Raw genomic sequence first — 144,179 nt, forward strand, 5'->3', positions numbered from 1 at the left:
GCATAGAAATATAACCGGCATTGCTCTCCAGGGGCTTCGAGTCTAGTTACAGAGACAGGTGCATAAAGGGATTGACGCTCACTCAGCACCACACTCTACAGACACTGAGCAGTCCAGAGGATCACACCTCTGGTGTGATTATGCTGTTGGAGGGAGGCCCCTCTGTGGTTTAGTGTCACAAGGTGGGGCCACGTGTGGCATTTGTGCCTACATGCTGGTAAGGTATCCTGGCACATGCTTCCCAAGGAGTGACATCTCTCAAATAAAAAAACATCACCACCTGGACTGGGTCCCTTGAAGGAAGTATTCACACGCCAGATTGAATAGAGAAGAGCATATGCCAGAAGAAGGATGAGTGGGGAGAGGAAGTTCACTTCCTTGATGTAAGTCCCAATGAGCGGCTGTAGCTGCTTCTCAATATTCCCTGCCTGGGACTAGGCGAATGTAACTGCCAGTCTCAACCATTGGGCAGATTTGTGGGCAGCTTCTATCACAGATCCTTTTCCTTCTTGTCACTTCTCATTTTTGCCACAACAGCCAGATGATGCTGTGACTGCCACCGGCCTCTCCCCAGCTCTAGTCAGGCACAAGGGAAGCCGGGAGACCATCTTGTTCTCATATTAAATATAAGCCCCAAGGGTGATGTACACAGCACTCCGCGTTCTTTCGAGTTGTTTCAAATGAAAAAATAATGTCTGTGTGTGTTGGCTGGTGGTTTTAAGACATTTCATTTCCGAAAACAGAGAGATAATAACAAGTGACAAAAAGGTTCCAAAAAAAGCAAGTGTTTCCCTTTTCCCCTCATTTCATGAGCTAGGGCCCGTTCTCCCACTGAGGGAGCCCTTCCCTGCTCATCTGTCATGGGTCCTCAGGGGAATTTTCCTCATGGTGATTTCTTCGAGCCCAACAGGCCTCTTCCCGGCTCAGTGTGTTTTTCTGGGGCCTGATGGTTTCCTCACATCCAGGTTTGTCCCCTTCCCACCAGTTCCTCCTGACTCCAGAAAATCTGATTTGCTTGGAACATCTGGGCTTCCAGAGAGAGCTGACCCAGGGAAAGGAAGTGTAGGGCAGTCTCAGGGAAACCATCCTCTATCCACTGAGTCAGGGTCACCCTGTGTAACCACACTCGCAGTCTCTCAGAAAAACAGGCACACCCCATCCCGCGGCGGCAGGCCCTACCAAATAACCAAAGATTTCAGCATTTCAATACTACATTAAAGAACCTGGAACTTCCAGAGCCCGGTTTCCAAAGTGATTCTGAGATTGATATTTTACTTTCGCAAACTATTTAAAGACTAAGCATTTAAGTTTGAAAGATACAAGCATCCCCAGAGGGCATAGCGACCAAATGCCCCTTCCCCTGTGTCCCGGAGGCAACCTGCTGTCCCCCTCCTCATCAACTGAGGTTGGTAGGAAAGAGCCAGAAATTGCCCATAATCACGCTATGCCTTTCTACTGTACATCCAATATGTGCTGTCATTATTTCAGTTTTTGAAGCTCTCATGGCAGCATTGCCAGTGAAGATAATGGGGCCTATTATTTTCAATGAGCTCCATCAGGAGGTTTCAATGGGCCTGCTATCACTGGAACAAAGACGCATTGGGAAGCAACACTGCTTTCTTGTCATCAAAATGGCTGTGAGTTTGTGTGAAGCTAAAGAACACCCCTTTTCCTTTTCAGCCCTGTTGGATTTGAAAGGGCCAAGAAAGGCAGTTTAGAAAGAAACAAGCCTGGCTCCTTGCCGAGTGCCCTTTGCCCTGGCCAGATGTATACATGAGCTGCTTTCGTTTTATAGAATCAATAAGTTCAGCAAAGTGAAACCTGCGTTTCCATCGATTCCCTATTTATAGCCAGAAAGATGTTCCCATGGAAAATAGTGTCTGTTAGAATCAGAAACAAACAAAACAAAACAAAAGCAAAAAATACCTGCCAGCAACGAAGGAGTTGAGGAGGTGGTTAAGTTTAGGGCAAATTAAGACATTCTACAGCATTGACTCAGCCTTGAAATCTCTTTTCTGCCCTGTTCCAGACTCTTCTCTTCTTCCCCAGACTTGAGAAATTTTCCTTTGTCTTTACATCCATAGCAACTTGAGCTCAATCCCCAAACTCCTTTTGTCTTGATATTTTCTAAGTCTTAATAGTTACCTTTTAATAGAGACCATAATCACAACACTACCAGTCTAACCCTTCCTGAATTATGGTCAGTTTTAGGATCAGTAATATGCATTATTTGAGGTTTACAAATAGGAGAGTCCAAAAAATGAGTTCACTCGTAATAATGGTTCTATCACAGTGCGTTAAATAAAAAATTAAGGTCACAAGAACATTTCAACTTTTGCACGCTTATTAGTGCGTGCTTCTAAGTACATTATGCATTTACTCACTTAATCCTCACTCATAACCGCCCATGAGAAGGAGTGCTGTTGCTACCCTCATCCATAGAGGAGGCCTAGAGAGAGGAAATCACTTGCTGAAAGTTATGCAGCTAACAAGTTCCAGAACAGAAAATGAATCCTTGCAATTTCATTCTAGGGTTCATGAAATAGGGGAGACCTCTACATATGATTGAGCTGTTTTAGAGTTGTTTGAAATGCTGGTTGGTTTTTCTCTTCCATGCTTATATCCCTTACCTGCTCCCAACCTATCCCTCCTTTCCCCTAAATACTTCCATGCAAGCAGTTAGTAGGTTCCTGGTCCATGTCCTCCAGTTTGCCAAAGTAGAAAGCAGAAATAGCCTGCCAATCTGTCCCTAGTGTTCTCGGATGCTTAAATTCTGTCAGATCCATTATTTTAGATGCCTTTGTGTCAAAAGCATAAAAATGGAGGCAATGAATTTAAAAGGAGAAGGGTAAAAAATAAGGATTCCTGGAAATGTTGTGAATCTGCAGAGTTCATATAGGAATGAGTGATGTCTCAGCCAAGTTACTCCCAGCACAGACATTTTTGCTGTGTTCCAAAGCTCTGTGGACACCATGTCATAATTTGCAAACATCCAGCCTTCACTTCAGTGGGGTCCATCCAAATCTTGAAGCCAAGGCTTCGGCTGGGCTGCCTTCCCGTTTGCTGCAGGAGGACAGTGGCCTTCATGGGCATCTCCCACAGTATCCAGTGAAGTCCCCCAGTGGCTGTGGCACCCTTCTGAGCAGCAGACCCAGTTTGCCCCTGTCCAGTTTATCACCTCAATTTATCGGGCAATGTTCCAGAACACCTGTAATCCTAAGAGAAGGAAGGGTGATGGAGAAAAGGGAGTGGAACTGAACTGAATAGAACCAGTTCAAGTTGCTCTGAGCTGGGACAGAGGTTGGATGCAGCCTTGTTCCACCACCTTCCTCTTCTGCCATGTTTGAAAAAAGTACAAGTAGAATTTGGCTATACGCAGGAAGGTGCTACCCAGCTACTCTCACTCCTCCAGTTGTCATTACCTGCAAGGTGAATTGATTCATAATAGTACTGTCAATTAAGAATGACTGGAAATGTTTGGAATGACCACAGTAGGGTGGTGAAATATCAATGTCTTGTACTGGATGGCTTGAATAGATCCCTGTGCCAAATATGCACCGTTTATGTTTATTATCTCATTGCAAAAAACAATGTCTGAAACAGTCTAGGAAAGACTACTTCCATGATGCATAAACATGCCCATAATTACTTTCCACCATTAATTTGGCACTAGCTTTATCACCATTATATTCTAGTCACTCCTGTACCCAATATTTCTCATCTGTTTCTAAGAGATCAATAGTTGCTACATTTTTAAGGATTATTTTTAGGATAAAACACATTACAATCCCCATCTCCCTATCACATGCAACAGTCATTCTTCTAGATCCATTTTTTGAGAAAATATGTAAGTACATAGAGATACCCAAGTACTATATGGCTGAAAGCACTGATTTGTCCACGTGGCCTGTACTATAATTATAATTATAATTGTAATTTGTCTAGTAATTTGTTAAAATTACTGGACTCTAAAGTTTTTAAAGATTTTATTTATTTATTTGTCAGAGAGAGAAAGAGCGAGCATAAGCAAGGGGAGCAGCAGGCAGAGGAGAAGCAGGTTCCCCACTGAGCAAGGAGCCTGATATGAGATTGATCCCAGGACCCTGGGATGATGACCTGAGTTGAAGGCAGATGTGTAACCTGCTGAGCCACCCAAGTGTCCCTAGACTCTATATTTTTAAAGAAAAGATCATGTCTTATTAATATTTTATAAGCACAAGTTAAACACAACATCTCGAATATAGTAGGTACTTAGTAAATGCTTCTTGGTGAATGATCATATATTCTCATGCAGCTGAGAAGCATTTTGACCTTCTCCATGTAGGTAGTAGATAAGTCAGTTTGGCAGTGCTAGGAGAAAATCATACTTAACTAGTTAGCAAACATTTACATTATGCTTACTATATAGTGCTTTTTATAAGCCTGGTGGAATTCGAATTATCCTACAAATATGACTAATCTTCAAAATGCCCCCTTGAGATACTATTATTATTTTTATTGTTTTCCCTATTATACAGAGGGGGAAACTAAGACACTGTGAGGATGATCTGCCCAGGGCAACATTAGGAGTTTACCAACAAAAATATTTACTTGTGTGTTTGTTTGTTTTTTTAACATGAATTATCATTATGCCATTTTATATTTATCTAAATAATTTGGTTTAATGAGAAATTATAGGTGAATTTGTTGATCTACAAATCAAATGAAGTTTAAAAGTATTTTTTTAAGATAGATTCTCCATTGCCTCAAAATTCCTCGACTATGAAATAGCTTGTTGGGGAGGGGAGCTACATTCCAGAACTAGGTGTCTTACACTCCAGATTTAAGATAAATGTTTTGAATCACACTTTATTCTATGTAAGTCTATACCAACAGCTTACCAAACAATAGATATGGTTATCTTTAAATCACTTTCTTATTTAGAAACATAAGCCACTTCATAATATAATCTTCCAGGGTTTTTTGCCAGACACTGTCCAAATAATTCAGCCTGTCAAAATATTAGCTTATGAGGACAAGTGGAAACCTTACAAATAAAACACTAAAAAGTAGCATAACAGTTAAAGGAATAAAAAGGGAAGGAGGAGCATGATGGCAGAGGAGTAGGAGACCTAGATATTGTAGGGTCCCAGGAGTTCAGCTAGAGAGTTATCAAACCATTCTGAACACCTACAAACTCAGCATGAGATCAAATAGAAGATGAGCAACAATTCTAGGAAAAGAAAAGTGATCACTTTCTGAAAGGTAGGACGTGCAGAGAAGTGAATCTGAGGGGATACACAGGAAGAGAGACCATAGCAGGGAGAGGCCAGCGCCTGGTAAGTGGTAGAGCAATGGAGCACAAAGCTGGAACTATTAGAAATCTGCTCCACTGAGGGACGTCTCTCCAGGGGCTAAGCAGATGGTGGAGCCCTCATAGGGACAGTATGGTCTCATGACCCGCTGGGACACAAAAAGACCAGGACTGTCTGAGTGTGGCAGAACTCCCAGGTATTGGAGCAGGGAAGCCAGCTGCAGAGATGGAGCCAAGGAGGGGACTCTCGGCTTGGTGTTACCTTAAACTGTGATCCAAGACACAGCTGGGCCACTGCTCTTCGAGCAGGGACCACACAAGTGGGAGATCTAGGGAGATTCACCTTCCTCCTCTGAGAGGACTGGCATGGGGCAAACTACAGGAATCTGTTAGGTTTGGAGACTCCAAACTGGGCCATGAGCCAGAGATAGAAATGCTCAGTCACAAGCCGGGTGAGCATGGAGTGTGACTGGAGACAAGGGAGACAGGTGGGCCTGACTAATTTTCTCTGAGGGATCACTGAGGAGTGGCACCCCAAGCTCTCAGCTCCTAAAGGGCCAGAGATTGCAAGGCTGTCATTTTCATTCCTGTCCTCCAAAGCTATATGGAAAATGTTCAGGGAACAAAAGCTCCCGAGAGCAAAACCAAGCAGATTATTTAGCCTGGCCCCTGGCAAAGGCAGTGCAATTCCACCTCTGGCAAAGACATTTGAGAATCACTGCAACAGGCCCCTCCACCAGAAGATCAGCAAGAACATCCAGCCAAGACCAAGTTCACCAATAAATGAGAATTATAGAACTCCAGACTAGAGGAATGCAACACATAGAATTCATGGCTCTTTCCCCATGATTCTTTAGTCTTTCGAAGTTTAATTTTTTAAAAATTTTTTTCTTATTCTATTTTTAAAATTTTTTCCTCTTTCCTATTTTAACCTTTTTAACAATTTTATCTTATCAATACCTTTTAAAAAAATCTTCTAAAATTTTCATTGTTATAATCATATTCTAACCTTTCACTGTATTAAAACATATTTTTCATACAGATATAGGTTTCTCTTTCTTTAAAATTTTAGGATAGTTTCTTCTAAAAGATCAAAATATATCCTAAATCTAGTACATGGCTTTGTTCTAGTCCCTAGCCTGAATACATCCTTCCCCACGCCCCCATCTTTTTTTTTTTTTTTTCAGTTTTCAACCAACTTATCTGATCAATTTATTTTTTAGAATCTTTTAAAATTTTCATCTTTACAGTCATATTCCATCCCTTCATCATGTTTACACTTGTTTTTGTATATATATGTTTTTCTTTCTTTAAAATTTTGGGAGGTAGTTTCTTCTAACAGACCAAATACACCCAAAATCGAGTGTGTGGCTCTGTTCTATTCACCAATAGAATGAAATATATATATATATATATATATATATATATATATATATATATATATATGGGGTTTTTTTCCTCCTTTTCCTCCTTTTTTTTTTTTTTCTCCTTTCTTCTTCCTCCAGTTTTGAGTCTATTCTGATTCGATTAGTGTATATTTTCCTGGGGTCATTGCTACCCTTTTGGTATTTTTCCTCTCACTCATCTATTCTTATCTGGATAAAATGACAAGGCAGAATAACTCATGTCAAAAAAAGTACAAGGGGCAGTACCAATGGCTAGGGACCTGATCAATACAGACATTTGTAAGATGTCAGAACTAGAGTTCAGATGACAATTATCAAGATGCTAGCTGGGCTTGAAAAAAGCATGAAGGATACTAGAGAATCCCTTTCTGGAGAAATAAAATCCCTTTCTGGAGAAGTAAACTAAAATCAAACCAAGTTGAAATAAAAAAAGCTATGAATGAGGTGCTATAAAAAATGGAGGCTCTTACTGCTAGGATAAATGAGGCAGAAGAGAGAATTAGTGATATAGAAGACCAAATGATGGAGAATAAAGAAGCTAAGAAAAAGAGAGATAAACAACTACTGGACTAAGAGGGGAGAAGTCGAGAGATAAGTGATACCAAAAGAGGAAACAATGTTAGAATAATTGGGATCCCAGAAGAAGAAGAAAGAGAGAGGGGGGCAGAAGGTATATTGGAAAAAATTATAGCAGAGAATTTCCCTAATTTGGCGAAGAGAAAAGACATCAAAATCCAGGAGGCACAGAGAACCCCCTTCAAAATCAATAAAAATAGATCAGCACCTTGAATACTAAAACTTACAAGTCTCAGTGACAAAGAGAAAATCCTGAAAGCAGCTCAGGACAAGAGATCTGCAACATACAACTGTAGAAATATTAGAGTGGAAGCAGACTTATCCACAGACACCTGGCAGGCCAGAAAGGACTTTTATGACATATTCAGAGCCCTAAACAAGAAAAATATGCAGCCAAGAACACTATATCCAGCTAGGCTGTCATTGAAAATAGAAGGAGAGATAAAAAGCTTCCAGGACAAACAAAAATTAAAAGAATTTGCAAACATTGAACCAGCCCTACAAGAAATATTTAAAGGGGTCCCTCTAAGCAAAGAGAGACCCTAAAAGTAACATACCAGAAAGGAACAGAGACAATAAATAGTAAAACAGTCACCTTACGGGCAATACAATGGCACTAAATTCATATCATTCAATAGTTATCCTGAATGTAAATGGGCTAAATGTCCCAATCAAAAGACACAGGGTATCAGAATGGATTAAAAAGAAAACAAGGCCCATCAATATGTTATCTGCAAGAAACTCATTTTAGACCCAAAGACACCTCCAGATTTAAAGTGAGGGGGTGGAAAACAATTTACCATGCTAACGGACATCAAAAGAAAGCTGGGGTGGCATTCCTTATATCAGATAAATTAGATATTAAGACAAAGATTATAATAACAGATGACAAAGGACACTATATCATAATCAAAGGGTCTGTCCAACAAGAAGATCTAACAATTTTAAATATCTATGCCCCTAACATGGGAGCAGCCAACTATATAAACCAATTAATAACAAAATCAAAGAAACACATCAAAAATAATACAATAATAATAGAAGACTTTAACACCCCCCTCAGTGGAATGGGCAGATTATCTAAGCAAAAGATCAAGAAGGAAATATAGGCCTTAAATGACACACTAGACCAGATGGACATCACAGATAAATTCAGGACATTCCATCCCGAAGTAACAGAATACACAGTCTTCTCTAGTGCACATAGAACATTCTCCAGGATAGATTACATCCCGGGTCACAATCAGGTCTCAGCTGGTACCAAAAGATTGGGATCATTCCCTGCATATGTTCAGACCATAATGCTCTCAAACTAGAACTCAATCACAAGAAGAAAGATGGAAAGAACTCAAGTACATGATGCTAAAGAACATCCTATTGAAGAATGAATGGGTCAACCAGGCAATTAAAGAAGAATTTTAAAAATTCCTGGAAACAAATGAAAATAAAAACACAACTCTTCAGAATCTTTGGGACACAGCAAAGGCAGTCCTGAGAGGAAAGTATATAGCAATACAAGGCTTTCTCAAGAAGCAAGAAAGGTCTCAAGTATACAACCTAACCCTACACCTAAAAGAACTATAGAAAGAACAGCAAAGAAAGCCTAAACCCAGCAGGAGAAGAGAAATAATAAAGATCAGAGCAGAAATCAATGAAATAGAAACCAAAAGAACAGTAGAGCAAATCAACAAAACTAGGAGCTGGGTCTTTGAAAAAATTAATAAGATCGATAACCCCCTGGCCAGACTTATCTAAAAGAAAAGAGAAATGACCTAAATTAATAAAATCATGAATGAAAGAGGAGATATCAAAACCAACACCAAAGTAATACAAACAATTATAAGAACAACTATACGCCAGCAAATTTAACAATCTGGAAGAAATGGATGCACTCCTAGAGACATATAAACTACTGAACCAGGAAGAAATAGAAAATAGAAAACCTGAGCAGACCCATAACCAGTAAGGAGATTGAAAGTAGTCATCAAAAATCTCCCAACAAATAAGAGCCCAGGGCCACACAGCTTCCCAGGGGAATTCTACCAAACATTTAAAGAAGAATTAATGCCTATTCTCCTGAAACTGTTCCAAAACATAGAAATGGAAGGAAAACTTCCAAACTCATTTTATGAGGCCAGCATTACTTTGATCCCAAAACCAAAGACCCCATCAAAAAAGAGAATTACAGACCAGTATCCTTGATGAACACAGGTGCAAAAATTCACACCAAAATACTCACCAATAGGATCCAATAGTACATTAAAAGGATTATTCACCACGACCAAGTGGGATCTATTCCAGGGCTGCAAGGTTGGTTCAACATCTGCAAATCAATCAATGTGATACAATACATTAATAAAAGAAAGAAGAAGAACCATATGATACGCTCAATAGATGCTGAAAAAGCATTTCACAAAGTAGAGCATCCTTTCTTGATCAAAACTCTTCAAAGTATAGGGATAGAGGGTACATACCTCAATATCATCAAAGCTATCTATGAAAAACCCACAGCAAATATCATTCTCAATGGAGAAAAACAAAGCTTTTCCACTAAGGTCAGGAACACGGCAGGGATGTCCAGTATCACCACTGCTGTTCAACATAGTACTAGAAGTCCTAGCCTCAGCAATCAGACAACAAAAAGAAATTAAAGGCACCCAAATCGGCAAAGAAGAAGTCAAACTATCACTCTTTGCAGATGATAGGATACTTTATGTGGAAAACCCAGAAGACTCCACTCCAAAACTGCTAGAACTTGTACAGGAATTCAGTAAAGTGTCAGGATATAAAATCAATGCACAGAAATCAGTTGCATTTCTATACACCAACAGCAAGACAGAAGAAAGAGAAATTAAGGAGTTGATCCCATTTACAACTGCACCCAATACCTTAAGATATCTAGGAATAAACCTAACCAAAGAGGCAAAGAATCTACACTCAGAAAACTATAAAGTACTCTTGAAAGAAATTGAGGAAGACACAAAGAAATGGAAAAATGTTCCATGCTCCTGGATTGGAAGAACAAATATTGTGAAAATGTCTATGCTACCTAAAGCAATCTACACGTTTAATACAATCCCTATCAATATACCATCAATTTTTTCCAAAGAAATGGAACAAATAATCCTAAAATTTATATGGAGTCAGAAAAGACCCCCAATAGCCAGAGGAATGTTGAAAAAGAAAGCCAAAGTTGGTGGCATCACAATTCCAGACTTCAAGCTCTATTATAAAGCTGTCATCATCAAGACAGTATGGTACTGGCACAAACACAGACACATAGACCAATGAAAGAGAATAGAGAGCCCAGAAATGGACCCTAAACTCTATGGTCAACTAATCTTTGACAAAGCAGGAAAGAATGTCCAATGGAAAAAAGAAAGTCTCTTCAACAAATGGTGCTGGGAAAATTGGACAGCCACGTGCAGAAAAATGAAATTGGACCATTTCCTTAGACCACACACAAAAACAGACTCAAATAGATGAATGACCTCAATGTGAGAAAGGAATCCATCAAAATCCTTGAGGAGAACACAGGCAGCAACCTCTTCGACCTTAACCTCAGCAACTTCTTCCTAGAAACATCTCCAAAGACAAGGGAAGCAAGGGCAAAAATGAACTATTGGGACTTCATCAAGATCAAAAGCTTTTGCACAGCAAAGTAAATAGTTAACAAAACCAAAAGACAACTGACAGAATGGGAGAAGATATTCACAAAGGACATATCAAATAAAGGGCCATTACCCAAAAATCTATAAAAAACTTATCAAACTCAACACCCAAAGAACAAATAATCCAATCAAGAAATGGGCAGAAGACATGAACAGACATTTCTACAAAGAAACCATCCAAATGGCCAACAGACACATGAAAAAGGGCTCCACATCACTCAGCATCAGGGAAATACAAATCAAAACCATAATGAGATACCACCTCACACCAGTCAGAATGGCTAAAATTAACAAGTCAGGAAACCACAGATGTTGGTGAGGATACAGATGAAGGAGACTCCCCTACACTGTTGGTGGGAATGCAAGCTGGCAGCGTGCATTCTCTGGAAAACAGCGTGGAGGTTCCTCAAAAAGTTGAAAATAGGGGTGCACGAGTGGCTCAGCAAGCTAAAGCCTCTGCCCTTGGCTCGGGTCATGATCTCAGGGTCCTGTGATAGAGCCCCACATCAGGCTCTCTGCTCAGTGGGGAGCCTGCTTCCCTCCCTCTCCCTCTGCCTGCTTCTCTGCCTACTTGTGATCTCTGTCTGTCAAATAAATAAATAAAATCTTTAAGAAAAAAAAAAGTTGAAAATAGAGCTACCCTTTGACCCAGCAATCGCACTACTGGGTATTTACCCTAAAGATAGAAATGTAAGGATCCAACGGGGCATGTGCACCCGAATGTTTATAGCAGCAATGTCCACAAGAGCCAAACTGTGTAAAGAACCTAGATGGCCATCAGCAGATGAATGGATAAAGAAATTGTGATACACACACACACACACACACACACACACTCCATATGTATGTATACGTATGTATATACATATGTGTGTGTGTGTGTACACACGCACACACACACACACAGGAATACTATGCAGCCATCAAAAACCCTGAAATCTTGCCATTTGCAAGGATGTGGATAGAAGTAGTGGGTATTATGCTAAGCGAGATAAGTCAATCAGAGAAAGACAATTATCATATGTTCTCTCTGATATGAATAATTTAAGAGGCAGAGTGGAGGGTCATGGGGGGAGAGGAGGGAAAAATGAAATAAGATGGGATCGGGGAGGGAGACAAACCGTAAAAGACTTTTAATCTCAGGAAACAAACTAAGGGTTGCTGGGCGGTGAGCAGTTAGGGATAAGGTGGCTGGGTTATGGACATTCAGGAGGGTATGTGCTATGGTGAGTGTTGTGAACTGTATAAGACTGATGATTCACAGACCTGTACCACAAAGCAAATAATACATTATATGTTAATAAAATTTTTTAAAAGGCATTAAGTAATACAGATTCATTGAATGAATGACTAAAATTATTTTCATACCGAAGAAGTTCCAAACTCTCAAGATGTATCAAAGAGGGTTCCTATTATTTATTCTAAAATATGTGCCTATATAAAATATTCCTAAGTGAAATAAAATGAATGCATTAGAACTGTATTTAATGAGAATTTTCATGGTTAGCTCCTTTATTGTTTTTTTTAATGTAGACTTAATTATTGGTTACAATATTAAAGGAGGTTATATATTAAGATATATCAACAACAACAACAAAAAAGAAAAACAGTCCAGAGGTATTAGTTGACTACAGTTTCAAAAGATGCTAAGATTATGATAATACTTTTGAAAAGATAATGCCATTTTATGATAAATTAATAAACGTACAGTGTCTGGCTTGTGGTGGGGTGTTGAGTCTACATTTGAATATGCGTTTCAATTCAAGCACCTCATTTTAAGATGGGAAAATGACAAACTGCGATTACTCACAAAAAGTATGCTAGGGAAGACAAGGCATCTCTAAATCAAAACAAAGGGCTGGAAGATGTTTGGTTTGACAAATGAAGCTCTAGAAAGTTCACAATAGTTGTCCTAGAATATCTGAAAGAGGCTCAGTGGCGAGGGGTAAATATTTTCACTGCAGAGCCCTGCTTTTCTATCCCTGAAATATACCTCCATCTCTCTTATTTCCACTGCCTCTGACCTAAAATGCCTCAATAATTTTCTAATTAGTGTCCCTGCATCTCATCTTGTATTTCTCCCACACAAACTCTTCACAACATATCAGAATTATCCTTCCAAAACACAAATCTTACTGTGACATCTCTCGGCTTAAAAACCTCCCAGTGGGTCTGCGGTACACACAGACTGAGCAGGAACCCGATGGCCTTACAGGGTCTCTGACTATAGCTCCCATTCTCCTGCCTCTCGTCTCCTATCCCAGCCTCCCACTATCACCCTTTCATTAAATTATGCTCTGGTTTCTGAGGACTACTCACTCTAAGGAACTCGGTACCTCTAAGCCTGTTTTCCTCTACTCACACTGTTTTTCTCTCAGTCTGAAACTCTCCACCCCCATCCCATCCCCAACTAGTGAATTTCTATCCATCCTTGAGAACTAGCTAAAGTATGTCAGCTCTTCTACAAATCCTACCTCACTCCCCAGAGTCAGGATTCAGAGCCTGCTCCTCAGCTCACCACTAGCACTCCATACATAATTGCCAAGTTATTGTTAGATATTCATGTGCCCATCTTTCCATTTTGCCAAACTTTCAACTTCTCAACTTGGGGTCTTTCTGACCTATGACAAGCCCTGGGTCAAGATAAAGACTCTGTTTTTTGTCAACTGAATGATGAGGATAATACATTGAAGGGCAACACTTTAGAGCAGATACTGGATCATATAATAATAACATCAGTGATGACAGTGATTATAACAGCCATCATTTCTAAGCACCAATGAGGTGCCAAGCAATGTCTTAGGAGCTATGCGCATATCATCTTGGTCTACATAATCCTAGGCAGTAGGTTACTTACAAATAAAGAATCTGAGAGGCAGGGAGATAAAGTGACTTGCCCAAGGTCAAACAACTAAAAGGTGGAACTAGGATTTAAAAATAATTGTCTCTGACTAAAATCCATGCCCCAAGCCATATATCAACCTGCCTCCTTTAAAACTCCAAAAAATCAGAGGTATTCAGTTTGATTCCAGGGCTTTCTCTGGAGGTTTGTTTCCAATCACTGAAAATGAATGTTTCTCAGAAATATTTTGAAATGATACCTTCACTCTTTAGAAGATTAGACTCTGCACAGATAGGGCACCAAGGTAGGGGTGGCTTAGAAGGGTATGAGCCAGCTTCCCCTCCTTGAATAATCCCCATCAGCACTCTCCAAGGCACCCTAAATATCTGTGCTATCCAAATACAATTAGGCACTTAGAAATGAACAGTTTCCAGACTAGTTTCATTTACTCTCTTACAAGATTGATGCTCCAAGTCCCTTCTGTAGAGAAATCTGGGACCTTCTGTTAACTGCACAGGACGCCTTCAGATCTAGCAGTTAGTGAAAAAACAGATTCTATAGAAGAGAACAGAGACATAGAATACTACTGTTGAGGTCCTCTGCTTAATGTTAATTATGTACATTCTACATCACTCCCCTCCCATCCTCTACAGAGAACATTCTTTCTGAATGTGCCATGGATTTGTTTAAGTTATTAGGACTACAGGCTAATGTTTGTGTTCTCAGCTATTTGAAAGCCCAAGAAACATTCTGAAATTGTTTACTGAAAAATTGCTTACCATTTGCTTATCTCCCTACCTTGGGATATATGCAAGGAGAAGTTTAATGCACTTATCTTCCCCCTCTGATTGCATCTTGCCATCTGTGGTGCATTCAAGAGGACCAGAGAGGACTGCATCTGTAATGACTGTACTTTAATATTCTGGATGCTATTGTAGATACCAATAGATTTGGGAGGGAACCAAAGCCTAGGGAAATATATGGGTAAATGCAGCTCAGTTACCTTCCTTTAGATGACTTGCCTGAAGTGGAACATCCTAAAGTTTGCAGGTTTGTACGTGACATCTTTGAAAATAGCTCTAGACGTGCAGTTGGCTCTGTTCAAAAAAATGGGACGTCAAAGGTGACTCAGCCTAGCTGAAGCAAGAAAAGTTTAATTCAGAACATAATTTGCTTTCCTTTATTTGCACACTGCAGTTCTGGGGAATAAAAGCCATTATGGAATCAAAGGACAATTTGCTTTTTTGTTGTTGTTGTTGTTCTGCACTGAATTTTTAAAGGTTTTTTTTAAAGAACATAAACAGATGAATGATACTAGATTCAGTGCAGCTTAAAACTAAGTACCTTGAGCTCTTTCCCATGATAAACAGAAACCAATCTTGGCTCTCTGCCCCCAAGCACAGTTCTGTGTGTACTCAGTGAGACAGATCTCTTTCTTGTCTGGAGGAAGGAAGTCTGGGCAGCATGGACAGTGATTCTCAGAGAGATGGGGATTTTAAAAGATATTCAATTATGAATGTTTCAATCTTCTCTCTCTTCCCTCCTTCGAAAGCAAGGTCTCTAGCTGCTTTTAGGTCTCTCTGTCTCTCCAAACTTCACAGGAGATTTTGAGCCTGTAAGAGAAATCTCTGGGCCTTTCTATGCAGCTTGTGGGAGATGGGGAGGGAATATGATCAAGGTGGGAAGATCAGGAGAAACAACATTCACACTCAAAGGAAAGTAAAAGAGAATATCTAATGAAGTGAGGAAGACAGTGAAGATCCCAAGAACCAAATAATATGTGTTTTTCTAAGAGTTTTTGTAGGATGAGGCTATAAGGTGTAGATGCAGAGGTTTGGAGGACAATGACAGAGTGTAAGGATATTGATATGAATTATGCATTGAATCCCTTGGACCTTCTTTAAGAAATATCAGTAAAAAGGTAGGACTGCTTCTAATTACTTTTTGATTGCTTAGCTCTTTCTCTGAATGTGACAATATACAGAGAAGAGACAATGTCAGGACCCAGCTTATAATATGAATTAAAGAAGAAACTAAGGCTAGATCAGGAGGGAGTAACTGAGTTCTGTCTCTATGGTCCTTCTTGAATTGGAGATGCAGCATGTGACCTTAAGGTACATGAAGCCTTAGTCATAGTAAACCCCAAGGAGAGTGTTGACCTAGACCATGGTGGGGACCTTTGAAAAGTCTCTGTGCCAAACATTTAGCTCTATGATAGAGGTCAGGACTTCACCGCTGGCCATAAATAATAGGATTCATGACTACCACTAAGAGATCACCAGCCATAGTTAAGGACAAAGGGCAGGAACAATTAATGATGTGTCAGGGATCTACCAAAGGTTCAGTTCTGGAGTAACACCAAAAACAGTGTAAGGCACAGCTGCAACCACCCAGAAGTTTATAATCAGGCTAGAAAATCATGATTACCCATATGGCACAACTGGGGATTAAGAAGAACTGGAAGAGTCAGGAAAGGCACATTCAGTGGCAATTTAGTAGAGGCTTCTCACCAACTTCCAATTTAGGTAAAGCATGTCCCAACACAGAGGATATAATCTCTTGGGGTCACCTATCCCCATGGGTTGGGGTGGCAGTCCCATCAGACAGGGAGACAGACTCCTGACCCATGGTCAGGTCTTACATTTTCATTCTATGTTAGGCACTGCAAATTATTCTAGGCACCGTAGTTAAGTCAAAAGATGGGTAACATTCATATAGGAGAAATTAAGGAAGGCAATGGATCAAAAGCAGGGAAAATGGAACTAGCATAGTAGAAAGAGATGCTTTATCCAGCTGTATTTATGAAGATTCATAAGTACCTTCTCAGCTTCTGACAAGAGAGACCATAAAAAATAATGACTATTTTCCATATAATCATTCTTTTCTTTCTCAAGTGTCCAGAACCCACTTGTGATTCTTTCACTCCTGCATTATTTTACTGTAAAGGCTTTTCTAGCACTCTACCTTGCTGCCTGGGGTAGACTTGTGACACAGTTTTTCTGGCCAATGAAATATCACCAGAAGTCCGGAGTTTGCTTCCCAAAATCAAAAGGCATAACTTAGTGAAACTTAATCCTTGCCCTTCCTCTGTCCAGGAATGATGACATAAGGTGAAAAAATCCCATTCTTCAACCCTGAGACAGGAAATAATAAAGAGTAATGAATGCATAATAAGGATGGAGTAGCTGAGGATAGAAAGAGCTTTAGTTCCTAATGGTACCATTGAACTGTCATGGCAATCCTGAATTTCCCACTGTTTAACTTCCTGTTTCATGAGACAAAATCCTATTTAAGCCATGGTAATAGAATTGTCTGTTATTTACTACCAAATGAATTCATAACTACATCTAATACATGCTTCAGTTCGATATAAATGCCATTTATTCCCTTCCTTGTGTCAGTGACATCTTCTCATAGTGCCAAATAGAGCTCTTCAGGTTCCTACATCCTTTTCTGAAATCCATAATGTTTTCCTGAATTTGGACCAAAACATTCATTTTCCACAGGTGGTACATTAATATTCAAAATCTCATATTGATTGCCAAATGCTTCAAAGTTATGTACCATTGTCTATGAAATTATGAAACCCTATTTAGCACCCAAATTAGTATTAGATCCTTTTAAAGTCAGGCATATATGCTAAGTAGTAAAATAATTACCATGTATTTTGTTTTTCTACATTAATATGGTAATATAGCATCATCTACCACATTGCAATTTATGATTAAATCTGTATGATTTTAGAACAGCTGGTTGACAAGAAACAACTCACACTACTTCTTTGGGTCGATTCTTAAAGTTCTTTCCCATTTATAGCTGGTCAAATCAGTATGTTCTAGCATTTTGACCATATCAAATATATTGGCAATATGCCAAAGTTACTTTTTAAATCTGGATTCCTTACTTATTTCAGATGTTTTTGAAACATATGTGAAGCATATTATATATACTATAGGGTATTGTAATATGTTTGTGATTTTCCCTACACCCAAGAGATCTGTCTCAGTTAGGATGCCTTCAGCTGCCAGAACAAAATGTCTAAACTGCAGTGTCTTGAACTATGATGCAAGTATGTTTATTGTTTACTTATCAAGAATGCTATATGCAGGTAATTGCAGAGTTGTTTTGGCAGCTTAATGATATGACAAGAGATACTGGTTCTTTCCACTGCTCTAATCCTTCATTCTCCATGTGTTTATTTTCACCCCCATATTTGCCACTTCATGGTCACAAAATGGCTGCCATAGCTCTAGGCATGTAATTTTCATCCAACAGCACCCAAGTAGAAAAAGAGGGAGAAGAAGGCTAAGAAAGATATTCTCCTTACACAACTATCTCTTTCATTGGGGAGCAAACTGACTTCCAGATGCTCTCACCAAACTTCTTCTTTAGGAAATCATCCTAGGGCAATCTCTGCAAGGGGTAATAGAAGAAAATAAGTGCCATTATTGGCCCAGACTAATCATGGCACAACTCTTTGGGTTAGTCACAGTGCTATATGAATCCTATTAGCAGAGGAAACACGTCTGAGGCCAAGCAGCCACTTACAAAGCTACAGAAAAACAGCAGACCCCTTATCCCCTTATCATTGGAATGTTGTTCATTATCCTCCACCATATTCTTATATCCTCACTGGAAGTTAGCTATCAACAATAATATCTTATACAAGTCTATAATCTTTTATTAAGTGATAGCAATAGCATTTACCTTAACCATGGAAACTCTAAAGAACTTTAGATAGTTATGGAAATGTAAAATCATATAGCAGTGTATTTTTGTTCATTCATTTATTCAATAAAATTTTAGTTAATAGGTCCCATGTGCCAAGTTCTGTTCTATGTACTTAATACTTATCAGGGGGAAAAAAACACAAACACAAGAGATAACGTACCCTGCCCTTGAGGCTCTAGTGAAGGGAACACAATGAATAATAAACATTAACTAGTATTAAGCCCCTTTCTATTGGAGGATTTTCTTCCTACATTTTTTACTTCAGGCTTGTCCATATTACCAATTTTAACTAACGAAATGTCAGTGGGAATAACAGGTGTTATTCCAAGCAGAAGTTTCTGTTGTCTCTCTTTTCTACCAGGAAAAAGGCAATTCAGAATGGCATATTCAGAATGAAAACAACATTGAAGCACAGCATCAGTCAATCTATGGAAATAAAATGTTATAATAAGTAACGGAGGTGTTTTATTACTATGGTCTGATAGTAATATGATAGACTAAGCTGGCCAGTACTGGAACTCATATAGTGTATAAACATTGATAATACTAGAGTATAGGGGCTCGTAGTAAAGTAGGGGTGTGTTCAGATAGCAGTATTAAATAGAATAATCAGGTAAACCCACTGAGGAGATGAGATTTACATTTGCATTTGGAATAAGGTGAGAGAATTTTGCCAAGAGGATAGCTGGGAAAGGAGAATTCCAGATAAAAAGACCAACTAGACAAAAGGTCCTCACATGCGTAGAGTATCTGGAACCATCAAAGAGTTGTCCATGACTGGCTGTGACTTGTAAAAGGGAGAGGGTGGTAGGAGAAGAGTTCAGAAGAGGGAATGGTGCCAGAGTAGGGTTTTGGAGTTCAAGAGCAGGATTTAGGTTGTTACTCTGAGCTAATTAGAGAGCCGTTACAGGGTTTCTAATAGAGGAATGAAGGATGTTAACTTAAATCTTTAAAAATTTCACTTAGCTACTGTATTAAGAATAGACTATTGAGGAACAAAGGTAGATGTGGATACCAGATAAGAGGCTAGTGAGGAATCCAGTCTGGATAAGATGGTTATGTGAACCATAGAGTAGCCTAGGAGATCACAAGATATGGTAAGATTCTAGACAAATTGTGCAGGTGGAGAAAACAGGATGTGCTGATGGATTTGGGTGTCGGGTAGAGAGAAGAGAAGATCTATGCTCCTCTGAACAAAAGAAGTGTGCTCCCTTAAAAACAGTAACTCCATGCTCTCCAGAGGACAGAAGCATTCAGCACCATCATTCCTGCTGACAACTTGGTGTACTCACCAGTTGTGCCCGCCAGGCCTGGGAGGCACACCATGCCACCAGATCACCAATCAGCAGTGTCCACAATGGCTTCCAAAATATGAGAAGATATTAGAAATTGGCTATTCCCGCATAGAAAATAATCTGAACTTGCTTACTACAAAGTTTTATAATTTATTGTATTATTAGCCAGACATTGTATGGCATAGATCGATAACTATTTGTTTTACTATTTTGTAATTGTTTGCAATATACTTTTTTAGATACTAAACTAAAAAACACTAAATTCATGTTTAATAATTTTAAAAAAAGAGTATTTTCTCCATTCCTCAAGAAAGTTGATGATAAATATGCAACCTACATAAACTCAAGATATTTATCATCTCCCATGGGGGTATTAATGATACCATAGGTCAATGAAAATGAAATGCTACAAACAGCTTATCATCTGGTGCAGTGCCAGCTGTGCCAGCTATGCCCCCGGGACACAATGGTGAACATGTTCCTGTAAGAGTCTACCCACAGCAAATTCAATGGCACAGTTAAGGCTGGAAGTGGGAAACTTGTCATCAATGGAAGGCCCATCTCCATCTTTCAGGAGTGAGATCCTAGATCCTGCCAACAACAAATGGGGTGATACTGGTGCTGATTAAAAAAAGAAAAGGAAAAAGAAAAACAGAGGGCAAAATTCCAATGAAGAAGCATGAGTGCCTACTTCAAGTTTTTTTTTTTTTTTATACAGAGGATTGTCTCTCAAAATGATTTTATATGTGCACTTGCCAGATGTAAGTTCACAGATCACTAAATGAAGAATGACTTTTCATTTAGATCAATATTCATTATTTTAAATTACGTTTGCTCATCTTCCATTTTACGTTTCCTTATGGTCCAACAGCTGAAGAGCTTCATGAATGATTAAGTGACGCTGGTGCCCTATGAGTGTCATCATCAGATTTTTCAAATAGAAAATCCATTAATTCAGTAATGGTTTGATTACTTTATTTAGCTAGTTTGAAGTAAAACTTTTAAAATTTCTTTCCTTTGGAGGTGAAATTTCTAACATTATTTCAAATTCCAGTTGGTTAAGTGCAATAATAAAGTTAAAATTATTTGTTTTGCAGTGAAAATTTGAGTGCAAATTTTGGGGAATATAGTATCTAAATCATAATGAAAAGAATAACATTCTTACTAATTAAGATCCCCTTAAGAAGTAGAAATATATTGGAACTGATTATGAAATACACAACTCAAAATTGAGTCCCAAATTTGGGGTGATAGTCTAAAAATAAAAATGAAAGTTGTCAAAATTTACAAATAATTTACCCACACACAGAAAAACTAAGCTACAAAGCTGATATTTAATTAAAAACATAACAAAACAAAACAAAACAAAACAACTGCAAATAGCTGCTGTCAGCAAAGTGGTAGAACCTGTAGTTGATCCTTTCAAATGCAACTAAGTATTCCAAAGGGCACTGAAATTTTTGTGATTGTGTCTTCTAATTGTTGGTTGATTTCCATTTAAAAGCATTGGAAGTCTTTAATTGAAGTATTCAGTAATGAGAAAACCTAAACAAAACAAAGCAAAACCCCAGCTACTAAAGATTTTAATGTATTGCAGCTAATTATTAAAAATAAAACCTGAAAACAGAAAGACTCTGTAAAAACAAAGGAATAGCAGGACAAAATATGTGATAACAGTTCAAAATGAGCTACACAATTTCATTTTGAAATTTTACAACCTCACTTTGCAAATGTCTCTAGAAAGATTCATTTCATAGAACTATCGTTTATTTATTATTTTTTTTAAAGATGGATGGATTGATTGATTGATTTGACAGAAAGAAAAAGCCACACAAGCAGGGGGAGCGACAGGGAGAGGGAGAGGAAGAAACAGGCTCCCCGCTGAGCAAGGAGCCCTATACAGGGCTTGGTGCAGGGCTTGATCTCAGAACCCTGGGATCATGACCTGAACAAAGGCAGATGCTTAACTGACTGAGCCACCCAGGCATCCCTCATAGAACTTTTAATTGTGTATACGTATACTGCATGCCAGTAGGAAAAAATTACAAAGTCCTGTGGTTCTACAGTAATTAAATTTGGTGTAATACTCAAAAGAAAAATATGTAGAGAAAGTTGTTTGACAAAATTTTATCATAACAATATTTATCAAAGAAAGGTCCCCTTGATGGAAACAAAAAGAAATAATATGAACCATATATGCACTTTAATGAAAGAAATTAGAATTGAGATCTCTTCCATTTAACAGAATTTTTTCTGAGCTTCCTGAATTCCTTGATACTTGTGGATATAGTGTTTTTTGCATTTGAAAATATTATAGTGTACAGAGAAGAATCTACTGACTGTATCAGTAATTCAAAATTAGTATTTTGTATTTTTTTTAAAGATTTTATTTATTTATTTGTCAGAGAAAGAGAGGGAGAGAGAGAGAGCGAGCACAGGCAGAGGCAGAGGAAGAAGCAGGCTCCCCACCAAGCAAGGAGCCTGATGTGGGACTCGATCCCAGGACGCTGGGATCATGACCTGAGCCGAAGGCAGCTGCTTAACCAACTGAGCCACTCAGGTGTCCCTAGTATTTTGTATTTTTAAATGTAAATTTTATTTAGAAAATTATTTTCAAAAGTAGTTTTGAATAAACTCTTTTCTAGATCCTCAATAGTCTAATTTTTCATAGAGAAATACCCATTTCAAAAATTATATAATTTCAATTATTTTTCATTTCTATTTTCTCTTCCAAATGTATCCCAATTTGGATGATAAATTATATAGCCACTCTAGACAAGGATAATATCAAGGATTTAGCCAAAGCAGATAGACGAATGAATTTGCCATTACTTGGGAAGGGGAAGGTGGTGTTTGGAGCAATTTGCCACAAATAACTTTGTGATACTACTTTGTTCTCCTTTAACTTAAAAGCGAAATCTATTTTCCTGTCTCTTTGCAACTTGCTTCAACCAAGACTGTGTCTGAAAGGATGATACGACTTTTGAGGTTAGATCTATACAGGCCTTTCAGCTTTCCCTTCTACCATCTTAAGAACACTGTCCTGGGGACGCCTGGGTGGCTCAGTTGGTTAAGTGGCTGCCTTCGGCTCAGGTCATGATCCCAGCGTCCTGGGATCGAGTCCCACATCGGGCTCCTTGCTCGGCGGGGAGCCTGCTTCTCCCTCTGCCTCTGCCTGCCACTCTGTCTGCCTGTGCTCGCTCGCTCTCTCTCTAACAAATAAATAAATTAAAAAAAATAAAATAAATGTTTAAAAAAAAAAAAAAAAAAAAAAAAAAAAAGAACACTGTCCTGAATAAGGAAACACATCTGACCAATAAGAGGATAAGAGGCAACAAGCAGGAGAACCAAAACACCCCAGCTAATAGTCACAACCAACTGCCACACGTTTATGAGGCCATCCTGGACAGTCCAACCTACCTTCCAGGGGAACACAGCTGAGTGAGTGAGTCAGGAAGAACCATCCACAGAACCATGAAAGATAATAAATTATTGTTTTACACCACCAAATTTTGGGGTGATTGGTTACAGAGCAATAGATAACTGTTAGAATACTTAAAGAGATTCATTACAAAAATCTAAAGAATGAGGGACAGGAAAGGGATGAGGATCAAGGACTAAGTCTTGGGTCCCCTGATATTTAGCTAATGTCTATACTACATTAATAAATATTAATATTACACGCATATTATATTATTTTGCCTATATTTTTAGAAAAATACGTTTGTAGTTAAAAATACCTCTGGAAGAGATTCTCTAGTATTTCAAAAATGTTAAGCCAGTGTGATGATTTACAGTGACAGTGTAACCCTATGTTTTCATCTTTTACTTCACCAATTCTATTTGTTTGCAAATGGGAACATGAAAGATTTATTGTTAGAATTACTATACACACACACACACACACCCCATATGTATATATCACAAATTTCACTATGACTAAAGTCATAGTGTGTGTTTACTGATGGCCTACAAGTTCCATATTCGGCAACCACGGATGACAAGGACAAGGCTTTATGCCATAATGAAATTTGTGATCTAATGGGGGATAGAGACAATTAAATGAGCAATTACAATGTGAAGAGAAGTAAGACTTGCTATGAGACAAGTTTGCTATACTGGAACCTTAAACTCAGAGTTGGGAGAAAACCAAGGAGAGAAATTTCAGAATAAAGTAATTCCTCAAATGAGACTTGGAAAATGCTAACTGATCTGCCAAAGTTATAAGACATGAAATCCTGAAGGTCAGAGAAGGTAAGACATCATTATATATTCTAAGACTTATAAGAAGCCGTGAGCAAAGTGTGTGGAAGAAGGGGGGAGGTGGGCACAGAAACACTGAGGAAGACATGCAGGAGATCAAAATGCAGGATTCTAAATATTAACCATGCTACAAAGTAAGACTTCATTCTAAGATTTAGAGTAACTATCTCAGTATAGTGGTAGGGACAAAAGCTAGGATACAGATAGTTCTTGACTTAAAATAAATTGACTTACAATTTTTTGACTTCGCAATCATGCTAAGGTGATAGGAGTTCAGTAGAAACCATACTTTAATTTTTTGGATCTTTTCCTAGACTAGTCATATGCAGTACAGTACTCCCTTGTGATGCTCAACGGGCAGCAAGCCTCAGCTCCCAATCAGCCCTGCCATCACAAGGGTGAAAAACTCACACCATACACTTATAATGATTCCGTGCCCACACAATCATTCTATTTCTCACAGTACAATAGTCAAAAAATTGCATAAAATATCCAACACTATCTTATAAAATAGTTTCTGTCCTAGATGACTTTGCCCAGCTACAGGTTAAGGTAAGTGTTCTGAGCATATTTGAGACAGGCTAGGCTAAGCTATGATGTTCAGTAGATTATGTGTAGTAAATGCATTTTTTACATTTATTGTAAATGTAAAAATGTTTATTGGGACATAACTCAAATCAGAAGTTGAGGAAGATCTGTACAGTAAATTGAAGTATGAGTGGGAAGAGAATAACCACAAAGATGGTTAACACTTTCCAAGTCTGTATCTATGAAAGAAAGATGATAAGGAAGTTAGTGGCCAGGAGAATAATGTGTTTTCAAAGAGGTTGTTCTAAAGTTAGACAACACTTGAGCATGGTTAGTACTGATAGGAAGCAAGCTCAAAATCATGGTAGAGCTGAAGGCACAGGAGAAGGAATCCTCCCCAGTTCATCGAGGGAGAATGGTGAAGGTGAGAGGAAAGGAGAACAAAAGCCCAAGTGCAGATATTAGCACTAGACAGTTAATTTACACACTGAAACAAGAGGGAGAGAAAGGAGGAGAAGTGCAGGTGCAAAGAAAATGATTTGGTTGCATGAAGTTGAGAACATTGCTAGTAGGCTTCTATTTTCTCCTTGAAGTAGGAGGCTAAGACATATGCTGAGGGGTAAGAAGCAAACTGGCAGGAACAGAGGTTTAAGGAGAAAGAAGAAGGTTGGAAATAGCTGTTAGAAAGAAATGAGAATGAGAACTAATTAGGAAATCAATGGCAGCCCAGTTGAAGTTGGATGTCATGAATTTAGAACAGCATCAGTCTGCTAGGTTTATTTCCCTCCATGCTCAGCATTAGGGTTATAAACTCAAGGAAGATAAGTAGCTAAATTCAGTCAGAATTACCTTTTCAAGGCAGACGTTTTAGAAGGACAATGGAGCAATATGACACATGTGCTTCAATATAAGGCAAGTTGGGATAAATGTTACATGAATGATACAAACAATGATGTCTGTAAGAGGCAAGTCAGTATTAGATGCATCTGTCAGAGTACAGTAAGCATTTTCTAAGAAAAATGGGAAATGTCAGGACATTCAAGGTAAGGAAAACTCAGGTGATGGCTTGGACATAAAGAGAGCACGGTGCTCTTAGAGACAGGGAAAAGCATTAAAGAAGTAGTGGGTTCTTAGTAAGAAGTGATGTGAACTATACTAGAAAGGCAGGTGTGCCTAAGTCTACAAAGTGTGTGTGTGTGTGTGTGTGTGTGTGTGCATGTGTGCGTGATTGCATGCACCACATATAAGTTTGGAGCCATTACGAATTTTGAGCAAAGCAGTGATACATTTTGGGCAGGGGTAAAGAATGAAGCATTCACACACACACACACACTCACACACTCAACTCATATGCTTTAGCCAACATCACTAGTGAAGTAGACACTAATGGGGCACCTGGGTGGCTCAGTCATTAAGCGGCTGCCTTCTGCTCAGGTCATGATCCCAGGGTTCTGGGATTGAGCCCTGTATCAGGCTGCTTGCTTGGTGAAGAGCCAGCTTCTCCCTCTCCCTCTACCTGCTGCTCTGCCTACTTGTTCTCTCTCTCTGTCAAATAAATAAATAAAATCTTTTTTTTTTTTTAAAGTACACACTAATGCTTTAATTTGGTTAACAATAAGTGGATACCTTAGGAGTATGAACAAAAATATGATAGTCATATACAACTTCTAATATTCTATATTGAGCAATGGTATTTTTGAAAACTCAGTGTATTGTTCTGTTTCTAAAAGTTCTGTTTCTTTTTTTTTTTTAAGATTTTTATTTTATTTATTTGACAGACAGAGATCACAAGTAGGCAGAAAGGCAGGCAGAGAGAGAGGAAGGGAAGCAGGCTCCCTGCCAAGAAAGAACCTGATTCAGAGAGAGCCCAATGGGGAGAGAGTTCGATGCGGGATCATGAACTGGAGCGGAAGGCAGAGGCTTTAACCCACAGAGCCACCCAGGCACCCCTAGGTTTTTAAAGATTTTTTAAAATTTATTTGACAGAGATCACAAGTAGGCAGAAAGGACAGGCAGAGAGAGAGGAAGGGTTGTTTGTTTCATTTCTTCAGCTAATGTTGATTAAGTACCAGGTGGCCCTCCTGGGGGTAAAATTACAACATGAACAAAAACAGAGAAAAGAAAAAGCCCTGTTCTCAGTGAGCTCACCTGTTATAGGAAAGACAGACAATAAAAAATAAATAGATAAAAATACATGGTATGCCCTGATGTGGTAAGTTCTTCTGAAAAAGAATAAATCTTCAAGGGAAATGGGTATTGCCAGGGCTTGGGAGATGTTTTACAAGTTTCAATCCAGTGGTCAGCAAAGTCCTCATTACGGAGTTGACATTTGAAAAAGAGCTGAAGGATATAATAAAAAAAGCTATGGGGCAATCCGAGGTGATTGTAAAGACTTTGGCTTTTACTCTGAGTGAAAGGGCAGGTCATTAGTGGTTTTTGAACAGGAGAGAAAATATGACCTGATTTAAGTTTTGGAAGGATCATTTTAGCAGCAGTACAGAGAGTAGAGTGTGTGGGTGAGAGTAGAAATAGTGAAATAATAATGAGACCGTTAGTCATTTGAAAGAGCAATGGTGCTGCTTTACACTGTGGGTAGCAATGTTGCTGTGATGATCTGTTGATATATGAACATATCCTGAAGGTAAGGTCAATAAGCTTTGATGAGAGATGGAGATAAGGTATGTATCAAAGAGAGAAGTCAAAAGTGACTCCAAAATTTTTGGCCTGAGCCAAAGGATAGATTGACCATTTCCTAAGATAGGGAAGATTACACATTGGAGATGAAGACCAGGAGTTTAGTTTTGGACCTAAAAAGTCTAAGATCCTTACCAGACCTCCAAATGGAGACCTTTAGTAAGCAGCTAGCAATATAAATCAGGAGTTAAGGCACAAGTCCCCTGCAGAGATATAAAGCTTAGGGATATTTGTCTTCTAAATAAGTATAGGTAGAGCATAGGATTGGGCTCCAGAGCCCAGCAAAATTTATGGGAGATAGAGGAAAATGATGATGAAGTAGGAAGAAATTCACTTTTTTTTTTTTTTAAGATTTTATTTATTTGAGAGAGAGACAGAGAGAAAGGGAATACAAGCAGGTAGAGTGGGAGAGGGAGAAGTAGGCTTCCAGCCCAGCAAGGAGCCTTATGCAGGGCTGATTTCAGGACCCTGGGATCATGAATGAATAAGCCACCCAGGTGCCCTAGAAATTCACTTTAAATACAAAGATGCAGATAGGTTAAAAGTACAAGGATAGTAAAAAATATAATATGCTAAATGTTAATCAAAATAAAGCTGGATTAGCTATTTTAATATCAGACAAAGTAGAATTCAGAGCACTGAATATTGCCAGGGATTAAGGGGGTTATTTTATAATGACAAAGGGGTCAAGATATAAAAATCCTAAACATTTATGCATCTAATAATAAGCTTTAAAATATAAGCAGAAACTCAAACAACAGTGAAAAGAAACAGAGAAAGCAGCAATTACAGTTGGGCATTTCAACATCCCACTCTCAATAATATGTAGGAGAATCAGGCCAAAAGTCTGTAAGCATACCAAAGACACAAACAATGTTATGAAGAAAGCTGACCTAGTTGATATCTGTAAAATTTTCTACTTCCTATTTTTATTAAGCACATTTAAGCATTTTCTAAGACAAACTATACACTGAAAGTCGAAAAAGCATCTCTCAAAAACTTCAAAGTGATCAAATTTTATAAAATATGTTCTCTGAAAACATCCCAATTAATTTGGAAACAAATTACAAAAAGATCTCTGGAAATTCACAAATACATTGTAACTGAAAAACAAACTTATAAATGACTTGTTCAAATAAGAAATCACAAGATAAATTAGAATATATTTTGAGTGAGTGAAAATGGTAATACAATATACTAAAATTTATGGTATGTATTTTATTCAGTGCAAAAAGGAAAATTTCTAGTATTCAACACTTATATTAGTAAAGTAGGAAAGTCTCCAATCAATGTCCTGAGGTTTTTCCTGAAGAAAATAGACAAAGATGAACAAATGAAACCCAAAGTAAGATGAAGAAGAGAATAATATAGGTAAGAGCAAAAATCAATTAAATAAAAAACTAAAATGAGAGCGGGGAGTGAGAGAATATCAATAAAACAAAAACTGACTCTTTTTAAAAAGTAACAAAAAAAAAATAAACCTCTAGCCAGATTGAACAGGGAAAAAAAGGGGAAATGAATAAGTTGTTAATATCTGAATGAAAAGAAACTATCACTACAGATATTACAGACTTTAGATAATGAAAGAATACTTTGAACACTATACTAATAAATATGGCAATTTAGATGAAATAAAAATTTAAAACAAACTACCAAAACTCTCTCAAGAAGAAACAGATATCCTGAATATTTTTGTAGCTATTAGAGAAATTCAGTTTCTATTAGATATCTTTCAAGAAAGGAAAGTTCAAACCCAGACAGCTTCACAGGTGAATCCTACTGATTCAAAGAATCAGTACTGATACTACTTTTATACACACTCTTTTCAAAAATAGAAGAGGGAGCACTTTACAAATCATTCTGTGAAACCAGCATTACTCTAATACCAAAACAAGACAGTCATTATAATAAAACAGATCTACACACCAGTATTATTCATGACCAGAGAGGTACAAATTATGAATAAAATTGTAGCAACTGAATCTAAAAATATCTCAAAATGAGAAGACATTTGGCTACATTGAGCCATGTGGTCTTAGTCAAGGCTACTCAACCACAGAGGCAGCCACAAAGGCAGCCACATATAAATGAATGTACTATATACGGGCTATGTTTGAATAAAACTTTATTTATGGACACCAAATTCAAATTTTACATAATTCTTATATTTTATAAATGTTATTATTCTTTGAATTTTTTCCCAACCACTTGAAAATATAAAAACATTTCTTAGCTCATGGCCATACAGAAACAGATGGTGGGCCAGATCTGGCCAATGGGACATAGTTTGTTGACCTCTGGTGTAGAGCAACTGGAACAGTCAGTCATACTCTATTTGTGGGAATTTAAGATTATGATACACACACACACACACACACACACACACACATATATATATATATATATATATTTTTTTTAATGAGAGCAAGCACCGGGGAGTGGCAGAAGAAGAGGGAGAGAATCTTAAAGCAGGCTCCATGCTCAGTGAAGAGCCCACAGCAGGGCTCTTGATTCCACTACCTTGAGGTCATGACTTGAGCTGAAATCAAGAGTCAGATGCTTAACTGACTGAGCTCCCAGGTGCCCCAGCACAACAACTTTAAAAGCAGTTTGGCAGTTTCTTAAAAAGTTTAACATATACCTACTATATGGTCCACCCACTTCACTTCTAGGTATTTAACCAAGAGAAAAGGAAGCATACAACCTTATAAAGATTTATATATGAATATTCATAGCAGTGTTATTTATAGTAGCCCCAAACTGGAAAGAACTTACATCCCCATCAATGAGTGAATCTGTAAACAAATTGTATATCCATGCAATGGAATCTCAGCCATAATAAGGAATAAACTATCAATACACACAACAACATAGAGTTCATCTTAAAATAATTATGCTGAGTGATAGAAACCAGTTTAAAAAGGGTATATGTAGTATGGTTCCATTAATATTAAACTCTATGTAATGCAAGCTTATCTATAGTGACAGAAAACATAACAGTGGTTTCCTGGGGATAGTTGGGCATGTGAGAGAGGGTTGGATTACTCTGGCACCAAGAGGTCACTGGAAGACTTCTAGGAGAAATAGAAATGTTCACTATGTTGATTGTGGTGATGGTTTTAGAGGTATATACACATGTGAAACTCATTGCATTGCATACATGAAGTTATATCTGATGTCAACAATACCTCAGTAACATTGTAAGAGATCAAACCTGTCCTCAGAAAAAATTTTATAAATTTGACATTCTACCCCAAATTTAAATTAATGATTGCCTCTCTGGGGCAATCGCTTTTTAGATCTTGTGTCTAATTATAGAACAGTGGGCTTTAATTCCTTGAATATGTCAGGAAGATTTAGCAAGCAGATGGGGAATGTATCTGGAGAGTCAAGCATATAGTAGGCAATCACAGTGATTTCTGGATTGAGGAAGGACTGTGTTGTAAGATAAATATGCATACCATTTAAGAATTTACATTTTTGTACGTAAAACCAGTCATTTAGGGAAATAGGAGACTAGGGTGGGCCATCTTCCTTTCCAATTTGAAGATCAATTTTGATTTTCCCAAGTCTTAAGATTTCAAATAAGAAAATGTATATTTCTGTGAATTATGCCAGCTGGTATGCTGAGAGGGAGGAGTCCCAGTTGTACTACCAACAAATCAAAGTACCAAGTGGGAATTTAGAGATGATCTATCCCAACTCCTTCACTTTGTAGATAAGAAAACTGAGGTACAGAAAGGTAAAGTGACATTGTAATACATTTTAATCAGTTTCCATTGCACGCCAATCAGATAGCCGAGGTACCATGGGCAAGCAGTAGCAGACAAGCTTATTTGGTTATATTAACAAGAAAAATGTGTGATCATATCAAAGATATTAATGATCAGTAAAGAACTGTCCTCACTGGTTTTCCTTCCTACATATGTATTTAAGTTGTTAATATATGCACATTCAAAATGTGCACAGAATGAAACTTGGTAAAATAGATTGGTATATATTTCCTGAAATAATCCCTTTAAAATAGTTTGTTATACACCTGAATTTTTAAAAAACATTAGGCACATATAAATTAACACATTGGCCTTAAACATCAATAACAATGGTTTCAGGATTAGGTATGACCTCATCCTGAAAGAAAAGATTGTCTTGAGAAGATAATGCAGTGTTTTCTATTATACACATGATACTATTTAAATTCAGCACTGATTAAAGGCTGAAATAAGTTTAATGTCACTGCTTTCATTTATATGGGTGAACCCCAAATGGAAACTCTGAAGCCCAGATTGATTTACAAAGCCCTATTATTCTCATGTAGTTTTTCCTTGTAAAACTCCTAACCCGGCACGGTATTATTTCACAAACAAAAGCTCTGCAAGGTTATCTTTTTTGTCTGGTTTGTCTGGTAGCTCCCTTGTCTCCTAGGCCTGCATTACACATTCTGAATAGGGCCCCATGAATGTAATTAAGGGTCACACATATGATATAAAGAGTAGGGGATGAGGAATTAATTTCTCAGTTTTTCTTCCCTGGGCTGCAGATCGGTTTGCAAGTAACTATTCACTTCAGCAACACAGAGCTCAGAGGAAAAGACTGAACTACTACATCTGCTCTGCATTATAAAGCAAGAGAGAGAGAGGGAGAGAAAGATTAGATTTCATTTGAACACAAAATGAACATCCACAGTCTGTACACTCTGTTTGGGAATAGCTCCGTGTTTTAGGTTAGGTCGCTTTTTTAATGCTCTTTTCCTCTTCCTCCCCAGTTCCACTCAGTTCATCACTAAAGATCAGACATGGTACCCTTCTGGGCCTCATTTATGCAAATTGTGGACTATTCAAAAGGAAGAACATAAAGGTGATACAGAATGGCCAGGAAACTGCACTGGGTGGGGGGTGATTATTAATGCCATGGAGGATTCTGGGGCACAGGTTTAAACCACATCTACGTTGAGCCACTATCACAAATATGTTGACACCAAAATGTGGTTTCACTGTGAGATAACTATGATATTCAGAGAGAAGACAAAGACTAGAAAGCATTAAAATGGTGGAGCTATCTACTAATCGAGGAATTATTGGCATCAATATTGGGGAGATTTGGTAACATTTAAATAGACATTAATTACTTCATCATACAGAAGAGGAGACATCCGTAGGATTTGTCATACTTGCCATCTTGTTCCAATCCATGGTCAATTAGTTAGGCCTCCAGGAAATCAAAGAAAACTAGCCTGGCCTCTTCTGCATGACTGGATTCACTGGTTGAGGGCTGGTTGATGTGTTTGCAACATCTTAATAACAAATCAATTGTACCCCCTTAATTTGTAAAGTTCCACATTAACATTTGGATCTATTAGCTATATAATATTGGTTGGAAATGTTTAGGCCCTATTTAGGAATGATCTGGCCATTTCTGCCCTCTTGCCAAAACGGACAAGGGGCTGAAGTTTGATGGAGTTACCCCCTTCCTAGAGTGTTCTCACTTTCTCCCATTTTGTCCCAGATGAAGTACCACAAGAATCCAAGCAGCTTCTTCCCCACCCACCCCGCCCCTTTCTCATCAACTTTTCCACTGTTGTCTTTCTTATCTACCTGCTCAAGAGAACAGACTTGGGATATACCTCTGTTTCCTTTCTCTTTAAGAAGAAAATGACAGGAATATTTGCAAATAGAAAGAAACCATAACGGTTACCAGAAAGGAGGGGAGGAACAAAAAGAAGGAATAAAAAGAAAACATAAGCAAAGCACAATTCTGAGGACCTTCTCAAAGAAAAACAGTATAGAGAATTGGGTTGAAGGATACAAAGGAGATAGAAATCTTTGGGGAGACCACTGGCATATGACTGGGTCATTCCAGTGTCCTGAAAAAACTCCAAAAACTCAAAGCAGCAAAATAAGACACAATTCACTGTTGGTGAATTTAATTCTTCTAAATTAAAAATATGACGACTTTTTAAAAATCCAATGAAGAGATAAAATGATTAAGTGGGAAGAACAATAAGAAGTTGTTGAGAAGATCAAATTGAGGAAATTTCCCAGAATGAAATGTATGAGAGAATGAGTCAGAAAGAATAAAGATTTATGAATGATAGATACAGGAAATGTAATACCATTCTATTAGGAATTATAGAAAATAAAAAGAGAAGAAAAAGGAAGGGAGGTAAAAATAAAAAGCAATAAAAGCACATATATACAACATAATTTCCCTAAGCCAAAGAAAAGTGATAGCCTTCTGATGGAACAAAACCACCAAGTGTCAAGCAGAAGACATTTTAAAGATCCACATTTATACAGATCCTGATGAACTTTAAGAATTCAGAGATCCAGAGGAAATGCTAAATCTTTGGAGAGCGAGGGGTAGGTTCCCTGTGAAGGAAAGAGAATTAAACCGCTGTTAGACTTCTCATTAGCAATCTGGGATGCTAGAAAACAATAGAACAAAGTCTTCAAAGTATTAAGGGAAAAATTAATTGAAACTTATTTAGGGATTTAGGTTTCTTTCTTTCTTTCTTTTTTTTTTTTTTGGTAATCAGAACAGGGAATGAAAGGCAAACTTTTACTTTCTGTTTTGCTGTTAGACTGCCAGCCTCCTGCCTGGTTTTGTATGGTCTGTGAGTTAAGAATGGTTTCAACATTTTAAAATAATTTTTAAAAATCATTTTCATGACACATGAAGACTATATGAAACTCAAATTTCGGTGCAGATGCATACAGTTGAATTGGAACATGGCCTCACCTCCTTATTTACATCTCACCTGTGGTGACTTTTCTACTGCAACAGCAGACTTGTAGCAAACTGTAGGGTCTCTCAGACTGAAAACACGTACTGTCTGGTCCTTTACAGTGCAAATGCCTATTTTAGAGCCTTTGCTTTTCAACCGCATTGAGGTTAATCTTTCTTCTTCCTCCCCCACTCCAAAATTGTATATAACCCAATGTTGCATTTCCTCAGAGCTGCCTAAATCTTGCTAGGTAACATGAGTAGCAATGAATACATTAGCAGGAATCAAATAAGCAACCTAAAAGGTAATAGAATTCTAGCTCAAATGAATTTCACAACTAAAATGAAGTCAAAATAAAGACATTTATGGACATGTGCGGACTCTTCACTTACCCAGCCTCTCAAGGCAGCATTCCAAAGCAGCAGAAGAGTATTAGGAGAGGTTGATGTGATACAAAAGAAACAAGAGCAGCAGAGTAGGGTCTGGATGAAATAAAGAGAACAGAAGGGAAATTCAAAAGGAATCCACTGGACCTTCACACATGAAACATTCCCATCTGAGCAGAGAGTAAATGACAGAATTATATTTTCTTCTCTATCCATTGTCACACAACAGAGATCTAGAGTGAATAACATTTATATAACAACAAACTGAAAATATGGCTTTGATTCTGTTTAAGCTATTAGACCTAACCTGCAGACAAAGAAAACCTAAGAATTATTTATATTCATAGTTCAGATTATACATTTGATATAAGTTAATAATGAAATAATAATCATATAGTTAACAAAAATCAAGCAGAAAAAGTAGGGTTATAATGCCCAAATCTTCATATTTCCGGGAGGTTATAACTGTGTGAAATTGGTCAAGAAATAAGATATAATAGTAGCTACCGGAAATATTAATTATGGTTAACTCTGGAAAATGTAAGAAAAACTTACTCTAATTTTAATTTTAAACATTTTTTTATTTCACTGTATGCAGGGTATACGTAGAATGACAAATACCCAATCTTGTCTTCCATTCTCCCAAAGATGCTTAATGTTTTGACGGATAACAAGGGTCGCAACAAACATAACTACTCAGATTAGCATGGATCAAGTAAATAACTTAAAAGACAATATAATTTCAGCTAAAATGAACCAGTCTCTGTGCATCCCTGGTAGGCTGAAGCTGGGAATGGAATTTTACCTCCTCTGATAGCCCAGTGAGAGAAAGAAATCCCTGGTCTGTATAGTGTTTGCAGATCTCCAGTGATATCCTGCAGGTAGGAACAGATTTCTTTGATTCAAAGTTATTCTGGAGTCAAACAATTACAAAAAATGATCAACAGGAAGCATCGTATGCTTGGGCCAAATGATGATCATTTCTGGGTTAAGCCTACAGATTAAGTGTTCGTCTGACATCTCAGGTGGGGAAGTAGATAAATGGAAGACCATTCATTCTGGAGGTGGTTGAACCTGGGTCCTTTCTAGGAGTCTAATGCAAATTTTGGCTACTAGATTATGGCCCCTGAACCCCAGTTGATTTCAAATATTCTGTGGCCAGCCATAGAGGTCATAAAATAGCCCACCTCCTCAAAACGGCCACAGAAGGACTCCAGGTCTCTGGAAGCAAAGCTCTCTCCTGAAGGTTGCACATCAGGCTAGAGTCAAACTAGTTCCCACTGAGCCCAGGGAAATGGCTCACTCAGCATGAAAAAAGTACAACCCAGCAGGCTTCCTGCCTTCAAGTGTTTTTCTCTGACTAAAGCAACACGAAATGGAAAGAGAATAGCAACCAAAAACAAATAGTTCAACCAAATGTCTTTTGCAGATAAATTACCTGGAGAGCCAGGCTGACTTTCATGGCTACTCTCCTCTCTACTCGGTTATTTCCTGTCTTTGCCCAAATCTGGGCGATAGGGATCTATCCTGCAGGATTCATGCTTTGTTTATTGTCCATGCTTCTGAACAATTTCATGAGAAAGTCTAAGTCCTTGAGGGAATTTTCCCTTGTTTGTTTTTATGGACTTTGGCCTTGCAGTATTTTAAAAGTCATTTTTATTTCCAATTATCACTGCCACTGACTTACTGAATTCTACTTCCTCCTGCTTTTTCCCACTTCCTCTCCTTCCTTTGAGCAATTTTTTTGTGCTTGAGGAATAAAGTTCTGACTTTCTCTCTCTCTCTCACCTCTTCACTCCAGTTAGTTTCCCCCTGCTGGTCCCAACTGCTAATCGGACCATTTCTTCTGCACTAAATTACAGAATTATCCTGAGGCAACAAAACTTCAACATGAATGTTTCTTTGCAGTTCAAAAGTATTTTAGGCACTAGGTGAATGCCTAGTGAGAGTTCATCCCAAAATGTACACAGCAGTATTCTTTGGGGTTTAATTTAAGCTACGAAAGAGAGAAAATAAAGAAGCATTACTTCACCAACACGTTTTCCCCACTTTTGCTTAGTGTTTATCAGTGCTTCAAGGTCATCCTCCGACACTGGCAACTTTAGACTCATTCTAGGGCTTTCTCTATTAACAAATCGCCCTTATGACTCCCACTCCTTAGCTTTGCAGGATCCCTCTTTAACCTTCTGTGAGTGGAAAAACAACTACGCAGCATTGCTCCTTCTTTCGGCAGTCTCTGAGATTTGCTCCTGAATCTCTGCTGAATTCTGTTTGAATAATTCATCCAACTCAATTTTTACTGAGTGACTAATGTGCTAATTAAAAGAGGAGTCATTTTAAGGTTGGATTGGGTGCTCATTACTAAACATCACTATAAAATATTCATATTATATTTGGGGATTTGGGGGGGGATGTGGAAAGGACAGACATGTGTAGGCATGTTAATACCTTTTCAAAACCATGATCAAAATCACCATCTTTCTGATTCTGGGAGTGTTGATGTTATAAATCCTGGGCTCTGCCATTTCTTGCTGGGTAAAAATGCATTTAGGTAATGGATGACACAATTTAAAACAAAAGAATCCAAAAACTGCATCTCTGCCTAAATCGCTCAAGTGTCTCAAGAGCAGTTGGATCCAGTAAACAAGGCTATCTTGATTCCAGGAAGGTCTCTTCATTTTTCAAGCCATGCCTTGAATATATCAACACGTTTCAGCATTTTATTGTATCGTATTATTCATACATATCTAGATACACCCAATCGTTGAAATAATGTCATTTCTGTCTGACAGCGAAATGAGATTTTAGTGACAATTGTTTAAGATACTATGTGACATTCTGCAGGCGAATGGTCTTTTGACCAGACAACTTTCCCTGAAAGTCATGGTCTAAAAGCTCTAAAAAGTATATTTGAAATCTTTGGTAAGTGACATTCCAATACACTGATTTCTCAGATAGTCTTGATTAGAATTCCTATCGAAAAGTATAGTAAAACCTTGATAAATGGAAATGCTTGAAGAATAGGGTGTTCTGACTAATTTAATTCTGTAACGAAACAGACACCTCTTTCTATTTCAATTCTTATTATTGAAAATCATTCTCAAATACGTGGTTTCTCTTTCCTTAATACCATAGGAATTAGAAATGCATTTTTCTTTGACTATTGAAAAATCTGGAATTATGACTATGAACACTAATTTTATACATACATATACATGCGTTGTGTGTGTGTGTGTGTGTGTGTGTGTTTAAAACAAGTTATGGATTATATAAAGTCTCCATGAATTTATTAATCTGACTTTTCACTCTGTATTCCTTAGAGTATATTTCCTATAAATAAATGAGTTGCATTATCTATTTGATCAAGATTTACTGCGTACTATTCTTAGAAATTAGTAATAGACTCATTCTCTCCTAATAAGCCAGTCCTTGGAAGCAGGGCATTACTGAAAGAGGCACACAGGATGACTTGAACACTCTAGCTGTTTGTCATTAAATGGAGACACAATCTAAGTGCTTAAAAATTATAGGAACAAAATTAATAAAGTTCAGGTAGAGCCTTCACACACTGGACATAAAACCATTAAATAGCCATTTTCTCATGGTTCTAGCTGAGAGTTCCAGCTAGAATGTTATTTCATAGCACCTCAGTGTATCACAGGAAATATTAGAACAACTAGGACTTTGTGCAAGAGTTTTTTTTTTTTTTTTCAAGATTAATATTAATCTGGAAACTGCTCTCTCCCTGCAAAACCCAGAAGACTCTAGAACTCCTCCCACCACAATGGAGGTTAGAGAGATACCCATACCTAGTGTTACACTAAAGTAGACAAATAATGGTCAAATCAGGATGTACAGATACAAAGGAAGGATTTTACAAGGAAAGTAAACCTCCTTAGAAAGAAAAAGGAAAAAATAGTAATTCTGAACATGGTATATACTTGGGGGAAATTCCAAACAGAGAGACCGAGAATTTTAACGTGAGTATTATTTAAAAGTCCTACCTGTTATAGGAAAGCAAAAACTCTAAAAAGTGGAATGGCAAAAAACTAGAATATTAGAAGATACAGAGCAAGAAAATCTAGCACGGCAAAACCATGATAGTGAGAATAGAATAAAGCCTTGGGTGAGGACAGTTACTGCCTTTAGTCGCAACCATCTGAATGGATTCCACCTACTGCCTCCTGATGATGCTTTGGAAAGTCATGTGTTGGAGTGGAAGAACTAAGGCTTGGGTTCTGCTCTAGATCCAGACCCTTTCTAATTAAAAGATCTTTCAGCAAATTATTGGCCCCAGTTTCCCACCAAAATAAAGTTACCTTGTGTTTTATATTGTTTCAGGATGAAATAAGGCACATACAATGCAATCACATAAGAAATGCTGAAAGCCTATTACCTATGGGACTGCTGCTGTGCCATAACTTGGTGTAAACAAAGCATCAAGAGAGCATGGAGGTGAACACAGCTCTCTTTCTGCCTGAAGAAGACAGGAAGATTTTACATAGGAGATAACCTTTGAGCTGGGTTTTGAAGAATGAGTAGGAGCCTACCAGATTGAAAAAAATAATAATTCAAGACATGATTTCAAGAGGTGGGGGAGATGTGGGTGTACATCTCATGGGGGGGGATATTTTTTTTTAAGGAAAGAATTCTAAAAAACAAGGTGCAGTGGTATCATTTTGGAGACTTGCACATTAGGATGCATATTTTACAAAGAAACTTCACAAAAATTATTTTACCAGATTTTCACAGCAGTTTTGATGAACTATGTTAGCAGTTTTTACAAATAGCAGAGCTGTGATCCAGAGAAAAATTTTCCCAAGGACAAGATATTTAATTAATAACGTGATACACTCTTTCATGTAGAAGGCTATGCTTACAGTCGAAGTTGGGCCCTTGTTTGTCTGAGTTGCACACTGAGGCCATATACCACAGACAGCCCTCATGGGTAACGACTCTGTACAGGTTAAAGGTCAGCTCAAGGTTGGGACCTCGATATGAAGAGTTCAAGGCTAAGTGACATTGAAATAAAAAACCAAATCAGTGGGAGATTAGGCGAACAGGAACCCTAGGTATTAACTTCAAATAAAGGCTGGTATCCAGGACTTGGCTTTTGTGAGCTGGCATGCATATGGTATATGGAATGGTCATGCTCATTTAGAGTGCCAAGGAGAAGACTAAAAGCACTTAACAGGAGTCTAATGATTGGAATACATAAATAAACCTCCCAGTGAATGACTTAATAGATTCCAAAGTTTAAGAATCATATAGGCCACTTAGAAATAGAAAGAACCTTAACTATCATCCAATTCAACTCCCACATTTTACAAATGAGGAAGCTCATTTGCCAAGAAGTCAAATAATAGGAAACCTGCAATAAAACCCCAGGCCTCCTGTTTCCTAATCCAATGCTCTGTTGTATCTCAGTAGGAATCATGGATTACAGTATTTTTTGTTGCCTAGATCCTGCCAAGGTGCTCTACATGCAAATACATGCCTCTCCCTTTCCCACCCCCACCCTCATATTTCTAAGAAATACAGAAAAGTGAGAAGCAAAATGGAGATGAAGGGACTCAGGTAGAAAGAAAGAACAAGAGACTTGGTTAAAAATTATTTAGGATTGTTCATGGTTTAGAACTAGGTCTTCCATACCTTGGTGCATGCTACCCACTTCTACCCTACAAATTCCTTCCTCAAATACCCACAAGTTTAGCAATAAAATTCTTTACCTTGGCTTTGCTGGGTCCCCTGGTTGGGGACATTGTTAAATAATGCTCTGTTTCAGCCTAACAGATAAAACTATTGTGAATCTCTTCTCTAATTAAGGATTAAGGAATTTATTGCATACAGTAAGGCATTTATAAGATGTGGAATTGTCTCAATTTTCTTTCTGGCAGTGCTCCTTCTATTGATATTTTAAGTAGACTAGAACAGATTTAAAATGTATTTGAAGAATGAGGTGTGCAAATATGAAATGTAAACATGAATGTCTTTTAACACCTTATATTAAAGTCAATGAAGGAAAAATCGCCATTTGGAATAAAAAGAGAAATGTATCAATTAAACATAGGAAAGATACCAGTAGCATAAGGAGAATGTAATAAAGCTAGTAAAGGGGGTGCAAAGAAAACAAGGGCCTTTTACAAATACTGCAGTGAGGAAAGAAGTACCAGAGAGAAAATAGGTCCACTAATAAATGAGGAGCATGAAATTAATGATGAGTCTAAAATGGTAGAGATAATGAACTCATTTGTAAAATCGGTCCTTAACAAGAAAAATGAAGTTAGGAAGTTTGAACAATTAAGAAGTAATGAAAACCTTGCAAAAATAGCTGTTGACAAAGAAACAGGAAAGAAAAGGCCAATTCTATTTCTGGCTGGATCGAAAGAATTATCTCATGGCAATGAGGGAAGAGGATTTTTATTATGTCAATGAGAATGTACCTTAAATCCTGATCTAACTTTGTGGCCATCTTGTTCATCTCCATTCTCATAATCAAGACTGAGTGAAGAGTCTAGAGCTTATGGAGGTACTACCTGTCAGGTTTGTGCACAAGCAGAAGAAACTAGATATACTGTGGCTATAAAGACGATAAATGATAGGTTGTCTTTGTGTTATTTCCACCCTCCAAGCAGTATTGTTGGACACGGTGCACTATGAGTAGCTTAAAATACGAGTATATATATATATATATATGTACCCACACATACCATTTCTTCTTGAATTAAACATGCATAAATTGATGAAATGTTGATCTACAACCTTAAACAGAACAACAGAAATTAAGATAGGATGATATGATAGATTACCTTTTCTGCCTCATGAACACCTGCCTTCTACTTGTTGATGAGTAGGTAACATAGAAGTTACATGACTATGAAAAATACAGAAATACTTCATATCCCTGAATTTTCAAAGCGTCACTTCCTCATAATGTGTAGAGTTGCCTAATCAACATGTTGTATACCTGAAACTAATGTAACATTGTGTGTCAAGTATATTTCAATTAAAAAAAATTTTAAAGCTTCATTGCCTCTTCTTGATCTAGTCATGACTGATTAGGTTTCTAGTGATGTTTTAAAAAAGATTCTGCTACTTAATGCATCTCTTTACCAAACTTTAATACTGGAGGGGTTGAGAACAAGTCTCCCTAAAATGTGCCAATTTGGTATGTGGGTTATTTTGAGCTGAAGACAATCAAGGCCCAAAAGACTCAGAAAGAGCTTTTCCTCCCCATTATCTGCCTAAGAGAATGGAGATAGAGGGCCTGATGGAGGAAGACAACTACCACCGAAGATAAATACAGAGAGTGTGGGCTAGATGTGGTAAGCTGGGGAAAGCTCAGCAGGGCCCATTTGTTCAAATTCTTCTCTGTATCTCATAGTCTCTGCATGGCATGACAAACATTCATTTACCAAACATTTGTTCTTCCTGTGAATTGTTTTCCTTCCTTTTGAAGCCCCAGACCCCTACCATCTTTTCCTTAGCTCAGCATGGCATACAAACCTCAAGTCTTTGAACCTCTCATGTCTATGTGAGGCTCCTGTATGTAGGAAGTTAAATTTGTTTTTCCTCTCTTAGTCTGTCTTATGTCAATTTAAATTAATAGAGCAGCCAAAGGATCTAGAAGGATAAAGCAAAATGTTTTCCTTCCCTGTAATACCACACAGGAGGCTGGAGGTTCCCAGGAAAAGAATAGCAGAGGAAATGCAGGGTCTGATGGACCCAGAGGCCAACACATAGAATGCTACAGACCATCTCAGGGGCCTTTCCCTTCCTCCCATATGTTTTTCAGTGGAAACATATATCAGATGGCATCATCTAGGTCAGCAGAAACAGAATGAGTGTTGTACAGAAATTAAATTCATTGGCAGATGTTAACCAATCAATTCAATATGTATGTACTGACTGTGTATTTACATGCTAGGAAAGACCCAGAAATGGGTGGATGACATTTGAGCTAAGATGTGATTGATAAGAAGTCAGCCTTTCTGAGCATGAGGGAAAGAATCTTCCAGGGACAGGAAACAAGTAGCAACAGCAAAGGCCTTAAGGCAAGAGAGAACTTGGTAAGCCTTTTTAAGGACAATGTGATTGGCGCATTGTAAGAAAGACAGGATGCCCCTATCAAGGAGCAGGGTCCCTATTGAGCAGAAACGTATAAACCATGACTGAAAATGCAGATGATGTGTCAAGTGCAGTGAAAGCTATTGGAGTATTTTAAAGTAAATCATAATTACATTATTTACAGTTTGGGAATTATAGAATTTGAAAAAAATTAACATGTTTTTTTAAGATTTTATTTATTTATTTGACAGAGAGATCACAAGTAGGCAGAGAGGAAGGCAGGGCTGGGGGAGGGGGAGTAGGAAGCAGGCTCCCCGCTGAGCAGAGAGCCGGAATGCAGGGATTTTATCCCAGAACCCTGAGACCATGACCCCCAGCCGAAGGCAGAGACTAACCCACTGAGCCACCCAGGCACCCTTAACCTCATTTTAATAAATAAAGATAGCTACCTTCTAATTTGAGGGTAAAAGATGAACTAAATATCTTAGATTACAATTTGAAAACAGTAGCGCTGGTTGGTTCAGTGGGCTGAGCAACCAGCTCTCGGTTTTGGCTCAGGAGCCCCCTGCCGTGCTCAGCGGGGAGTCTGCTTGTCTTTCTCCCCCTCTTCCTCCCCCTTTGCTTCCTCCCCCAGCACACACTCTCTCTCTAAAAAATTAATAAAATCTTAAAAAAAAAAAAAGGAATCAGAAAACATACCAAATAGGTAACAATGTCAAATGCAAAATTAGGAATTACTGCATGCAAAAGAGACCTTGTTTCAAGCAGGTGGTAGTGTCCAAGAGGCCAATAGAAGCCACAGAAAGGGTTCTGGGTTTAGAACTAAAACCACCTGCTCAGCTAAAAATTCAGGCACTTTGCTGGAATGGCGAGATGAAGGACTAGATGGGTTTCAAGAGAAAAGAGGAGAATTCACAGTACTAAATACAATATTAATCCTCCTCTGGAAAGAACTGATTAAATTCTTTCTGTTTTTGCCATTTCCAACCACCAGAATTCTTCATCTGTAAAGCAGCCTAGCAAAAAAAAAAAAAAAAGGTGAGGCCATTCCAAATAATTCTCAAACAGGGTACTTCTCACCTATCATCTCAAAAGAGCTCATATTCTGAGAAAGTAAAAGATGTCTTGGAGCACCAAAGTGACAAAAGAAATTTGACTTCCACTGAGGGTAGATTTAAGACCAGACTCACCAGTTGCAAGGCCACCTCTCCAAGACAGTACTACAGGGCATCCCACAGAGTCACGAGGAACAGGATACAGTTATACAGAAGAGGTACTAACATATTGAGATCAAACTGGCTGAGAACAGTGCTTATAGACAAAAATATACACGAAGTAGATAAAAAGAGAATCAGAAAGAGGGGAGGGCCAGGCTATTAAAAGTGACAGAACTAGAGAAACACTAAAGGTGAGAGGCAAGAACTAAACGGGAGGAAGAAAAGAAGGCGAGAATAGAAAAAGAAAGAAGGGTGTGCCTCATTTCAACAACACACGTCATCCAGTTCTGTTGCTCTTGATTTCCGCTTTTGAAGAAACACCTTCCAAGTATAATGGCTGTTTCTGCAGACCAAGTTAAAAGGCTGCTGCCACATGGATTCAGAAGGGGCTGACCATGAAACCACAACACACTGAAAAGGAAAGGAGTATTTAGTGCTCACGTAGATTTTGCTCTTTTAAGAAACAGTAATCAGTCTGTGTATGTAATTTGGAGAGTAATGTAAATTTGGATAGGGCTTGTTTATAATTGGGTACTAATGTGGGAGTATTATGCTAATGAAAGAGTCAAGAGGGAAGCAGAGGCTGCTCTTTAATGGATAGTTTGTAATAGTAGTTATTGTAAGACAGCAATTTTGCTTAACAATTAGGCCATTGGTTGGTTTGGGAAGGCCTGTTACATTTTTCTATGGCATCTTTTTAATCATGGTGTGCAGTGGTGAATTGGCCCAGGTTTTAGTTGGGAGATGGATTCATGGAATAGCTATTTCTTTCTATGGGTAGGATGTCTCAGGAAACAGGTGCCCTAGGTGATGCCAAATGTCACTACACAGCACAGTAACAGTAAAGGGTAATTGCCTCTGTAAATGAGAGGCAGTGGGGAGATGGTAACCCTGGGGGCTACATTACTAAGGCAGCTTCTATGCACGTGGGGGTCACCGTTTCTTGCTCTATGCTTTGCCCTTGGCCAGGAGTTTGGAGCCTTGATCTTGAAGAAAATTGAATGAGACAAAAGTTGGAATTCAGTAAAGGTAGGCAGCCCAGTGTAATAGAAAAAAGCACAGAATTAGAGTTATAAATACTGTGTTAGAATTCCAGCTCTGTTACTGACTAGCTGTTACCTGATGTGAATAATTGAAACTCTCTGAGCTTCACAATAAGAATAATATATATCTCCTAGTATTATAAAATTAAATAAATTAGTATGTAAAGTGTTCCGTTTCAGTGCCTAGCTCATAGAATTGGGTTATTATTTTTTATTATCACATTTCAGAAGAACATTTTAGATGTTTTCATTTAAAAATCTCAACAAATAGATATAAATCTAAGGAAGAGGAATTTGAACAGTAAAAAAAAAAAAAAAAAAAAGGCAAGTTGTCAATGCCTGTAGATAGCATGATAGAATGTATATGGAAATCTAAAAACACAAAAACACTCCTGCACATTAGTAAGGGATTAGAGAAAGCTAATAGAGAACGGTAAATCCCAAATTTAGGACAATGTTTGCTTCTGCAGGAGGATGAAAGGAAGGGTAGGAGGGAATGCTGCAAATAGCACTATCCAGGATGGGGTAGGCCTCCAGCCATCACTGATTTTTGCTTCTTCAGCTGAGCTACTGTATCTCTTCATAGGTCCAGCAAGTTTTACATTAATTACTTGATGGTTCACTTCCATTTCTTCTATGTTAGAGGAAACAAAGTCACACAAAACACAGGAAAACTATCACCGAACATTAATAGTTTACTAAGATAATAATTTATCGATATTTTTGTGTACATGATCTCAAAGGACCCACAAACATCAATACATTTCAGCAAAGTAGTGTGGTAGCCTTAAGTTAGATATGGGCTCAAAATTTGGCTTTGGTGAGTCAAGCCGCTGTGATCTTAGTCAATATCCTTGACCTCAGCGATTTAGTTTCTTAATCCATAAAATCAGAATAACAATGCTTACTTCATTGAGGTATAGTGATGATTAAATATAACAGCACACAAACCTAGGATAAGGAAGGCTGTCACGAATATAAGTTCACTTACTCCCTACCCTACAGAAACCCACAGGGACACTGTGAAACTCTGCAGTGTGAATTGTGAATTTGAACTTCAGGTTGTTCAGATACGACTCAATGAAGCAATTTCAGTATTTTTGAAAATCACCAGAACAGAGGTCCCCTGCTACCTACCCAAAAATCTGGAGGGGGACTTGGCTGTAGAGACTGGGGAATGAGTAGGAAGACTACTACTAACCTTTAGGGAGACTTAAGTTGACTATTTGCTTACATGACATCTATGTCCTCTTACCAACACAGTCAGGAATAGAGATGTATGGAATCTAACTAAATATAACAGATAAAATTATGTCATATCAAAAGTCACATCAACTCTAATTCTGGAACACAGGATTCATTTTCTTTTCTCTGAGAAACCTTCCCACTTCAACAGACTGCTAGCACCAGAGACTCTAACAAAATAGAGACCTAAGCTTCCTTCTCCAGAAGCCCAGTTCATCTTTGCCATGTCTTCCTCTGTCTCTTCCCTCTTTCCCTTCCTCTTCCCCACCTCCCTCGCAGCTTGTAAGAGTCTACTTGCATTTAATTCTGCATGAAGAAACACGTTGGATAAGGAATCACTTGAACTAGAAATACTACAACAATTATTAGACAATCTCTATGCTAATCAAAGTATAACCTATGAAAAAAGCAAAAGAAAAGTAAAGATGAAACCATGAGTCATAAACCAGTTCATTAAAATAGGTGACCTTTAACTATGCCTCATTGGCATTTTCTCCTCACAAAATATGACCACTTATATAAGACACCATGAAATTACATACCTGTTAGTTTTGCTCTTTGCAAATGGAGCTGCTCACATTGGAAATTAGAATAATGTTTTATATTCAGGTGCATACTTTTTAAAGGAATATAAAGTATCTTTGAATTTGGGGTTTGATGTATGACAATAGAAAAAGAGAATTTACACACATGTGCATACAGACACACATACCTTTTACTCCAAACTTATTTCATGAAGAGTTAAAGAAAAGTGATACATCGACTTGTCCCTTTGATTTTATACCAAACAGTAAAGTAAATAATCTGTGTCCTGATAGTATTTGTAGCAACACTGAGAAAGTCTCTTTAATGATCTGCTATTATTTGATTTTTTTTTTTTTTGGTGATCTTTTTGCCCTAGCTTCTTCTACAAACATATTATTATTATTATTATTATTATTATTACTGAAATGTAGGTGACACACAATGTTACATTAGCTTTAGGTGTATAACACAGTGATTCAACAAGTCTATACATTATGCTATTCTCACCACAAGTGTAGCTCCTATCTGTCACCATACAAGACTATCACAATACCATTGACTATATTTCCTATGCTGTAGCTTTTGTTCCTGTGACTCCTTCATTCCATAACTGGAAGCCTGTACCTCTCATGCCCCTTCACCCATTTTGTCCACTCCCTGACTCCATCCCCTCTGGCAACCATCAGTTTGTTCTCTGCACAAACCTACTATCATTTTTTTTTAAGATTTTGTTTATTTATTTGAAAGACAGATCACAAGTAGGCAGAGAGACAGACAGAGGGAGAGGAAGGGAAACAGGCTCCATGCTGAGCAGAGAGCCCAATGCGGGGCTCGATCCCAGGACCCTGGGATGGTGACCTGAGCCAAAGGCAGAGGCTTTAACCCACTAAGCCACCCAGGTGTCCTCTACTACCATTTTTAAAAAGCAAAAGTTTTAAGATCAAAATACTTAATATTATAGCAGTATTGATAAGATTATAGAGAAACAGGCATTCTTGAATGCTACTGGTAGGTGCAATCACTTTAGAAAGCAATTAGACAACATCAAATTTTAATTGCATATACCCTTTGATATAACATATACACTTCTAGAAATGTAGTCTTTAAATGTACTCACTCATCCAAAGGGTATGAGTGAAGCAATATTTCAGTAACAAAAGAATGGACACAACCTATGTATCTGTTAACAGGGTACTGGTTAAAAACATTAGCACAGCTGTAACATGGAATACATTTTTGCCATTAAAAAGAATGAAATACACCTCAAGTGTATTATGTTGAGTGATCACCAAGATACATGTTTAAGTAAGAGATTAAGAAATAATTTATACAGAATATGCACACATATATAAACATGCCATTGTCATACATAGAATATTTCTTTAAAAAAAACTAGAAATAGTTTTTGACTGAAGGAAGACTGACTGTAACACAAAGGGGAAAGTATTATAATTCTTCATTGTATAACCTTTTATATTCTTTTATTTTTTATCATATCATGTATTATTTTTTCCAGTTAAAAATACTACTGTTGGTACTGGGAAAGGAAATTTTCAGTATCGATTTTATTTGCCTGACTAAGTTTGAAACAAAAGAAGAAGAAGATGGGTGCCTGAGTGGCTCAGTGGGTTAAAGCCTCTGCCTTCAGCTCAGGTCATGATCCCAGGGTCCTGGGATCGAGCCCCGCATTGGGCTCTCTGCCTGGCAGGGAGCCTGCTCCCCTTCCTCTCTCTGCCTGCCTCTCTGCCTATTTGTGATCTCTGTCTGTCAAATAAATAAATAAAATCTTAAAAAAAAAAAAGAAGAAGAAGAAGAAAAAGGCAACAAAAGAAAATTTAGCTTTAGGATGATGAACAAACTGTCTTGAGGTCATTCTACTCCTGCAATAGACAAACGAACTATTCAGCTATAGACTACAATGAACAATCATAGGTCTACCTTGCAGGAGCCTAAGAATAGAGAAGGTTTGTCCTCTATGAATAGGATATTTGAAATAGAAAGTTCCCAGTAGGGACCAAGCCAGATGTGGTTAGTTCTTTATCCTACATGCTTATCAGAGAAGTCACTCTTCTTACCTTCACCCAAATGAACTCCTATTAATTGCTGATGGAAATGCAACATGGTACAGCCACTTTGGAAGACAGTTTGGCAGTTTCATAGAAAATAAAACATACACTTACTATACAATCCAGCAGTCATTCTCCTCCATATATACCCAGATAAATCGAAAACTTGTGTTCACACACACACACACACAAAAGCTGTGTTGTTGTTCATGGCAACTTTATTTATGATTGTTCAAACTAGGAAACAACCAAGATGTCCATTAATAGATGAGTGGCTAAAAAACTGGTATATCCAGACAATGGGATGTTATTTAGCACTAAAAAGAAATGAGCTATCAAACCATGAAAAGACATGAAAGAAACTTAAGCACATATTATTAAGTGAAAGAAGCCAATCTCAAAGGTAACATACTATAGGATTCCAACTATGTGACATTCTGGAAAAGGCAAAACTATAAAGAAAATAAAAAGATTAGTGGTTGCCAGGTTTTAGGAGGGAATGAGGAATGAACAGGCAGAGCAACAGAGGATTTTTAGGGAAGGGAAACTCTTCTGCATGTTATTATAAAAGTAAATACGTATCATTATATATTTATCAAAACCTACAGACTCTAAACCAAGAATGAGCCCTTACTGTAAACTACAGATTTTGGGTAATAATTTCATGTCAGTGTAAGTTCACCAACTGTTAAAATGTTACCACTCTGGTGGAGGATGTTGGTGGTGGGGAGGCTGTGCATATGTGAGGGTAGAGGTATCTGGGAATTCTCTGTACTTTTTATTCAATTTGGTTGTGAACCTAAAACTACTCTAAAAAATAAAGTTTATTAACAAGCACTGTTTTCCCCATTATTACCCATCTAACCACAGATACCATTTTACAGATAAAATTAGAACAGTAATTTTTTGCCCATTGATATTTATGACTATTTTATTTTTTAAAATCTAGTACAAATTTCTCAATAACCATTGAATCACTGGCCTAACAACAACCTTTTATGGGGCACCTGAGGGGCTCAGTTGGTTAAGTATCTAACTTTGGCTCAGGTCATGACCTCAGTATCCTGGAATGGAGCCCCACATTGGGTTCTGCACTCAACAGGGAGTCTTCTTCTCTCTTTCCCTCTCCCTTTGCCCCTCCCGTCTGCTCATGTGTTCTCACTCTCTCTCAAATAAATAAATAAAATCTTTAAAAAAAGAATCATTTATGGTAATTTGGTAAAGCAAGTATAGACAAAGTTAAGAGAATGTGGCAAGAGGACAATATAATTATGCAGTACCATTATACTTTCATGTCATTGCTTCAACCTCAATACTGCCTGGTAATTGATGGAAATCCTTCAGCATTGAAATCATTCTAGATTATTCATTTCTTGCTTCTTTTGATTCAATATTAAGGCTTCCTAAATGCCATCAACTTTCCAGTAATAGGAAATATTCATTGTCTTGAAAGCAAAAATTATTCACCTTTCCTTGGGTTAAATTTTTAACAAAATGAACATTTAAAAAAAATCTCACAATGTAACTACAGAAATCCAATTACGTTGGGCTTTGTTTTGGTGAATATAGTGTGGGAGAAGTATTACCATTTAGGTCTTTGCATGATACTGGTGTACCCTAACACTAAAAAATAAACATTGGTGTTTATTATGATTATTATTTACTTCAAGGTTTTCTGACCTTGAAATAGCAGAGAATACTACTGACTTGGAAACATTACTGCTTACAACTCACCACTCTGAGAACTAGAAGGATTTACAAGGTTAGGATGACAGGCATGTCATGTATTTGCATCATGTTTGAAATATTAGTAACATATCCCACTAAATGGTCAGCATATTCATTTTGCAGTATTCATCTCCATTCTTCTGTCAAGCATGGAAGTACAGGCAATATGATTTTCAGATATAGGTGGTTAAAGAGCTTTCCTTTCCAACCCCTCTGCTCAGTGACCATGAAGCCATGCCTCCTGAATCCATGCTTCTAAAACTTTCAGTAATTCAGTGTTATGTCTCAACATACTTTTTGCTTCTTCATTTATTGAAACCAGTGGCCATGTTCAAGGATGAACACAAGCATAGGTCCAATCTTTGGTCTCCTATGTGGTAACATTTGAAGGGTTCATACTTAAGCTTGTTTATTATTTCTTAAATCTCTTTACCACTAGACATCGATTAAGAAGAATATATTATATTTTTATAAGCTAGCACCTAAATTCTTTAGGTTAGCTAATTTGGGTAATATGACTTAAGAGGGATCCAAAAAAACAAGGTATGGGTCAGGTAAATTCTTGATTTGGGGGAAAGGGAACATTCTGGAACATAAACTACAGTTCTGCAGTATCAACAATAGCAATCAAAAAAGAAGATGATGCCTTTTCCTTGTCCTAGATTAAGGAAAACAAAGAAATGGTATTACTCTTCCTCAGTGCTATGTGCAAAGTTGGCAGTCATCTGCATGGTGTCATGGCTACCTTCAGACCCAAGACTGCTAAAAAGTGGACCAAGAATTTTGTTCAGCACCAGTCAAACTGACATGTCAAAATTAAGCACAACTAGCGGAAGCTCAGAGGCATTGACAAGAGTGTGTAGAAGATTCAAGAGTCAGATCTTCATGCTTAACATTAGTTATAGGAGCAACAAGAAAACAAAGCCCATGCTTCCCAGTGGCTTCTGGAAGTTCCTAGCCCACAGCATCAAGGAGGTTGAAGTTCTACTGTTGAGCAACAAATCATATTGTGCAGAGTTTGTTCACAATTTCTCCTCTAAGAACCATAAAGCCATTGCGAGCAGTATAGCTGACCACCAGAGTCACCAGTCCCAATGACAGGCTATACAACAAAGAAAATTAGTAGACAGTTTATGTGCCCACCATATTTGTATTAATGAAACCATAAAACTACCATTTGGCATTGAAAGGAAGAAAGGAAGAAAGGAAGAAAGAAAGAAAGAAGAAATGGTACTAAAAAATGGGTGAAGAAATCATGAAAAAAAAATTTCTTCTTTTACAATTTTGCAATTCTTTTTCAAGGACCACTCAATCAATGTCATTGCAAGAAGTCTTCAGGTTATTGGTTTTCTTTTGTTTTCATTTTTTAAACTTTAAAGTCAATTAATTAATGTATAGCATATTATTAGTTTCAGAGGTAGAGTTGTGATTCATCAGTTGCATATAATACTCAGTGTTCATCACATCAAGTGCCCTCCTTAACACCCTTCACCCAGATACTCAACCTCCCACCCACCTCCACTCCAGCAACTCTCCGTTTCCTATAGTTTAGAGTCTCTTATGGTTTGTCTCCTCTCTGATTTCACCTGATTTTATTTTACTCTCCTTTCCACTATGATCCTCTTATTTCTTAAATTCAACACATAAGTGAAATCATATGATAATTGTCTTTCTTTGATTGACTTATTTTGCTTAGGATAATACCTCTAGTACCATCCATGTCATTGCAAGTGGCAAGATTTCTATTTTTTGCTGGCTGAGTAATATTCATATATATATGTATATATATGAATATTTATATATGTACATATATATATATACACACACACACACACACACATACATACCACTCTTCTTTATCCATTCATCTGTCAAAGGACATCTGGGCTTTTCCATAGTTTAACTATTGTGGGTATTATTGCTGTAAATATCTGGGTGCAGGTACCCTTCCAGATCACTACATTTGTATCATTGGGTAAATACCTAGTAGTGCAATTGCTGGGTCATAGGGTAGTTCTATTTTCAACTTTTTGAGGGCCTCCATACTGTTTTCCAGATTGGCTGCACCAGTTTGCATTCCCACCAACAGTGTAAAAGGGTTCCCGGTTCTCTGCATCCTAACCAACATCTGTTGTTTCCTTACTTGTTAATTTTAGCCATTCTGACTGGTATGAGGTGATATCTCATTGTTGCTTTGATTTGTATTGATTTTCAAACGAATTCTTGAAATCCTGAGTTCTTGAAATTGAATGAAAAGAGTATTCTGTTCCTTCAGAGTCATGGTACTCTGGGGAAGTACTTTTTTTGTTTGTTTGTTTTGTTTGTTTTAGAGAGGGAAAGAGAGGTGAGGAGAAGGGCAGAGGGAGAGAGAGAAAGAGAATCTACACTGGACATGGAGCATGACTTGGTGCTTGATCTTAAGACCCTGAGATCATAATCTGAGTCAAAAATCAAGAGTCAGGAGGGGAGTCAAGATGGCGGAGGAGTAGCAGGCTGAGACTACATCAGGTAGCAGGAGATCAGCTAGATAGCTTATTAATCCATTGCGAACACCTACAAATCCAATAGGAGATCGAAGAGAAGAAGAGCAACAATTCTAGAAACAGAAAATTGACCACTTTCTGAAAGGTAGGACAGCGGAGAAGTGACTCTAAAGCAGCAGGAAGACAGACCGCGGTGGGAAGGGCCGGCTCCCAGCAAGCATAGGAGCAATGGAGCACAAAATCAGGACTTTTAAAAGTCTGCTCCACGGAGGGACATCGCTCCAGAGGCAAAACCGGGGTGAAGCCCACGCGAGGCCAGCGTGGCCCCAGGTCCCGCAGGGTCACAGAAGGATCGGGAGTGTCTGAGTGTCGCAGAGCTCGCAGGTATTAGAGCAGGGAAGCCTGCTACAGAGACAGAGCCGAGGAGTGAGCTCTTAGCTCGGGGTTACCTTGAACGGGTCACAGGCTGGGTGAACTCAGAGCGCGGTCGGAGGCCAGGGAGACGGGAGTGATTGAGCGCTTTTCTCTGAGGGCACACTGAGGAGTGGGGCCCCGAACTCCTAGCTCCTCCAGGCCGGAGATTGGGAGGCTGCCATTTTCATTCCCGTCCTCCAGAACTCTACGGAAAGCATTCAGGGGACAAAAGCTCCCAAAAGCGAACCCGAAAGCGAACCCGAGTGGATTACTTAGCCTGGCCCCTGGTAAGGGCGGTGCAATTCCGCCTCGGGCAAAGACACTTGAGAATCACAACAACAGGCCCCTCCCCCAGAAGATCAACAAAAAATCCAGCCAAGACCAAGTTCACTTAACAAGGAGAATAGCAGAATTCCACAGGAGGAGAAAGCAAAGCATGGAATTCATGGCTTTCTCCCCATGATTCTTTAGTCTTGCAGTTAATTTAATTTTTGTTTAATTTTTTTTTCTTCTTCTAATTTTTTTTAACTTTTACCCTTTCCTCATTTAAGGTTTTTTAACTAGTTTATCTTAACAATAACTTTCATTAAAAAAATAATAATAATCTTTTTTGAACCATCATTATTATAGTCATATTTTACCCTTCATTGTATCTAACTTTATGTTTTGTATGCACATAGGGTTTTTTCTTCTAAAAAATTTGGGGTACAACTTCTTCTAATAGATCAAAATATACCCTAAATCTAGCTCTGGGCTTGTTCTAGTCTCCAGCCTGAGCAAAATCTCTCCACTTTCTTTTTCTTTATTCTCCTAACCAACTTACTTTATCAACTCCATTTTTAGAAATTAAAAAAATTCTTTTTTTTTCATCTTTATAGGCATATTCCATCCCTTCATTGTGTTTACCCGTATATATGTTTTTCATTCTTTAAAATTTTGGGAGCTAGTTTCTTCTAAGAGACCAAAATACTCTCCAAATTAAGTGGGTGACCCTGTTCTAGTCACCAATCTAATATATATATTTTTTTCTTTATTTGTTTTCTTTCTTTCTTTATTTTTTTTTTCTGAACCTCTATTTATCCCCTTTCTCCCCACCATGATTTGGGGTCTCTTCTGATTTGGTTAAAGCACATTTTCCTGGGGTCTTTGCCACCCTTTTAGTATTTTATTTGCTCCTTCATATATTCTTATCTGGACAAAATGACAAGGTGGAAAAACTCACCACAAAAAAAAAGAACAAGAGGCAATACCAAAGGCTAGGGACTTAATCAATACGGACATTGGTAACATGTCAGATCAAGAGTTCAGAATGACGATTCTCAAGGTTCTAGCCGGGCTCGAAAAAGGCATGGAAGATATTAGAGAAACCCTCTCTGGAGAGATAAAAGCCCTTTCTGGAGAAATAAAAGAACTAAAATCTAACCAAGTTAAAATCAAAAAAGCTATTAATAAGGTACAATAAAAAATGGAGGCTCTTACTGCTAGGATAAATGAGGCAGAGGAAAGAATTAGTGATATAGAAGACCAAATGACAAAGAATAATGAAGCTGAGCAAAAGGGAGACAAACAAATACTGGACCACGAGGAGAGAATTCGAGAGATAAGCGACACCATAAGATGACACAGCATTAGAATAATTGGGATTCCAGAAGAAAAGAAAGAGAGAGGGGAGCAGAAGGTATACTGGAGACAATTATTGTAGAGAATTTCCCTAATATGGCAAAGGGAGCAAGCATCCAAATCCAGGAGGTGCAGAGAACCCCCCTCAAAATCAATAAGAATAGGTCCACATCCCATCACCTAATAGTAAAATTTACAAGTCTTAGTGACAAAGAGAAAATCCTGAAAGCAGCCTGTGAAAAGAAGTCTGTAACATACAATGGTAAAAATATTAGATTGGCAGTGGACTTATCCACAGAGACCAAGCATGCCAGAAAGAACCGGCATGATATATTCAGAGCACTAAATGAGAAAAACATGCAGCCAAGAATACTATATCCAGCTAGGCTATCATTGAAAATAGGAGAGATAAAAAGCTTCCAGGACAAACAAAAACTGAAAGAATTTGCAAACACCAAACCAGCTCTACAGGAAGTGTTGAAAGGAGTCCTCTAAGCAAAGAGAGAGCCTAAAAGAGGTAGATCAGAAAGGAACAGAGACAATATACAGTAACAGTCACCTTACAGGCAATACAATGGCACTAAACTCATATCTCTCAATAGTTACCCTGAATATTAATGGGCTAAAAGCCCCAATCAAAAGACACAGGGTATCAGAATAGATAGAAAAACAAAACCCATCAATATGCTGCCTACAAGAAACTCATTTTAGACCCGAAGACACCTCCAGATTTAAAGTCAGGGGGTGGAAAACAATTTACCATGCTAATGGACATAAGAAGAAGGCTGGGGTAGCAATCCTTATATCAGATCAATTAGACTTTAAGCCAAAGACTATAACAAGAGATGAGGAAGGACACTATATCATACTCAAAGGGTCTATACAACAAGAAGATCTAACAATTTTAAATATCTATGCCCCTAACATGGGAGCAGCCAACTATATAAACCAATTAATAACAAAATCAAAGAAACACATCAACAATAATACAATAATAGTAGGGGACTTTAACATTCCCCTCACTGAAAAGGACAAATCATCCACGCAAAAGATCAACAGGAAATAAAGGCCTTAAATGACACACTGGAGCAGATGGACATCACAGATATATTCAGAACATTTCATCCCAAAGCAACAGAATACACATTCTTCTCTAGTGCACATGGAACATACTCCAGAAGAGATCACATCCTGGGTCATAAATCAGGTCTCAACTGGTATCAAAGGATTGGGATCATTCCCTGCATATTTACAGACCACAATGCTCTGAAGCTAGAACTCAATCACAAGAGGAAATTTGGAAAGAACCCAAATACATGGAGACTAAACAGCATCCTTCTAAAAAATGAATGGGTCAACCAGGAAATTAAAGAAGAACTGAAAAAATTCATGGAAACAAATGATAATAAAAATACAACAGTTCAGAATCTGTGGGAAACAACAAAGGCAGTCCTGAGAGGAAAATATATAGCAGTACAAGTCTTTCTTAAGAAACAAGAAAATTCTAAAATACACAACCTAACCTTACACCTAAAGGAGTTAGAGAAAGAACAAAAAAGAAAGCCTAAACCCAGCAGGAGAAGAGAAATCATAAAGATCAGAGCAGAAATCAATGAAATAGAAACCAAAAGAACAGTAGAACAAATCAACAACACTAGGAGCTGGGTCTTTGAAAGAATTATTAAGATTGATAAATCCCTGGCCAGACTTATCAAAAAGAAAAGAGAAAGAACCCAAATAAATAAAATCATGAATGAAAGAGGAGAGATCACAACCAACACCAAAGAAATACAAACAATTATAAGAACATACTATGAACAACTCTACGCCAACAAATTTGACAATCTGGAAGAAATGGATGCATTCCTAGAGACACAAACTACCACAACTGAACCAGGAAGAAATAGATAACCTGAACAGACCTATAACCAGTAAGGAAATTGAAACAGTCATTAAAAATCTCCAAACAAACAAAAGCCCAGGGCCAGACGGCTTCCCAGGGGTATTCTACCAAACATTTAAAGAAGAATTAATACCTATTCTCCTGAAACTGTTCCAAAACATAGAAGTGGAAGGAAAACTTCCAAACTCATTTTATGAGGCCAGCATTACCTTGAGCCCAAAACCAGACAAGGATCCCATCAAAAAAGAGAATTACCGACCAATATCCTTGATGAACACAGATGCAAAAATTCTCACCAAAATACTTGCCAATAGGATCTAACAGTACATTAAAAGGATTATTCACCACGACCAAGTGGGATTTATTCCAGGGCTGCAAGGTTGGTTCAACATCCGCAAATCCATCAATGGGATAAAATACATTAATAAAAGAAAGAGTAAGAACCATATGATACTCTCAATAGATGCTGAAAAAGCATTTGACAAAGTGCAGCATCCCTTCCTGATTAAAACTCTTCAAAGTGTAGGGAGAGTGTAGGGAGAATATATTCAATATTATCAAAGCCATCTATAAAAAAGTCCACAGCAAATATCATTCTCAATGGAGAAAAACTGAGAGCTTTTCCCCTAAGGTCAGAAATATGGCAGGGATGTCCATTATCACCACTGCTATTCAACATAGTACTAGAAGTCCTAGCCTCAGCAATCAGACAACAAAACAAAATTAAAGGCATCCAAATTGGCAACGAAGAAGTCAAACTATCACTCTTTGCAGATGATATGATACTATATGTGAAAACCCAAAAGGCTCCACTCCAAAACTGCTAGAACTTATACAGGAATTCAGTAAAGTGTCAGGATATAAAATCAATGCATAGAAATCAGTTGCATTTCTCTACACCAACAACAAGACAGAAGAAAGAGAAATTAAGGAGTTGATCCCATTTACAGTTGCACCCAAAACCATAAGATACCTAGGAATAAATCTAACCAAAGAGGCAAAGAATCTATACTCAGAAAACTATAAAGTACTCTTGAAAGAAATTGAGGAAAATACAGTGAAATGGAAAAATGTTCCATGCTCCTGGATTGGAAGAACAAATATTGTGAAAATGTCTATGCTACCTAAAGCAATCTACACGTTTAATGCAATCCCTATCAAAATCCCATCCATTTTTTTCAAAGAAATGGAACAAATAATCCTAAAATTTATATGGAACCAGAAAAGACCTTGAATAGCCAAAGGAATATTGAAAAAGAAAGCCAAAGTTGGTGGCATCACAATTCCAGACTTCAAGCTCTATTACAAAGCTGTCACCATCAAGACAGTATGGTACTGGCACAAAAACAGACACACAGATCAATGGAACAGAATAGAGAGCCCAGAAATAGACCCTCAACTCTATGGTCAACTAATCTTCGACAAAGCAGGAAGGAATGTCTGATGGAAAAAAGACAGCCTCTTCAACAAATGGTGTTGGGGAAAATTGGACAGCCATATGCAGAAAAATGAAATGGACCATTTCCTTACACCACACATGAAAATAGACTCAAAATGGATGAAGAACCTCAATGTGAGAAAGGAATCCATCAAAATCCTTGAGAACAACACAGGCAGCAACCTCTTTGACCTCAGCCACAGCAACTTCTTCCTGGGAACATCACCAAAGGCAAGGGAGGCAAGGGCAAAAATGAACTATTGGGACTTCATCAAGATCAAAAGCTTTTGCACAGCAAAGGAAACAGTTAACAAAACCAAAAGACAACTGACAGAGTGGGAGAAGATATTTGCAAATGACATATCAGATAAAGGGCTAGTATCCAAAATCTATAAAGAGCTTAGCAAACTCAACACCCAAAGAACAAATAATCCAATCAAGAAATGGGCAGAGGATATAAACAGACATTTCTGCAAAGAAGACATCCAGATGGCAAACAGACACATGAAAAAGTGCTCCACATCACTCAGCATCAGGGAAATACAAATCAAAACCATAATGAGATACCACCTCACACCAGTCAGAATGGCTAAAATTAACAAGTCAGGAAATGACAGATGCTGGCAAGGATGCGGAGAGAGGGGAACCCTCCTACACTGTTGGTGGGAATGCAAGCTGGTGCAACCACTCTGGAAAAGAGCATGGAGGTTCCTCAAAAAGTTGAAAATAGAGCTACCCTATGACCCAGCAATTGCACTACTGGGTATTTATCCTAAAGATATAAACATAGTGATCCGAAGGGGCACATGCACCCGAATGTTTATAGCAGCCATGTCCGCAATAGCCAAACTATGGAAAGAACCTAGATGTCCATCAACAGATGAGTGGATAAAGAAGATGTGGTATCTATATACAATGGAATACTATGTAGCCATCAATAGAAATGAAATCTTGCCATTTGCAACAATGTGGATGGAACTAGAGGGTATTATGCTTAGCAAAATAAGTCAATTGGAGAAAGACAACTATCATATGATCTCCCTGATATGAGGAAGTGGAGATGCAACGTGGGGGGTTTGGGGGGTAGGAAAAGAATAAATGAAACAAGATGGGATTGGGAGGGAGACAAACCATAAGCGACTCTTAATCTCACAAAACAAACTGAGGGTTGCTGGGGGAGGGGGGTCTGGAGAGAGTGGTGGTGTTATGGACATTGGGGAGGGTATGTGCTATGGTGACTGTGAAATGTGTGAGCCTGGCGATTTACAGACCTGTACCCCTGGGGATAAAAATACATTATATATTTATAAAAAATAAAAATAATTAATTAAAAATTTTTTAAAAAATAATTAAAAAAAAATCAAGAGTCAAACACTTAACCAACTGAGAACCTCAGGCACCCTTCCATGAAAGTTCTCTAAAAAACAATAAGAAGTTAATTATTTATAAAGGCCAATACTTAGCTGTTATTCCCCCTAATGAATAAAAAATTGTCAAGGCTCCTTTTCTCTATGAGAATCAGTCTGAATCACTCTCTTGGTTTTTGGATACTCTTACTATGGTCCCAAATTAGTTTTCCAACTGCTCTTCAATCCAAATCTTCCCTCCACATATATATGATCATCCCATTGTGCTCAGAATATCCCTATTTCAGTACACCTTCCTTTTTCTATTTATCTACAATTTTCAGGAACTACTTCAAGACACACCTCTATAAAGTTTCCCTTACCTATTCATTCAGTTTTCTATAAATTCCTTTAGCATTTAATCTGATCAGTAATTTAGCTCCATAATCATACTGTTCAGCAGTGTGGGCTCTTCAAATATGGACAATACTACAGTTAGTGAATCTAGATGAGGGATATAAGGGTGATTATTGGGTTTTTCCTGGTAATTTTCTGTAGACTTAAAATTTTTTCAGGGGCTCCTGGGTGGCTCAGTGGGTTAAGCCTCTGCCTTTGGCTCAGGTCATGATCTCAGGGTCCTGGGATCGAGCCCCACATCGGGTTCTCTGCTTAGTGGGGAGGCTGCTTCCCCCTCTCTCTCTGCCTGCCTCTCTGCCTACTTGTGATCTCTGTCTGTCAAATAAATAAATAAAATCTTAAAAAAAACGTTTTTTTCAAAAGTTTGGGAAATAGGGGCGCCTGGGTGGCTCAGTGGGTTAAAGCCTCTGCCTTTAGCTCAGGTCATGATTACAGGGTCCTGGGATCGAGCGCCACAACGGGCTCTCTGGTTGGCAGGGAGCCTGCTTCCCTTTCTCTCTCTCTCTGCCTGCCTCTCTGCCTACTTGTGATCTCTGTCAAATAAATAAATAAAATCTTTAAAAAAAAAAAGAGTTTGGGAAATAAATTTCTTAAGTCAGACAGCCTGTTTTCAAATGCTAGTGCCAAAATCTATCAGTATGTGTCTTTGTATAAAATCTGTCTGAGACTGTTTCCTTTTTAAAATGACAATAAATAATGGTGCCAACCCCATAGAATAATTAAATGGTGTAATAACTACCATATGTTGAGATCAATAATTTCAAAATAATTTTATTTAAGTTAATGTCAAAATTGTCACTGTGTACAATGTAGCATAGTGTAGTGGTTAAGACTACATTCTCTGCAATCAGATTCCTAAACTCATGTCCTCCTCTGGCACTCACTAGCTATGTGAGAATACAAATGGTGAACTTCTCTGAGTCTTCCTTCCTCTTTTACTACTTTTTTTTTTTTTTTTTTTTGGTGAGGACTAAAAGAGTAATATACAGAGGATTAACATGGTATCTGGCAGATAAGCAATCAAAAATTATTTCAATTTGGGGTGCCTGGATGGCTCAGTTGTAAGTGTTTCTGCCTTTGGCTCAGGTCATGATCCTAGGGTCCTGGGATCGAACCTGGCATTGGGCTCCCTGCTTGGCGGGAAGCCTGCTTTTCCTTCTTCCTCTGCATCTCCCCCTACTTGTGTTCCCTCTCTCACTGTGTCTCTCTCTGTCAAATAAATAAATGAAAATCTTTTAAAAAAATTATTTCAAGGGGCACCTGGGTGGCTCAGTGGGTTAAAGCCTCTGCCTTCAGCTCAGGTCATGATCCCAGGGTCCTGGGATTGAGCCCCACATCGGGCTCTCTGCTTGGCGGGGAGCCTGCTTCCCCCTCTCTCTCTGCCTGCCTCTCTGCCTACTTGTGATCTCTGTCTGTCAAATAAAATAAATAAATAAATAAATAAATAAATAAATAAAATAAATTATTTCAATTTATTTTGTATAGTTCTTGACAGTAATATATGAACAATTTTTACCATAAAAAATCCTAAATTTCTTGAAGTCAAAGATCCTTTCTTATACTTTTAAATATGCCACATCACCAAGCAAAGATTGAGTATATAACAGTTGTCTGATAAATATTACTTGCCCTGTAACCTGACCAAACTCATTTCTCTTGTCATAGATAGGAGACCTAAAATGTATGCAGTCTATAGTCACATGGAAAAAAGACAGAGATAGGTAAGGGAGGAAAATTCTGCTCGTATTCTTAGTCAGCATGATGAGTAACTCACTCATGGGTCATGTTCTTTTTTTTTTTTTTTTTGAATTAAATATTTTTTTTGAAGATTTTATTTATTCATTTGTCACAGAGAATCCAAGTAGGCAGAGAAGCAGGCAGAGAGGAGGAAGCAGCAGGCTCCCCGCTGAGCAGAGAGCCCGATGTGGGGCTCGATCCCAGGACCCTGGGATCATGACCTGAGCCGAAGGCAGAGGCTTTAACCCACTAAGCCACCCAGGCACCCCTGGGTCATGTTCTTAAATATTTATTACAACAAATTGAACAATTTTGAAATGAATAAACTTACTAAGATTGAGAAGAAAATAATGAAGAAAAAAAGTCAAAGCAACACCCATTCTGGGGGAAGAATGATGCCAGCAATATCCCTGTAGTGGGAATGGGAAGTATTTTTATGGCGGGCAGTTGCCAACTATGAGGGGAGAGAGTTGCCTGGCATTTAGGGTAGAAAGAGACTTGAACTCATTAAGAAATAAAACTAATACTAATACTCGGGCATTTAGGTGGCTCAGTCAGTTAAGCAGTCTGCCCTCAGCTCAGGTCATGATTCTAGCATCCTGGGATTGAGTCCTATGGCAGCCTCCCTGCTCCCTGCCCCTGCTGCGCTGCCCCCCAAACCCCCGCTTGTTCTCTCAAGCACATGCTCTCAAGCACACGTTCTCTCAAAAATAAATAAATAAATAAAATATTTTTAAAAATACTCATGAGTACTAACTAAGATAATGTTATCTGCTATTACTGATACACTTCACGTTTTCAGTGGCATGGTACAATTGAAGTTTGTTCATTGCCACTGTAAAGTCTTAAAAATGAGTGTTCCTGATTAACAGGGTGAGAAGGACAGGGCATTCTGTGCTCCATGAAGTCACTGAAGGACCTAGAGAGGTGGAGGTTTCTTCATCTTTGCTTCCCATTATATCACCTTCATTCCAGCTCATAAGAAGAAGAAAAAAATATGGAGGATCATATATAGATCATTTTATTGTGGTAGGAATGGAAGTAAAGTACATTGCCTCTATGTACATTCCATTAGTTCTAGAAGCCACATGGCATAATCAAGTACAAAGAAATCCAGGGAATGTTATCTAGCTGAGTCCAAGAAAGAAAGGGAAATAATTTTTGTGATCAGCTAGTCATAGTTGCCACAACATGGCTAATCAACGACGTCTGCATGGAAGAAAGAACTCAGCTGTGATAATAGGGTATGTATTTCCTGATGCTGAATCACACAAAAGGACATAGAGTTCCTTTATGGAGACATCACAGAATTCAGAGTTGGGTCTTTTGTGCTTGTAGCATGAGGATTATACTAGAAAATCTGGAGAAGGTGAGGGTATTTGACCTCTGAGGTTTTGACTGAAGTAGATGGAATTTGAGAAAATCACCGGCAGATATTTGCTTCGCAAATATCTAACTCTTTAAAGTGGAATTCCAGGGTAGAGTCTCAGTAGAAAGAGCAAAGAAATTAAAAACAAAACAACAACAAAAAAAACTTCTTAGGACTGGCTTCAGAACCAGTTGGTAGCAGTTGGTAGCAAAGTAGAAAGGTGAGGTTTCCTTCTAGGTTATAAAGCTCAGTGAAAAGTAAAATGAGGAAGATTGTGTACTGGTCTAGGACTCCATTTTTGCTTGTTTCTCTTAAGTGCCTTCATTGTAGTGGTTAGAGTAGAAGATTCTTTACCTTTTGTAGGAGGCTCATACACTAGCTTTAAATAAAGTTTTAAAATATCACTAACTCTGTAATACTTCTAGTCCCTCCATAAAATTCATGTAACTTCACTAGAGGCTTATTGTTAAAGAAATCATTTTCATCCTTTTTTGGCACTGGCCCAAACAGGCTAATGAGACAGACATTTCCTGTTCTCGGAACTATTAAGAAAGTAATTCCCATGCTTCCGTCCATCCAGTTCACTTACTCCTCCCAAAGGAAAAGACATTGCTTATCTGACTGGAAAGATTAAGAAAAGAGTATACAAACACATGACCTTGGCTTCAGAATCTTGTATAGGGTAATCCATTACTAGAATTTCCAACATGGGGGAACAAAATAGTGGTAGGGATAGTAAGGCCTGTGCTTCTCACTGTGGCTTGGAGAGTTATTTAGTTCTGAGAGAAATGTATAAAGAAATCCTATTATGGTCATATTTTCAATCCTCCTTTTCTAATTCAACTCTATCATCAATAAAGCTTGTAGTTTGATATTTATTTTTCTAATTCTTGTGTATTTTTCTCAATTAATTATTAAACACCCTGAAAAGGGGTGCCATTTATTGGCAGCCTACTCCAATAATTATCAATATTGCTGCTTCTTCTTCTAATTATTTCCACCTTATTGTATGGCTCCTGGCTCCTAATCATCATCATCATCATCATCTAAACATTGTCAGCAATTTTGAAAGTCATCTCAGATGTTCTCAGAGAAATGTATAGGGAATATGGTGAAAAGAAGAGTATTGAATATTTCATTTCTGTGAGTCTAGAAGCTTGATTTCCCTGTAGACCTAATTTCTTTCAAACACAGAATATTAGTGCTAGCAGAGTTGAGGTGACAAGGAGATATATTCAAGTACAGAAAGCCATGATCCACTCAATGAACATTCCTGGGCAGTTCACATCCACCCCTCCGCCTGCATAAACAAACAAAAGAGGATTTTGATGAAGTATGTATTTCCGACTTAAATCTTAGTCCCTAGAATACCATTTGACTTTTGGGCCTACTTCATCAGGACTATCATCATGGCTAGAAAGCAAGAAATAGTAATAATGCCATAAAGATGAGTGAGATGTCTGCTCCAGATGCTCCAAGCTGTTTTATGGCTAAAGCCAAAGTGATTTCATTGATAAAACTACTTCTACTTGCTGCTCAGATTGATTCCGGTTATTCCATCTTTCTTCATATGTAGTAAACATAGACCCAAGTTTGCAAATATGAGGACTAACTGACGAACCTTCCTTAAAGGGAATCTTTGGGGGAAAAAGAATTCTTCCCACACTTTCTGTGTAAACTAGCATTTCCATCAACCGAGAACTTCTTTTATATCCTCGCTTTGCTTCTCTTCATTAAGCTGTAAATGATCTCACGTGATCTCGCAGGCAGAACAAATGGCACAATCTCAGAGTTTTCAGGTTATGTTGAAAACAAACCAAGTAAGCAAGCATAAATAAATCAGATATTTAAATTCTAATTGATTGTGAAATCCAGAGCCTGTCTCTTTCAGCTACAATCTCCCTCAAGGTGGTTATTGTATTCCAGCTTGACTTAAAAGAGAAAAGTACCACCTGCCTGTGTGGGCTGGGGAAGGTGTTCATTTCTTCCACAAGGAAGGTAGTCTTCCGCTCTACGGGAGGGAGGTGGGAGGAGAGAGGAGAAAAGGCCCCTTTTCTCTGGGATCCGCCACACCCCATTCCATAGATTCTGTTCTAAACAAAGCCTGGGCTTCCGCAGCTATTGCTTTCCCCAGTCCTCCAAAATTTATTTAAAAAATAATTAAACCTAATTAAAACTATCTGCTTTACTGCCACAGTGGTCCTCCAATGCCCTAGAAAGGCACAGAGCCTGCTCAGAAAGGGACTGGCAAGCAGAAGGCAACACGGAGCTCCGCAGCTCTTCATATGCGAGAAAGAAGCAGGAAGAAAGGTTAATGTTATTGAAAAAACCCAGAGACTGAAGACAGGTGTTAGGACCCGAGGCAAGATTCGAGACTGTGGGAGATTATGTGCCCGGAATGAGGGTGTACGCTGGTCTCCAAAGAGCCAGCCAGCAGTCCTGACCTATTTGCTCCACAGGAGTGACCGTATTATTACCTGCAGTTTAGTGTGTCAGCCTCCATGCTTACTGGACCCTGGATGCTGAGGGATACGGGCTACGTGGCAAACCTGGCTCGCTTAGATTGGTGGTTTAATTTTCCTGCTGCTCTCCAGAGATCCTATTTCTATACTATAGCATATTTATTATGAATATTAAGTGATAAAACGAGCTGTATTTGAGAAAAGAGTCATGCCCACTGAAAACTCCATGTTAATTAGCTGCAAATAAAACTCAAAATGTCTGTAGGAAACCTCATGTTTTATATTCTAATTCTATCAGCTGTTACATTTCTGTTTCCCCATCAGTACAGAGCCACAGGGTGAAGAAATTTCTCTCTTAATATACGTAGTAATATTTTCAAACAGATTCTTTGTGCCACAACATTCCTCAACTTAAAACATGTAGGAATATTCTAGCAATAATGAGGAAATAGGAGACACAGGAGCACGTGCACCATGAAATTTTATGGAGGCACCAAAGTTCATTTTAAGCTACAACTTTGATATCCATCCCCCCAACAACTGAAGCCTTGACATCGGCTTATTAATAAAAAGAAAAACCTTTCCTGACTTCAGCACAGTTACAAAAGCCCAAATGATCAAAAGGAAAGTAGCAAAGGACGTGATGTGTGCATGTATGTATTTCTGGTGTGGGAGCAGGGAGTACAGAAGAGGCAATGAAAAGGGAGGGACATTGGAAGGAGAGTGAAAGAAATGTACTGGGAAACACACCACCCAGAAATACTGCCTTTGAGTAATAGTGCCTACTATAAAAATACTGACAAAAGGATTTCACTAACAAGATTTTCCCCTTAAGATCATTTTTCTCTAGAATGTAACATCCTTAAATTAGAGAAGGTAAGAGTATTATAAAAGAGAATACCCAATTGGAAAGTGAAAACAGGGTAAAAAAAAAAAAAAAAACAAACAGAAAAAAAAATGTAAATCAAAACTCTAAAAGAATTCTAATTTATGTGTCAGCCCTTTTAGAAATCCAGAAATATGGTTAAAACTTCTTCACTCACAAAAAACTTTCAGCATAAAATGTTTAATAAGACTTACTTGAGAACCTCAGAATTCTGATCTCCCTGGCTATTATGTGCTAAGTTATAAAGGAGCCCATTTTTCAGTTAGTCAACTGCGAGTTTGAAAAGTCATTTACTGCACAAACTATACTGAGAGAAATTGCTAAAATGACTAGTCCCGGTTGCTAAGGTAGTAACCGGGTAAAGGCATGACAGGTAAAGGCATAATCAAGTAATTCTCTTCATACTCTGGGTAGTCATATTCTGGGTAGTCTGGATGCTTGGCTGGTTGGTTGGGTTAGGTTGCTCTCACCTCTTGCTATGCAATAGGAAAATAAACATAATCTGAATGTCTATGAGGCTTCCACTGTTATAATACAAGTTAAATTCCACTACTAGAAAAACCAAAGTTCTCTTAGTACCTACCATGTGTGGGAAAGCCAGAGCACAAGTAGATTCTCTTTAACATTACTTCCCAGTCTCAGAACCGCCTGTGTGTCCCTGCCTGGTCCTCTCTACTCTGTCCTTAGGGGTGGTAGGAAGACTCTTACTTCTGATCCCATCTCAGGCACCAGGCCAGTTCTCCCACTCTGGCAATAGCATCCTATGGATAGAGACTTTAAGAGCCCTTGGACCCAAGCTATAATGCCATGCTTTCCTCATGAGCCACTGTTCTTTATTAGGACACTGCCACCCCCGGCCCAGCCTATTCCTCCTGTTCCTCCTTTTTCCCGATGCATGAGGGACACTGTAACTTCTTACAACACCTGAGTGAAGGCCCAGATCTAGGGGAAGGGAAGAGCACACAGAGGTTGATTCAGAGCAGTTACTAGAGACGGCTGTTCCTAGAGCCCATTGGTTTTAACAGTTCCTTAAAGTCTGCCTCCTTGCCTCTCCTTCTGAGGGAGATAAGTCTTCTCCCGTAGTGTCTTGAAAGGACACTCTCCAAGACACTACAGGAGAAAGAGACAAAGTCTCAAAGACAAGACCCAAAGAAATCAATTCTAAGATGAAAATATCCCCACCTCTCCTCCAGACTAAGTATTCATTTTTGTGAATGATAGCTCCATCAATGTTTAAAGTTTCACAAATTCTGGGCTTTCAGTCTTGAATTTACCACGTATATGAGTGATTATGGTTCTTTCTCTAGGGAGAAGTTACAGTGATTCCTACATATCTTTTCCAAAGTCTCTGGGTTTCAGAGCCTGACCAACTCCAAGACGCTACTCAATGTAAGACTCAAGATATATTTCCACAAGAGCAAGAAGCAGTTTGTAGGCATCTAAATCCATACTTAGAAAAGAAACATTTTTTTTTTTTTTTCAGAACAAGCAGCCTACAGAAACGCTATTCTGCCTACCACATAGATGACCTTTTCCATGATCGCCCAGAACAGTTTAGCTCCTCCTAGCTACAGCTTCTCAAACACCTCCTTTTCTAATTACGACCTGTGATTTAGATTTGCATAACTGAAAGGCTCAGGCAATGATTTTCTTCAAAATACAGAAATAGTCTGCATCAACACTGTATTCAAGTCCCAATTTTAGCAAAAAAGAAAAACTGTTTACAAATTTAAAATGACCTTTTCTCCACCCCAAGTTCCATCACTTCTTCCAATGTTTCCAATAGCATGGGACCAGCTCTCCCGGAGCTCAAGCTCAAAGCACCATGTGCTTTTCAACACTCCCTTGAGCAGCCTCGGCAGGAAGCTAGCCCAAGAAAAGCCCAAGAAAGGTGATGGCAGTGGAATCACTTCCATATCTGTTTTCAGGAATTGCTTCTTGTTCTCTACATAGTCAGCAAGTGAGCTTTCTAGAAAGTACTCAATCTAATCTCAGTTGAGTAATAATAATAGTGAACACCTAATAACAGTTACTGTGAGCCATGCACTATTCCAAGTGTCCTACATAGTTTGATTGGGTCTTGAAAACAACTCTATTGCATATGTTCTATACACACGCACACACACATACCCCACTGCCCATCTTATGGGCCAGAGAGATTGAATGATTTGTTTAAATCATACAGGGTAAAAGTAGTGGAACAGATATTTGACAGTTTGGTTTCAAATTCATTTTCTTTTCTTTTCTTTCTCTCTTTGTTTACGAATTTTACTAATTTATTTGACTGAGAGAGAGAGAGATGGAGATTGCCCATGTGCCTGAGCGGGGTGGGGGCAGAGAGAACGGGAGAAACAGATTCCCTGCTGAGCAAGGAACCCAATGCAGGACTCAATCCCCAAACCCTGGAATCATGACTTGAGCCAAAGGCAGACACTTAACCGACTGAGCCATCCAGGCATCCCAGATTCATTTTCTTAACCACTCCACTCCACTGCCTCATGAGACTGAATGTCATACTACTTTTCATAAATTCCTAATTTAACAAGTGACCAAACTGACTTGGAGTACTTCAGCCACAACCCCACAACTACAGACAGCTTCAGAGACTCTAGCACACATCTGCAGCCCACACTTGTAGGAGGAACACAAATATTGCACACGTCCTCTTTGTTGGCATCATTAGCACCAGTCACCCATGAGGCAACTACTATTTGTGGAGCTTCTACCGGTCCTGGGTACCAGCTAACTTCATATGATGGCGAGTATCATATAATGTTCACAAGCCCATAGGTGCTATTATTGTTCTCCATTTTGCAGAATAAGAAACTAGTACCTGAGAGGTTAAGTAACTTGCTGAGGGTTATGTAGCTATTGAGTTTGAGGACCAAAATTTGAACCAGGGAGGTAGATTGCTGACTCAGTGTTTTCTGACCCACATGCTGTACTACCTCCTGGATATCACTGTTATTCCAGAAGAATGGGATTTGTTGTGAATCATCGTGGTGTCATAAGGCCACTCAAATTACTTTTAAAAATGAAAATTCACTTTCTCTCATTCATGAGAGATGGCCCCAGATTTTTCCTTTATGATTTATTCTTATACCATTTAATACATCGTATCTAAAATGAAGAAGCTAGTTTTATAGAGAAGAAGAAAGATACTTTGACTTACACTATCTGAAGTATAAGAACTCCGTTATTAGTTTTTCCATTTTTTGATTCATCTCATGAAACCTGAGATTGTATTCATTACCTCCTTGGCGCGAGCCCCAATTTACATGCATGCAGGCAGTCTGGTATGAAAACTGTTGTTCTTTGTTGTATAATTACTTTGACCTGGGATTCAATAAATAGAAACATGTTTATAAGATTGTGATGCTAATTTACATGAAACTGGAAAACCACCAGTGTTAAAAAATTAACAAAGGAAGTATGATATCAAGAATAGTTGGAGGAGTCAAAATAATATCAATACTGCTATTATGTCTATATACCTTTATTTCCTCCAGGTTTTCTTATCTAAAGAATTCAAAAGCCTTTTTTACATTCAAGTACATTCCAGTCTGAGGGACTATAACATAAGGTAATAGAGTCGTGTAGGAGAAAGTGCTGTGTACAGTGAAATAGCCCAGTAGAGTGAGAAGAGCATCGGCTTCAGAGGCAAGACATTTGGGTGACATTTACAGAAAGCAAGCATATCAAAATCTTACAGTTATTTTTGTCACAACAGGATTGCAGGGCTGGGTTTTGCTTGCCTAAATTGGATGCAAGAAGCCAGTGAGAACAAACCAACAGTTTCAAAGAACCACTTCTTCCAAATGGTTTATTGACACACACATTTTCCACATCTGATGCTGCCTCCCTGGATCCATAAGGTCAGGACAATTACTCATTAGGACATATTTTATTCACCTACTGACTGGGATGAGGGTGAAGCTAGGCCTATGTTCTTCCCTCTTCCTAACTAGCTTGGTGCCCAACATAGGGGTTTTAAGGTTGGGAAATACATACACCTACATATATATGTACATACATTTGTGTATGTATAAAACAGATGGACTGGATCTTTAAAAATGAATTAGGTTAGGCTCATATGTGACTAGTGGGAATGTAAGTTATGTGTGTGTATGAGTGAGCATTGCACCTGGGAATGTAAACAGATATAACCCCCTTGGGAATCTGTTTAGCAATGTTGGCTAAAGCTGACGTTTGTATACCCTATGTCCAGCAGTTCCACTCCTAGGAATATGCTCTGAAAAATGTGTACATATTTCCATAACATTACATATATAATAACTTGAGAGCACTATTTTTAATAGGCAAAAACTAAAAACCATTCAGGTAAACTTGGATAGTTGAATGAGTGAATGAAGGGAGTACTATACAGCAGTAAGAATGAACACACTGCTGCTACACAGTAACAGAGATGAACTGTAAAAATGCACAGTTGGAAAAAGACACAGGATTTGCTCAGTCAGTTAAGCATCTGACCTGATGTTAGGAGACACAGGATTTGCTCAGTCAGTTAAGCATCTGACCCAATGAGCGGGGAGTCTACTTGAGAGTTTCTCTCCCTCTTCCCGTCCCCTTGTCTCTCTCCCTTTCTTTATTAAAAAAAAAAAAGAAGAAGAAGAAGAAAGCACACACTAAAGACTCATTCTCTATAATTCACATTCCACAAAAATTAAAAAAAAAGGGGGGGGGATCTAATCTGTGGTATTAGATGCCGTAAGAGTGATTATCTATAATAAGGAGAGGTGACTGGACCAGGTCATGAGACGGCTTCTTCTTGGATATTTGTGATCTATTTCCTGAGCTGGCTACTTTGTCCCACAGATGTGTTAACTTTGTGAGGTTATTAAGATTTGGACTTAAGACTTTCACACTTCTCCGCTCAGGTACTATACCTCAATATAAGTTTATATTAAAATGATTCTCTATATGTGAATTTAGACTTCTAAAATTCTATTTTCTTTAAAAAAGATTTTATTTATTTACATGACAGAGAGAGAGAAAACACAAGCAGGGGGAGCAGCAGGCAGAAGCAGAAAGAGAAGCAGGCTCCCCACTGAGCAGGGAGACCGATGTGGGGCTCTATCCCCGATCCTGGGATTGTGACCTGAGCAGAAGGCAGACACTTAATTGACTAAGCCGCCCAAGTGCCCCATAAAATTCTATATATTCTAATCACATTGCCTTATAGTACAATTTCCTCAATTTGAGCACTATTGAAATTTGGGGACATGATAATGCTTTGTTGTGGGAGGCTGTCCTGTATGCTATGGGATGTTTAGTAGCATCCTTGACCATTACCTACTAGATGTCAGTAGCACACACCCTCCCCCAAAATCATAATAACCAAAAATGTTTCTAGACATTGTCAAATGTCCCCTGGGAGGTAAAGTTGTCTCTAGTTGAGAACCATTGCCTTAAAGTAACTTAAATACAAGGCCGCATTTTACCAAGTGTACTGGTTGATTGTGCCACCTACATTTTTTTCCTGACCATCAGTTTAATACCAAGAAGAACTGTAGTCACTGTCACATGGTAGCACATGGAATCTAAGGGACGGAGTCATTCACACCCACAAACAGAATTATTCATGTTACATGCTGTACAGATGAGATCAGAACAAAAGAAGATCCTAAAAACTACCTCAAAATTCCTCTCTGAGAAAACCGTGTGACACTCAGAAGACGACAGACCGTACCTTGACCTAACTCAAACTCTGGACCTTTCCATAATTTGGGAAGATGAAAATTGGAGGGGATGGTGGACAGTAGAGCAGATGAGGAATGGTCCCCTTGGGATCTCTTTAGTTCACTACTAAGTGAGAGGAGGCACAGAGGTTCAAGGGACCTCATTAAACAAAATGTTATGGCAGGGACTCTCCCTAACACTGTAGATCGCCCCTTACATGACAAAAGGCCAGAAATCAAAATTGCCCCCTGTCACTCCAGCCTTAAGAAGCAATAATGCAAGGACATGGTTTTCCTGCCAGAGTTGCTCATGGCCCCAATGTCTCAACTCCTCAGTAAACTGCTCTATCACTGATGAGGTTTTAACTTAAGATGCCAGAGAACAGTCTAAGAACAGCATTCTCCAGGAGAGAGAGAATACAAATCACATGTGATTTTATATATTCTAGTTGCCACACTAAAAAAAATAAAAAAATAATAGGTGAAATTAATTTTGAGAATGTATTTAAACCAACAAATCCAAGCAATCAATATGCAATAGAAAAATAACTAATGAGGTATTTTTCTTCTTTTCATGCTAAGATTTCAAATCTAATGTATGAACGTATCATAGTTCAATTCAAACTAGTCACAATTTCACACAACTTCAAGTGCTCATTAGTCACATTTGTACCATCTCGAATAGAGTAGATTTAGAACCAACAGCAACAAGGTGGGCAGTGAGGATATCTGGAGAGAATCTATCCAATTATTAGGAGATGTATGTTGGCCAAAAATACTTTAACATAAGAAAAAAAATCAATAAATAGAAAACAAGGTTGATATGCATTCCTCTCACAGTTTTCTGTTGTTACCCTTGTGATTTCCATTATAATTTCTTTTTTGATACGTGAATTATTTAGATGAGAATTCAAAATTTCTACACTTATTTGGAAAGGGAAGTGGAGAGGGTATTCTTGTTTTCTTAACGATTTTTGATTTTATTAAATGGTGCTTTACATTAGACAAATTTTCACTCTTTTTTGAGTCTTCCTTCTGGGCCCTGGACATGGGTTGTTACTATAACTATTCCATGCTATTACATCCATGCTTTCAGTTCATGAAAGATCAAGACAATTAACTATATAGTCCAGCTCCGTAGTGCATATTTAGTAAATTTTGTTTTATATAAAGCGATTTGTTAATCTACTAATAATACAGATTTATCCAGTTTTTGTAATTTTGTTAGCATTTTCTTCAAGTATGGGCTGAGTTATATGAAATTGCAAGTAGGTGATCATTTTTTTAACCTAAAAAGCTGTAATTTTGTATAGTTCAACCTAATTATTTGAATTACTGCGGGCATCAAAATTTAGGATACTTTGAATCTGCCTGGCAATTTGTTCCTTTTATAATAACATGTCAACCCATTTTATAATAATTTTTTACATAAAAATACTTTTGTTTGATAATGTTGTAGCTATTAACTTTTTAAAATAACATTTATTTAGATATGATTTGGATTTCTAATGAGCAATATACATCTAAATGATTTTAATCTGAAAGTTAAGACCTCTTAAAATTATAGCTGGCGTGCTTCATGATATCTTTGAATTTTTGCAATATTCTATTGTCTTTCCCAGTCATTGTGGGTTATTTAAGATTGCTTCTCACTTTTCTTGCCTTCTGTAACGATCTTTTCTTCATTCACTTCATACTACCAACTGAATAATTGTATTTATTTCCATATATGTGGTGATGATTCTTAAACTGCTGTCATTTGATTTCAGATATAAAGTTAATTAACAATTGTGGCTTCCTTTGTAGAATAAACATCCCCCAGACACTTTACCTCTAATTATAACCCTCGTATCTTAATTCTTTCTATTATTTTATTTTCTACCTACTCTCAAATTCATTATTATTATTATGGTGGTGGCTGTTTTAAACATTAAAGTCTTTGTTGGTTTACTGATGTAAATGATTTACCAATTTTTTGCTCATCAGAGCTTATTGTACTCAACTTTTTCCACTGAAATTAATTTTCTTGTTTCCGAAGATTGGTCTTCAATAGGTCTTTCTGTGAAATATCAGTCTTCAATATCTTTATTTCACCTTTTATTATTATTTCTTTATTCCTGCATGTAATTCTACATTGACTGTTGTCCTTTGTTAGCACTTAGAAGACAAAATTTCTGTCAATTTTTTGCCCTCTATTGTACACTCTTGATAGTCTGGTCCTTTTGTAAGAGATCTGCCTTTTCTCTCCAGTTGCTTTAAATGTTTTCCTCTCTGGCTTTAGCGTTCTGCAATTTCACCACCATTGGCCTGGGTATTGATTTATCTTTATAATTTTGTCTATTTTTTAAATACCAATTCTGAGAAATTTATAGCTCTAGTCTCTTAAAATGCTATCTTGCAATGCATCTGTATATTCTCCTATGATGAAACTCCTCTAAATATATGTTTAGATTCATTTTATCCCCCATGTTTGCTTAATCTCTCTTCCCATCTTCTTACTCTCTTGCTGGGTAATTTAATCAATCATCAAGTTTACACATTCATTACTTAGTTGTGATTAATATTTAACTAATATATTAATTTGGTTTTTAATCTCAATTATTAAAATTTCCATTTTCTAAGTCCATTCTTTGTTTCATTATTCTCATTGTATTTTAATTCTCAATTTAATGTCTTGATCATCACTAATATAATAATTTTATTTCTTTTTTTTTAAGATTTTATTTATTTATTTGACAGACAGAGATCACAAGTAGGCAGAGAGGCAGGCAGAGAGAGAGAGAAGAGGAAGCAGGCTCCCTGCAGAGCAGACAGCCCGATGTGAGGCTCCATCCCAGGACCCTGGGATCATGACCTGAGCCAAAGACAGAGGCTTTAACCCACTGAGCCACCCAGGCACCCCAATAATTTTATTTTTTAAAAATATTTATTTATTTTAGAGAAAGAGCATGAGTCGGAGGGGTAGAGGGAGAGGGAGAGAAAAACCCACGCTGGGCACAGTGCCCAATGCAGGGTTCAATCTCACAATCCTGAGATCACAACCTGAGCCTAAACCAAGAGTCAGATGCTTAACCAACTGAGCCACCCAGATTCCGCAGTAATTTTATTTTTATTATCATTTACATCAGCTTCTTTGGGCTATAATCATTGTATTATCTATTCACTCATATAGAATTGGTCATTTAAAAAAATGTTTTGTAGCTTGTATTATGACATTCTCTTTACACAATTTCAATTTTTCATTGGAAATCCATGTAGCCTGTGTGATAGGAGTGTCCATTCAGAATAGTCTTATTTGTTTCAAGTATCTCACTAACATTACCAGCCAGGGACCAAGTTTCATATTACTACTTTGGTTTCTTGTTCATGGTCTATGTGGGTAAAATAAATTCAGTGGCATTTGCAAACCCCCACCAACCCTGTCTTGTCCCTGTTCCACTGGCTAGATGTTATCTAATCTGAGGATGAAGCCATTCACGGGTCCCAGCTTTATGAAGGGCTCTCTCACCATCTGATATCTAGCTTAAAACACACACACACACACACACACACACACACACACACACACCCCAATGCTTTACCTCAATCCCTCAAGTGAGGTCAAACTGAAGCTACATTTTCTCTGATGACAATCCATTCAAAGGCCCCAACTCCATGCAGGGATTTCACTTCCAAATACCTAGCTTGAAAGGCGCTCAGGAGTTAGCTCTGTCCCTCTAGTGAAATGAAAGCTTAGCTGACTAGCCTGCAGCTGACAACTCCCACTTGACCTCTTGCTCCAGCACAGCCACAGATTCAACATGTGCATACAATTCTGCTTTTCAGCTTCACCGATGTTCCTAAGCACCTGGAGATTTCTCTTCTTTTTTTTGAAAGTTCAGCTATGCATTGAAGAAATGTTGTTTTTACATTTTATCCAACGATTGTAGTTGCCAGGCTATCTTGGCATGCCATCTTATTAGAATCCTAAAGGCTCTTGGAATCCTTTACCTACCTCAGCATTCATGAGGCTAAAACAGGCTCCTATCCACCCTAGTTACAGGTTTTGCAATGAATTGTGTTAATATAGGGAGTATATATTTGCAAAGATTCCTAGGATAATACCTCTCAATCTTTAATTGGCTCATAATTCATCAGTGGAGTCTCATTCAAATGCAAACTCTGATTCATTAGGTGAATCATGTGATGCCCAGGCTGCTGGATGCTCTGTTTTGAGGAACAAGGCCCAAGGAAATTCTGATACACACTCTCTAAGGAGGTAACTTCCCACCAACTGCCTGCCTCTTCCAAGTTACTGTTTACAGCAAACTATTTGCGGATAGGTTTAGTGTTGATGACCCGATCAGACCACCAAAATATTACATCTTTTATTATTTTATATCTTAAAATTCTCACTTCTAACTTAGCAACATTAGCTACTTCACTTAACTACTGTGTGCCTCAGTTTCTCAAAATTTGGGGGTTTAAATAAATTCTTTCATTTTAGAGGTGGTATCCATACTTTTTGCATCCCCAATATTGCCTACATAGAGAGGACGACATAGAAGACACTCGATGCATGATTGCCAATTACCAAAAATGAGATAATGTACATTACCCAGTTATGGACTCACTGACCTTGGCTTTGTTCTACAATTTTATGAAAAGAGAACAGCTTACCACCAGAAAACTGTTGCCTGTCCATTACCTATGCTAAGCACTTTAAAAATGAGGCATAGTCTGGAAAGGAGAGACTGTGAGGAGTGAGTCTACTGTCCTCAAGAATTGTCTGTCTTAAATTCCTCAAGGTGAACATCATTGCCTGGAGGGGAACATAATAAATTGCTTCCCCAGCTGTGATGTTACTTGAGGACACAGTTTCTGAGTCTACTGGCTTCATTACTCTCTAACCTGGGGTGAAAAGAGACCTTAAAAGGGATTTTAATGGAACTCTCTTTGCCCTCTTCTGTAGCCCTATGTACATTACTGATTATCCCTACCAGAAGATAAAAAGAAAGAAATAAATTTGGTATACACAGCTGAATGTGAATACCCAAGAATGATATCGATGTTTATCTCCAAGGTAGTATTTGAATAGTTTCTCTTACCCTTTCATCATTTCATCACTGAGCTCATCTTAGAGGGATGGAATATTTTTTAAAAGTGTGTGTGTGTACTCCTTAAATATAGAGAACACACACACACACACAGAGGGTTTTAAAAAGATTCAGACGCTTGACCCTCATTTCCTTTCCTCTTTCATTTTAATTCTGGCTGATTTATACATATGAGAAAGTGCCTTAGATCATGCACACCCACAAAATCCCCATAAAACTCCCTAGAAAAGCCCAACCATTTTAGTGCCACATGCTACAGACAGAACCTGGGGTAGAATTTAACTAACCAAGTATGCAGCAGTCAGAAAAGCTGAAACTGGGTTCTCAGATTCTCAGTGGGCCATCGATGGAGCTCAGCCATCCAGGAGTACTCTAAGCAGCATACTTTACACCCAGTGTTTCCCCATACTGTGCTCCTCTAGCCCATATCTAACTCAATGGTATCTTAAAGCAACTGTAAAAAGAATAGGCCAGCTTATCCCTATAGGTCTTACTTCCCCAGGGAAGAAGTCTAAGTGGATTTTACTCACCACAGAGATGCTCTGAGCTATAGTGAACATGCATTATAGTGGTACAGAATACACTCAAAGATGTCCACTCTTTAGCCCATCTGGGAGTGCATTATAATGTATCATTATAGTCTCTTACTCCAGGCAGCATTGCAACTGTTTTTCCTACTGTTTCCCCACCACTGCTGATCTATAACTGACTTCTCAAAAAAGAGACAGAAAAACAAGAGAATTCTCATTTGGTACACCATTTTTCAAATAGATGTGCCCTGGCTAGAATTAACAAAAAATATTGGTTCCTTTAACCTAAGAATTAATTTGTTGACCTTTATGGCTTTATTTTCACAGACAGCCAATTCCATGTACCTGGAGACAAGAAGAAAATGGAGCGTTGGTATAGAGACAATTCCCAAATTCAACCTTAGTCAAGAATTCCTACCTAAGCCTTTAACAGAAGAAAGCCAAAGTGATTGGGGAACTGTAATCTCTTCTCCTGTCTGACCATATGGCAGAAAATCTTGGGAGAGTAGAACTCCTGAGAGGTAGGCAGCCCCAAGAATAAGAGATCTGAATCTACAGAAAGAATAAGTGACTGCCGGGGTGCCTGGGTGGCTCCGTGGGTTAAGCCTCTGCCTTCAGCTCAGGTCATGATCCCAGGGTCCTGGGATCGAGCCCCGCATCGGGCTCTCTGCTCAGCGGGAGCCTCTTCCCCCCCTTCTCTGCCTGCCTCTCTACTTGTGATCTCTCTCTCTCTGTCAAATAAATAAATAAAATCTTAAAAAAAAAAAAAAAAAGAATAAGTGCCTGCCATATTATCAAGAACAGAAAGAACTTTGTATGTTGTAAAGTTTGAAGTCCTAGGAGCATTCAGCCTACAAGAGAACACACTTGGCAGAAAGTACCATAGGGAAAAATCCCTTGGGACCATGCACCCAGAGGGCAGGGATGTGTTTGTTTTTATTTTACCCTGGGTACCAAACACATTGTCTGACACATGCTCAGTATTCATATACACTCAACATAATTCTACAGAAGAAAGGAAAGGAAGGAGAGAAAAAGAAATGAGACATATTTATCCAGTTTTACATTAGATTTTGTTGCTTCTTATTGATGGAGCAGCATGGTGACCTCTATTTTTAATTTCAGAAAGCTGCTGGCATTTATTGAGCATTACAGTGTACTCTTGACTGATCCTTTATCACCATATGCCCCAGTCACCCATTGAGGTCTGAATTGGCAGTTACTCAGTGTGCCCCAAGTATAACTTGGTGACCACAGGAGCCAGTGTTTTCTGTAATTATGCTCCTGGGCTGTGAAATCTGTTCCCTGTTGAGATTAAGAGAGGAACGTCTGTTGTAGAAATTAGGTTAAAGTAAAGGAGGTACATGTATTGCTGATCTTTTTAATCTTTACTATTGTTTTAATTTGATTTTCATTGGATTTTCTTTATTCTCTGCATCACCACTTGATAAAGTGGTAGTAATCATAATGACAACCAGCATTCATATTTTACCAAGTTCCAGTTGTTATTTAATCCTCAAATAAGCTTTATTGGAAGTACCAAAATTGGCTTTATCCTACAGATAGGAAAAAAAAAAAAAAAAAAAAACCTGAGGGACAGAGAGGTTAAGCAATGTAAGCAGCAGAGCCAGGGTTCAATCCAAACAGTTTATCTCTAACACTATGATACATATATTTTAACTGCATACAGATATATGTCGTGCATATGTATACATGCATATGAATGTATAATGCATGTAGATAAAGTAGATAACACTGTAAAGTAGTTAACACTGTAGATAAAGTAGATAACACTGTAAGTTTAAACAATGGATATTCCTGGAAATTGTATATTTTAGTAACATATGAATAATTACACCACCTCCATGTTCCAACCACTATGCTATCTGCTTTATACATTGTTTCTTAATATACACAAGTGAGATCCTATTGGGCAGAGTAGATCATTGGTTTGTATAATACCCTCCTCCCAAGGTATTTTTTAGTAAACAATATTATCATACACTAAACCCAAGCTGAATCCAAAGCTACACTCTTAAAAAACAGGGATATACAACAAATTTTGGCCATATAATATGTAAAACAAGACCAATTCATTAGGACTATGAGTTGAATGTTTACAGTTGGGATATGTTTTGGCAAACACATTACAAACTTGGGGTTTACTTTCAGATCCTTTTGCCTCCTTTTACTTTTCTACAAAGTCTACAATTTTCTCCATATATGTGGTCGAAATACTGCACACACTACACACATACACAGGTACACACATACTCACAGAATCAAGTAAAACAAACCCCAGACACTTATAGGATTAAAACTTCTAAAAGGAATGGGTGATGAGAGGCTTTGGAAAAGAGCATTGGGAGGATCATCTCAACCAATGAGGCCTTTTGGATATCTAGCTTTTCTTTTTTCAAAAATGTATCTTGTCTAAAGAAGGAATCCTTGATGGTATGAAGAAAGGGGCTCAGAGTGCTATACACATGAGCTAGGCTTTGTTCAGGACTTGCAAGTGTTTGGTCATATTGAGTTTGGTTCAATAACAAGGAAAGCCCACCATTAATAAATATTCTTTTAAATATAGAGCCAAGAGTTGTTAGTTCAAGTTCTATGGTAATATGGACTATGTACAAAGGATAGTGGTCAGAGATACCTGAACTTTGCACTATCAGGCCTGAGAAAGAGTACACGAGTTTCACTAGCACCTGGGTGTTCTCAATAAGACCTCTAGAAGGCAAAAGAAGGTATGCTGAGATATACAGATTCTGTGTCTGCTCCAGGCCCCTCTCACCACCAACTTCATATCCTTAAATTAAATTGTGGAACTACTAGTAAGTCAATATTCCAGAGGAAGTGTGTGTGTGTCTATTTCTATCGGACTAAAGAAACAAAAAGTTTAAGGGCTCTGAGAAATGGGAATATTTAGTTAGTTTGGAGAATACGAGGTTTTATGACTAGGGTAGGATGAGCAACTAGGAGGATGTGACTGATGAGATTAGGCAGGTTAAAACTAAACAAGAAGGCCCCAAAGATTGGCCAGCGCTGCTTGGCTTGTGGATACTAATTTAACTTTTTTTTTTTTCCTGAGAAAATGGAAATTGGCTCTGTGATGCCTCATTTCCATAGAGAGGAATCCCAGGTACCCAAGACTCATCATGAACTAGGAGCTATATAAAGGAATACTGGTCTTAATGTACATCCTCCCTGCTTCTAGGCAGAAAAACAGCAAAAAGAAACACTAGCTGAACTTTTTCACCTGTGCTATCAGAAAGGCCAGGCAACATGTCAGTGGAGATGAGGAAGTAGCAGTGGAAAGGAATCCTGAAGGAATACTAGGATGAGTGTAAGTTTGTTCCTGCTTTCCAGGAACAAATCTGCAGTCCCAGATTCAGAAGAGAGACTGGCAGAGGCCCAGAGGCCCAAGTCCCAGTGAAGAGAAAGATTAGAGAGGAGTCAGAGGAGGGAGCCTGACAGCCTCTCCTGGGTGGGGCAGCTCTTCAGGTCAAGGTGCTATTTGAGCTATAGCTCCATTTCTGTTTTTTAATCTGTGTAGCATCTGCCATGACCAGGGCATGGTGACTGGATCAGAGAGGAGTGGTCTAGATGTAAACCTATAAAATTTAGAGTGATTGGGTTTGTTTTGTCTTAATTGCTTTGTTGAGGTAAAATTGAGATAGGATAAACAGACCATGTTTAGAGTGTACAACTTGATATATTTGACAGGTGTACACTGATAAAGCACCACAATCAAGATGATAGAAATATTTATCACCCTCGAAAATCTCATGTGCTCTTTGGTAATCCCCCACCCCTTACCCTTTCTATCCTCTCATTCCTCACTGCTAGGAAACTGCCAATCAGCATTCTGTCACTACAGATTAGCTGGCATTTTCTAGAAATATTGCGTATAACATAAACTCCAGTGACTCAAAATGCCATGGAAACCTTCATCTGGTTGCCATCTCCAACCACAATGTCATTTCCAAAGACTCTCCCAACTGCCCCTAAGTTCCAGCCACATTTTAAACCACTTAAGAATTCGCTGTTCTTTCACAATTCTTGAGATTTTTTTTTTTTTACATGCTGAACGCTCTACCAGAAGAAGTCCTCCCTCCCACCATCAATTTTGTGAGGTCTTAATGACTCTTCAAGACCCAGCTCAAATATAGGAACCCCTCAAGCTGCTTGGATAACTCTATGCGTTGTGTTATGGATTTATCTGGTATACATTTATATTAATGACTTATATTCTTCATATTCATTTGTCTACTTCCTGTGCTCAACCATGAGTTCCTTGAAGGCAGATACTATAACTTATTAATCAGTGGTTCCTGAGCACATGGTATCTATTTGGTACTCATGAATGTTTGTTGAATAAATGAATGAATCAGTGAGTGAACCAGTGAATTAATGTGAATTTTTTCCTCTTCCCTTACCTAAATGTACTCCGTGTCCCTTGAAATCTTTATGTAAATAGCAGAAGTTTCATCGGCAGTCAAATACATTGTCCTTCCAAATATCTTTCTACAGGTTTGCTCCTATACCGTGATAACTTAACCTTTTCTGCTTCTTTATTTTTCTTTACCTTCCAGCTCCTACTGGCCTTTAGAATACATATATAAGTTAATAGACCAAGGAAATAGTTAACAGGCAAATTAGTAAGAATGAGGTCAAGAAGAGAAAAACTCCTCTTGTTAATGCCAGCTACATCACTGCAAATCTTAAATACCACCACACTTGTAAAATCAGTAAAGCAGACAAAAATGCATTTTCCAAATGCATTTCATCATCCAAGGATAACCACAATTTTCCCCTTCATACAGTTTCTTCTGGTCTATACATGCATGCACATTGATTTATTTTTACAAACTGTGGATCATATGATGCATAAAGTTCTATATCCTGCAATTTTATTTACCATTTTATCGTGACCATTTCCTCCTATCTTTCCAAACATGAATTTTAATGAATACATAATTTTCCTTTGTGGAGTTGATATAATCAACTCTTGATTTTCTAAGCTAATGGAGGCAAATTATACTAGAAATGAGATGGCTATCTAATACCTACTAGGATAACCAGTTTGTCAAATTCTTCCCACAATACAGAGAAGCTAAAGGGAAAGAGAAATGTTGAGTCTAAATAGATAGTTGTTGAGCTTTTTTCCTTTTACAGGAAAAAACAAATATTGGTTAGCATTTCTTTGGTATTAAATAGTGAAGAAGATTGTAGCAAGTTACCCTAAGGTCTTAAATTAAGGATTGATTGATTAATATTCTATATAACTTTCCCCATTTCATTTCATCAATATGGCACTTTAGGCCTTTTCTCTCTTGCATCATTATGCACTGACCTTTCCATTGTTAATGCTTCTATTCTATGCCTGAGTAGAGAGAATTTTTTCCCTCTTTTCAGAGATTAGCTGCAAAGAAAATTTATGTGACATTCAAAAGAATTATTTCCAACCTACCCTTTCAAATGCCTTTCTGACATCTAATGATGTAATTGAGCTACATTAATTTTAGGGAGCATCTATATTTGCATAATAAAAAATTTGATTTTAATGTACTTCAAAATATGCATTGCTTCAAAATTAATGCAGTATTTTTTGCAAAAGATACAAGCCACATTTAGTTTTGTTACTCTATTACAGCATACTTTGCATTTCATGGTTGTTATAAAATGAGTCAATTTCAATATTGTTAAAGTTTATTCACTCTCTCCTATTACCAATATGCAAATTTTCTCACCAAGAACCATTTGTTGATGTCCAGAGCACCCCACAACACCAGCAATATTTTTGATACAGATTATATACATAATAACACTGCCTAAGTCCAACCTTCTCTGCATCTGTTCTATGTAACTCTACCTCTTTAGGATGATAAAGGAACTCATGTAAAGGAGTGCTTTTTGACTATATGACTTAGGATAAAACTAGATTTAACAAATTCCATGTTTCTTTATGAACAGTAGTTCTTGTGGCCATTAAAGGAATAGTAGAGTAAGAATAAAGAAGAATAAAACAAGATTTACTCTCAATCTCCAAAAGGATATAATATTTCCTCCTCTCCAGCCAATTACCAGGGAGCTCTTATCCTTGCATCAAAGGACTGATTATTCTGGAATATACTTATCTAAGTACATCTTCACTATTTCAAGGAACATTTCCATTTTTCCAGTTTTCTGTTTTGAGTATGGGGGTTCCAGCCAATGTCGTAAGAATATCATGAGTTATAGGAGAGAGAAATAGACTGAGGACCACTCAGAGGGATGGTCGAGATATGAACCAGGGAGGAGCTTTTGGACAAGAGTACACACAATGACCGGGTCTCTGTGCCTCTGTCCCACACCTCATTCAGCAGTTTTCTGCCCAGGCCTATTTTCAGACATTTCCCAATGTAAAGCAGCTTAAGATCTGTTTTTCTCCTCTTTGAAGGGTTTACCTTCAAAATATATTCTGAATCTGATCATTTCTTGCTACCTTCGTCACTGTAGTTCTAGGTCAAGCTACCATCATTTTCTGAAGCACAACAATGGTCTTGTCATTGGGTTCCGGATTCCCATCCTTGCTCCCTAGCATCCCGACATGGTAGCCAGAGTTAATCTTTAAGATGTGAGTCATATTAAGGACTCTGTGGTGAAACCCAAATAGCTTTGTATTATCGCCAAAACATCTACCATGGCCTACAAATACATGGAGGACCCAGCCCTCCCACCTCCCGCCCCCCCCACCCCCCCCAACTGATCTCCACAAATGCACCTTCCTAGGCTTGCCTCCTTACTTTTCTGCAAACACACCAATCATGCTCCCATTTCTGTCTTTGAACTTGCAGACCACCACTTGTGGTGTTCTCTCCCCAGGATATCTGCATTGTTTGTTAACTTCCTTCTTCCAGAGGGTAAATGAACAAATGAAGAACTTTAAAAATTTATACAGTTATTATTTTCCACAAGGAAAGCTGACTTATGTGATAGCGTAGACAGCATCAGCTTGCTTAATTCTGTAGGACTGTATACATTTAAATTATTTTTAAAAAGATGCTAATGTGACTATGAAAAATATTTAGGGAAACACAGTTAGAGAGAAAAAAAATACTGAATTTCCTATTTTATATATTCTATATAATCCATTTAGGATTATATAGATCACAATACACTGAGAGACAAAAGCAGATGTCCTTCTGTTTTTCTGTCTCCAGAATCAGCTGTGGCAGAGCTAGAAATGATTCTGGACTCCTTCTATAATAACCTCCCCATTTTCAAAGTAAAATGAGACAGATGATGAAGTGATTTCCCCCCAATCCCATAGCTGCTTTTAGAAGATTCATGAGTTGGATGTACATTCTTTACCTCTCGAGCCCCTGTGCTTCCACTATCCCAGGTGTTTTATACTTTGTGCTGTATAGTATGCTATGTAGAGGCATATGCATTGGCCATGGGACCATAATTATATCTTCAGGGTAGAAATGAAAGAATTTGGCTGCATTTCTTTGTTTAGGGCTGAGAAGAAAAATCTGCTAAGCAGTGTATTTTTCCCTTCTTATAACTTAAAGAACTTCCAGAACGGCTTCCAGCTTTGCCTCACTGTCTGAAAAAAAAAAAAAAAAAATTCAAACTGAAGTAGAAATGCACATGAAACTGCTGAAGAGGCTTACAGTTGTACCCTTTCCCATATCAAAATTCTTTATGAAAGTTAAACAGTTTTAGTAAAAAGCCTATACATCCCTCTGGCAGAGAATACCCAAACCTTGAAGCCACCTTTTATGAATTACTTCTGAACATAAAACAGAATATTTTCACATGTGATATACTCCTTAAAGCAACAGACAGTTTTAAAGATCAGAAAGAAAAACATTTTGTTTCTGAGCAAATACGTGATTGTTTATGGGCTCCTCCTCCCTATTTCCATCAACTTTTGGGGATTTGGTACTGTAGCTTTTAAGAAGACATTCTGACACATATTTATAAATGTTCCTGATTTTTTAAAGAAGGCAGAGTGTACCCAATCACCACAGTATATAAACCAACTGTGAATTCCCTTTCTTCTCTCAGAATGCTTTTACGTGCCATGGTCAAGTACACAGGCTACCTCACACCCTCCCGCTAATGCAGGACAGAACAGTATCAGAAATGTGGACTTGAATAACTCCTTGTCAGAGGCATTTATAAATAAAAACAAACTTGAGGGTATAATACATTCTTATGAAAGAAACATTGGTGAATTCTAAGAAGAGCTTAAGAGTAATTCTGTTTCTTTTGTGGGAGAATATTATTGGGCTTTCTTTCCCTGTTGTCAATTGCTTTTCACTCTCTTTCCATCTACTCTGCCAGATTACAATAAGATGGAATAAATTTTAAAGTAATTTCAGAAGAGGGGACATGCTGTATACACACCTCTCTGTACTGATCACCTTGCACATAAGCAGGCTAATTTCTATTTTCAGAGATCTTTATTAATACTGGTTTTTCTATAAAACTTTTATGAGCGTGGGAAGATATTCGGCATTATTATCCACACACCAAGTAAGCTAAAGTAGCTGCTTAAGTGGAAAATCAGTCGCAGTTTGAACGAGGTTATACCCATATCCCTCATTGCCAGGTTGAGCTATTCCCTTCCTTACTATTTCTGTACTCCTTACACCTGCTGGCCATCTTGCAACTTCTTTTGCTCTCTTAAGCAGATCTGTTACAGTGTTATTCTTTTCTGTCATGTTTGTAAAATCCACTTAGCTCCATGATAACACCATTGCTTTTTAAAATGTTTATTTGTAATAAATGTAAATGAAATAACTGCTTTGTACCCAATAAACATCCAAAATTATTAGCAGGAGAGCCAAATAAATCAAGATGATTGTTTGCTTAGTTCTACTTAATCCTACCACACACACACATGCACACCACCACCACCCCCCCCCCAACACACAAACGTGTGTGTATGTATTATGACCTGGTCAAACCCATGGGAAGTTTCAAAGACAGTAGGGGTGATAACATCCTTCTTAGAAGCCAGAAACCTGGAATGAGGCATGTACCACCCACTGGGGGTGATTTTATTTGTGATTAACTACAAATTCTATAGATTTCCATATTCACAATCTCAGCTGGGAGGCTAGCACTAAAATGAGAGATCGAGACAGGGGCCAAATCCTTTAATTTTCTTTCCCAATAATAATTTTGGCAAAAGATACAGCTTAGTATTAAAATTTCAAGAATAAAAGAAAGAGGATCAGCATCTGGGAAAGAGTACTAGGAGGCAGAGTGAAACCTTTAGGGGTGTTCAACAAAGAGTGCACAAAATAAAAATTTGAGTATGAACATGGTCTTTTTGGTATCTGTTCCCATTTTTTCTCATCTCTCTTCTTTCCTTTTTCCCCAGTTTCTTGGTCTGTTAATGAGAGTTTTCCACTTCTCTTGAATAAGAAAAAATGTACTTGTGTCTTATTTTTCATTTCCAATTTAACCAGAAAGGTCACAGAGACATTTTAAAATAGTACTTCTTGGCAATATTTTAAGGCTGTTAAAATCTCTTAATTCTCAGAGGTTCCACCAGAATCACCACACTTTTTACTTGGTGACTATCCCCAAGAAAAAATATCAAATGCCATTTTCTTTTCTCCCTCACTTTGTATGCAAGGTGAAGAAAGTATCAGAGAGAAGAAACGGGTTCTAAAAGGTCTGGGTCAGCATTTCAGCCAAGACCATACACACCAAACCTGATAACACGTGATAATCTGTTTCTGTTATCTGATCAAATTCAGGAAAAGGTCACACAGTTCAAAATAGCCCTTAAAAATATTTCAGTCCTTTCTGAGAAGAATTATATTGTATCCCAGACACACGCTGATCTGTCCTTTCTGTTGAAGCTGCTTGCTTTTCCCTCCAGAGGCTCCCCCCTTCTAGGGAAATGGCCAAAGAGGCTAGGTGTTTCTGACCCTTGAAATCCATTCTTTGGCTTCTGATCTGTAGCTGGGCATATTTAGTAGGGTAAGGTTAATTGAAGTGAGGCTTTTCAACATCTTCCCCAAAGATCTTTAAATCCTCAAACTGTACAAATAGGTGATTAATTTCTGTTTTTGTGAGCTCACCATCTGGATGGCTTACAACTTTGGGCTCCACTGTGAGTTTAAAAAAGAAAGTATCCAGGTGTCATCTTTGTTTCTGTTTGGTTTTGGTTTTGCCTGTTTCCTCCATAAAAATTTGTAACTGCCTTCATTTCATGCTATCATCCTTGGTTCTATCTGTTTCTAGTGACACAAATGCTGAAAAGTCTTGATAGCATGATGTAAGCAGGACCACAGCTGTAACACTTCCAACATCACTGGACTGACACTGGAGATGGTCATTATATACTAAACAGCTGCATCCAGTCACTTTGGGAGCAAAGAGAGTGGAGGCAAAGAGAAAGGGGAGGACTGTCTACTAAGTTCCTGCTGTGCTGGGCATTTTGATCCTTGTTTTATACCCAGTATGGTATTGGGTCATTTTACAATAATACTTTAAGTTCAATTCTCCTGATATTGTAGGTAATGGAATTGAAGATCAGACAGGTCGGTGTGATACCTGTAGCATGAAGCAATTTTATTTCAGGCTCAGAAAGAAGATTTTTATGGGCTGAATATTTGTGTCCCCCACCTCCCAAATTTATTTGTTGAAGACCTAACCCCCAGTGTGATGGTATTTTGAGGTGGTGAGTAAGGAAAGGGTTAAGGTATAGGCAGGGAGATAGGAAACCCCTGACTAGGCTCTGGAACTATTCCTGGCAGGCAGAGATGCTGAGATAGAGTAGAACAAGAGATAAAGGAACAAACCAGACCACCCTGCCCTGGTCATGGGTATTTTTTTTTTTTTTTTTAAACAGCAGTTACATTGTCACCATAGAAAATGGCCAGACCTCAAGGAAGAAGTAAACTGTGAAGGATGTTATCCATAGCCCTTGCTCAAACCAAGATGGCAGGAGAATTTCAAGGCCACCAGCTTCCTAGTCAGTTCTCAATAAAAGACTGCCGATGAAAGGCCACAGTGGCAACCCATTCAGGACGCCTTTTATTCTAGGGAGCTTTTTTTCTTCTTTCTGTCCTCACCTTCACTTAATAAACTATCATCTCACCTCTCTGTGTATGTAAGATTCATTCTTTGACTCCTTGAGACAAGAACCCTGTAACAGTGGGGGTTTGGGGGAGTAATTAGGGTTAGATGAAACCACTGGGCTGGAGCCTTCATGAAGGGATAGTGCCCTTATAGGAGAGACACCAAAAGTTTACACTCTCTCCACTCTCTCTCTTTTTCTCACTCCTCCCACTCCTTGCCTCTCATGTTCCCACAAAGAGATCATGTGAGCACATAGTGAGAAGGCACCATATGCAATTCAAAGGGAGAGATCTCATCAGAACCCAACCATGTTGGTATCTTGATCTCAGACTTCTAACCTCCAGATCTGTAGGAAAATCATTTTCTGTTATTTAACCATCTAGCCTATGGTATTTTGTTATGGCAGCCTGAGCAGACTGAAACAGATTTCCTTGGCATTTTATTTAGAAAGAGTTGGACTGGAATTTTATTCCCAAAAATATGGAAAATTGTAGAGAGTAGCTAGAAAATGTGGAAGAAAAAAAATTATCTATAAAATGTTTTGAAATGCATTGATTTGATGCCAGAAAGTTAAGAGAAATGCTTAGATACCAGAAATCTGAGAAGGAGAATCCACAGAGGAGTGAAAACACCGAAGCAGGCTTTTGGCCTCAGGCATCTGCCGATTCTTAATAGCCTGAGAATTTTAACTGACTGAAAAAAGTGAGGGATAGACTAGGGTGCATCCAGAAGGAAGATCAGATGAGAGACTCAAAAATAAAGCCAAGGCCCTGGAAAGGTAGTAACTACAGAATCTAAACTTCATACACACACACATACACATGCATATACACACACAGGAATGGAAACTATGAGGATGAATGCATGTCTTTCCCTTGGCTCTAGGCAAAATGGGAAAAAAAAAAATGTGTTTCCCCCGAGATTTCCTAACTACTATTGTGCAGGTGGAGGCTGGACACCGCATGACCTGTGTATTCTTCACTTCTTTCCACTCAGCAAAACATACACTAGAAATTGACCTTACAGGGAGTCTGACTCAAGCTTTAGTTAACCTGTTCAGCTACCATGGTTCAGCATGTCAGCCCTCGGCAAGCTGACATAAGGGCAAAGAAACATGCTGGGCACCTGAGAGAACAAGAGGGAAGAAAACATAGAATGGAAGTAAAAATTAATGGTCTCAATCATGTGCCAGATGCTCCATGCTCACTATTCTATTTGACTCTCACAGCCTGTGTTGTAGGCATTGCTCTTTCCATTTAAAGATTAGGTCACGGACATTCAGAGTGGAATGATAACTTGTTAAGGGACATACAGCAAGGGCATGGTGGAGCCACAGTACTAGCCCAGTTCTCTGGTCATCGAAGTCCTTTGTTTATTTACAGTAAAATCATGTCCCACGGTAACAGCTATAATATATAAACTGAGGTTTGATGAATGAAGAGTGTAGACTTCACATGAGTGTCATTAAGATCTCAGTGGGTTTATGTGTGTTTGTTTTATGGCCATATTGTCCCCAGGCAACACTGGAAAAATCTTTTAAAATTCCAGGTCCTCAGGAGGTCATTTTAGTGGTCCTGGAAATTGTAAAACAAATTGTTGTGAACAGGCTTTTTAAATTGTTTCTTGGCAGGAATGGAATAATCAAGTGCAATGATTTTAATTGATTACAGAAGAATGTTCCTTTGAGCTGATACAGCAAGTCTTTTTGTTCTGTTTGTGGCTTAAAATGTGAAATGATGCAATGACTACTCATGTTAGCTTTTGTTATTGGGAAAGTCTTCAGTGGGAAAAATTGGAAATACTCAAAGTAATGTGACTTGTTTCTTAAAGGATACCCTTCCAGCATCCTTTAAGAAACAGAAGTGATTGTTTCTCTGTAGTCTCGCTGCTTAAATATTACTTTGATTATTCTTTTTTCTCAATCTCAGAATTTGAGTCTCTGAGTAGAGACATGAGGAAGACCATATAGGTGAGGAATTCTCAACTTTGTCACTAATGAGCCAGGTGGGTTTGGCCAAATCATCAAACCCGCTGGCGACCATGCTTTCCTTTCCAAAATGAAGCAAACAATGATGGCTACTACCTCATGCCTGTAATGTGATCATGGTTGAAGAAGTTAATATCTTAATATGTTACCTGAAACAAGACAGAAGGTCAATGAATCCTGGCTGATAGTAGCAGTAGTAAAACTACTAGTAGAAAAAATAACTTTGACCATCTCTGGATGTGAGAATAACATCAGATATTACTGAAAGTTTGTGAGTCTAATCCTTGGACTGGCAGTTGGTAATTCTTTGAGATTCCTAGAGAATGAAAGAAATTATAAAAATAGAAGATAATGAAAAAGAGAGACACAGAAAACTATATTCTAGCAAGCAGGATGTGTATATGTAGAAAATGTCTATAGCAGTGACTAGGTCTTATATGCCATTTGTCTGTTCCATGATCCAGTCCATGGATCATGGCTTGCCTGCCTATGTTAGTTTGCTGTATGTGACTATAATAATGTACTACAAACTATGTGGCTTAAACAACAGAAATTTCTTGCCTCACAGATCTGAAGGCTTCACATGCAAAATAAAGGTGTTGGAATGGTTGTTTCCTTCTGAGTGCTGTGAGGAAAGGATCTGTTCCAGGCCTCTCTCCTTGGCTTGTAGATATCTGTCTTCATGTTCACATGGTGTTCTTTCTGTAGCTTCACATTGTCTGTCCCTGGGCATGACTCTCTGTACCCAAATTGTTCCCCCTTTTTTTTTTTTTAAGATTTTATTTATTTATTTGACAGAGATCACAAGTAGGCAGAGAGGCAGGCAGAGAGAAGGAGGCAGGCTTCCTGCTGAGCAGAGAGCCCAATGGAGGGCTCGATCCCAGGACCCTGGGATCATGACCTGAGCCAAAGGCAGAGTCTTTAACCCACTGAGGCACCCAGGTGCCCCCCGAATTGTTCCTTTTAATAAGGACACTGCCATATTGGAGTAAGGCCAACCCTGGTGATCTTATTTTAGCTTGATTACTTCTGTGAAGTCGCTTATCTCCAAGTAAGGTCATGTTTGGAAGTCCTCGAGGTTAGGTCTTTAACATAGTGATTTGAGGTGGTCACAGTTCAACTCATAACACTGCCCTTGGCCTTCCCTGTCCTTCTCACATCAAACTATAATCACCCTACCCCAAAAGCCCTTAAAATCTTAACCCATTCCAGCATCAATTCTAAATCCAAAATCTCACTTGTAATCATCTAAATCAAGTAAAGGTAAAATCCAAGGTACTCATTCAGAGGCAAAATTCCTCTCCGGCTCTGAATCTGTGAGGCAGACACCAAGGTATATGGCCAGAGGTCAGAGAGTATATGTAGAGAGATTCATAGGTGCCAGCATTGGCTCCTAATGAAGTCATGTGGTCTGATTTCTAGCTTCATTTTGGGGGGAAGGGCATGAATATCTTACTTTTTGCCCCTCAAGACATTTATTAGAAGAACTGAAGATGGGAGAAAAACAGAGTTGTAGGAGACTACACACACACTGAGAGCCTGATGTGTAGATCTAGAAAAATCCTCCTGCTGTGGAATGTAGAATCTTAAAGAGAAGTGACTTTCCAATCAAAGGCTGGGTGACAAAATTATGCAGGGTTGCAGATGCAGTGTATATTTTTGCCTTGAATAGAGGTAGTGATCATGTAATTGTAAAGTACCTAAAACCCAAAACCTAACTCACAGCCCTTCTTTCTAAACAACACAATTTCTTATAAAAAGCACCAAAACTACCTAATATACAATTTTGCCCACATAATCACCCTGAAAGCATTTATGTAATCAAAAGCAACCTCTGGGAATGGAAACTGGAATCTGGAAGTGAAACTCAAGAAAGATTTCATCATTGCACAAACAATTTCAAATTAAGCACTAATCAGAGGGGAAAATTAGGTTTATTCACAGGGGCCACTCAAAATAACCCTCTTAATAATGTAGAAATTGGCTGTAGCTAAAGTCCCACAAGTCTAGACACAAATACATTTAAAATACAGCAAAGCCAGTCAATATAAAACGTAGCAAATACAAGAAGTCAATGTAAAATAGATTTCCCAGATATGAGGAACATGGTTCCAGGATTGTAAGCAAACTGCTCAAGAAAAAAAAAAAAAGAAAGAAATTTAAAAAAAACCAACTCTGATTTAGCAGAATTTTAGGCTTACAAAAATGTCTTTGCTTTTATTAGTGTCTTAGTCTTAAAATGTCATTTCCTATTTCCCTTTTTCTAATCAGGAAAGATACTGACCAAAACCAAAAGGGTCACTAGGCACTGAGGTCATATTTCTTAAGCTAAAAAATTTAAAAAAATAATTTGAAATAAAGGGATAAAGAGAAGAAAAAAAGGGACAGAAGATAGTAACCAGTCTATGTTGGGTGCCATTTTAAACCCACTTAGAGTGGAATTCAGAGAGACACTTAAGAGTGTACACAGAATCAACTGACTGCCCCCTACCCTTCCCAGTTGCCTCCAAGCCTATACCCCCCAAGCATCTGTGGCTGACTGAAGCACAGGTTTTCTGGTAAGAGGATCCTGGCTTCCTAGGAGCGGATGACCAGAGGCAGAGTTATAACTAAGATTGCTGTAACAGTCTCATTCTTAACATATACCCTTTAATTGTGATCTTCCTTCTTCTTCTCCACTACATCTTTTGTCTTCCCCCCATGCCTCCGCTCCCCCCCCCCCCAACTCCTTCACCCTCTCTTAATCCTCCCTGGCTCAAGACCCTTGTATCAGCATTATTTCTTCCTGCACATGGCCAAAGAGGTTGCTGACCTCTGCCTTCCCTCGTGTAATTTTCAAACACACCTGCTTCCACGCCTTGCAAGTGAGCCCCATCTGAACCTGCAATCACATCGGAGTGCCCTATGTCCCTAGCTGGAGAATATCTGATCTCCAGGCTCCAGGGAGGAGCATTCTGTCCTCAAAAAAGATACTAAGTGGTGGTGGTGGTGGGGGGTGTACACAGCACTTCCTTTCTGCACTTGCCCTTGGGGCGGTGACAGCTACCACCTCATCCTCAAAGCTGGTGAGTTCGTGGACCTGTATGTGCCATAGAAATTCTCCACCAGCAACCAAACTGTCTGTGCCAAGGACCACACATCCATCCAGCTAAATGTGGCCAAGATTGACAAAGTGACAGTCAGGGGCAATGGCCAGGTTAAAACCTATGCTATCTGTGGGGCCATTTTTAGGATGGGTGAGTCCAATGACTCCATCCTCTGACTGGCCAAGACCTATGGTATTGTTTCTAAGAATTTCTGACTGAAGTGGATCATGGATGTGGGATATTTGTCATAAATAAATAGTGAACTTTCCCCCTCCCCCCCCCAGAAAAAAGATACTAAGTGCTTCCTTGCCCTGAAAGCCCTCTAAAGTTGAGGGGAAGAGTTTAGAAGAATTCGAACCAAATTTTACAAGCTGGACCAGCTTTCCAGTGATGAATAACTTTACAAAAAGAGAGTAGCCAAAGAGGTTTTCAACTCTTGTCATCAACAAATGAACGATACAGATAATGTCAGAGAGAAACAGTTGTTCTAAAGCTGCACTAAGCAGGGCACCTGGGTTGCTTAGTCATTAAGCATCTGCCTTCGGCTTGGGTCATGATCCCAGGGTTCTTCCCTCAGCAGGAAGCCTGCTTCTCCCTCTCCTTCTGCTTCTCCCTGCTTTTGTTCCCTCTCTCGCTGTGTCTCTCTCTGTCAAATAAATACAATCTTTAAAAAAAAAAAAAAAAGCTGCACTAACCAATTTAATGACCATTAGCCACAAATGGCTATTCAAACTTAAATTAGTTTAAATTAATTAAAATTTCATTCCTCAATCATGACAGCTACATTTCAAGTTCTCAGTAGCCACAGATAGCTGGTGGCTACTGCACTAGGCCATGTAAATATGGAACATTTCTAGCACCACAGAAAGCTCTATTGGACAGCACTAGAAAGGCCTGCATTGGCAGAGAAAGTGAGAGAAAGAGAGAGAAAAAGAAGGGGAAAAAGAGAGAAAAGAAACAAGGAGACAAAGAAAAACAAAAAGGAAAGAAAAAAATAATTAAAAGAGAGAAAAGCTGCAGGTCTGGGATTGAGACTTTTTCCTACAATTCCCCACAAAATGTCATAGCAGTAATATGTTAAGAGGAGGCCACTTCCCTCAGCACTTGATTTTAGGAGGCTGTCTTGGGTCTAAGAAAAATGAGTATAGAGACTCACCCACAGGAGAGGTTAAAGTTTGGAGCCAATTAGTTGTTTTGACCTGAATCTACTCATTTTCATTTAGACTTTTTTTTTTTTTTTTTCTGCCTGCCAGTGAGCATCCTACCTCACTCCCGCACCAGCTCCTCCCTCTAAATCTGGGAATGACTACAGCAATGAGACTGGAACAGCACATGTATTAGAAGTGAAGAGCATCACTGAGAATTTAGAGACTGTGTCTAGTTTGGAAGAACCCAAGGGAACTTCAAGAAAAGTAATGAGAGTGAGTAGGAAAGGATACATAATGCGAAGTGTTCCCTCCAGGAACTTTACTTCAACAAGAACAAGAGCATTTCCCTGAAGGACATGAGTAATGTCAAATGTAACTGTTCACCATGCTTCTCCAAGGCACCAAATGGGCTTTTAAGCTACACATTCCTGAGGGTTTAACAATAGATTCAAAATAGGAACTGTAAATTTGTTCTCTGCCTTTCTAAATTTGCAACGAGCAGCAGACAGTATTGGGGTTGCTGTGTGGTCTGATTGAGATATCTGCTTATAATTTAATAAGAGGGCTAGAAAAAAAATGGATCAGGGACACCTCAGAGGTCTCAGTTTTTTTACCCCGACTGACCCAGAGCAAAGCTCTAGCAGCCTCTGAAAGTGTTTGCAAAAGACATTTGCAGAATGTAGGCTTACCTTGTGAATAAACAACAATAAAGATATAATTTTTACCTATGATCCCTTAGAATTAATGAGCTTACATCTTAGCCATTTCCTTGGAGGGGAGAATAGGTCAAAGTATGAACACTCTATGAGGACAGAGAAAACCACCACTATCATCCCCAGACACTGCTGTAAGGAGACTGACGTAAAAACTCTTCCACCCTTCACCTCTGTACTTAAACTTCCAAAACACCATTTTTGCATCAATCTGTCACTTCCCTGTAGCTTTCTAAGGAGGAGTCCTATGACTCTCAATTGCCAGCAGAAACATCTTGCTACAGACATGCCTAGTATTTCTTATCAAAAGGATTTGTCCCCTTCACCACTATTTCCTAATCCTAATTGCTAAATGTCTTAAAGGAAGATTGCCCCAATCCTGAATGTCCAGTCCAGGATAGGGAGATTCGTTAGAGTAGGGACTTGGCAGCCACATTTTCTGGGTGAGAATTATGTGTGTGATCTTGAGTAAATGACTTAATCTCTCTGAACTTCAGTTTCCTTCTCACATATGTAAATATACACAAAAAGATAGACAGGTAGATAATTGGGGTGTATAATCAAAGTCTGGCATTTATCCTTCATTCATTCATCACCTACATGAAAGGCACTAAGGATACAGAGATGGGTAAGACATAATCCATGCACTTAGGCAACTCAAAAGTTTAATGGGAGCTGGGCATTTATAACATATGGTAATGGCTGTGATAGAGTCCAATACTAATTGCTTTAGGAAGACAGAGAAAAAGTAATTAATTCCCCCTGAGGGTTTAGGGAAAGATTCATGGACGAACCTGTGCTGCCCTGCAATTTCGATACACATCCAGAAGCCACTGAGAGTGAAGTCAAGGGCAAGGTGAGTGAGAACCAGTTTTTACAAACCTGCGGACAACCCCTCTCCTAGTATCACCCCCTTCCCCTCTGGACAAGGTTATTCATACACACATATGTTCCCCAGTCATTACAGCCACAATAAGCCAACTGCTGAGGTATAGACACACATATGCATAAATACATATATATATATATATGCATGTGAGAATGCATACATATTTATGTATTAAGTAAATAATATACATACATATATTAAGTAATTATACATGTGTACATATAAGCACCTGAGTTCATAGCTCTTTGTTAGGGCTCAAACAATAAAAATAAGTTTGAGATCCTTGTTCATAAAGAGTTTTTAATATAATAAAAGATACACCTATGCCAAACCATGGGCACTGCTTGCACACAGGGGAAAAGAGTGAGTATTTGTAATACAGTCTTTAGCTCACGTTACTACTAAGAAAACTGGGAGATATACTATAAGCTACCCCAGTATTCTCTACTTGCAAGCATTGTTTTCACCAAGCAATAAATAAAAAGGCAAACAGAAAAAGAACAATTATTAGATATTGTGTGTTCATTATGTACATCTTATAACCATCTGGAAGCCACATTCTCTCAGTAATGTCTCACCAAAGGTCACCCTGTCTCCCTTAGCTACATCTTGTTCTAGGAGAGAAGAGTTTCCCCCCTAGAATCCATGAGCATAGAAGAGGAGGAGTACTAGCTTGCAGATCAGAAAATCCACATTTTAATCCAGACACAGCTACAAAACTATTTAAGTGCTTTTGACCGCTTCATACCTTTTATCCCCCCATCTAAAAATGAAGAGATGGCCTAAATGATCAGTAAAATGACTTCCAATTCTGACATTATCTTAAAGACAGGCCAACATTCCTGAGAGTGGCACCCAATTGTACTTTCTTCATTTTTTTCCTACTTTTTGCTCCTCTTTTTCCCCAGCCAAAGTACCTTCATTTCATTGCATAGTCCAAGAATTCAAACCACAAATCCCCCTTGGAAATGCAGGGAGTCATCTTGGACTTCTAAATGTTGACCAATTCAAAATATCTTTATGTGTTTATTTTCAAATGTACTTTGCCTGTAATAAGGACATGAATTTGGGGGGTTCAGAGGACAGAGTGCTATGGACTGAATGATGTCCCTCCCAATTTCATATGTTGAAACCCCAGATCCCAGTACTTCAGAAAGTAACCATATTTGGAGGTAAGGTCTTTGAAGTGGTAATGAAGTCAAAATGAGGGTCACTAATCCAATATGACTGGTTGTCCCAAGGAGAAGAGGGAGACAAACAGCATAAAATGTCCAAGCACAGAGAAAAGGCAATGTGTGGAAACAGAGAGAAGGTGGCTACCTACAAGCCAAAGAGAGGGGCCTCCAGAGAAATCAAACCTGCAGACACCTTGATTTTGGAATTCCAGCCTCCAGAATCCTAAGAAAATTTCTATCATTTATGCCACCCAATCTGTGGTATTTTGTAATGGCAGCACTAGCAAACTGAAATAGTAGGAACTCAAAGAATAAAAATGATTATCTTCTGAATCACAGATTAAACATCATGCTTCTGTCTACCTACAAATTTCACAAATTACTGAGAAGCCCAAGAGGTAGGAATCCCTAAATAAATGATTTTGGAACACAGAGTGGTCTATCTACCTACCATTTGTATCTGAAATTATTTCCTTGCCTTTATAGAAGGAGATACCACATCATAAATTCTCATAATCACTTCGGGGGTGGGGGGCAAAATATCTGAGTAAGTAGGCCTACCTAGATAACTCCCAAAGGTATGAATTTTTCTAGACGTATGAACTGGTGACTCTGTAAGCTACCCGGAAATGAAGAAAAATACTGTATCAGAAGATGATCTGATTCAATGAGCTTTGAAATCTCCTAAGAAAAGCTGTCCGTCACAAGTACAGCTTTTTTTTTTTTTTTTTTGGATTTTCCCCCTTTCTGGCAAACTTTGTCTTACCAAGTGTTATTCAGACCATCTAAGTTAAAGCACAGTTGTGACTTGATTGATACTTACTTCCATGTGGAAAACACTGCAAACTTTCTTTTGCATTGATTAGTGTCTTCCAGCTGCCTAAAAACCCACAATGAATTCACAATGCATTAGGGATCACATCAGGGGGTTATTTATGGGTGAGGAGCATGCTTCTCTCCACCTCTGCTGTGCTATTTGCCAACAGGATCAGAGACTTATTACAGAGAACTTCATGGGCATTGTTCCCACCCAGAGTGAATGGCAGTTTCTGATTCCTAAATTAGCTTATTTGCAATTTATTTTTTACATAGGAAGTATTCATTAGCTTTCTCATAACTAAGAGTCCATACTTACCCATCACCATGTCTTGCCATAAATCTGAAAGGAACGGCTTGTGGGCCTGAGCTACAGTACAGTTTGATCACCAACACTAACGGGTCGCCCAATATGCTTATCACCGAGGTGTGAACTCAGTCAGACTCTTAGCAGGTTCAACCGCTGAAATAAGCCAATTGCCAAAAATAAATGGAACCATATCTTATGCAAAATATTTCCTGCATTGGCTGAGAAAGAATCCAAGGGAATCAGCTCTTACAGAGTTGGTCTGTGGTGTTAAAAACTGTAGGGCACGATGCCTGAGGACACAGAGCAAGACAGAACCAAGACTTCCAGTATCTGATTAGAATTCCCACAACGTGAAGTAAACGGTGAACTTCTGATACTTTGCGAGGCAACAGGCTTAGGTTTTACCACGGCCATGGTGATTTTTAATGAACGGAAATGGATAGATGAAATCGAAAGACAGGGAAAAACATGAAGTGGAGTTTATCTCTTTTCTGAAAGAAATTATTCTATTTCCCCCGATCCAAGAAATGCAGTTTGGTCGAGGAGTGCTACGGAGTAGTCAATAATCAAAGGCAGAAATTCTTTCAATGCCCAAAACTTCTGAAATAAGCACGAGAGAAGAGGATGGATAGGAGAAAGTAAGTGGAGAAATAGAGGGGCTAATTCTATTTTTAAATGGTTCTTAAATGCAGCCTTATCTAATGGGGCCTGACTGCCATGCCAAAAGAAAAATAAACAGAAGAAAGGTAACAATGGCAACAAAACATAAAAAAAAAAAAATTGCTTTTGATTACATTTTCTAAAACATACAGTTTCCCCAGCTACCTTCTCTTTGAAATAGCTATGGTAGAGTGGTTTGAGTGTACACGTGCAGTACAGTGCTTGCATTTTAGTTACTCTGTGTCTTTTATTTCTGTTGGACTTGGGGCTGCACAGATATCCCTCTAGGTTAAATCTCATTGTCAAGGATGGTGCCCCATAGGGAAGTTCAGCCGTCTCCCTCAGAAGTTCTTTCAGATCCTACCCCTCACTGTCAAAATTCTGGCATCTTCTATTGGTTTTTCATTCCCTTTTATGTATCTTCTTTTTATTATTTTTTTTCCTTCCTCTCTATGTTTTCCCTCTATCTCCTCCTGCTGTTCTTATTATCTCTAGTCCCACAGGTTCTCCGCTGTGGGTTTTCTTTGTTTTCTATGTTTGACTGGTAGCTTCTTTGACTCCATCTCAGTAACTCTAGAATTCTCTTTCAGCATTTGCTTTCCCTCTAATCAATGCCTTTCTTGTTTAAAACTACCGTGGTCTTTGGTTTGTCCCGTGGGCTATTTGCCTTATCGTGACAAGAAGGATGAATTGTCTTCTGCTTTTCCAGCGGACCTAAAGTGCTGCCATCCATCAACCTGGAGATGATTTCATATATTGAGGAAGTCAGGGGCCAGAATGATACTAAATAAACAGTACTTGACTGAAAATTATTCTCTGTGGAGCCCTAATCCCTGGCTAGCAGTATCTGCCAGCAGAGAAATCAGGTATTGATCAACGTTATTGTCATTAATTTAAACTCTCAAGTAGTCATGGAGAATGTGGATCTGCCAATGTTTTTCAAAGTATCAACAGGAAAAAAAATACATACACTTAACTTTTTTCTAAACTAGTTGAACTATAATTTGTGTGTATGTGTGTAGTTGGTGGATACGAGAATTCTCTACATAGATGTACGAGACATGAACTAACTTATTCTCAAAACTATATAATACCATTACGACCCCTGAACATCCAAATTGCTAACATGCAATATTTGATTCATTTGGTCAATTCCCAAGTCAACACTCATCTAGGTTGTTAAAGAAAATTCAGCTGGGGACGCCTGGGTGGCTCAGTTGGTTAAGCAGCTGCCTTCGGCTCAGGTCATGATCCCAGCGTCCTGGGATCGAGTCCCGCGTCGGGCTCCTTGCTCAGCGGGGAGCCTGCTTCTCCCTCTGCCTCTGCCTGCCTCTCTGTCTGCCTGTGCTCACTCTCTCTGACAAATAAATAAATAAAATCTTAAAAAAAAAAAAAAAAAGAAAATTCAGCTGAATAAATTTGAAGATCTAATTGGCTTAATCAATGATTGGTGAATTGGGCGGCATGCCACCCAGCAAGTAAAAAGGAGCTCCAAAGAGCTATGCAAAGTAGAAGACTCTTATAGGCAGAAACAGGGCAGGACAAGGACATTATTAGCAAAAGAAAGGATTGTTTCAGGCAAGGTCCCCTTCCTTTAGGGGAAGGGTGAGAGTGTCTACCATGCAGATTACCTCTCAGGCGTTGATCAGGAAATTCCAGACCCACTGGTTCAAAGTTCTACTCCTGGAATTAGGTTAGGTATTCAGGCCTGGTTTGCTTCCATGGGGCTTAGCACACGTGATGACATTTTGGGCCTATTGTTTCTTTTTTGAACAATGTTAATAAACTTCTGTTTGTTTGTTTTTATCTCTTAATCTGTTTTTTGTTACTGGGGTTTTAGCCAAGAACTGAGAAGGATAGAGGGAAACTTATTTTTTCTCTCCTGTAGTTGCCATCCACTATTGACATCTAAGGATAATAAACTCTTGCCCTTCTTGGCTTGGTCAGGGCCTGATGACCCTGCCATGCTGATTTAGCCTTTCCTGTTGTCCTGTGACCTCCACAAACCCCTCCGAGTCTCCTTTGTGTCATCTATCTGGCACATGGCCTACCCTGTCTACCTCACAGGCTCTGCCACAGAATCACTTCACTTTTCCGCACACACTCATCATGTTGGCCCAAAATAAGTCTCCTGACTCTTATCTTTAAATCCACACCACTTAGAAGCCATGTTTGACACAAGTATGTAAAAGAGACTATTTTCTATCTTACTGCTGTACTCTTCTCTCCTTACTATACTGGGATGTGTGGGGTTGCCATACACAGCAGTCACATGCCCAAGTCCCAAACAAGGTGCAAAGCAAGAGACTCTTTCCTCTTCTCAGACCTAGAAAGGGAAAAATCAGAATATACATATGATTATGTCCTTTCTTTCTTCTACACCTATATCTATATCTAGTCCCCTCATCTTTGGATAGAAAACATGGTCGCCTCCTTTCTTTTTCCTTTTGCTGTATGGTGGGGATATTCCCTTGATTTCTTACTACTTACTGAGATGGCATCTGCTTCCTCCTCACCCCTGAGACTATAATGGTAGCCAGGTAGTGTGGAGAGAATCTGGCTTACCAAATAACAAACAACCAACCAGGCATTTCAAAAATACCCAGATAAAGACTATGCATTTTTAAAAGCAAATTTCATTAATTCACACCACCCAAGTTCAAAGAAAATTAGTCCATGATTTGAGATTTTCAGATGAACTTCAAGTTTAGGAGAAGATAAACTCATTTTTAACTGAGGAGATTTAACAAAAGACCTAGAAGACAGTATGGGAGGGACTGTTCTTAGAGCAAGTATTGGTAGAGCTCTTGGCGGGGCCCTGGCAGGGTGGGTATAATGAGGGTGCTATCTGTGCAATCATACAAAGTCCAGAACTCAGAAAAGATTTGGTTTAATACTCTGTGGTAGCTGTCCTAAAGTTCTTAATAATTTTTTTTAACAAGATGTCCTGCATTTTCATTTTGCACTGACATTCTGGGTACTAAGCATATATTCTTGGAGTTTGGAGTACTTGAACATAGAGAATAGTACTCAAAGGCTGGAGACTCACTCACATATTCCAAGGAGCAGGACATGAAGAAGCCCTGAAGTTCTGTGCCTCCAAAAAAGAATGGAGGGAGATGTCTACTCCAGTTACCTCTTTGCTCTCAGAATTTATAGACGAGGTCAGTAAAAAAATAAAAAATAAAAATCAATCAATCAATCAATCAATCACATGTCTGACTTACTGGAGTTTTCTCCTAAGATGTACACAAAACGGGGAGCTTGGGTGGCTCAGTCAGTTAGGATTCTGACTCTTGATTGACTCAGGTCATGATCTCAGGGTCCTGGGATTGAGCCCCGCATCAGACTTCCTGCTCAGTGAGGAGTCTGCTTCTCTTTCTTCCTTCCACTTCCTCTGCTCTTTTCCCCACTCATGCTCACTCTCTCTCTCTCTCTCTCTCTCTCAAATAAACAAATAAATCTCTAAAAAATAAAAAGAAGATGTACACACAATGATGGGAATAGAGCATGGTTCACCTCTGAGAGGTAACAGAGGTAATAGTCATGAAATGAAACCAGACCAAGATTGAGATGACTTTCTACCAGCAATGAGCTGTTAGGCAGGAAATAAGAGTATTTCCTCCCTGCTGCCCTTTCCTCTGGGGGAATGGGATCAAGTAAGACTACTTGAGGATTTTAGTGTCAGACAGCAACAAGAGGGGAAATTTAGAAAGAGATAGTGACATGGACTGTTATCACTGACTGATGGGTGATTATAACTTCATTTGACTGAAAACTTACTGAGGAAAACTGAGATATTCAGAACTAAGTTGTCATACAGATATCATTGACCATATTAAAAAAAGAAAGAACAGGCCCCAAATGCAGTCACTTGTGCTAAGCCTCACAACAGCAAACCAGGACTTAATACCTAACTGTAGTTTCAGGCTTTTCCAGGAATGGAATTTTTAATCAATCAATCTGTAATTTCTTGATCAACATTATTGAGATAATCTGTGTAAAGATAATCTTGCCTGAAACAATCCTTTCTTTTCCTTTGGTAATAACTTTCTTATCTCAACCTATTTTTGCCTATAAAGGTCTTCCATTTTGTATAGCTCCTTGGATCTCCTTTCTACTTGCTAGATCTACTTGCCTGATTCACAAACCATCAAATAAAAAGCTAATTAGATTTTCAAGATTGCTCAGTTGAATCTTTTTTAACAATCTGTATACCTCATACATACATGAGAGAAACCCAGGAAAAAAACAGGTAACTCCCTGAGGTGGCCTCAACCCCTAGTTTAAATACCATCTTCAGCTCAAGACAGAAAGCTAAAAGCTATAGGGAGGCCAGTTTTGAGAAGTGCCCAGGAAAAGTACCATAACCAAGAGTAAAAAGTTTGTTATGCATATGTAAGTCTGTGCTTTCTCCATTGATAAGATTCTCTTGTGATTTAGAGTCATTCTTTTCTTCCAGGTACTCCGTATAAGTGGAGTTTTCTTTATAAATCTAAGTATTCCTTATAAGGGGTTAACTTCTAGTCTCAGAGCTTCTCCAGTGTCTGCTATTTCTCAAAATAACCAGCTCAAAATAATCTCTCTGCCAAAAAAGTCATATTTTGGGGTGGCATATTCTGTTATCCTTTATAACAGTGCCCATATACTGGATAAGGTTGTTCCTCTCAGTGGTCACAGCCAATACTGTATCTCAGGACCAGTACCAGGTCAGAGAATCAACTTCTTCTACTTCTGTGAAGTCATGTAATCCTCTTCCTCATGAACTCAGATGCTGTTTTTGCAAACAGAAGGAAGTCAATATTTGAGACCTTCACTGTGCATTTTGCCTAAAGAAACTGTGTTATCCAAAGAACATATGCTGCTGGAGTAGCCCAGATAGGCAGTTAAACATTAAATAAGTTAAATACTGAAATGAACAGACACTTGTTTAGGAGATGCTGCTAATTAGCTTCAGTGACAAGGTACATTTTGAGCAGAGAACTAAGCCAATTGAGGGACTGACATGAGAAAATATATGGGAGGGGTATTCCAAGGAAAGAAAAGAGCAAATACAAAGGGGCTGGGGTGGGGAAGTGACTGCCATGGTCAAGAAATAGCGAGGAGGTCAGGGTGAACAGAGCGGGCTAAGGGGAGGGAATAAATAATAAGAGATAAGGTCATAGAAGTAATGGGGGAATCAGATATTGAAAAGTCTCTGGGGCCATTATAAGGCCATTGGCTTTTATTCTTTATTATTTTATTATTTTTTATTATTTTTATTTATTATTTATTTTTATTTCAAACAAAGAATATTAGATGGTTGGCCCATAGAAGTGATATGATCTGACTTCTATTTTAAGAGGATCACTTTAGACCCTAGGAGTTAAGAAAAGACACAAAGAGATTTCTTAAGATACTATGACAATCCAAATGAGAGATGGTTGTGGCTTAAATCAGGATAGTTATGATGGAAGAGTGACTTTAATTTGGGGCATTTGGAGCTCAGATACTGATAATGCATTCATGTAGTGATATAATTCTGGTAAAATCTGTATCAGGGAATCAGATCTGGAAGACTTCAGCTTCTAGATGGTATTTGAAACCGTACAACTGGATGAGATCATCAAGGAATGGGATGTAGAGAGAAAATAAGATTAATCAAAATATTAAACCCTGAAGCAGTTCCCTAGAGTTTAGGGAGATGAAGAGGAACACAGGAAAGTGGAAAGAAAGCCAGGTAAGTTTTAGGGTCTTGGAAGCCAAGGAAAGAAACACTTTCAAAGAGGAGAAAGATATTCTGATGTCGTATGATACTGACAGGTCTAATAAAGACTAGGAATTGAGTGGATTTGATTAGGTAGAAGTCATTTGTGAGTTTACCAAGATCAATTTTGAAACAGTGTTGGGTGCCTGATTGGAAGGAATTCAAGAGGAAATGGAGGAGAATTGGAAATGGCAAATATATATTACTCAAAGTTTTTTGGTTTTTTTTGTTTGTTTGTTTATTTGCTGTAAAGGGTAGTAATAGCTAGTTAGATATGTAGAGTCAGGAAGTGGTTTTATCTTCAAGATCAGAGAAATGATAGCATATTGTATGTGGATAAGAATGATCTAGTAGAGAAGGAAGATTTTATGATGTAGAAGAGAGGGGGAAGTATTGCTGAACACCCTAAGAGGACATGGCACATATTGTACAAGCAGAGGAGTTAGCCATACAAAGACGCCCAGTCTGTGTAACAGAGAAGGCAAGTCCTGACACGTTCATGATTTCCATTATCTCATGAGGTATAACACGGATTGCAAATACTGTCGTTTTAGTTACAAAGGTGAAGAAACTGACACATAGTGATTTTCAAAGGCCAAGAAGGCAATGTGGCATAAGAGCTTAGGGCATAGACCCCGTCAAAGGGATGGATCCAGCTCTGCTATTCTAAACTCAAGTTTCTTACTCTTCAAAAACTGATTGTGAGAATCAAGTGAGGTATTGGGGGAGCTAATCACCGTGTGGTAGAGCCGAGCTGCCGCCGCTCAGTGCTGTCTGTGTCCTCTTGTCCTTGTCACAGTGCTTTCCAGTACTTCCTAGCTGTGGTTACAGGTAGGTGGGGCTCTGTGACTGAATCCCGTCCATATAAATGTGAACAGGGCGGCGACCATCAGTTTCAGGCCCAGCCCACTCTCATTTCTACCACATTCTTCCTCTCTTCTCTTTCCCTCATCTTTCTGTCAGCAAGGGATGCACTGGAGCACTTTGAGGCTGGAGAAGGCAGGCACTAATTGGAATGAGGGCAGGCCCTTCTGATTTGACTTGAGCAAGAAATAAACCTTTATTATATCAAACCACTAAGATTTTTGGCTTGTGTATTAGAGAAGCAAGAATTAATTAACAAATACAGTGAGTTGTTAATAAATGTTAAATATTGATATTACTGTGGTCAGCCCTAGCCCACAACATTAATTGATGATGGACATAAGCAAGCATCCACGTTTTCTTCACTCCTTGTCTAATGTGCTTCTCCACTATCTACTAAGTGATACATTCTTGTCCACTGTGCAGAAGAAGCCATTATCCCTTTCGGAGCATAAACCCTACTTGCTCGAAAAGGAAGAGCAGAGTTAGATCTTGTCAGAACCTCAATCTATAAGCCATCTTATAACTACCTTAAGCAGCATGTAACCAAAAATAAATAATTGAGGCTATGTATAACTGAATAAATCAGATTATGAGCATCTGATCAACTGATGCAGAATATCTGGTACTATAAGGTTTATATCACAACTGGGTCACAAGAGAAACCATTTCCAGCTGCCATCTCTAAACTTTATGTGGACAGACAGCAGCTGACATTTTTCAATTAGCGATATGATAATTGCTATCCTAGAATTTGCTTAATTTCTCCAATTCAAAAAGAATCCAATTTTCTTTCTTATACCTTCCCGTTTGTTTAATTGGAACATAACATTAGGAAAAACTATTTAATATTCAAGAAGTATATCTCAAATAGCATCATGTCATGAATATTCCCCACTGTAAAGTCATACTTCTGCTTTGACCTTGTTGTCATTGTTTTGTTACATAATTTATTCAGCCTGGTATGTCTTACAGATTAAATACTCTAGAAACAAATTAAAAAGCATCCCAGTGGCTTAGAAATGTCAAGTAAGACTCCTTTTCTCCGAATACCTCTTGTAAAATGGGATAGTGAAAAATAACCCCACAAAATTGGCCAGATGATTTGTTTAGAGATCAAATTTCCAAGTGAAATAAGCATATCTCTTTTAAAAAAAAATCTTGTAACTCTCTTCTCATTGTTGGATTCAGACAGGCACAAACAACTTGCCCACTGACATGTAAAGGAGAAAAAGCAATCCTCTTTCTCCTGCCCAATACCACAGGCTTTTTATAATCAAAACATACAGGGCTTTAAAGACGATGCATTTTCCCCAGAAGGCAGCTTGCTCACACTTCCTCGGACCATTGAAGAGAGTTGCCAGGAAGACAACAGAGTTCCTGAGCAGAGCTTTCTGGCAATAGAATGGGCGGCTGGCTATGCTATGAGCGCTGGGCCCCGGAAGCCAGATGACCAATCATGGCAGACAGTGTAAAACAGCTCCTTAATTGAATGGAAAACTCGTTGGTTCATTACTTCAAAACAAAACAAAACAAAACAAAATAAAACCCTCTATTGAGAATTGACACTGAGAATACATGTATGAAAAGACTAATATCCCTTGAGAAGCTACTAATGCTCCCTCTGTGCCAGGAGCTATTCTAACAAGTCTTAACCTTACAGGTATGAATCCATCTAATTCTCACAACAGCCCTATGAAGTTGGTCTTATTATCATACTTATTTTACAGAAAACAAACTGAGGCTCAGGGAAATCAAGAAACTTGTCCAAGTCACACAGACAGCAAATGAGAAAGGGCTTGAATGTAAGCCTCCCTGATTTCAGAGTTCACGTCCCACCCCTGCCTCCACCTCCTTTGGCTCTGAGGCCTAGCAGTCTATGGGGAGACCAACTGAGAAACAACAATTATACTTTGATAAAGGCAAGAGTGAAGGCATGTGTGAAGTACAGAGATATACCATATATGTCAAGCAGGAATTTCCAGGTTAGTTTTAAATCTTGATGTCTGATTTTAAAGTCAAAGTGACTATAGTAGGGAGACCACAAACAGAGAGGATTTTTGATTCAGCAATTTGTCCCAGATTATAGGACAGTATTAGAGTAGGGTCTTACACATAAGAAGGGTTTCTAGACTTCCCACTTTGAAATAGCACTCCCGTACTTAGCAAAACCATAAAAGCAGGCTATGTTGCAAACATCTGCTATGAACACTGTTGCTGTGTCCAGCCAGGTCTCTCTCTCCTAAGGAGAAACAGGCTCTTTAGGCTATAACCTTAGGATTTAAAAAAAAAAAAAAAAGTAAAAAATAGTTAAGTTATGGGAGTCATTTTCACATAAAAATGAATTGACCTGAAGACCATTATGATCAGCCACATAGAAAATGACCTATTAGCTGCTCTAAGAAACTGATTCCCCTAAAATACAACTGATTATGGGGTTATTTATAACCTCGGCCCAATGTCAAAAGGCAGAAACTTTAAAGCTCACCCAATAAATGCATCTTCTGTAAATATTCCTAATACATTCACATTCTACCTTCCTCTTTTGCAAGCCCATTGCAGGCCCTGATAAAGATTGACCTGCGTTACTCAATTCTTCCAAAATTTCACTCCATTTTTGTTGTTGTTGTTGTTGTTGTTGTTTTTGAAGTGCACTCCTCCTTAAAGATGGCTTTGGGTAGTACTGATTTAGAGACAGAGGCAACAAGTTTGTTGGTCTTTTTGCTTCACAAATAAACCTCTCCATTTAAGAATAATAATTACCATGGTAACCCTAACAGCTTAGGAATCGTTCAGGCATGCAGTTTCCAGGGAGAAAAAAATCTCAGCATTTCTGAAGCTTGTTTAACCCTTCAAGATTCAGTATCCCTTTTTGTAGGGCAGAGTCAATTTGGTTTAACCTTTTTGTCAAAATAGATAAGAAACCTTTTCCCTGGAGGCATCAAGAAGAGATGGGAACAAACAGAATGAGAAATAATATATTTAATAGCAATCTAATCTCATTTAAAGAAGTACAAGCGAAATACGGCATTTGAAACAGCAATTGGTTCAGACGCAGGCCACAGTCTTGCGCATCTCTGCTCTGAGACGACAGTCTAAGTCATGAATAGTCCAGTCCGTATGCAGTCATTGAGGAGGAGGTACCTCGAGCCAGTGTGTCTCCACTCCTTTTCCAGGTATAGCATGAGATTCAGACCACGTACAAATAAACAACCTCGACGCCATAATTGGCCCATAACTGCACCTCATCAACAGAAGTCGGAGTTTAGACCAGGTCTCATGGCTTCTACCTTTCCCTCTTACCTCACTCTGCCTGATGGCATTTTCCTGCAGAACCGAATGTGAGAGTCAAATCAAAGCCTGAAATGTTTCCTGCACATACCGTTCAATAGGAGCAAATACATACCTCCTAGAAAAATCCCATTTTTACTGTACAAACACTGAATTGGGTGTGCCCATCCCTATTAGAATAACGAACTCCAAGTTAATCTAATGGACTATGTGCCAAACCGTTAAAAATATTGGCTAGTCTTGCTAGCATTGCTATTCGTGGTTACGAGAGGGAATTTTTGCTTTGAATCCCTTGCCAGTAAAAACGGCATTCTGTTGGTGCATTCGAAAAAGCAGTTGGAGCAACAGCAAAGGAAGACATGGAAAATTATACCATCCACATTCAAGCGCATGTATCCCGACTCCTCATAAACCTATGCTTGATTCATGAACCTCCTTGGTTAATATTGCCAAATATATTTTTTTCATTTATTTTACTCCATTGTTTTCAATTTCATTATATGATTTAAATTGCATTGTCTGGGAACTGTATAGCTCATCTGGTGAATGTGTTCTGTCAGTAAGATTACTTCTTTTTGCACGTCTATTAAAATGTTAATAAAAATTTCACTAGTAGACAAGCCAGCAGTACTTTCAGAAAATTTAGTACATGTTCCTGTTGATGAAGACGGAGAAAAGGAAGGTGTAAAGGATGGAGGGATCCAATTTGAGCACAGTACTCTAACGAATGTTTAATGATGATGAATAATGTTACTACTACTATCACAATTATTATTTCATGAGCATTTCCTTCTTCCAGGTATTCTCTCCAGAAGAAAAAGAAAACCTTGGAGGAGGAACAGCCAGGCAATTTCCCCCCACACAACCCCTTTATCTTCCCATCAAATCTTGATGCACACACAGGGCAACGAGCCTCTGAAAATAATGGTTTGTGGCCTTGGTAACTGAAGGCAAGAAGCAATATAACCATTGCCTGATCTCGTGATGGGAATGAAATAAACTTCTGTCACTACTTTTTATCTTTTTTCCGAATCCTTTCACATCTTCAAATCATTCTTCATTTCCCAGCCTTTAGCATTGTTCTTCATTACTTTTTTCCAAAAGGGTTGCATCTAGCTCTACAGCCAGAGGAAAAGTTGCAGTGGACAAAACAAGATTCTTTTGCACAGCTGTTTTAGGTGAGTTTTTGCGTTCCACTTGTTTAGATCTGGGAAGCTTAAATGGCACTGAATTCGTGACATCAACACTATTTTAATCGTTACATTGAGATAAAAATGGTTGGATAATAGCACCTTCCTTAGAGGACCTGAAAGTCCCTTTGTTCAGTCATCCTTCTTGCCACCTCCTAGCTGTCTCCCCTCATCCCCTTCATAACATCTTTTCTTTATTCACAAGTATCATTACCTCAGTTTTTCAGAATGTAGTGAGCTGAAGATATTTTAAAGGAGCAGGAGAACTTGGATACTTTCCCACAGTTTCTTCAGCAGCCCTCAACTGGAGAAGTACCAGGAAAGCTTATACTTTCAGATCCCCTTTCCTTCTCCCTGCCATAGTGCATACATTCCCAATGTTAGGGGTCCATTTCTGGTGATGATAGCATTTTTATTGTAAAGCTTCCTCTCTTAAAATGTAACTTACCCCAGGGAGGAAAAAAGGCATTAAGTTGGTTATCTGTAAGGGCCCCTGTGAATTCCTGCATCTGAACTCATTTTCTTCCCCTGACATGTAGCTTAAACAGAGTATCAAGGGAATAGTATTTGTTATTGGAAAAAAAAAAATAGGAAGTCTACTGTGGCTATTTTAGAGCATGGGATATTTTCGGTAAGGTGAAAAGCCTCCACGAGAACCATAGAGAGATTATGGCGATAATGTTTGCAAGCAAAAAGAAGACCCAGAAAAAAGATGAGATGCGAGATTAACTAAAGAGGTTCACTTCTTCATTCTATTACCTAAGGCCTTGGGGTATATTGGCACACACACAAAGACCCCCAGGGATATAAATTTAAAGTACAACTTGTATCCTGTGCCTTTTGTGTTTCTTTGGTTTTTGGAGTTTTTTTGTTTTTTGTTTTTGTTTTTACACAGAGGGAGGGAGAGAGAGCTTGCACATGTGTAGGGTTGTGGGGGGCAGAGGGAGCGGGAGAGAGAGAATCTTTTTTTTTTTTTTTAAGATTTTATTTATTTATTTGACAGACAGAGATCACAAGTAGGCAGAGAGGCAGGCAGAGAGAGAGGAGGAAGCAGGTTCCCTGCTGAGCAGAGAGCCCGATGTGGGGCTCGATCCCAGGACCCTGGGATCATGACTCGAGCTGAAGGCAGAGGCTTTAACCCACTGAGCCACTCAGGAGCCCCGGAGAGAGAGAATCTTAAGCAGTCTCCACACCCAGCGCAAAATAGACATGGGGCTTAATCATATGACTCTGAGATCATAACCTGAGCCAAAATCAAGCATCAACACTTAACTGATTGAGCCACCCAGGGGGCCTTCCTATGCTTTTTAAACTCTATAATCTAATCATCACATCTTTGAAGTGATCTTCAAATTTCTGGAATCATCAGATCTATTGTTACATGTTAGGGTGCATATATAAATATGCATAAAATAGATTTATAAATACATATATAAATATATATAACATCTCTGCCACCAGGTTGGCATGAGAGTTTGATCAGTTTTTTTTCTTTTGCCTCCACCTGACTACCCTCGCCCAAGTTAGAGACAAGATCATTCCAAAGTTTTCTGCAGCCAAAAAGAAAGTCAATAATCATACTCATCCCCAGATAATTTAATCGTATTCTTCTCAAGGGTAATCATTTGACTCTCATCAATTGTATATTGAAAGGATAAAGAAGGTACAATTGAAGGGAATGATGCAACATTGCACCAGAATACATTTTATTCCTTTTCAAGACAGCAGGGAACATGCATTCTAACAAAACGACTGAAGAAAAATGCATTTAAAAAAGGAAAGATGGGACACTAGGTGAGGGGTGTACAGGAACTCTGTGTAATTTTCAACTTTTCTGAACATCTAAGGTTATATCCAAATAAAAATTTCCTAAAATAACAGAAAAAAAGGAAAAGAAGAGAGTGAAGGAGAAAGAGAGGCCACAACATTAAGGATGGGTGGCAAGTAAGGAAAGAAAAGTAAGGTACTTTTAATGAGTTCCCACACCATGCCATCCATGAACGAGGCACCTTACATGTTTTTGCTCATCAATTCTGATGTCATTCTCATTTTTAGATATTATAATTCTCATCTTAAGGTGAAGCACAATAAGGGCTGTCTGGGTGGTTCAGTTGGTTAAGTGGCTGCCTTAAGCTCAGGTCATGATCTGGGAGTCCTGGGATTGAGCCCCCACATTGGGCTCCCTGCTCAGGCTCAGTGGAGGTCTGCTCCTGCCCCTCCCCTCTGCTCATGTGCTCTCTCTGTGTCTTAAATAAATAAGATCTTTTTTTTAAAAAAAGATGAATTATGATAGGATTCTAGAGGATGAAATTGTATCAAGATTTTTTTTAAAAAAATGTATCAAGATCACATAGACAGGGAGCAGCCCAGCTAAAATTTGACTCAATGTGTCCTACTTTTAGAATTTTCTTCCAGCACAATGCTGTATTATCAATTACACCTCAATTAAAAATAATAATAAAGAATTCTCTGAGTTTTCCTCATCTTCACTTTCACCTCTTGATGCTTTCCATGGTCTGTCTTCTCCTTTGCCACATGACTATTTGATAGAAAGGTATCCCATCTAAACTTCATCCTATTCAGTTAATGTGAGTTTTGCTTTGGCATAAAATATGCTGTCCTTGTGAAACACCCAGGTCTGTGTTTAACTTTGTAAGGCAATAAGTTCAAGGCAAACCCAGCTGAGGTACCCAACCCTCAGTGCTGTGATAGTTGCATTTTATATCAAATAGTCCTCTAATATTCTCTTTGACAAGTAGAATCCACACTCCCTCATGTTAAATTGTTAATGGCTTCCCTTGTGGTCGGCTTCTGGTTCTGATTTCATCATAATTTAGACTCTTCATTTTATGTCAGTAAAACTGTCTAGAGTAACATCACAGCCCTTGGCTAGAAGCCCTTGATGTGCCTAAGAAACAAGGTGTGTGCTCACATAAGGTGACTGCTTCCACTCTCGCTCTTTCCTTCTTTTTCCCTCTCTACCTGGCAATTTTTTTTTTCTCTCTCTTTTGTTTTTCCATTCTGCTTATAATGCTTCTATTGTTTCTTAAAACACACTCCACATAAATCCATAAAATATCTATGCTATTTGTTGGCAGATATTCTAAAAGGATGTGTCTGATCTGAGAATCTTCAGTAGCAATTGAGTGATGTATTGAATTACGGATTTGTGCATTGTTTTCTGTAAATGTTAGCGATCTCAATCTTTGGGAAGGGGGGAAAATATTCAACACAATATCTTTTCCTTCTAGTACTTTAGGCTTTCTCTCTCTCTCACCGTGTGTTTAATGCTTAAAGGATTGCATTTAGACAATGACCTTATTTCAATTTGAGTATACAAATTCTTCTAGTTTTCCTAACAAGCGTCTGTACTTTGGAGTGACCTTCTATAAAATGCAGCACAGGAATTAATCGTTCCTCTCAACAGTCTCTCAAAGGCGGAAGTTGCTTAAAAGGAAAGATTTTATTTTTTCAGATGTCCTGGTAACTATTAGAGTCAATGCAAGATACTCTAAAAACCTGTTCTTTTAAAACACAGATTAACAGTGCTCTTTCCATACCCATGATGTATAAACCCCTCGTGCCATACTCTGAGACAAAACTAAACAAAACAAAAAACATAAAATGAAAGTAAAGTTTGCTCCAACTTCTTTCAATCAGTCTGTTTGTGATGGTGATACATCTTTGTCCCCATAAGACTCCTTATAACCATTTCCCCAGAAAAATTAATGTGTTGGAATTCTCTTTGATAGCAGACATAGAAAGGTATAGGATATAGCCACTATTGATTAGTCCTCTAGATAGGGTGATCACACAGCTGAGCCTCCAAACCAGGACATTTTGACAGTGAAACTGAACACTATTAGTAATCTATGCTAGAAAAATACGTATAAACAGGCATTGTCCTAGGTAAACTAGGATGCAAGGTTACTTTGTTCTCTATAATTATTAATAGCATCTGCTTTCATTCTCAAACTCTCCCCATTTTGGACAATAGATTACATTAGTAGTTCTCAAGTTTTTCAGTCTCAAGACTGCTTTACCCTCCTCAAAATTAATTAGGACCCAAACTAACATTTGTTTATGTGGATTATATCTCTCAGCCTATTTAGGGCCCAAACTAACATTTGTTTGTATCTCAGCCTTTCCATGTGATCAATTAAAAGTGAGATATTTTAAATATATTATTAATTCATTGAGAAATAAAAATACATTGATGTTTACATAAATAACATTTCGACAAACTCTGTTTTCCAAAACCAGTCAGGGAGAAGGTGACATCGTTCTACATTTTTGGAAATCTCTTTAATGTCTGGTCTAAGAGAAGACAGCCAGGTTCTCACGTTGGTTACAAGATTCAATCAGTTGTGACGTCACGTATGATACGGCATCTGAGAAAATGAGAGTGGAAAAAATGCAAATGACGTCCTACTATTATTTAGAGAGTCATTTTGAGCTTGTACAGACTCCCTGAGTCTACTGTGAGAACTGCTGCATTATCCTGTCTCCTTCTTTAAGGGCAAGAGGAGGCCTCCTCAGGGAGCTTCCATGAAGAACTGGCAAAGTCACACAAGCCTTGTTTGTTGTTTTCTCTGCCCAGAACACACTTCCCTTCATCCCCAAGCAGCCACTTCCTTTGTATGATTCGTGTGTTAACATTAAGGCAGCTTCCTACAGAAGCTCTCCCCTGACCTCCAGGAGACAAGTCCAGAGCTTTTGTTGTGGGTTTTGAAGGAGCACTGTGCTTTCTTCATCACAGTACTTACTATAATTCCACAGCATTGCCCTTGGAAATGTCTGTCCACTTCGCAGCCTGGAAGTCTCAGGTGGGTAAGGACTGGGTTTCTATCCCAAGGACGGCACCTTAGACCCCTCAGCCATCCTGACTTCCCCATCTATTCTTCTTAATATTGTGTTCCTAGCACCAGAATGGTGCCTGGCACGGCATAGAAGCCTAATAAATATTTCATGTTCAAATTACTTGTTGAATGAACCAATTAAGGGAATGCCTAAGCTTCATGTCTGAAAGCTGGGACATCTATTTGTGACTGGCCACAGAGGAGGCTACTGTCTGTGACAGAATAAAACAAGTGCTTGACATAAATCATAATTTGCATGTGTATCATACTAAATACTGAGATACAGACCTAATTATAATAAGGACAAAGTGAAGGCAGATCAAGAATGGGAAAAGTGATAAGGTTGGGGCTCCTCCCTAAGCTTTGTCTGAATGTAAAGCACCTTGGCTGCCGTGTGATCACATTCTCCATCTTACTTAAATTACATGGTTCTTCAGTACTCTGTACGCAGTGAACTCTCCCTCTTCTAGACGTCTGTACTGCTGAGTGCTTTATATCCTTAAGACTCTTTTCATATATGGCCCATATACTGTCACTATTTTTCCTGAACATTGTCATATCCTTTTACTCAATGATGGGTTTGAGATCTCACCCTCTGCACCTTGTAATTTTTTCCTCTCCCCATGATATCTAGATGGGCTAACATTCTGCACATAGTAGGCACTGACAAATAGCTCTGCATGATGTGCTGATACACATTAGCAGAGCACAAGATTGCATCAAATTTACCTTATTGTAAAAAGAGCAAAAACAACAAAAATTGTTCTGCGTACTATGCAAAAGTTTGAAGACAAAAAAAAAAAAAAATCTATCTTTGGAACACCGCCATGTATCCTGACTGGGACCCTTTGTGATGAATGCCTAACCTTTAGCAACTTTGATGCCCATGGGTATTCATGAGGGAACAGAGCTCCAGCTCCACAGTACATTCTCAGCCTCGGGGTGTAGCCCATCTCATCCTTTTTGAGTTATGGGTCCCTGTTCTTTTACTCAGATTTATGAATTCAGACAGCATCATAGGAGGCAGGTACAGCACATAAATCAAATAACATAGGCACATGGGACAAGCTGCAAGATTATCATTGTCCCTTTGCACACTTTACAATGTCAGAGCGAGGATATGTCTAATAGTCTAGAAGCATGAAACAGTTAACATCGCTCATTAAGTGCCTCGCTTTTTATGTGGGTTTCATTTAGGCACAAGAAAAGACTAGCTTCATATATTTCTGCACTCAATAATAAATGTATAACCTAACTGCATAATATACATGTAATTCTCTATCAGAAAAGTGTTATTGAACTAGATACTGTCCAAGTTTTCTTCTAAAATTCTATAATTCAATGAGATAATATTTTAAATGTTCGTTAATGGCGGCCCTGAGAGCATTAAAAACAATTCCCCCATCAAAATAAATAACCTTCGGTGTTTTCCAATGGATCTCCACTGTTCAGAGAATAGATAGTACTAAGTGCCAGTAAAGAAAAGCAGTATCTTTACACGAACAGATTTTTTCAATGGTCTATATCAAAATATCTTCATGTACTTGTGATGCAGAAAATTGGGTTTCCATCAAAGACTCCTGCTCCCATCTATGATTTTAAAGCTGTTTCTGGGAATTAATTGCTCAGACAGTGTTTACAAGTCAAATTCCCCCTTGCACCTGTGTGGTCAGCGGAGTATAACCACACAACCGTACCAGTGGAATCTGACACGAGGATATATACCACTTCTAGGACCAGCCCATACAAAACTCCCATATATTTTTCATGCCCTCTTTCTTGATGCTCAGAGCAATCTCAGAAACCACACAATGCAGGTAACAGAGCTTCTATCCACCTGGGGCCCTGAATGACTACACGGACCAGATCTCCCTTCCTACTTCCTGAACAACATTCCCCACCCTCAATCACTATTAGGGAAATTTATATGAGTGAGAAAAAGCTTCTATTCTGTAAGCCACTGATATTTGGGGGCTTATTGGTACACAGCAGCTACTATATTGTATCAGTACAATTGCACTCACACTGTTTCTTCCAAAACAAAGCACAACAAAAAGTATTATTTTCTTTAGAATTTAGAGAATGTTTTCTTTTCCCTCCCAGGCATCTTGACTTAAGCGCACAGTTGTAGAACAAAGGATGTGCTTTGTTTCAAAGTGTTAAACTTTGTTTATTGTAAGCTCCTTGATTCTTAAATATTAAATATTCTGAAAATAATTTAATATTGACAGAGAATGAGGTCGTGCAGAAACAAGATTTCTACTACATTCATGATAATTAAAAAAATAATAATAATTCCCTAGAAGGGTTAGACACCGAGTAAGTCTTACTCCCTTGGGAGTAACTAACTACCTTCTCCCCTGGGATCTTTCTGTCATTTCAATTAAACTCACTGGTTTTTCCAAGTTGGCAAAAATGAAATTTGGGGTAACAGTTTCCCTTGTCACTTCTTTTCTTCTGAAAGGTGGAAAATAACTTTCTGAACGCTCTACTTCTGATTAAACATTTTTCACAGCTGTCCAGGGAGCCAAGGTCTCCCGCCATTACCACCTGAGTGCCTGGCCCAGTGGCCCCAGCACCTGCTCTCACTCTCTGACCTGGCTGTCTTCAGCACATGTACACAGCCGTACTAGTACCTTCGTTTCTGGTCCTCTTCTCACTCAAAATGTTCCCAGATGCAATTCGGCTTTTGGGTTGCACATCTCCCCACAGGGAAGTCTCTGAACACACAGTTTCTCTGCCTTTCTTCCTAATATGCCCGAATCTTTGTGCTTTCATACCCGCTTCTGCTTGAGTCACTTCTGTTACAGAATGGTAGCAAGTCTCAATTTTCCCTAAGCTGTCAGAGTCACTTCATTACTGAACAATCTCAAGTTCCCTTTCTTCATTGACTGTGTTTTGTGCTATAATTTATAGACATTAGAGTTATTACATATGGTTTTCAGTCCTTATTCCTGCTATTTTCTCTCATGATCACTTTGTGTGATTATGATACCACTATCACAGGATAGCCGTGAATTACACAGTTTCTTCGGGGAAATTCATGGAGATTTCAACAAACTGTTTGAAGAAAGCAATTACTCTACAGCATTTCTTTCATGGGAATATCAACCCACTAATGATCCCTTGAAGAGAAACTCTAGTTGTTTTAACTCAAATTGCCAACTTTGAGATTCTTCTATTTTATTGTAGATTATGTGTTTATTACTTTTCTGAAACCTATTTACTACCCGACTGGTACTAAACTTATGTGCCTGGGTTTCTACGTTTCTGCTTTTTAGAGATTTGGGTATTTGTTCATTTCCACACTTGTGACATCAATCCCATTTTTCATCTCTGTCCATGATTAATTCTAGTGGCTGTGAAATACCATGCAACTTCCTGGCATCAATTCATGTGAATTTTGTGCTTTCTTCCTTCCGACACCATGTAGTCAAAACTTTGAAGGTCTTTTTCTTTGATGAAAGCAGAAGGAGTTGAGTGAGTTCTGTGTCCCCCTCTGTCATCTTTTATTATCTTTCCCAAGAAGAAGCCTGTTCTTTCCTTAATTGACCTTCCTATTTGATACTAACTTTAAAAACACTCTCGTTGGTTCATGTGGATATGTGTAGGCATTAACCTGGTCATTTGGGATTTTAGCTAAATGGACATTATTTTGACGGTTCCAGGTTACTCATTTCATTTGTGCCCTTGGCCATGTGTAGGTTTTTTCCATCCATTCTTCATGAACTTTTAAAGTTTCAGTTCATGTAAAAGTATGTTATTATCATGGTATTGATTTAATGAAGGAAATTTTGGAAGCCTAGAAGCTAAATAACAAACGAATGAAATAAAGGTACGTGTCTATAATGCCAAAGGGGGACATCTCATGACCCTTGCCCGGGTTTTACTTGTAGGTTTTTCCCAGCAATCCTGCTCCCTGATGTGTGTTCTCATAACAAGAGCACTCGATGTGGTTGTGCCCATAGCCGTGCCTCCCAGGGAATTTCAGGAGTCAAGGTCAGCGAACTTCAATTACACTTGTGCTCGATTAGTAGCTACCTGCATTTCATTTTGCTTGCCTTTTTGTTCCAATGAAATTTCTGTCTCAAGAGGTTTACCTGATTTCAGATCAAAACTCTGAAACAGGTTGATGTTGTAAAGCTTCTGAGGAGAGCTTAGGGTCTTTAAATTTGATACCTTTCAAAGATTTTCCTGGGATCTAGAATTTCCCTTCAACGCAGAAGATATATTCCATAAACAGAGAGGTTTTCAACTTTATGGCTTGCAGTTTCTTTGGAACTCTATTACATTCAAAAGCACGTTTGGATTCTGGGTTTGGTTTTACATTTCAACCAGGATCACTGCTCCCTATTAGACCACATGCTCTGCACAAGCGATTTCAAAGTGTCCATGGAAAAGGAGAAAGCCTTTCAATGCTTCTTAAAAATTTTTAATTCATAAGGGAAAATGAATACTGAAGCCTGTAGATACAATGACTATGAGAAAAGTTTTTCTGTTTTTGCCCCAGGCCATCATAAAATGCGACTGGCCTTTGTAATCTTAGCAATCTTGTTTTTCATTACTTCCTACTGCTGTTTACACACCTGTTCTCACTTTTTTTGTCATTCTGTTCGGAACAACAAAAACACATATTGCTTTTCTCATTTTGCCCAATACGTTAAATAGAGGCTGTGTTTCAACAATTCATATGAAAACAAGGATGACTTTTTTACATTCCTTCCTGAACAGGATCCTAAAGAAGCTCTAAGCATTGTACTAATTTACTCAGTGATTACATATTAACTGTGAAAGCAATATTAAAAAATTCTTTTCATTTCTGAAAAACAGACTGCTTCTAGGCTTGTAATTTATTTTAATTGAATGCTGAGAGAATTGCTGGCTATAAAACAGAGGAAAGCAGTTCATTTGGGTCTAAAACATGGATGCAAACCGAAATGCTCACAGGGGTCAGGCAGGGAATACAAATGAGTGGACTGGAGAAGACGGATCCAGCAGTAAGCTGGAGGGGTGCAGGCCTTACTCAGGGGTGCTCCTGCTGCCAACAGCTGGGTAGCCCACAGGTGCCTTAAGGGATTTAGTTTTCTCTTTCCAGAGCTTCTAATTTTTAAAAAGATGCCAGGAATCTGGATTTTGATGTGAAACATTCTGCTTTTCAAAGACTGGCAACCAGCTCAAAGTGTTTTAAAACCTCCTGCACACCTAAAATAAACAAATAAATAAAGAGGAAAAGAAACATCCTGGAGGATAGACTGAGCTTGGGCATCACATTTCTCCACCTGCTTTGGGTTAGAAAATTAGTTTTTCTCCCAACAGAAATGATCTTTGGCTTTTTGTTATGACTTCATTCTTATACTGTATTTTTTTTTTTCCAATTCTATTCCCTGGTGTGTCACTAGGGAAAGAGTTCAAGAGAGCATGAAATTGGGAGATTACCTATACATATAATTATTAATAATATTATGTATTAATAATACATAAGTGTATGTATAGATACATGTATAATTCTAGGGGCAAAGAAGAGAGGGAAACAAATACTTAGTTTTTTAGAAATCCCAAGGTAGGATAATTGGCTGAATCTCTAAAAGGTAGTGACATTCAGGAGACACGTAAGCATAAAGTTCAGCACACTCCATCATCTTGAAGGAAGGCCATCAGATCTGAGTATGTGCAGATCTGCACGTTTATTTATATTAGTAACCTTACAGCATTAGATACGCTGATTAGTTTGCACTGTGCCATGGCAATTTATTCCACTGTAAAATTCAAAATAGCTTTCTGTATTTTTTTTCTCCTCTACCTTTTAAATCTCTATTTCAGATTTTCTAATTATGTGATGTTGGCATTATCTTAGGTATGTGTGAACATTTTCACTAAGCCCAAATAGGATGATTCTAAATATTCACAACTTTAATTGATTTTCATTCCTTCTCCACTATTATACGTCGTATTTACTACATTCCTTTTGCATTTAGAAAAATGAGTTAAATTAACATGCTAAAATTTTTGTATTCTTAAATTATTTTTCTTTCCCCAAGACATAAGGGAAACTAAAACAAGAATAAAAACATCAGCTGATTTGAGGTCGATATTCCTGATATTCATTAATTGGTTTTAGTTTAATTCATATTGCAAAGCAACTGGTCAGTTTGGCCAACTGATTCCATAAAGAAATCTTCAGGAAAAAATAACCAGCCAAATCAGCTTTACTCAGTAGCTATCAATTTATTACATTCTTCTCCACCTAAATATTTTGGAGAGTGTAAGCAGAGCTTTACACATCACATAACCAGCTGATAAATAAAATACATCAATTTTTTTTTGTATAGAGTAAGCAACTTTTAAAAGATAAGTTATTAAAGACATTATCTCCTTTTCATGATATAGCCTTAATATGGTTACCTCTAATTTTATTTCTATATTTTTTAAAGATTTAGTTATTTATTTTAGAGAGAGCATGAGCAGGAGAGAAAGAGAAAATCTCTGCTGAATACAGAGTTTGACACAGGGCTCAGTCCCATAATCCTGAGATCATGATCTGAGCTGAAATCAGGATTCAGACCCTTAATCAAGTAATTGTAAATATTAAATTTGACCCAACTTACAGAGGTATTTCTAATATATATTTCTATGTTTTAATTTTATGTGACTTTTTCCTTAGTCCTTTCTTTGACTCATCTTTTTTTCTCCATAAGGTAATTACTTATGAGTCTTACAATTACTTTCTACTTAGTTCCTGTAAAGAAACTATCTATCCCCTCTACTTCAGCAAATAACAGTTTGGCACAAACTGTTATTAATTCATTTGTGAATAACATTCATAATAAAGCAGACACAAATCTTCATTACCTTAAGTTAGGTGATGGTTTGTTAGATATGACAGCAAAAGGGATAGGAGGAAAAAAAAAAAAACAAAGAATAGATACATTGGACTTCATACAAGCTAAAACCTTCCATGCTGCAAATAATACTATTAAGAAAGTGAAAAGACAACTCACAGATTGGAAAGAAAGATTTGCAAATCATGTATCTGAGAAGGAATGTGGATCTAGAATATATAAAAATATACAGCAGTATATAAGACTCTTACAACTCAACAATAAATAAATATTCCATTTAAAAAGTAGATAATCTGTAGCAACCTTTCTCCAAAGAAGATACACATTTGGCCAGTAAGCACACAAAAAGATGCTCAACATCATTAACTGTTAGGGAAATACAATTCAAACTATGAAATTTCACCTCACACTCACTAGGATGGAGTAAGACTACAGAAAAATCAGGACCCTCATACATTATTGGTGGGAACATAAGGAGTTCCAGCCACTTTGGAAAACTGTTAGATTCTCAACGGTTCAACATAAAGCTACCATATGACCCAACACTACACTGGTAGCTACAAACCCAAGAGAAATGAAAATAGCTCTACCCAAAACCTTGGACAAATGATAATATCCATAAAGTGGAAGCAACTCAAATTTCCATTAACAGATGAGTGGTTGAATAAAACATAATGTATTTATACAATGGACATACAAATTTGAATAGAAGTGATGAGTTCAGACATGGCTGTCATTTCCTGATCCTTGAGGAAAACTGCTCACTCATTCACCATTAACTGTGTTGTTAGCTGTGGGGTTTTCAGATCTGCTCTTTATCTGGTTGAAGTTCCCTCTATTCACAGTTTACTGAGCATTTTTATCATGCAATGATGTTGGATATTATAAAATCTTTAATTCTGCAACTATTAACATGATTCTATGTTTTAGTCCTCTTTCTAATAGCATGCTGTGGTTTATCACATGTTAAGTCAATCTTATATTCCTGGGATAAATCCCACTTACTCATGGTATATAATCTTCTACATATTACTCACTTGATTTGCTTGTATTTTGTTGAGAATTTTGCTTCTATATTCAAAGAAATGTTAGTCTATCATTTTCTTTCATTGAAATACTGTGGTCTGGTTTTGTGTGAAGGAACTACTAGACTAAAAGAACAACATGGGTGGGGCGCCTGGGTGGCTCAGTGGGTTAAGCCTCTGCCTTCTGCTCAGGTCATGATCTCGGGGTCCTGGGAGGGAGCCCTGCGTTGGGCCCTCCTGCTTCCCCTTCTCTCTCTGCCTGCTGCTCTGCGTACTTGTGATCTCTCTTTCTCTGTGTGTCAAATAAATAAACTAAATCTTAAAAAAAAAAAAAGAATGACATGGGTAATAGTCCCTCCTTTTTCATTTTTTTGAAAGAGTTTGTAAAGAATTAGTGTCAATTCTTCAAATGTTTCCTAGAATTCAGTTAAAAAAAAAAAAAAAAAGCCATTTGGGCCTGGACTGTTCTGGGAAGTTTTCAAATGACTAATTCATTGTGTCACAGGTCTTTTCAGATTTTCTATTTCATTTGAGTCAGTTTCAGAAATTTATGTATTTCCAGGATTTTGTCTATTTCATCCATGTTTTCTAATTTATTGGTATATTGTTCATTCCCTTACAATTATTTGTATTTCTGAAAAGTGGGTCATGGTGTCCCTTCTTTTACCCCTGATTTTACTCATCTGAATCATCTTATTTTTTAATCAATCCAGCTAAAGGACTGTCAATTTTTTTGACAGCAAAAAATGAACTTTCAATTCATTAATTTTTCTACAATTTCACACAAACTCACCCAGAAAATCAAAGAGGAATGGGTACCTCTCCAATTATTCCATGAGGCCAGGATTATTCTTATATCAGATATACAAAAATTTTCAAGACAAGAAAATTTCCCTCATAAACACAGATGCAAAACTTATTTTTTTAATTTAGCAAATCAATACAATAATGTATAAAAATATAATACACTATGACCAATAGTGATTTAGCCCAGGAATGAAAAGTTGATTTCACATTAGAAAAGCAATCGGTGGGGTGCCTGGGTGGCTCAGTTAGTTAAGCGACAGCCTTCAGCTCAGCTCATCATTCTGGAGTCCTGGGATTGAGCCCCACATCAGGATCCCTGCTCAGCAGGGAGTTTGCTCCCCCCTCTGACACTTCCCCCTCTCATGCGTGCTCTCTCTCTCTCATTCTTTCTCTCTCTCAAATAAATAAATAAATACATAATCTTTAAAAAAAAAGGAAAGCTATCAATTTAATTCAACATATTAACAAACTAAAATAATAAAACTATATCATCTCAATAGATGCAAAAAAAAAAAAAAAAGCTTTTAATAACATTCCAAATCTATTCCTAAAAAAAAATCTCCCAGCAAACTAGGAAGAGAGGAAAACTTTTCAACCTGATCAAAGGGTATCTATTAAAAACCTAGAACTGATGTACTTGAAAGTGAAAAACTGAAAGCTTTCACCCTACGATCAGGAATAAGGCAAGAATGTCTGCTTGCATCACTTCTATTGAACATTTTACTACATGTTCTAGTCAGCATAATAAGGTAAGTCAAATAAATAGAATCCAACAAGACTGGAAAGAAAGAAGTAAACTATGTTACAAGCATTTGCACAGGAAATCCAGCTGAATTTATAGAAAGAGCACCGGAACTAGTAAGAGAGTGTAACAAGACTTTAAAATACAAGATCATACGTACCAAAATAAATAAGAAACTTGATAGGAACAATTTAAAAATACCATTTACAATATTTTCATGATATTAAATGCTTAGGTAAAAATGTGAAATATTTATAAGATTTGTATGCTGAAAATGACAAAACCTTGCTGAGAAAAATTAAAGTAGATCTAAATAAATGGAGATATACCATGTTCATTAATTAGAAAACTCAATATTGTTAATATGTTAATTCACCCCAATTTGACCTACAGATTCAACACTATCCCAATAAAATTGCTAGCAGCCTTTTTCTTACATACAGACAAGATTTCCTAAAATTCATACAGAAAGACAAAAGAACTAAAATAGCCAAAACAATTCTGAGAAAGATAAAGTAGAAGTTCCACCACTTGATTCTATAAATTATTATAAAGTTACTGTATTGAGAAAGAATGGTACTGCCATTAATACAGACAGATGAAGGGAACTGAACAGAAAGTTCAAAAGCAGAACCACACATATTGTCAATTTACTTTTAAAAAAGCTGCAAAGCATTTCAATGAAAAAACAATGGTCTTTCCATCAAATGGAGCTAGAATAATTGGGTATCCATGAAGACCTCCATTACTACTTTGCATCATATACAAAAACTAATACAGGAAAGATTATGGGGGCATCTGCAGGGCACAGTCAGTTAAGTGTCTGACTCAATTTTGGTTCAGGTCATGATCTCAGTGTCATGAAATCAAGCCCTGGGGTTGGGTTTCATGGTCAGTGGGGAGTCTGCTTGAGATTCCCCCTCTCCCTCTTCCTCTGCCCCTCCCCTACATGCATCAGCTCTCTCTCTCTCAAATAAATAAATACAGAAAACAGAATATAGATGTATATGAAAGACCTAAAACTATTAAATTTCTAGAATAAAACATAGGAAAAAATATTTGTGACTTTGGGTTAGGAAATGATTTCTTAGATATAGCACAAAAGCATAATATACACAAACAAATTAGAAAATTAACTTCAACAAAATTAAGGACTTCTGCTTTCAAGAGACACTGTTAAGAGAGAGAAAAAACAAGTTTTAGACTGGGGAAATATATTTGAAAATCACATTTCTGATAAAGGACTTATATAAAAAAATATGTAAAGCACTCCCAAATCTCAATATAAGAAACAACTCAGTTAAAAAAAAAAAAAAGGCAAATAATAAGAACAGACCAAAGAAAGTAAATTAATTGCAAATAAGTACATGAAGAAAAACACTCATCATCATTACTCACTAGGGAAATCCAAATTAAAAACCATAATGAGTTATTTCTACACACCTATGAGTATATTTAAAATTAAAAGAACTAATCATACCAGTATTTACAAGGATATGGAGCAAGTGGAATTTACACATAATATTTATAAGCTTCCTGAGTGCTATATTTGATTCTAATTCAGCCCACTATCCTTATTAGTAACAAGTTCAATAAATATTTATGAAAATGTAAAAAGTTGCTAATTTATTAATAACTAACCAATTCTCACAAAGTAGAACCATTTTCTATCTCTTATGTAGGATAAAAATTCTCAAAGTCAAATGACATGTCTAAAATCACTCTGCCATCAAAAATAAAAAATTATTAATGGCTCCTTCTCTGATCTATTCCCCTCCCAAAATTTGATAATTATATGACAAAATTCTATTCTTTACATCATTTTTGTATTTGTAGGCATTTAATTAAAATTAAAATGTGTAAATTATTTTTTCTTTTCTTTCTTTTTTTTTTTTTTGGTAAATTCTTATATAAAGAAAAAGAGAGGGACACCGAGGTGGCACAGTCAGGCAAGCATTTAACTTTTGGTTTCAGCTCAGGTCATGATCTCATGAGTCCTGGGATTGAGCCCACTTTGGGCTCCATGCTCAGCATGGAATTTCCTTGAGTTTCTCTCTCCCTCTCCCTCCACTCCTCCCCCTGCCCCACTCTGTGCTCTCTCTAGCTCTCTCTCTCAAATAAATCTTTAAGAAGAAAGGAAGGAAAGGAAAAGAAAGAAAAGAAAGGAAAAGAAAAGGAGACAGGAGAGAATATCAGGAAAAGAAAAAAAAAAGCCAGATACAAAATCTTCCTTTATCATCTAAATTATAAAGACAAAGTCCTTCAGTGATTTCTCCCCACACAGCTCACGTTCCCTTTTGCAGGTCATGATACTTCAGTTGTTTCATTGCATCCATTTAAATGTTTCTGTCACAGGGAACTGGCCAACATGCTGACAGTTAAAGGTTTAATAATTCAGAGCATCTTCTAGTTTTTACAAGTGAGGACAAGAGTATCCTTTGCTTAAATGTGGCTCATTAGCTAAGACTTGAAAAACTTCTAATAGCCTTTTTGAGCCTACTTTTCAAGTTATGAAATTCAATATCCCTATGCTAGAGCAGTAAATGCTCCTTGTGAACAGGATTTCAAATTTTATTATCAGGATAGTGCATATACCAGGGTGATGCCCACCTGATTATTTTTTTATCATCTGTGCAGACAAGGAGGCTCCCTTTGCCTCGGGACCAAGGCAACTACACATGCATCTTCTATTAGTTTCTTCTCTCTCTGAATTTAAGATGGGATAAAATTGATAATTTTTCACTTTCCTGGGTATTTTGCTGCAAAAACTATTTATCATTCTGCAAATATATGTGTTTGGTGAATCCCTGAACTTGTTGCTATCTGAGAGCTGCATATAGAAAATTAAACAGCTCTGCTTCCTACCCACTAAGAGATTATAATCAGTTACTGATATGAGTGTAGGCATTAAATTTACTCTGCAGAATTGGAATGTCAAGTATGAGGTATGGATTACAGAATTTCACCTGTCTGGCAGAAATAAAGCTCTTAAAATAATGAAAAATATTGGTGAAAAATCACTGAGCAAATAATTGGAAAACAGATTACTGATTTTTATTCCAAGTTAGTTAAGAGACATTTTTATATCTAAAAATAAACCTTGGAAGATGATATAAAGTGAGTGCCAATAAATATAAGATGTGTACAGGTGGACCTTCTTAAAGAGGTGAAACATCTACTCTTAGTAATATGATGCTTTTAAGAACCAGATAAAAAGATTTGTTGAATTCTGAAATTCTTCATAGAGGTAATTAATATAACAATAAAAGTTTTTTCTACTGCTCACATGTGAATTCCCTGAAAAGCTTTGTCATTTTGAAACAGTAATAATCATACTTTCAAATGAACGACACCTAAAGGGACAGAAACAATTAAATAATGTTAACGGATTACGAATGAAAAACATGCATAACTCCAGTTGAAACCACTTGTGTGCTAACGATTTCCACAAGAAGGTAAATACGTTGCTCACATTTTGCATGTCTGTTCTGCATGTTTCAGAAAATAGTTGTCGGAATGTCTAAGCTGTTAGTTACAACAGATCTGTTTTGAGTTCAAGGAGCCAGATTTGAGAATAAAGTGGTAGAGAACGGCTTGCCATAGACTTCACTATGGTGGGCGAACCCCTCAAGTTCAAAAACCTGCAGTTTCATGATGATACAATATAATGTTCCTTCAAGCAGCTAAAAGTCATCTACTTGGCTCCAAATGTGAGAGACAAAAGACCTACTTACTGAACTCAGAAAGATGGAAATTTAGTTTTGAGGAAAGGCAGACTTGAAGGAGCTTAAATCCTGAATGAGAAAAGGAAGAGAAAAAACGACTTATAATCATCAGGAGACTTACCAAATTGAGGTGCCCTTGGCTGAGCTTTCGGAACCCCTGACTCCTGACTTAACACCAGGAAGGGTAAGAATTCAAGTGCAATTAACAGAGGTGGGGAAGGGGATAGCAGGTTCTCATATTAAGTTGGGAATTGGATTAAATCCCTAAATTCATCAGGCAGAAGTGACAAAGATGTATTTAAAATTTGCTAAACTCTTGGGGAGGTAAACCTCTTTGAAAAGGATAAAAGAAATCTGAAGGATGTATTTCTTCTTCCCTTTCCTCTAAGAAAGGGATGAGGGTGGGTTTATTACCCTTAATTATTATAGTCAAACTCCCTTGACTCACCTGGCAACAAATTGGCTTATCAGCCAGAGACCATTAGTTGTTCATTAACATCAAGTTAGACACTGTATCAGTCTTCCAATAAAACTAATGAATAATAACTTTACATTTTAACAGAGCTTTATAACTTGAAAATTTTTTTTCACAATATTCTTTCTCTTTCCTTTGACACACTAGAGCAGGGACTATCAGATTATAGCCATAACCCAAATTCAGCCAGCCACTTGTTTTTATAATATTTACTGGAACACAGCCAGGCTCATTTTTTTAACATAGTTTCTATGGCTGCTTTCATGATACAAAAGCCATGTTGAATAGTTACAGCAGAGACTATACAACCTGCAAAGACTAAAATATTTACTATCTGGCCCTTTAAAGTACAGGTTTGCTGAGCTGTGCCCTACAGCTCTGTGTTGGTACCACCTTTAAGGCATTTATCTTACTGGCCTTTGTTTAAGAATGATATTTGTAACTGTACTATCATTTTCTAAAGTACACGCTATTCAAAGGCAAAAGCTGTGTTTGACTCATTTTGTGTCTACTGAAATGCTTAAAACTGTAGATGATGAAAAAATACCAATAAATTACCATATTTGATTCTTTTAAAAATTCTGTAAGATTACAATCCTCCTATTTCAGACCTGGAAATGAAGCAAAACAGGATGGGGGTTTGCCTTATTCAAACACGTAGCTGAATTTCAAATGCCATTCAAATACATTTAAGAATATATATTTTTACTTTGTTTTCAAGCATCATTGAACACAACACTTCTTTATGTTTTAAGACTATTTGTTGATGGTGGTGTACCAGAGCGACCAGAGCTTACCAACTCAATGTGTAATCAGTATGTCATTACCCACACTATGTATGTGAACATTTTTTCTTTGGTTTATAGATACAATATAGCAGCTGTAAATCAAGACCTTTCTGTGTCTCTATTCATAAACTAGATAGACTCTTTAGAACAAGCATGTTGCCTCTTAAGTCATTACTTAATAATGGTTAGCTATCAATAGGCTATAATGACACCAACAGAGAAATGATGACTACTTCTCAGTAAAGCTAATCCTCCCATCTGAGGATCAGCTGTGCTGACAAGTCGTCTTCTCCACCCAATCCCTCACCAGCACCTTTGAGCTCAGGGAAAAGTATGCCCAGTAGGGAAATGGAAAAAAAGGTGGAGACCAAGTCTCCAAAATCTCTTCCAGGAAATGAGAGCAGAGGGAGTACATTTTAACTCATTCTACAAGGTCAGTATCACCTTAATAACAAAATCAGGGAAGACATTACTCGGAAGGAAAATTACAAATATCTCTTGTGACCATAGATGCAAAACAAAAATCCTTAGCAAAATACTAATGCGTCAAATCCAATGATGTATAAAAAGAATTATATACCAGTTCGGATTTATTTGAGGTATGTAAGCCTGGTTCAATATCTGAACATCCATTAATATAATCTGCCACATCAACACATTAAGAAGAAAAATCATATGATCATATCAAAAGATGCAGCAAAAGGATTTGACAAAATTCAACACCCATTCATGATAAAAGTTTTCAGAGAATTAGGAACACTAGGAATATAAGGGAATTTTCTCAACTTGATAAATGCTAAAGCTAATATCCACAAAAGCTAAAGCTAACCTTATGGTTAATGGCTAGAAAGTAGATGCTTTCTCCTTAATATGAGGAACAAGACAAGGATGTCTCCTCCCACCACTGCTATTTATCATCATACTGGAAGTCTTATCTAATACAATAAGAAAAGAAAATCACACAAAAGTTATATAAATAAATATAAATATAAATACATATATGTATCTTCTATATATATCTTCTATATACATATAGATATTTCTATATATCTATATCTATGGAAGAAATAAAACCATCTTATTTGCAGATATGATTATCCATGTAGAAAAAATAATGGAAAAAAAAACAGAAACTAAGGAACTAATAGGCAATTATAGTAAGGTTGTGGGATATAAGATCAACATAGAAAAATCAGTTATTTCCTATTACACTAGCAATGAAAAAATATAATACGAAATTTTAAAAAATACCATTTAATTAGGACCAAATCAAAAAACAAATAGGTATAAATCTAACAAAATACATATAAGAGTTTTACATATCATATGTAAGGGGAAACTAAAATTTTGATGAAAGAAATTAAAGGTCTAAATAAAGAGACAGTCCATGTTCATGAATAGCATGAACTTATTAAGACAAACATTTTCCAAAATTGATCTGTAGATTCAATGCAATCCCAACCAAAATCCCAACAGGTTATTTTATGGATATCAACACTAATTCAAAAGTTTATATGAAAGACAAAAACCCAGAAGAGCCAAAACTATATTGAAGAAGAATAAAGTCAAGAGACTGACAATACCTGACTTTAAGACTTAGTAGAAAGCTATAATGATCAAGATAGTGTGTCCTTAGCAAAAGAGTTGACAAATTCTATTCCATTGAATAGGAATTCCAGAAAGAGACCTACATAAATATACTGTTTGATTGAACTTTGACAAGGAGCAAAGACACTTCAATAGAAAAAGAATAGCCTTTTCAACAAATGGTGATAGAACTGGACTACATACAAAAACAAAACAAAACAAAAACAAAAACAAAGCAAAACAAAAACAGAAAAATAGGAGGGAGGAGCAAGACGGCAGAGCAGTAGGAGACCGAAATATCAGGTCCCAGGAGTTCAACTAAATAGTTATCAATATAGTTATCAAACCCTTCTGAACACCTTCAAACTCAACAGGAGATAGAAGAGAAGAAGAGCAGCAATTCTAGGAACAGAATAGTAACCACATTCCGGAAAATAGGATGTGTGGAAAAGTGAATCCGAGTTGACAGGAAGATAGACTGTGGGGAGAGGGGTCGGCTCCTGACAGGTGAGACAGCAGCGGAGCACAAAATCAGAACGTTTAGAAGTCTGCTCCAGAGGGTAAGCTGGTATGGAGCGCTCGTGGGAACAGTGTGGTCTCAGAACCTGTGGGTTCACAAAAAGACTAGGGTTATCTGAGTGTGGCAGAGCTCCCAGGTATTAAAGGGGGAGGCTGACTACAGAGACAGAACCAAGGAGGGGCTATCAGCTCGGGGTTACCTTAAACCATGATCTGTGGCACAGTTGTGCCACTGCTCTTCAACAGGGACCCAACAAGTGCCAGATCTGGGGAGACTCACCTTCCTCCTCTGGGAGGAGTGGCGTGGGAGCAAGCAGCAAGAATCTGCTGGGTTTGGAGACTCCAAATGGGGCCATGCACCAGAGACAGAAATGCTCAGTCACTGGCAGGGCACCTTGGTGGCTCAGTGGGTTAAAGCCTCTGCCTTTGGCTCGGGTCATGGTCCCAGGGTCCTGGGGTCAAGCTCTGAGTCGGGCTTTCTTCTCAGTGGGGAGCCTGCTTCCTCCTCTCTCTCTCTCTGCCTGCCTCTCTGCCTACTTGTGATCTCTGTCTGTCAAATAAATAAAATCTTTAGAAATGCTCAGTCACTGGCCAGGTGAGCTTGGAGCGTGGCCAGAGACCAGGGAGATGGGAGGGCTTGACTGCTTTTCTCTGAGGGCACACTGAGGAGTGAGACCCTGAGCTCTTGGTTCCTCCGGGCTGGAGATTGGGAGGCCACCATATTCATTCCCATCCTCCAAAGCTCTACGGAAAGTGATCAGGAAACAAAATCTCCCAAGAACAAACCCAAGCAGATTACTTAGCCTGGCCCCTGGTAAGGGCAGTACAATTCCATCTCAGGCAAAGACATTTGAGAGTCACTGCAACAGGCCCTTCCCCCAGAAGATCAGCAAGAACATCCCTCCAAGACCAAGCTCACCAGTCAAGAAGAACTGCAGAATTCCAGAGCTTGGGGAAAGCAACACATAGAATTTAAAAAAAAATAAATAAATAAATAAATAAAGAATTCATGGGTTTTTCCCATGATCTTTAGTCTTTCAAAGTTAAATTTTTTAATTTAATTTTTTTCTTATTCTACTTTTAAAAGTTTTTCCTCTTTCCTATTTTAATGTTTTTTAACTATTTTATCTTATCAATACCTTTTTAAAAATCTTTTAAGAAATCAGGTAACATGATGCCACCAGTTTTATTTTTGTTTTTCAACATTTCCTTAGCAATTTGGGATCTCTTCTGATTCCATACAAATTTTAGGATTATTTGCTCCAGCTCTTTGAAAAATACCAGTGGAATTTTGATCGGAATGTCATTAAAAGTATAGATTGCTCTAGGCAGTATAGATATTTTAACAATGTTTATTCTTCTGATCCAAGAGCATGGAATGGTCTTCCATCTTTTTGTGTCTTCTTCAATTTCTTTCATGAGTGTTCTGTAGTTCCTTGAGTACAGATCCTTAACCTCTTTGGTTAGGTTTATTCCCAGGTATCTTATGGTTCTTGGTGCTATAGTAAATGGAATCGATTCTCTAATTTGCCTTTCTGTGTTTTCATTGTTAGTGTATAAGAAAGCCACTGATTTCTGTACATTGACTTTGTATCCTGCCACATTACTGAATTGCTGTATGAGTTCTAGAAGTTTGGGGGTGGAGTCTTTTGGGTTTTCCATATAAAGAATCATGTCATCTGCGAAGAGAGAGAGTTTGACTTCTTCATTGCCAATTTGGATACCTTTTATTTCTCTTTGTTGTCTGATTGCTGTTGCTAGGACTTCTAATACTATGTTGAACAAGAGTGGTGAGAGTGGGCATCCTTGTCATGTTCCTGATCTCAATGGGAAGGCTGCAAGCTTTTTCCCATTGAGGATGATATTTGCTGTGGGTCTTTCATAGATAGATTTTATGAAGTTCAGGAATGTTCCCTCTATCCCTATACTTTGAAGCATTTTAATCAGGAACAGATGCTGGATTTTGTCAAATGCTTTTTCTGCATCAATTGAGAAGACCATGTGGTTCTTCTCTCTTCTCTTATTGATTTGTTCTATCACATTGATTGATTTGTGAATTGCACTACTGGGTATTTACCCCAAAGATACAGATGTAGTGAAAAGAAGGGCCATCTGTACCCCAATGTTTATAGCAGCAATGGCCACGGTCGCCAAACTGTGGAAAGAACCAAGATGCCCTTCAACAGACGAATGGATAAGGAAGATGTGGTCCATATACAATATGGAGTATTATGCCTCCATCAGAAAGGACGAATACCCAGCTTTTGTAGCAACATGGACGGGACTGGAAGAGATCATGCTGAGTGAAATAAGTCAAGCAGAGAGTCAAGTATCATATGGTTTCACTTATTTGTGGAGCATAACAAATAACATGGAGGAAAAGGGGAGATGTAGAGGAGAAGGGAGTTGAGGGAAATTGGAGGGGGAAGTGAACCACGAGAGACTATGGACTCTGAAAAACAACCTGAGGATTTTGAAGGGGCAGGGGGTGGGAGGTCGGAGGAACAAGGTGGTGGGTATTAGGGAGGGCACGGATTGCATGGAGGACTGGGTGTGGTGAAAAAAACAATGAATACTGTTACACTGAAAAGAAATAAAAAATTTAAAAAATAAAAAAATAAAAAATCTTTTAAGATTTTCATTGTTATAGTCATATTTTATCCCTTAATTTAACCTTATTTTTTGTATATATATAGGTTTTATATTTTTCTTTAAAATTCTGGGATACAATTTCTTCTCATAGATCAAATATACCGTAAGTCCAGCACATCTTTGTTCTAGTCTCCAGCCTGAACATATTCTTCCCTTTTTTTTTCAACCTACTTCTTATCAATTCCCTTTTTAGAATCTTTTTTAATTTCCATCTTTACAGTCATATTCTATCCCTTCATTGTGTTTACCCTTATTTTTGTGTGTGCATGTGTGTGTGTGTGTGTGTATGTATGTATATATATATATATATATATATATATGTTTTTCTTTATTTAAAATTTTGGAAGATAGCTTTTTCTAACAAACCAAAATATGCCCCAAATCAAGTGTGTGTGTGGCTCTTTTCTATTCACCAATCATATATATATTTGTTTTCTTTCTCCACTCCACCCCTGGGGCCTTTTCCCCTGGTATCAGGTTGTCTCTTCTGATTTGGTTAGTGTATATTTGTCTGGGGTCATTGCTACCCTTTTAGTGTTTTGTTCTCTCATTCATCTATTCTTATCTGGATAAAATGGCAAGGCAGAAAAACTCACCACAAAACTAAGAACAAGGGGGAGTACCGACAACTAGGGACCTAATCAATACAGACATTGGTAATATGTCAGAACTAGAGTTCAGAATGACAATTATCAAGGTGATAGCTAGACTTGAAAAAAGCATGAAAGACATTAGAGAATCCCTTTCTGGAGAAATAAAAGAACTAAAATCTAACCGAGTTGAAATCAAAAAAGGTATTAATGAGGTGCTATAAAAAATGGAGGCTCTTACTGCTAGGATAAATGAGGCAGAAGAGAATTAGTGATGTAGAAGACCAAATGATGGAGAATGAAGAAGCTGAGCAAAAGAGGGACAAACAGCTACTGGACCATGAGGGGAGAATCTGAGAAATAAGTGATACTATAAGATGAAACAATATTAGAATAACTAGGATCCCAGAAGAAAAAGAGAGAGAGAGGGGTAGAAGGTATATTGGAGCAAATTATAGCAAAGAATTTCCCTAACTTGGTAAAGGGCACAAGCATCAAAATCCAGGAGGCACGAGAACGCCCCCTCAAAATCAATAAAAATAGGTCCACACCCTGTCATCTATTAGTAAAATTTACAAGTCTCAGTGAAAAAGACAAAATCCTGAAAGCAGCTCAGGACAAGAGGTCTATAAGTAGAAATATTAGATTGGCAGCAGACCTATCCACAGAGCCCTGGCAGGCCAGAAAGAACTGGCATGATATATTCAAAGCACTAAGCGAGAAAAATATGCAGCAAAGAATACTATATCCAGGTAGGCTGTCACTGAAAATAGAAGGAGAAATGAAAAGCTTCCAGGACAAACAAAAATTTTAAAACTTTGCAAACACCAAACCAGCCCTATGGGAAATATTGAAAAGGGTCCTCTAAGCAAAGAGAGAGCTTAAAAGTAACAGACCAGAAAGAAACAGAGACAATATACAGTAACAGTCACCTTACAGGCAAAACAATAGCACTAAATTCTTATCATTCAATAGTTACTCTGAATGTAAATGGGCTAAATGTCCCAATCAAAAGACACAGGGTATCTAAATGGATTAAAAAAAAAAAAAAACAAGACCCATTGATATGCTGCCTGCAAGAAACTCATTTTAGACCCAAAGACACCTCCAAATATAAAGTGAGGGGGTGGAAAACAATGTACCATAGTAATGGAAATCAAAAGAAAGCTAGGGTGGTAATTCTTATGTCAAATAAATTAGATTTTAAGACAAAGACTATAATAAGATATGAGGAAGGACACTATATCATACTCAAAGGGTCTTTCCAACAAGAAGGTCTAATAATTTTAAATATCTATACCCCTAACATGGGAGTAGCCAATTATATAAGCCAGTTAATAACAAAATCAAAGAAACACACTGACAATAATACAATAATAGTAGGGGACATTAACACCCCCCTCACTGAAATGGACAGATCATCTAAGCAAAAGTTCAAGAGGGAAATAAAGGCTTTAAATGACACACTGGACCAGATGGACACCACAGATATATTCACAACATTCTATCCCAAAGCAACAGAGTACACATTCTCCTCTAGTGCACATGGAACATTCTCCAGAACAGATCACATCCGGGGTCTCAATTCCCTGCATATTTTCAGACCACAGTGCTCTGAGACTAGAACTCAGTCACAAGAGGAAAGTTGGAAATAACTCAAATACATGGAGGCTAAAGAGCATCCTATTAAAGAATGAATGGGTCAAGCAGGAAATTAAAGAAGAACTGAAAAAATTCATGGAAGCAAATGAAAATGAAAACACAACTGTTCAAAATCTGTGGGACACAGCTAAGGCAGTCCTGAGAGGAAAAGAAGAAGTCAAACTCTCACTCTTTCTCAGGAAAGAAAAAAGCTCTCAAGTACACAACCTAACCCTACACCTAAAGGAGCTAAAGAAAGAACAGCAAAGAAAGCCTAAACTCAGCAGGAGAAGAGAACTAATAAAGATCAGAGCAGAAATCAATGAAATAGAAACCAAAAGAACAGTAGAACAAATCAACAAAACTAGAAGCTGTTTCTTTGAAAGAATTAAATAGGATCCAACAGCACATTAAAAGGATTATTCACCACAACCAAGTGGGATTTATTCTTGGGCTGCAAGATTGGTTCAACATCCACAAATAAATCAATGTGTTACAATACATTAATAAGAACAAGAACCATATGATACTCTTAATACATGCTGGAAAAATCATTTGACAAAGTACAGCATCCTTTCTTGATCAAAACTCTTCAAAGTGTAGGGCTAGAGGGTACATACCTCAATATCACTAAAACCATCTATGGAAAATCCACAGCAAGTATCATTCTCAATGGGGAAAAACTGAAAGCTTTTCCTCTAAGGTCAGGAACACGACAGGGATGTCCACAATCACCACTGCTATTCAATATAGTACTAGAAGTCCTAGCCTCAGCAATCAGACAACAAAAAGAAATAAAAGGCATCCAGATTGGCAAAGAAGAAGTCAAACTCTCACTCTTTGCAGATGATATGATACTTTATGTGGAAAACCCAGAAGACTCCACCCCAAAACTGCTAGAACTCATACAGGAATTCAGTAAAGTGTCAGGATATAAAATCAATGCACATAAATCAGTTGCATTTCTATACACAAACAGCAAGACAGAAGAAGGAGAAATTAAGGAGTTGATCCCATTTACAACTGCACCCAAAACCAAAAGATACCTAGGAATAAACCTAACCAAAGAGGCAAAGAATCTGTACTCAGAAAACTATAAAGTACTCATGAAAGATATTGATTCCACAAATAAATGATAAAAATAAAGTTATTTCCACAAAGAAATGGAAAAACACTCCATGCTTACAGATTAGAAGAACAAATATTGTGAAAATATCTGTGCTACCTAAAGAAATCTACACATTTAACACAATCTCTATCAAAATACCATCAATATTTTTCCAAGAAATGTAACAAATAATCCTAAAATTTATATGGAGCCAGAAAAGACCCCAAATAGCCAGAGGAATGCTGAAAAAGAAAAACCAGTGTTGGTGGCATCACAACTGCAGACTTCAAGCTCTATTACAAAGCTGTCATCATCAAGACAGTATGGTACTGGCACAAACACAGACACATAGATCAATGGAACAGAATAGAGAGCCTAGAAATGGACTCTCAACACTATGGTCAACGAATCTTCGACAAAGGAGGAAAGAATATCCAATGGAAAAAAAGACAGTCTCTTCAGCAAATGGTGTTGGAAAAACTGGACAGCCACATGCAGAACAATGAAACTGGACAATTTCCTCAAACCATACACAAAAATAGACTCAAAGTGGATGAAAGACCTCAATGTGAGACAGGAATCCATCAAAATCCTTGAGGAGAACCCAGACACCAACCTCTTCAACCCCAGCTGCAGCAACTTCTTCCTAAAAACATCACCAAAGGCAAGGGAAGCAAGGGCAAAAATGAACCACTGGGACTTCATCAAGATTAAAAGCTTTTGCACAGAGAAGGAAACAGTCAACAAAACCAAAAGACAATGGACAGAATGGGAGAAGATATTCACAGAGGACATATCAGATAAAGGGCCATTACCCAAAAATCTATAAAGAACTTATCAAACTCAACACCCAAAGAACAAATAATCCAATCAAGAAATGGGCAGAAGACATGAACAGACACTTCTGCAAAGAAGCCATCCAAATGGCCAACAGACACATGAAAAAGTGTTCCACATCACTCGGCATCAGGGAAATACAAATCAAAACCACAATGAGATACCACCTCACACCAGTCAGAATGGCTAAAATTAACAAGTCAGGAAACCACAGATGTTGGTGAGGATGCAGATGAAGGAGACCCCCCCTACACTGTTTGTAGGAATGCAAGCTGGTGAAGCCACTCTGGAAAACAGCATGGAGGTTCCTCAAAAAGTTGAAAATAGAGCTACCCTATGACCCAGCAATCACACTACTGGGTATTTACCCTAAAGATAGAAATGTAGGGATCCGATGGGGCATGTGCACCCGAATGTTTATAGCAAAAATGTCCACAGTAGCCAAACTGTGGAAAGAACCTAGATATCCATCAACAGATGAATGGATAAAGAAGATGTGGTGTATATATACATATAAAGGAATACTATGCAGCCATTAAAAAAACAAAATCTTGCCATTTGCAACAATGTGGTTGGAACTAGAGGGTATTACTATGAGCAAATTAAGTCAATCAGAGAAAGGCAATTATCATATGACCTCTCTGATATGAGGAATTTGAGAGGAATGGCAAGGGGTTTGGGGGGTAGGGAAGGAAAAAATGATGGGATTGGGAGGGAGACAAACCATAAAAGACTCTCAATCTCACAAAACAAACTGAGGGTTGCTGGGGGGTGGGGGTGGTAGGGGAAGGTGTTTGGGTTATGGACATTAGGGAGGTTATGTGATATGGTGAGTGCTGTGAAATGTGTAAGCCTGATGATTCACGGAACTGTACCCCTGGGGCAAACAATATATTATATGTTAATTAAAAAAAAAACAGAAAAATAAACAAATGAAAAAAACACAAAAGTATCTACATACAATCCTTTCACAAAAATTAGCTCAAGGTGGATCAAAAACCTAAAAGCAAAATACAAAATTCCTAGAAGATAAAATAGGAAATCTAGATGATTTGAGTTGGTGATGGCTTTTTACATATAACAGAAAAATCATAATTCATGAAAGATAAAATTGATAAGTTGGACTTCATTAAAATTAAAGATTCTGCTCTGTGAAACACAATGTTGAGAGAATGAAAAGACAAGCCACTATCTGAGAGAAAATATTTGCCAAACACATAGTTGATAAAGGACTTATGTTCGAAATATACAGATAACTGTTAAAAATTCAACAATAAGGAAATAAGAACCCCAAGTGGAAAGTAGACCAAAGATCTGAATAGAACTTCACCAAAGAAAATTTACAGATGACAAATAAGTATATGAAAAGGTGTTGGACATCACATATCCTCAGGGAACTGAAATTTAAAACAAGATACAACTATACATATATTAGGATGGCCAAAATCCAAAGCACTGACACCAAATACTGACAAGGATGTGGTACAACAGGAACCCTCAGTCATCATTGCTGGTAGGAATGCAAAAACGGTACAGGCACTTTGGAAGATAGTCTAGAATTTTCTTACAAAATCAAACATTGATTTGCCATATAATCAAGTACTCATACTCCTTTATTTGTAATTGCCAAAAATTGGAGATAACCAACATGTCCTTTGATAGGAAATGGATAAGCAAATTGTGGTGTGCCCATATGAGAAGTATTATTCAGCAATGAAAAAAACAAAACAAAACAAAACAAAAAAAACGCTATCAAGCCATGAAAAGATATAGGGATATAGGGGAAACTTGCTAAGTAAAAGAAACCAGTCTGAATAAAACTACATGCTATATGATTTTAACTTTCTATGACATTTACAAGAAGGCAAAACTGTAGAAACAGTAAAAAGATCAGAGTTGCCAGGATTTAAGCAGGTGGTAGCAAGGTGTGAATAGGTTGGTCATAGGGCATTTTAGTGCAGTGAAACTATACAACACTGTAATGGTGGATACATGTCATTATGCATTTTCCAAAACCCAGAAACTGTATAAGACAAAGAGTGAACCTGAGTATGAACTGTGGTCATTAGTTAATAATATCAATGTTAGTTTACCAATTGTACAGATATACCACATTAGTGCAACATGTTGGCAATAGGAGAAACTGGGAGTGAGGGGTATATGGGAACTCTGTCTTTTCTTCACAACTTCTCTATATACCTAAAACTGCTCCAAAAATGAAATTTTATTTTAAAAATAGAGAAGTTTTTTCCCTAAGATCGGACATCCACTTGCACTAAAAATTAGCCTCTAGTTATATCTTCAAAAATTCTGTCCTTGACAACCACAACCCTTCTTTTATTTTTCCCCCTGTACTGACTCTTTCAGGCAGCCTGGGGGACTTTCTAGTCCTTTCCCACCTGACTAAGCATCAGTCTTGGTCTTGGACTCTCCTCTCCAAACTTTTCTGGATGATAAATTGTCATGACCATCTTGGTATGCCTCAAAATGATAACAAGTAAGCATTATTTGTGTTCTGTCTTTTTGACATTCACATTATGGGGCACCCAGAGATGTCACTGAACATGAGGAAAGAATAATTATTATTCAGATCCCTGACCCACCCCCCCAAAAAAGAGGCCTGATGCTTTCTGTCCCATCAAGGGTTACAAACGGGTTATCCTTGGCTCCAGCAAATCTTGAACTCGTCCCTAGCTGTCTTGGCCCAGCCCTTCAGGGAGCATTGCCTATGAAGTTACAAGATGTTCCAAAGTCAGGGGCACCTAGGTGGTGCAATCAGTTAAGCATCCAACTCACGGTTTCAGCTCAGGTCATGATCTCAGGGTCATGAGATTGAGCCCTGAGTCAGGCTCCACGCACAGAATGTAATCTTCTTGGGACTCTCTCTCCCTCTCCTTCTGCCCTCCCACTGTGTGTGCATGCACTCCCTCTTGCATTCTCTCTTTCTCTCTCTCACATAAATAAATAAATCTTTAAAAAATTTCAAAAGTCAGCCAGGAGTAATTCAAAGAAAGCCATGTTGGTATTCAAAATATCTTTTCCATTCTCAGCACTGCACTAGCTGCCTGGACTCTCTTGAGCAAGTCTATTTTCTTGTATCAGTTTTAGTCTTCAAGATCCCTTTCTGTTATTTTCCTTCATCCAGTAGCTCTGAGAGGTTCAGCATTTTCTCCACCCCTACCAGCTTTACTGAAATATAATACACATATAACTGTGTATAAGCTTAAGATGTACAATGTGATGATTTGATACACATATCCAACAGGTACATGAAAAGATGCTCAATAGCACTAATCATCAGAGAAATGCAAATCAAAACCACAATGAGATATCATTGCACACTTGTTAGAATGGCTAATATCAATACAAGATAAACAATGGTGAGATATGGATAAAAGGGAACCCTGGCACACTGTTGGTGAGAAGGTAAATTGGTGCAGCCACTATGGAAAACAGTATGGAGGGCCCTCAAGAAATTAAAAATAGAGCTACAATATAATCTAGCAATCCCATTTTGGGTACCTGCCCAAATGATAGTGATGAAATCACTATCTCAAATAGATATCTGCACTCCCACCTTCGTGAAGGCATTATTCATCATAGCCACTACATGGAAACAACCGAATGTCTATCACTGGATAAAGAAAATGGGTGTGTATGTATGAAAACATACAATGGGATATTATTCAGATGAAGGAGAAGGAGAAGAAGGAGTAGGAGAAGAAGAGGAGGAGGAGGAGAAGAAAAAGAAAATCCTGTCATTTGAGACAACATGGATGGATCTTGCAGGTGATTGCGCCAAGTCCAGTAAACTCATCCTTTTCTTAACACATTTACTCTATTTTCCCCTTAGACAGCTCCTTAGTCTAAGCTTTGTTAAATAACTTATCATCCAACTCTCTCATGGGCCTGCCCAGTATAGTTCAGTCAAAGCAAATGTTGCTCCTTTACTCACATAGGTACCAGTGCAGCCTTTACAGAACGATTGCCTGCCCATTTAATGCTAAGTGTGATTTCAGTTGAATTTTATTTGTACACCACATTCTTTCAGAAAGGATTTTAAGTCAGCTTCTAAAATGAAAAAATAGAAAAATAGAAAAATAAAAATTAAAGAATAAAGAAACATAGCTAAGAAGAGAAAACAAATGCACCAATAACAAGGCTTAGTAGCTTTTAGGATTGAACATAAAACCCACATAAGCTTCCTGGTATCCCAGTCAAGGAAAGAATTGTGCACAAGAATAGAAATCATATAATTTCTACTTTTTATAATTTTCTAGGGAAAAAATTTCTTTTTAGTCCCAACTTTGAATGAAATGTCTGATTTTAAGGTAGTGTACCTGATTGAATGGCATGATCTATGACATCCTCCATAGAAATTTCATAGTAAATGCAAAAGTTATGCAACCATTTGTCTATATCTTCTCTCCAAAAATTAGAGACAGACAATTCATTATATGTTACTCTGGGGGGTGGGAAGATTTAATGATTTAGCTCTCTTATTTTCTCAATTAGCTCAAGAATAAGTTGCAGAAAAACTAGCAGTAGTAAAAGATGATGTAAGACTTGAATTTTCTTCCAGACATTTGGTCTGTTGACTATAGACTGCTGAGAGAAAATCTAAGATTGCAACCTCCAGAAAAAGTCTGGGGTAGTGCTAACTTATGTTAACTTAGAATAGATCCAAAATATTTTGAATCACAGTAGAGAAAGTGAAAGACTTAATATTCTATTATTCACATTAGGCACTTTAAGTAAGTTTTCTTGTTCATCTAGAAATCTGTTTTACTTCTATGTGTGATCATGTACCACAAGGGAATTATCAGGTAAAAAACCACATTTTTCCTCAAGAAAAACTTTGCAAAAATTTTTGCACTCAGAGTCAGCGTTTACTTAGACTGCAATGGTGACTGAATACTATATTGGCTATTGTACCAATGAACAACAATGAGTTGTGCACTGAGAACAGCAAAATTGCGGAGTCTGTTTTTTCAGTGGGGTTTACAATATAGTTAAGGAAAAAGAATACACACCCATTAGATAAAAAGCCAATGGAATGGGGTGCCTGGGTGGCTCAGTGGGTTAAAGCCTCTGCCTTCCGCTCAGGTCATGATCTCAGCGTCCTGGGATCAAGCCCCACATCGGGCTCTCTGTTTGGCAGGGAGCCTGCTTCTTCCTCTCTCTCTGCCTGCCTCTCTGCCTACTTGTGATCTCTGTCTGTCAAATAAATAAATAAAATCTTAAAAAAAAAAGTCAATGGAAAATATAAGTTAAATGTCAACTGAGTGCCTGTTTCAATTTTATATTACCTGAAAA

Source organism: Martes martes (assembly GCF_963455335.1).
Source record: "Martes martes genome assembly, chromosome: 7".
Classification (NCBI taxonomy): Eukaryota; Metazoa; Chordata; class Mammalia; order Carnivora; family Mustelidae; genus Martes; species Martes martes.